Here is a 144,179-nt window from a genome sequence, read left to right on the forward strand (position 1 = left end):
GGTGAAAAACGTTGAAAAAAGTTTGGACACCCTGCTCTAGAGAGATCTCTGAGACCGGAAAGCTTGAACTCCGTGGCAGCCCTGGGCTGGGTCGGGGGCGCTGTGGCAGAAGCGGAAGCCCTTCCCTAACCACTGAGCACCATTGTGGTCTTCTCTGCCTCCAGGTGGCCTTTCTCCCTTGTCCTCTGTGGAAAGCCCCCAGCTGCTGTTCACCATGAGGCCCCCATCTCCCCACCCCCAGGGCCTCCCTTAGGACTTTAAACCAGTGTGGGTAACGTCCATGCTCTGTTGGCATCTCCCGATAAAGGGGGAGGCTCTCTCACCAAGGCCACTGCGGATGTTGGGGTTATGGGGACATTTCTTTGGGATATATGTACCTACACAGATGAGAGCCATTGCTTCAAATACATATATGCACAGGCACACAGACATTTATATTAAAAGCCTAGTTCTAGGAAGTGCTGCAAGTAAGACATGGAGTAAAATTTTATGGAGCGGGCCGGCCCGGTGGCTCAGGTGATTAGAGCTCTATGCTCCTAACTCCGAAGGCTGCCGGTTCGATTCCCACATGGGCCAGTGGGCTCTCAACCACAGGCTGTCGGTTCAACTCCTCAAGTCCCACAAGGGATGGTGGGCTCTGCCCCCTGCAACTAGCAACGGCAATTGGACCTGGAGCTGAACGGCAACCTCCATAACTAAGATTGAAAGGACAACAACTTGACTTGGAAAAAAGTCCTGGAAGTACACACTGTTCCCCAATAAATTCCTGTTCCCCTTGCCCAATAAAATCTTTAAAAATAAAAAACTTTATGGAGCTACTCCCTTCAACTCAGAACTTCATTGTGGAATGTTCTGGCAGAGGGGGAACAAAAGAGGAGCATTCACTTGACTCTGCAGGTGGAGATGAATGAAGCCCAGCAAGGAGAAGTTGACATAGCAATTCACTAGTTAATCTCCAGCAGAAGCCAGATATCCTTCCTTCCAGCTCACAGCTCAGTCCAGCCCATTTGTTTGGTCTTGAGTTCATTCATTCAACATATACATATGAGCACCTACTGTGTGCACAATCTGTGCTAGGCCCTATGGAGATTACAGGCAATAAGACATGAATCTGGCCCTCTATAGTCTAGGAGCCAGGACATGGTGGCAGAGGACCATAGAAGCAGGTACATCCAGCACAGGTACAGAAGCAGGTACATCAGAGGCAATACGTACAGATACAATACGTACAGCAGCAGAGAGGCTGCTTCAGGGCTGAGCCCCATGCCCAGCACTGAGTTGCTCTGTACTTCACCCCAGCTCTGCTCCTTTGCCCCCACTTCCTCATCCACCTTCCATCAGGCAAAGAATAGATACATTCTTTGTTTATCAAAATCTCAAAAACCAGTTAACACCAGTTCATAGCCCTCTTCTGCCTATACTCCCTCCTCTCTTCTTCTCCATCTAACATCGGTCCAGATAGGCTCATCAAGTTCTCCTCAGACCCAGGTCACAGCAGTCCTTTGCCAGGTGGAGTGTCTGCTGCAGGAGGGGAGAAGGTGGCCACTGTGCAGAGGACGGCAGAGGCAGCCCTAGCTGCGTGCCTGAGTCCCGCGGTGGTCCCAGAGGCCTGGCGCCTGCAGTTTTTCCTCCAAATCTGGAGCCTCTTCAGCTTTCTTCCCACCAGTGTGAGCCAGTCACTTCCCCCTTTGCCTATGGGGTGAGTTAGGTTCCCTTGCAACTGAAAACATTGGGGCTAACACTGTCTCCTTACCCAAAATAAACTTATTCCTTGCCCCTGGAGTGCCAAAATGCCTTTTACAGCAATAACAACTTTCATGGGAACGTTCAATTATAGAATGCAGACATCCCTGGGAGACAGTACAAGTGACACTGTCACACTAAAGTGTAAATGACTGACAGTGGAGCCTTTCCTGGGACCAGGTTCTGATGGAGTAGAGAGAGGGAAAAGCCTTGGCAGACAGAGACGGGAACCCTACTAATCAGATATGGGCCACAGGAAAGGCCATTTTAGCCTCGTGAATCAACTGTGCTGACTTCTGGCTTCAGAGAAATGAAGCGGAATGTAAGCCTTAACACTCTTTCCCTTAAAAAACAAATTTCTAGGGGGCCCGCCTGCCGGCCCGGTGGCTCAAGTGATTAGAGCTCCATGCTCGTAACTCAAGGCTGCCAGTTCAATTCCCACATGGGCCAGTGGGCTCTCAACCACAAGGTTGCCAGTTCAATTCCTCGAGTCCCGCAAGGGATGTTGGGCAGCGCCCCCTGCAACTAGCAACGGCAACTGGACCTGGAGCTGAGCTGCGCCCTCCACAACTAAGACTGAAAGGACAACAACTTGACTTGGAAAAAAGTCCTGGAAGTACACACTGTTCCCAATAAAGTCCTGTTCCCCTTCCCCAATAAAATCTTAAAACAAAAAACAAAAAACTTTCTAGCCATTCCCGGATACATTTCTAACAAATGCTTGGTCTCCAGTGTTGACTTAATATTTATGTGACAGGGTCTCTGCGTCCTGCCCCCAGCTTCGAATACTGTTAACCAAACACCCCGATATTTGTAGGAGTCTGTCAATCTGTCTTCCTCTTCTGTGTTCCAACTTCCCTAGATTCTTCTCTGAGCATCTAGTGGGGTGGGGAGGATTTCCACTAGTAGGTGAGACAGAAAACATCTCTGTTCCAGAAACTTTGAACGTTTGCCCCTTCCAGTCCCCCTATCCGCGCCCCACCCTCCCTAATAAGGGATTTCCATTTCCATTGGTTAAAATTCAAAATAATAAAAAGGGGGAAGAATATTACTCTGGAAATTTTATTCACTGTAAACAGGTTAATGAGAATGATGCAAAAGCATGAGAGGCAGGTCAAGCTTTTGGGCCCCGAGACGTCTTGGGATGCCGCCTTCTCTAGATGTTGCTATCCCCTCAGCCCCTTTCCCTGAAGGCATCAAGGCACCCCTCTCTGCTCCCACAGCGTCACGTGCAGTGGGCGCCCCGTCCTCCCTGCACCATGACTGTGGGGGCTGCACAGAGATGCCAGGCGGGCTCAGGCCCAGCTGCTTCACCATCGATGCGATTTAGGAGCTTCGCTTCTGCTGCAGAAACTCCAGACAAATATGCCACCAGGTCCCAGTGCCTTCTTAGAGGCAGTGGTAAAACAAGCCATCTGACCCCAGGGGGAGCAAGTGGAGCGTCACTGGCCTTTCATTCCCTGCTTCGGCTCACCTGCTGCCCACTGGGGCAGCTGCCTAGAGCCGCACAGGAGAGCTGTTGGTGGATGAGGCCAGATTGCAGCCTGAGTCGGCCCCTCTCTCCTGGAAGGCAGATACCTGCACAGGCTTCCCTAAGCCTGTTTTACTCTGACCCCCTTACGTCACAGATGAGGCGCGGGAGGTGGGGGAGAAGAGAAGTGACTTGCTCAAGCCTCCTGGTTATATGTGGGGAAAGCCTGGACTCAAAGCAGAGCGGCTGGTACTTCTGACAGAGAGCCTCTGCTTTTTCCACCATACCAGCCATAGCTAGGAAAACGTGGCCCTCGCCACCAAGGGGATGCTCTACGCCGCTGCTGTGGGTTCCCTCTTTTGACATTTCTTTTTCATTACTCACGTCAAGGCCTTCAAGGTCTAACCCCAGGTCTAACCCCAAATGAGCCCCCCACGGGGGTACCAGTAAGACAAGGTTATAATAATCCATGCCCAAAAGATGGCATATGTGAAATAATAGTGTCTATTATTGAAGGCCATAATGAATAGACATGAGGATTACTATTCTTTTTGCCGACAGAAACATTTTTCTCCACAATATGATTTGCGGTATAAATAACAAGAGAGAAAGGAGATATTGTGGTTTCCACTTACATTTCCATAAATAAATGACTGATAACAGAACCCCACATAGGGCTGTTTATGGCAAAGCTAAAAGCAGAAACAACAGGCCTCACTGGCACCTCAAAGGGCTGGGGGGGGGGGCACAAGGCTAAGCAGCTTCCCCGTTTGTCAGAAGCTCAGAAACCCAGCCTCAAGGAGGACAGAGCAGCCACAGCAGCTTGTTTCATCAGGGGTGGGCCTGCTGACGGGAACCTCAATCCCCAAGTCATCAAGACAGGGCTTCTGGGAGGTACAGCCAACAGCCAGGGTGGGGATAGGCTTTGGGACCAGGACACTTCAGCAGGTCAGGCCATGATCTCTCTGGGCTGTCACACCCAGGATTCAGTCTCTAGAAATAAATCCACAGTCGGGGCTTCCAAACCCTTTTGTCTATTGGCTTCTGTCTCCTCTGATAGTGACATCAACGTGAGGCCAGGCCTAGCGAACGTTTTTCCTGGGCCGTCCCCCCACCCGCACAATGAGGCCTCATCTCTCCTCCCCTGAGGCCTGCCCATTCAGGTAACACCTCTCTCAGCTTTTACACTCTGGAATAAGCATTGAGAAGGGTCGAGTCTGCTGCCTGTGGAGAAGTCCAGGCTGGGGGACATGGGAGGGGAGGAGAGCCGAGATAGGCAAGGCCAGCTGGCCTGGGCCCGGGCCCTATGTGGCCCAGCACACAGCATTCTAGGACAGGTCCGTTGAGAGCAAGGCCCCACCTGTCCTCATACTCCTGTCTAACCAAGGAGGGGAACAGTTTTCTGAGACTGACACTTGAGTTCCCCAGGCCCCAGGGAGGCCAGCTCTCCCCTCAGCCCCTACTGCAGATCCTCAGTCATGCCCAAGTCCGCTCCACTTGAAGCCACTTTAATCCAACATCGACACACTTTCTGGGTAAACAACGTCATACAAATCAACTTTTGGTGTCTACTTGGTGCCAGGTTGACTTTTAGAGTGGGGCTGACCTAGATGAGGGTCCCAGTAAGCAAATTCTTGAACCCCTCTGAGCATCAGTTTCAACATCTTGAAATAGGAAAACAAACCTACCTTCTGCATCAGTGTGAGGATTAAAGGAAATGATGGTTATAAGGGGGCACAGTGTGTACCACTGATTATCAGTGCCCCGTCTTCCCTCCCCTCATCAGTCCACAAGTTCTACTTTTCCTGTGCCAACCCGACTACCAGAGGCCATCCAATCAACCATCTACCCATCCATTCATCTAGCCATCCATGCATTTATATTACATCATTTATTGAGCACCTTCTATGTACAAGCTGCTGCAAGCTGTCCACAGACGCAGACAGAGAAACATACAATCTAGAAGCAAAAATTGAACATTAAGACCAGCATATAAATAACTTGGCAGAAAGTGAAAAGTGTCCTAAGGGAGGTACAGAGAAAGTGCTGGGAGACTAAACACTCCCAGGCTTCTCCTCAAGCTCCAATAGAAGAAAATTGTCAGGATGACTTCTTATTGGATAAAACATTTTTTCTCTAATATCAACAACCAGGACTCTTTTTTTCCTTTTACACAAGGAAGAAGCCTCAGATTCTAATTATCCTAACCTGGGCAATGGCTTTGTCTCACCTTTCATTTTACTGTGCTCAACTTAGTCGCTCCACCGAGGACCACATACAGAATTCCAGCTTCCTTCCAAGATTTTAATTGGACCATCCTATCCATGATCCATGGTCCAAGCCAACAAAGTGAGCTCAATAGATGATGGATACATTAAAGACAGGTGCCTCAGACTAGACATTCCCCACACAACAGCATGCAGGTGAATCAGTGGAGGGAGGGTTTTGCAGTGTCAGCAGCCAACCTCCAGCTACTTATAGACCTTCCCCCACTACCTGAGTTCTGCCCACACTTAAGTCAAGAATTAAGGGATAAATATCTCCCTACAGAAAGTGCCTGATAAACAGCATGGAGCTACATTTCTCAACAAATGGAAAAGGAAAATATCACACATTTTGTTGCCACAGTGGGAAACAAGAACCCAGCAACATGATGAATGAAACAGTGCGTAGTCTGCACAGGCCACTACTTACCCCTGCAGGAGGAATCTGACCGCAAGATTCCTGCAAACACATTGCCAAGAAAATGCTGCCAGATGCTGCACCAGCTGAGTTGTTTGGTGCTATGGATTTAGAGACAGAAGACCAGCCGTGTGAGTTTGGGCAAGGCCCTTCACCTCTCTGAATCTCCATTTACTAGTCGGTAAGTGGGGAAATCACCTGCCTCGCCCACATTAGCCCGCTTGTTTGATTGTGACCATGCTTTCTCTGGGAGCACGGGAGGAGCAAGGCATGGTGGGAAGCCAGTCCTTCCATCGCTCATTAGCTCAGGAACCTTGAGCCAGTGACTTCACTTTCCTGAGCCTCCATTTCGTGTCTGTATAGATTACAGGTTTGTGTGCAGATTAACTGAGATGTGTGCAGAAGCATGGCTCAAGCCTGGAAGACATAGAAGAGGAACCAGAGAGGGTAAAAGCTACATGTGGAATGAAAACAACTCAGTTTCAAGCCACGGAGGTAGTCCTTTCATTACTAGGTTGTTGGGCTGCCAGGGCCCAGGTGAGATGTACTAGAGAATGTCTTAAAGTTTTAAGAGGCCAAGTCCCCAGAGCTCCCAGGGGATGGTGCCCTCTCTTGAGCTGTTACCTGGGATCTCTGATGACCATAGAATCTGGGCAGAAGTCACAATGGGACTAACTCCGAGGGACACTGTGGTGCCTGCACAAGCTCACCAAGTGTCCTTAGCCAGAGAGATGGAATTGCTCACTAACCCCTGAGAGACTTGGAGGAAGGGCTGCCTGTGAAACGCATGAGGCCAGCTGAGGACAAACAGGAGTCTACTTCATCTACGGAAGAACGAAGAGACAGACCTGGATGGATTCCCACGGTCTGAGAGATCATGTTAAGAGAGTCACAAGAAAGCAGAAATGGCCTCAAAGAACCCTCTGAGGGGACTCGGAGTCTCTCTCAGCAGGATTCTGGGAAGGACGGCATTTGGCCAGTGACCATGTACGTCCTGAACTGGCCATTCTTCCCCCAGAGCTTGCTCTCCAGTGAGGTGTCCTAGAAGCACAATTTTGTCCCCAAAGAGAGTATGGTACTCCCAGCACTGCCCTTTAGAAATGTGACACACTCCTAGGAAAAAGGAACTGTTCTTCTAGCACCTTTATTTTCTGGCTTGTCAGTTCTCACACCAAAGGAAAACCTGGTGGGAGAGTAGATGCGAGAAAAGGATCCTCTTAATAAGTATTATGGTCTTTCTAAAGTCTATAAACAAGGTACAAGTAATTACCACTTAGATCTAGTGCGCGAAAAAAATCAGTTCAGTTTCATTATTTCCAGCAAGGTTAATCAATCTCAAGAGGAGGGGAGGAGAGAAACAATTTCTGAATACATAAAAATGTATTACCCATTTCTATTTTATTTAATGACTGTGTGATGAGGCTTTGCCTGGAAATCAGTGTTTGATTGAGAAGCTCTGTAGCCGGGGTAGGTGGCTGGGGGTCAGGAGGCACACCAACCAGGTCAGCTCTGCAGGTCAGCTCTGCCACCAACCAGCCCTGAGACTTAGGACATGTCACCTGACCTCTGCATTCTGGCTTCAGTCCTCTACCAGTCTGCTCTATGGAGGGTCATTTTGTTCCAGCCATGCCAATGTTCCAATGTCCCACTACCCTTCAGGGCAGCCCAGAGGGAAAAGCATACACATTGGGGCATATCAGAGTCCCTGCTCAAAGGGGTCAATAATCCAGGTCCACAGGGAGCTGACACTATACACAAGTATTTCCTGAGAGCGTACTCCATGTCTACTGTGCTCAGAACTGTGGGCAAGACATACAAGGTCCTGAGTTGGATTCAGTGGAAACAGTGATCACAGATCAGAATGGAGTCCAAAGAATTATGAGGGAAAGAGAAGGAAAGAACAGAAGTCAAGTGATGCTTTGAAAAATTAAAGACTAGGTGGGGCTGTGAAGACAATGGGTAGAAGAGGAAACATTATCATACCAAAGCATTTACTAAGCACTAAATTAAAAATCTCTGGCCATTCTCAAAGCAGTTTTCAAAAGGAATCTTGGTCAATTGCCCTTACGAGGTGGGGAGATCTGACAAAAGGCTCCACTTCCCAAGTTCTCTCAGCGTAGACACGTGGCTCAATTCTGGCCAAGAAGATGCAAGTGGAAGTAATGTGTACAACTTTCGTATTTTCTTTCAAGGTAGGAAAGAGCCTCCTGTACGCTGTTCCTTCCTGTGACCTAAACTGTGGATGCATTGGTTGGAGCCCCAGCAGTTGTTTGGGGCCATGAGGAGACTTTGGAAACAGAAACCACACCAAGTAGAGGAATAAGCTCCAAGGATCCAGGGTCCCCAGTGCTCATGGAGCCACCTTACCTAGACCTCCTACCTCCAGATTTCTTTTATGTGAAAGAAAAATAACTTCTGTCCTAATCTACTCATGTATGATGATCTTAGGCAAGTCACTTAGCTTCTCTATACCCCCGTTTTCTTATTTGTAAAATAGAATAATAGTATCTACCTAATATGTTGTTGAGATGAAACTGAGTGCCAGACACATAGCACAATAAAAGTGTTGGTTATTATTGTTTTATTTAAGCTACTATTTTGGCCAGTTTTATTGAAATATTATTTACATACCACATAATTTGCCCATTTAAAAGGTACAATTCAGTGGTTTCTAGTATACTTACAGAAATTTGCAATTATTACCATAATCTAATTTTAGAAAATTTTTATCATCCCCCCCAAGAAATTTCATACTCTCTAGCAGTCACCCCCCATTTCCCCCTTCCCCCTCTCCAGCCCTTGATATGTGTGTTTTTTAAATAGTAAATTTTCTTTAGTCACAGTTTTAAGGGCACTTGAAGATATTTTGTGATACTCCTTGATATGAGACAGATTTTTCCTGTCAATTTAGATTGTCTCCAAGAGAAGGACCTTAATTATACAGTAATGCAACCACAATTGACGTTTGTTGGATTTTTCTTTAGATGTTAACATGCAAAATAAGTAAGATCACTATTTAAACGTACTTTTAGAGTTTTCTTCTGTGTTCATTTCAATTTAACATTGCTTTTTATCAAAATAATTAACGTAATTTTTAAAAATCAAATTGTAGTATCATGAGGTTTCTAATTAAAAACAATAGCCTCCTTTTCGGTGTTGCCCTGTTCCCTGGCCCAGAGGTAGCCACTTTCAGATCTTAGAATCCTCTAGCATTTATTTCCACATTTTAAAATAAGATGCTTATACTGCTATTTCCTAATTTCTAATTTTAGACATTATCTCACAGAAACAGTGGCAGATTTACTCTTATACCCCTCCTCCTCCCAATTATTTGTAGTTCTTTTTTACTATTTTTCTTAAATCACTTGTTGGTGTTTAAATTATTATAATTAAATGAGTAAAATTCACAGTTGAGGTAGGCAGTGTACTCTCTTGATATTTACTGTTTAAAAATAACTTTTGATATTCCTGGAGTTAATCCCACTCCCTTCCCCCAGTTGCTGTTACTCTGTAGCTGTTATTAACTCAACCCCAAACTCCTCTCATTGTACTGACACACAGCAGGTCCACTCATTCCATCTTCTTCTTGTCCATCCTTCCAGGGATTCCTGTCCTCTAGCTAGCTGATGTTTAGATTTGTTTCAAGCTACTATTTTTCAGTCTTGAAGGTTGGTTAAGTCACCTCCAATTCTGGCGGATACAGCCTACTTTATCTCCTGACCCCTTTTAAGAGGGTCTCTCCCCAAAACCTAGACTTAAGCTCATGGAGCTGCTTTGATCTAACCACCTGACTTGCCTTTCTCAGAGGTCCTCTCCCTTTCTATCTACTTGGAATTCATTGGGTCTTTTTTTTCCATGTCTGATTCTAGTGAAGGGGCCCCCAAAAGTGTTTCAGGGAAAAGCCTCATCAATGAATATTTCCAAGTCTCAATGTACTTAGATCACAGCTAATAAAAAATAAAGCAGCTGAAAAAAAAACAAAACAGAAAAAAGAAAATGAAATAAAAAGAAAAAATACAAAGAAACAAAAAGATTTAAAAAAAAAAACAGAATAAAAAATAGCAGCGAAATGCTGCTGCTGCTGCTGAGAGAATAGCAAGTTAAGATTATTAACATGGAACTTAAAAGGGGAGGGCTGAGGGCAGGACCACACTGGGGTGGCTATTTGGATGCTGGCACAGACTAACTGAAACAGAGGCTTGAGCTCTTTTTAGCATGTATAGAAAAATCATTTCATATACTCAAGAAATATTAGATACCAACCCAGGGAACAAAATCAGACCTGCACTTCTTTTTTCTTGATCAGCAGTGTTTTTAAATTTTTGAATAATGCTTTCAGGTTGGAGTGTTTACCTTAACCCCACTATTCTCTGCACCTCGCAACTGCCTGGGCCTGAAGATGTGGCATTTGACAACTCTAATAATCCAACCTCCTTAAATTACAGAAGAGGGGGGAAAAATCCAAGGAGTAGTTTCAAGACACGAGCTAGGTGGCAATGCAAGGACTAACCCAACTCAAACAGCCTTCCTCATACACCACATTGTTGCTCCCTTTAACTCCATGTTCCAGGTCTGTGCAGGCTCCCATGTTCCAGGTCTGTGCAGCACATACTCAGAGCAGTGATGGAGAGAATCTCTAGGGTTATTCGCTATCGGCTGGATAAAACATTCCTGGCTCAAGACAAAACATACATAACCTCCCAGTCCCGTGACCAGAAGACGAGTGCACCATCTTCAGCGTCTTGTTCCAAACACTGCGGACATTTAATTCTAACTCATTTTCCAGGCTTCTGGCTGCCATCTTTCTCTCTCCTCACTGAAATATAATCCTTTGCCCAAACACAGTACATTGCAATCCCTTGATTAGATGTCAGCATTTGGTGATTGGTGGACTTCTGAAATAATGCAGCTTCTTAATGGCTGGGTTTCCCAAGTGGGCAGTGAGTGCCCAGGTAGATGCCTCTTGCAGTGTCTTTGGCAGCCGAGAGACAAGCCTTCCACAACAGAATTAGAAATGTGTAACATCTGTACCACACCTCCCTCTACTTTCCTTAATTCCTGTTGCATCGCCTACAGCTCTCGTTTTTACATTAATATTTAGAAAGATTAAATTTATCATGTGTGCATCTCAGGTTCCTAACTATATTTTAAGCCTCTGAATTAAAAAAAAAAAAAAAAAAAAAGGTCTTGGAGACGCATTGCTGGGGGTCAAATCCCAGCTCTATTAATTGGTTCTGTGACCTTTGCAAGTGACTGAACCTGAGCCTAGGGGTTGTCAATCTATGAAGCACAGAGAATAGAAGTACATACCTACATTTCAGTATTGTTTAAGAGGAGGAGCCTTTTGAGGAGCCCAGCACACTACCTTACCCTTTTCAAAGTATTTAATAGTGCCAAATTGTTCACCCACATTGTAGTATCAAGGATTCAATGCGGAAAGTCTATTTCCATGATTGACGTGGCTGAGGCAACATTGAGCAATAAAACATCACATGAAAATTGATAATATATGAGTACTGATTGTTATGTGAAAAGAAAAATGAATAAAATACATCTTGCTGGATGGATGCTGCATATTAAAATTTCAGATTAGTGGCTAAATTGAAAATAGTTGTATTGTCTTAGATTTAACTATCCTTAATTCGGTTTTAATCTATCTCCATTCAAAATTATTCATAAAGTTAAAGTGACTGATAATTTTAACTGGGAACTGTCAATAAAATTCTAGGAAATAAACACAATAGTAATAGTGTGATACTACTGGTTAATTGCTATGGTTTTGTTTACTGATTGATTCTGAATTCATTGCCCATTGTTCTTGTGTTAGAATAAGAAATTGTCTACTGACAGCTTTTGCCTTCTTCATTTAACCATTTAATGGAGGGTATAGTTTTTTTATGTCTTTGAGGTGAACCAAAGGCAGCAGCAGTGTAGTCTTCTATTCACCAAGTCTAGAAATAAGAGCCATTTGGTCCAGTGAAGGCTGCCAACATCCCATATTGTTCATGCCACTGCTGAATTTCCCACATAGCTGGATGAAAGGTGTGTGGGCACTTGTTTGGACAAACTACAAGCCAAAGCAAAACTAAGCTAACACCCATTGAGTCTGGACCATGTTCTGAATGTTGTCAGCCACCATGCATGCTGTGCATGCAGAGAGAGAGGTGGGGGAGCTGTGAGGCGAGAGCTCCTCACTCCCCTCCTGACAGGAGGCATTGTTACCAGCAATGAGACATTGTTGACAAGAGACTCCTTCCTGATACCCGTGCACTCACACTAAAACGTTCAGACATCTGAAAACTGGCAAAATAAGGAAATGCTGCAGCAGAACAATGAGAGAAAGCAGCAGCCTATGTATTAAGGAGAGTGGAGAGAACATCAGACAGAAAACGATTATTTTAAGTTGGGCTCCACTTCCAGTTTTAGGCTAAAAATATGTGTATCATTCTGAGCATTTTTATCATCTTCCCTGGCCACACCCTGTCACCTTAACCCAACACACTGAGCCTAGGAAGGCAGTAATAGAGCTTTCCTTTGTAAATTAAAATTTTCCTTACTCGTTTGTTTTTCCCCATAAGCTGATTAGCATTATTTCAGACCAGGGACTGGTTTTTCTTCTGCACACCATTTTAATCAACAGAATGTAACTAACAAGCTTAAAGAGCCACTCAGAACTGAATCAGCAGCTCATACCATATGCTGTGGGTAAAAACATAACTTCCCCAAAAAGCTAAATACAGAAAGACCAAGGATAGAAGATGCATTGAATACTCAAGAAGTCTAACAGGATATGCTTAGTATGTGGAACATAGAGATTTTAAGAAGAAAAAGTTATTCTTTAAATATATGTATCCTAAAACATCTTTCTTCTGTTCTGTTACAATTTTTACCCTCAAAACAGTATTTTTAAGGAAAAAAATCAAATTACAAAAACAATTGCATGTTGGACGGATTCTTAGTGCTCACTTTTAAAAAAAATGCAAACCAATATAATCTCCTGTATAAATTTGGATGTAGAGTTTATGAATTACAGGTAGCATAATTCTAAAGAATTTTTGTATTTCCATCTGCTTTTTTCTTATGTCTCTTGTGGACTTACATTTGTTTTCTCTTCCATTTTATTATTGAAATATGTTCAAATGTCCATTACTTATGCTCTACTAAGTGTACAAACTGAGTTAAGCAGATACAGGCCTCATTCTTTAGGAATTAATGCAGTTCAATAACAACAGACATAAAAGACAGAGAAACCTGTACAGATATCAAATACATATTCTGCCTCAAAAAAAAATGCAAAAACTCATGTATTTTCTCAGAAAAAGGTTATGTGACCAACAGATTTCATGATTAAATATGGCTGAGTTCGCAATCTTGGATATTTCTATATTTGCCATTATTTTGGTGTTACCCAAGTTCATGTCCAAGTGAAGAAAAAAGCCACATTACAATTAAAAATTTTATATGCAACTGTCTTTTCGCAGATCAGAAATTAGTTTATCTTTTGCTTTACATCTATCACTCCAAAAGGAGATTCACTGAAGGCCTGGTTGCTTTATTAGCATATTCATGTAATAAGCATAGCTTAAGTCTGAATCATCTTAAACAGGTCTGTTTTTTCATTTTCAAAAACATCTTAGGACTAAACACTAAGTGTCTTTTAGAGAAATGAATGCAGCCTGATTTATCAGAGCTTCATAGACTATACAGTTCTCAGAATCAACACCCCTGCCCCATTGTTGTAGCCCTCACAACTAAAACCGTGGACATGCTTTTTATACATGCTATTCTGCAGCAATCTAAACTCTTTCACAGCTAACCAGGAGATGAGATATTTCATTGGAATTTTAAAATTGCTTTTTGACTCAGTGTTTCACTTATAAGTAACTAAATTATTTTGTAAACCAATAAAAATGTCTGCATTTAAATTTTTCCCGTTGAGTTTGTCTTGTTCACAAGTTTTTGATATCTAGAAAAGAAAAACTGATGTGACTCACTCTAATGATAAAAAAAGAGCAAAGCAAATGAAGACGAGCATTTTAAATGGCTCATTGGTCTTAAATTTTCATTTGTTGTTGTACCAAACTTTAAGTACAATTACATAGTTTAGCATTATAAGCACCTGCAAAACCACCACTCAGGTCAAAAAACAGCATGCAGTAGTGCTCCAGAAGCCCTCCAGCATTTCATACCCCTGGGCAGATAAAACCACTCACTTATGAATGACAAAATCTGGTATTATTCCTTGTCATTTGCTTACTGTTTTGAAGATCCCACTTATGTTGTGTAGCTGTAGTTCATTTTCGTAGTTGGGTTGTTCCCATACTGTCACAAACATTCTTGTATGTGCCATACGTGGCACATGTGTGTAAGCATCTCGACTATGCACCTAGGAGCAGAGCTGTTGGGTCATGTGTATATTTTCAGCTTTACTAATTATTCCCACCAACAGAGATGTCGCACACCCTCACCAGCAGTCGGCAGTGTCACACTTGAAAGGCTGTGAACCTGGGGAGGGCATCCTGAGGGGTAACTATGCATGCTTTTCATTTTTCTGACCGGTGCTTGAACACCTTTTCATGTGTACAGACCACTAAGAGTTCCTCTTGGGTAAAGTGACTGAATTTTTTGAAAAACAAGCTTTGAGATATAATTCACACACCATACAATGCACCCATTTAAAGTGTAAGGTTCAGTGGCTTTTAGTACATGCAAATATGTGCAACCATCACCAATTTTAGAACATTTTAATCTCAAAAGAAAACCCATACCCGTTAGCTATCACCTCCTCAGCCACCGGCCCCTGCCTGCCAGCCCCATGCAACTGCTAATCACTGTTTCTGTACTTTCTCTACTTGGACTCACGCGAATGGAATAATATGCTCTCAGGCTGGCTTCCTCATTGTTTCCGCAGTTTATCCAAGTTGTAACCTGTAATCGGTGCTTCATTCTATTATGGCAGAGTAATATTCCATTGTATGGATACCCCACATCTTGTAAATCCCTTGATTCAGTGACAGACGTTAGGGTTATTTCCACTTTTTGCTATTATAATATTGCTATAAAATTTGTGTACAAGTTTTTGCGTGGACATGTTTATTTCTCTTAGATATACCTGTATACCTAGGAATGGAAATACTGGGTCATATGGAAACTGAAGAAATGCTAGGCTGTTTTCCAAAGCAACTGCACCATTTTACTCTTCCAGAAGCAGTATATGAGAGTCCCAGTTTCTCCACAGCCTTTTGTTATCCAACTTTTGATTTTAGATATCCTAATGGGTATGAAGTGACAGCTCGTTGTTGTTTTGCTTTGCATTTACCTGGTGACATCCTGCATCTTTTCATGTGCTCATTAGCCATTTGTATATCTTCCTTCAAAAAGTATCTGTTCAACAGCACCTTGAGCCGAGCTGCCTCCCAGATGGCTCAGTTGGGTGGAGCACGTCCTCTCAACCACAAGGTTGCCGGTTCGACTCCCGCAAGGGATGGTGGGCTGTACCCCCTGCAACTAGACCTGGAGCTGAGCTGCGCCCTCCACAACTAAGACTGAAAGGACGACGATTTAACTTGGAAAAAAGGCCTGGAAGTACACACTTTTCCCCAATAAAGTCCTGTTCCCATTCCCCAATAAAATCTTAAAAAAAAAAAAAAAAAAGTATCTGTTCAGATCCTTTGCCTTTTAACTGGGCTGTCTTTTTGTTATTTAGTTGTATTAAGACTCTAAAGTCTAAAGTATCTGTTTTCTTAGTGATGTTATAGCTCTTTATATAGTCTGGATATAAATCCTTTAATATTTTATGTGGTACCAATATGTTCTCCCATTATGGATCTAGTCTTCACTTTGTGATGCCTTTTAATGAAACAAAAAAGTTGTTAATTTCAATATAGCTAAGTGTGCAAATTTTATGGATGGTGTTTGTGACTTAAGAAATCTTTCCCAGGGCCGACCTGGTGGCTCAGGTGGTTGGAGCTCTGTGCTCCTAACTCCGAAGGCTGCCGGTTCTATTCCCACATGGGCCAGTGGGCTCTCAATCACAAGGTTGCCGGTTCAACTCCTGCAGGGGATGGTGGGCTGTGCCCCCTGCAACTCGTAACGGCAACTGGTACTAGAGCTGAGCTGCTCCCTCCACAACTAAGACTGAAAGGACAACAACTTGACTTGGAAAAACGTCCTGGAAGTACACACTGTTCCCCAGTAAAGTCCTGTTCCCCTTAAAAAAGAAAAAAAGAAAGAAAAATCTTTCCCAAAGCCGAGGTCATAAAAATGTTTCCCCTATTATTTACTATAGAACTATAAAACTAAACACTAAAAGCTTAGTATTTTTGCCTTGTACATTTGGGTCAAAAATTCACTTGAGTTGATTTTTATGTTTGATAGGGAGCAGGGATCCAAATTCATTGTTTCTATATAGAAACGCCATCATCTCATCACTATTTATTGAAAAGACTGCCCTTTCCTCCCACGTTCAGCAGGGCTCGTCACTAACTTTTAACCTCTCCATCTCTTTCCTTTAAAACAAGAGGAGTAGACTAAGTCAGGGTTCCCAATATAAAACGTTTTGTTAAAATCCAGATTCTAAGTCTCCCCACAAATTGGGGGTGGAAGAAGGACAGCAGACAGGATGCAGGATCACTAGGACTCTGGATTTATAGTTAAGTTCCCTGGCTAACGTGTATGCAGCCAACCGGGCTCCTGCCAACACAGAAAATTATTTCCCGATATTATTTTCTATAGGACACTAGAGAAATCACTGGAAATAATTTTCACGGTTTCTTCTAGCTTTAAGATCTTTCACTTTTATAAAGCCTCTGGGCTACTTATTTCTTCCCCACCATGTGGGAATAAATATGTGTACAAGTCCTGTTACAAAGAAATACAATGCACATCAAATTTCACAAACTACATGATTTTATTTATAAAACTCAACATATTGTCTACTATTGCCCATGTCCATTGAAGTAGTCCTCAGTTACGACTATCATTTTTCAAAATAAAAATCTTTGAAAACACACTCAGGTAAAGCAAAGTATTACTAAATACTTTATTAAGTTGATATCCCATGGGCATCAATTGCCAACACTATGGAAAAGAGGTTAATATAAAACAATACAAAAGTATTACAGACAACAGCTTGTCAGTATTATCTTCATTCCATTGGTGGGTTTTTCTCACGTAGAAACCTTTATTCGCGAAATCATTTTATTTACAAACCTATTATTCTTTGCTATCACCTCAGCTTTCAGCTGTTTTAACTTTAATGTGATGTCTTCTTCCGACATTTCAGTCAAAGGCATTTGCTTCACCTTGCATAAAAACTCTTGAATAATTTTTTCACCTTCCTGAAAAATGTGAACATTCCATTAGTCCTTAAAATATCTTTTCTAAAAGTCACATTAAATAGTAATGAATTGTTTCATTAAATTTCCATCTCTAAATGCCATCGAATATTTAAAGAACATTCTTTAAATTTTAAGCGTGTACTGTCTAGAATATCCAGTTGACCCCTGAACAAAGCAGGCAGTATCCAATCCTTGTATAACTTTTGACCCCTCAAAAACTTTACTATTAGCCTACTGGTGACTGGAAGCCCTTCCAAAAACATAAACAGTCAATTAACACATATGTTATATTTATTATATACTGTATTCCTAATAAACTAGAGGAAAAAAATGTTATTAAGAATATAAGCAAGAGAAAATACATTTACATTATTGAAAGAAACCCATGTATAAGTGAACCAATGCAAATGTAAACCCATGCTGTTTAAGGGTCAACTGCATAGCAGAGCCCTTAGTTGACCATATTTCTTCATAGGAGACCATTAAAAGGATATTCAGCCGCTATTGACAAAGGGGCTGAACATGTTAGCTAGCAGTTCCCAGATCCCTCAGTGTTACAACTGATAAAACCTTAGTCTTCCAGGGGAAAAAAGAATTCAGGGATAAAAGAATACCATAAGGCATATACAGTAACTGAAATTTAATACTCATACACAGGATGTTTCTTTTATTTTACTGTCCAGTTATTGTCATTCTGAAGAATGCTTATTACATGCCATATGACCTTATCCACATTCCTCACCCATAAAAAGGGGAAAACAGTATTACTGACCTTACTGGGCTGTTGTGAGAATTAAAGAGTTAATATGTGTAAAGCGCAGTGCTGGGTAATGGGCAAGCACTGTGTAAGTGTTTATTATTGCATATGTAGCAGAACTAAAATGTCTGCTTTTCACACAGGAAGCTATTAGGTTGGTGCAAAAGTAATTGCGATTTAAAAGATTAAAAATGATTGCAAAAACTGCAATTACTTTTGCACCAACCTAATAGTTGGTAATAAGTACCCTAAAAGTGAAAGGTAGCTATCAAAATAAGATAAAGGAAAAACAGTTCTCTATTAAACAAGTGCACTTTTGTCTCCCTTAGCTCAAATTTTTTTCAAAATACTTTGTAGTTATTATCAAAAGTACTACATCATTTCTGTTCCAACTGGAAACCACAGATTATCTAAAAGAACCTTCCTAATCCCAGATCACTGATAGCTGTCGTGCTGATACCAAGACCATTTCCAACCGAACATAGCAATCTTCTATATTTAAAACTGTTAACAAAACTATAACCCATTTTTTCTGCTTATATGGGTACAACAGATAAAACCACACTTTATAAAACTCAAAAACCATACACATCACCGATTACCACATCAATTACCTATCCTTCAAGTAAGAACAACAAAAAGTTCACTTGGTAAAAGCTAAAAGTGTGACAAGTAAGAAGTTGTCACAATGCGTACCACAGTAAATGTTACCAGGACCCAGCAGTGAATTAAGGTCCTTTTATTTTCATTATTACAGAGAACTAATAATCCCTTAATTTTTAAAAAGTACATTGGGCATAGGCTTGTACCTCTAAATTTCACCCATCACGCAGAGAAGGCCCATTTCTCCCATGACAACTGAAACATCCTGTCCACGAAGAGCTTTCCCAGTAAACATTTGTCATACGCCACTTGATTCTCTAAGACTATGACATATCCATTATTATTATCTCTCCAACTAGATTCCAGACAACCCGAGGGCAGGAACTAGTTTTATTTCTTTGGTATTCTCTTAACTGAACACTGAGCAAGTATGCAGCTTAAGTGAACTTCCTCTAGGCATTTATGAAGTAATCAAAGATCTGCTAGACATCTATTACCTCCTTGGAATTATTTTAAACCTAGACTAATACTCCTATCCTCCTACTTTTTAACTCTGGTACTTAAGAATGTTATCTTTTGGTCATGCACATGTGTTTCCCTGAAAATAAGACCTAGCTGGACAATCAGCTCTAATGTCTTTTGGAGCAAAAATTAATATAAGATGCAGCATTGTGTTACATTATAATTACACTATATTATATTATTATATATTATTAATAAAATAAGACCAGGTCTTCTATTAATTTTTGTTCTAAAACACACATTAGAGCTGATTGTCCAACTAGGTCTTATTCTCGGGGAAACACGGTAGTACAGAAATCAAAATGAAAGATTCTTTGCCATGCCAAGAAATGTTAAGTGAAAGCCAATAATGAATGATCAATAAATATTACAATCATATGGAACAAAAATAACTCCTCTTGGTGACCTGCTGTATGTAACAAAGGTTAAGTAACTACAAAAGCAATCTGACAAACCTCTCTTTCCAGATAGCACCTCTTTGCTGCTGGTTCCATTTCGTCATTTTCTTGTGATTCTCCAATATTCTGAAACTCCTCCAGTTCCAGGGCTTTTTGTTTAGCACACTCTATTACATGCTTAGGGAAATTAGCAAGTTCTGCAACATGAATCCCAAAACTTTGATCACAGACACCTACAACAAAATTGGCAAGTGTGAAGGGTAGGGTAGGAAGAAACAACAATTTATGCAAATGGAACTTTTCCTTCTTACCTTGTCATTAGAAAACTCAATTTTGTATTATTTCAAACATATTAGCCAACTGTTTCAGAGTAACTTAGATAAAGGAATTTTAATTAAGCCTCCAGTGAAAAGTGATTATGACTTGGCACACAGTGCTATTATTTTATCCTTGACAAATGTAGTAGGAAAAATAAAAACAGCAGAGAAAAAGGCTTGACAGATAATCCTCAAAGGCCTAGGCAAATATCTAAATCCAAAACAATTAATCAACCCAATATCTCTCTGAGGTTTTCTCATTTCAGAAGGGAGGAACTAAAGTACTAAAAAAAATAAAGAAATGTAAGAGTGTCACTAACTAAGAGGTGCATTTAATTCAAAATATACTGACTTATTATTAGTGAATGGTCTGTTCTTTGGATCTACCTACAGCATTTTCTGGAGATGTTGACTCCGGAAAACTGGCTGGATAAATCTATTTAAATATTTACAATACTTTTCTTGGAAAAGTTACCTACCATTCTTACATAATCTCATTCTGATTCTACAAATGACATTGGAATTTCTTTTTTTTAAAACATTTATTTATTTTAAGTATGTTTTCCCAGGACCCCTCAGCTCCAAGTCAAATAGTTGTTTCAATCTAGTTGTGGAGGGCGCAGCTCACACTGGCCCATCTGGGGATCAAACCGGAAACCCTGGTGTTACAAGCACTGCACTCCAACCCACTGAGCCAACCAGACCCCGACAATGGGATTTCTGACCCAAATCACTAACAAACTTATAGGCTAGGTAGCTGATCTCCATCCCCATTCACAGAAAATAAACTGACTGAAGACGTTACTTCCAAATATTTAATACAAATGATGCAAAGTTATTATGGAGCTTCCATTTTTGCCTCAATTATGTAACAACTGTAAATTTTGAGGGTGCCTAGTAATGTACTCCATGCATTCTTGAGCTGGATACTTTGCACAACTAAGACAAACAAATAAAAATAAAACAGAAGCATTTGATAAACTACCACAGTGAAGGACAAACTTTTTCCTATCTTTTCTGTACTTCATCTGGCCTTTTAAAAATATTCTGAACCCATTTCTGTATCATACAAAACACAATGATTTATAAGCAAACCCTCAATTTCATGCTAAGTGCCAAGTCCAACTAAAAGTGTCTATTTTTTGTGTCAATAATAATGTAAACACAGTAACTCAAAAGGATTCTCACTAAAACATAAATAACAAATGATAAAGAACCAAAAATAATGCACCTTTTATGTGCAACCAACTGATGCAGAAAAACATGTTCATGGAAAATCAGAAAGCCATATGAAATGTTATTTTGATGACTGGTGAAATGTTTAATAACGCACTTTATAGTATGTTGATCTTGACTTAGTAATCTGATTAGCTGCCAGACCCACAAATGACAAACTTTTCTGAAAAAATGAAATGCCAACAAATAAGTCATTCCTTATGTGCTAACTACCAACAATTTCAGGATTTCTGGAAATCCCAGCTTTAAATGAACCCATTTATGTAACACACCCTAACAATCAGATAATCACAATAAATAGTTTATTAAACAGTAACAGCTGGAGCCTTAAAATGTCAAGGCTTACTGTTATTGTTATAGTAGCTAATTTGACAAGAAAATGTACTGCCAGGGGAGGTAGTATAAAATACCTCTGAGATGATGTTCAGGAGTATAAATTATTCTTTCTGTGATTGTTTTAGAATGAATGGTCCTATTACAAGACACAGAAATAGAAATAATGTACCACATTCCTGCCCCCAGACTGTGAATTAAGAGTAAATGTGTTCTGTAAAAACACCAATTAATTCATACTAATCTAGAATAAGGTCATTAGTGATGATTTCAAGTCTCCCGCTGTCATACTCTGAATTCACGGTACACCAGAGATATACACTCACCTTTCTTCACCTGATAAAGCATAGTTAAGGTCTCTTCAGTAGTTAGTGCTGTGACATGTAGATTATTAACAGTTGGTATCTGATTGGCCAAGGCAGTAAGTTCATGAAAGTGGGTTGCAAACATGCAAAAAGCACCGATCTTTGTTGCAATGTACTCTGAGATAGCCCATGCTAACCCAAATCCATCATAGGTAGAGGTTCCTCTTCCCAATTCATCTATGATTATTAAAGAATCTTTGGTCGCAGACCTGAAACACAGGATCACATGAAAATTTCCCATGACACGACATGTGGTAATGCAAAACAAAATAAATAAATAAGACAACACAATCGGAAAAATGTGCAACAAACCTAACAAGTTCATTATCTTAACATATTTTAAAAATCACAATGAAGTCAACTAGGCACTAAAACTTCAGCAGAAAAATGGGCATGGACATGAAAAGTGATGGAAGAAACAAAAGGTGAATACATATTTTTAAATTATCAATCTCACTAGTAATAAAGAATTTCCAAATAAAGCAGCTATCATTCATTTCTTACCAATCAAATCAGTAAAACTAAAAAACAATAATACCAACTGAAAATGGAACAAGGGTACAATGACATGAACAGTGGGATACACAGCTGATTGTCATGAAAATTTGTGTGCCTGCCACAATGCGAGATATTAGCAGTCTTTCTTTTTCTCATCTTTAACCAAATGTAAGAGGGGGAAAATTAATTTTAATTAGAGAATTTGACAATTCTTCATGTACTTATTAGTCATTTATTTTTTTCTGTGAATTTCCACTGAATTTTACCTTGTTGACTAATTATTATACCAAACAAATAATAGATACATAATTTACTAAGGACACCAAGAATCAGAAGGCATGGCCTCCCTTCCTTCAAAGAAACTCCAAAAAAGTGAAATAAAAGTAAAAGATTTCAGTAAACTCTAAAATAAAAACCTAGTAAATTACAAGCATGTCAAAGTTCAATGAAGAAACACCCATGACCTTAGTTAGGCTCATGTGACAGAGAAAATCATTGGAGAAGTAGAACATTTCTGTCATTAGGACCTGTGCACATGGGAAAGGACTTGAGTTAAAGACAAGGAGGGACCATTGCAGGTAGTGTGAATAGTGCAGGCAAAAGCATGGCAGTGGGGCAAATTTACAAGGTGAACAACTACCAGAAATCTTAAGACAATTTTTAAAAAATCAAAGAAGCATTCCACAACTATCATCAATCATCCTTTTAAGATAATACAAAGTACATAAAGTTCACAGGAAAACTATTAAACTACATAAAAGATCTCATATGATTTATAGATGAATCTGCAAATGTAGCTCTCATAGAACAGGGACATTTATTTCCATTTTCAGGGGACTCAGAAATGCACTCACCTGAGAATAGAAGCAGTTTCTAACATTTCAGCCATGAAGGTGGAGACTCCTTTCAACTGACTGTCACCAGCCCCGACCCGGGCCAAGATACAGTCCACAATGGACACTTCTGCCGACTCACATGGCACAAAACACCCAATTTGGGCCATGAGAACTATCACCCCAGTTTGGCGAATATATGTTGATTTACCTCCCATATTGGGGCCTATGAAACAAATTATATCAAAAATCAAGATTATTCATTTATTTCTGCTAATAAATTAACTTTGAGTTCTAAATTACACATTAGTTACTAATCACCTAGGTCACGTGATATGGCATACATGCAGCAGAACGATAAGCTGCCCAAAGACACGGACAAAGTTACCGCCCACAGTACTCCCTGAAGTAACACTACTTTCTCTTTGACAAACCTACACTGCTACCTTCATGGAAAAGGACCCATAGGAAATATACCGTAACTGTAATTTGGCCACGACCTAGAAAGACCATATAGACAATTTCCCATAACTCACAGAACTGCTTGCAGCATAATCTTACAGGCTTAATTGACTAATTAAACTAACCACTGTAACTCATTAATAAATGGGCTTTTAGTGAACGGATCAGTATGGTCAAGTCCTTCAAATCACTTAAACTTCACACTAAAGCCCTAAGACATCACCCTACTTTTGGACAATGTACAATTTACATGTCTGAGTTAGATATATGAACAACTTGAAAATCCATTTGGAGAAATAGAACACAATCACTGACGATTTCCCCAATACACTTGCCCAAAGAGTCTTTATTCCCTCCCCTTTGTTTTTAAGAATCTAGTTAAGATCTCTCAAAATACTTTAGTAGTTTGAGGCACATTACACTCGTCTATAAGCAGGTTACTTTTTCTGAGTTTCACACAAATCTAGTGTCACGTCTTTAAAAGAACTGCTACCCTAAGCGGAGGTCATTCCAGCAGCCAATTCTGCTTGGCCTTCAATGACCTCACTATTGAAAGGTCTGACTCAAAGGTAAGATTTGAGGATGAAGGAGTGTTCATTTTCAAATGCACTGAACCCCTGGAACAGAAGTTTCACATAAATACAATATTCTCTTATAAGCTTTCCCTCGTCTTCCAAATCTTCCCTCTAACCCAAATGTGAATATATTACTCACTAGTATGAATAACATGTTCTTTTTCTAATGTCAAGGACTATGATTTTCTTCATCAATTTGAAGCATACTTCTCCAACATTTAAAAAAAAAAAAAGGAAACATTATCCCAAAAAAGCCCATAAACTAGGTTTTTTACCAGTGATGATGTGGAACATCTGTTTATCTTTTTCAAAGTGAACGTCATTAGGAATAAATGCAACTTCATCTTGAACTTCAACACAAGCATGTCTGGATGCTTTTAATTTAATTCTTCCTTGTCCTTTCTCCAAAATGACGGGCCGTACATATGGAACAGGTGCTCCATTTGACACATGAGCAAAGCTGACAACCGCATCTAGCTGAGCTAGCACATCATTGAGCGTCTGCATTGGTTCTACATAGCCTACATAAAACAGAAAATGTGCACAGGAATATTGAATAAAGACATACAGGCAGCTATAAGAATAAATTTAACTCACCCATTGGGAATTCAAACTTTATCTCCTAACTTATGTAATTTTAAAAAATTAATAGACGTTTGCCATAACTAAACTTGAAAGTAACACCTAAAACTCACATGAGGTTAAAATGTGTTGCTGAATCTTCCCCCAGTATAAACAGATTTCAAAAATACAGAGTTATGCCCCTCCCTTACCAAAACCATTAAAATAGAAAAGCACACACTGCCCATAAAGAAATGAAGTAGAGATTAAACAACAACAACAACAAAAGCCTAACAAGGAAGCTTTCATAATATATTGGTGAGAAAAGCAGGGTGCAGTAATATCTGAGGCATTCCTGCAACTCTAAGACCTTTTACTAATTTTTTAAGAGTCTGAAACCAGGAAGGCATTTCACAATTAACGTAAGAAACACACAAACACCAGGTAATAGATATAACGTGATCTTCAGGTCTATACATGTAAAACCTGACCGTCAGACTTTTACTTGAGCCTTTTTTCCCCATTGATATCACATGCAATTGAATTTTAGCATAAATTTAGATCCACAATTGTCACTTAAAATACTTAACAGCATTCTACTCTGCTAGAGCATTAAAACTAAAAGCTAATTAATCGAGGGGTATCGTTGCCCCTTAGAATAGTAACAGTCAATATATTTCTTGGCTTCCCTCAAATACTCATTTGATAAAATATGATTTGCCTCTTAGGAACTTGTAAATAAAACTCTGCGTCTACTTAACAGTTCTTGTTTGATACTGGACACCAGTATGACACTTAAAAGCTTAAGGAACTTTTCATTAGAAACAAAAGCAGATCAGAGAACATGTCTTATGGTTACAGGTAAACAAAATTGAGAACTAGGTGTGATCTAAGTTTTTCTCAGTAGTAATTTCTGGATTGAAACTCTCAGCATTTCTCTAAAACTATTTTTATGCCATAGAGAGAAAGAATCAACATATAAAATGAAAAACAAAACAAAAAACAAACTTAAAGGCTAGTATGTACATTAAAAAGTCACTGGCACACGCTGGGCAAAGCATGTTTAGGCAATAAAACTATCAAAATTTCAGAATAGATTCTAAAATTTTAATAGGTTGGAGTGGTTTAACAGACTCACATTTATGTAGAACTGTCACATAGACATCAATGTGCCAAAAGCTTCAAGGGACATTCAAGAGAATAGTGTTCAATTTTAGAAAAATAAAATTTGAGTAGTCAAATGATAGAAATTTTGACTCATCATTAATTCCCTTGCTCCTCATAAGTGGTAAAATGTTTTGAAAATAAAAATTAACTATGACTGGCCAAATACAAACAATTCTATTTCACCACTTTTAAAAAAAAAGGATATACAGTTCACGCTATCGTATCATGTAGCAAATAGGACCCTGTGAGAATTACTTACACATTAGTCATTTACAATTACCTTAAAACTCATAAAACTTATAACAAGTCAATAAGCATAGATTTATAATAGCTGTTAACAGCACCTCTTCTGGTTTAAGAGCAAGATAGAAAACTATAAAAATGACCCATTACATTTTTAAATATAGTTGTAAATGTGTATACTAAACCAAGACGGTTTCATTTAAATTCAAGGTGACTCCAAATACAAAACCTTCAATTTAAATGTTTAAATCTAGCAGCTTTAACCTACTAGGTGCTTAACGAATATTAGTTAATTAGTTTTTGAGAAAGATTCACAGTTTGGAGATGTAGTGTTTATAGGGTTCTTAAAAATGCAGTCTAGGCTAAGGAACATGATTCAACAAGGAGATTAGAATACTACAGTTATCTGATACCACCAAGCAAAAACGTAATCTTTACAAATCTCATTCATCTCAGAACCAATATAAGTTCTATGTCTCATGATTTCTATTTGCTTTTTGATGGCATTTGTTTCCATAACCCAGAGCATGAGCCCGCAGATAATCTGCTACTGCCTGGTGTTTCTTGCCCTTGTTACACCTACAATAAGTTTTGTGCTTTTCTCCACACTTGTTTTTCAGGGTATCCCCATTCCTTAGGCTGCACAAGCTTCTCTTTCTATGTACCAGAGTAATTTCCAATTACTTTTCCTACCCCAATATAGCAGGCATTATCTGGTAGGTAACCCAACATAACAAACAGTCACAGTGTGTGTAACAGCTTTTTAAAAAAAACCACTCTTCAAGCATCCTGATGTTTTTCTATTATCAAAAATCAGGTCACATTTAGAATATTTAATATATTGACTCCATTAAATTTACCTGAAGAAATATTGACAATTTCTTTAACAATAGCATCCTGCGCTTCCTCATACTCGGTTTTATTTTTGGTATACTCTTCATTGAGAGATGTCAATGTACTGCAAATCAAGATAATGATATTATTAAAAAGATTAAAACATCTACTAAAGGTAATGCGCACTACATAAAATACATCTAGATCCCATAAAGCATCAAACCAATAATTAAAATGAAAATATCACTAGAAAATGAGCAACGCATTAGGGGCAAATGTGGCTGGAATTCAGTGTATCGATATTTATGCTATTCACAACAGTTTACTGGAATAATTCTTCCTGTAACAACAGCTATTCAATTACATAAAATTATATTCTGTGACCTTTTCTAAAATATTTAAATGGAGTAAGTCCTCATCCTGTTAAGATAGAGGCCATCCCCCTTTTAAAACACACATGTGCACGGGCGTGTATACACACGCATATACACATATACAAACACACACAGTTTCTCTCATTACTGTAATTATCTTTTGATACTGAAAGCTGTCAAAGTAGGGAGAATGTTTCAAAAACTAAATCTTATGGAGGAATTTAAAGAGAAAATAAAGGTTGAAATAAAAAATGCTGAAGATGAGAATAAAGTGAAAAATACTCACTGGCATCAAAGAAAGGGGTTGAAACTAAAGACAAGTGAGGGGGCATAAAAAGAAAGAGGGGGGAGTACTTATCAGAAGAAGGATATCGGTAAAGCAAGGCAATAATTGTGAACTTGATGGAATCAGTTAATGACCTAAAACACATAGACAGCTTACAACTCAAGAACAGTACATGGGCAAGTGGCAGCACAAAAAGACGACTAGGAAACAGGTAAACGGAAAGAATTACAGGAAGAAAAAGCAAGAGGTAAAGACATTATAAAGTGAGACCATTATGTGAAAGAAAGGGAAGCAAGAGATAAAAGCAGAGGTGGACAGCAATCAGATTGTATAAGTCATTATAAACATTTTAGTTTTCTGGATGACAGATACTGGAAGATTTAAGAAAAAAAATTAAATGAGCAAAGTCAGATACAAAAGCATTCAATTTGTTGGAAAAAAGATCAACAAAATGAATTTTTCACAACTTTTGGAATCACTGTATCATTCAGTTCAATCTCTTTTATATGTTATAACTAACAAATGGGTGACTTGAAGATGACAGTAACACCCACGAGGTTCTATCTTGTCTAAGCTGAAATATATATACATTTCTTCAATCAGGGATATAGTGTGATAGAAAAACAACTACTAAATTTGGTGAGAAGATCTAGGTTTGAGTCTTTAGTGTTACTAGCTGTTTAACCCTGGGGAATTGGGGGTTTCAGCTTCTTCATCTAAGAAATTAGAAAAATATACCCAAGCTACTTATTTCAGAGAACTGTTATGAGGACAAACTAAACCGACTGTTTTCATTACTGGGGTGTCTGAACACCTAGAATAATGTCTGTACATAACAGACACTCAAAATACTTGTTAAATAAACGGATAAAAGGGAATCGTATATATAAAAGCAATCTGTGAAATACTGGGAATATTCAGGAGAGGTGAAAAGCAAGGCTCGCCATCAGTTCTAGCACAGTACAGAAGAGAAAGGAAAAATGCTCTCCCTCTCCACTCCCAAAGCCACAGACTTATTTTAAAATAATTCTCTTTCTTCACCTATGAATAACTTGCTTATGTTAGAGATTCCTAACATCAGCAAGGGAAAAGGTAGAAAAAAAAACTGGGAAGGTTTTTTTTCAACATGGAACATGATTTTTTTTATAAAGCTGTAATCTAATGAGTGGCCTCATTAAGGCAGGGAGACATCTCCCTAAACTAATGTATATGACCACTTACTATAGCAGAAGAATGTTTTTACTTGACAAATGATAGCAAAGTTTTCTTAGAAAAAAAGTAAACGTGAAAATAACTAAAGCAGAGATATGAGCGGGAACGAACTCTAACGGATATGGAAACATAAAATAAATGTAATACAATCTATTTCATATTGACAAAAGAATGGTGAGACAGGTGAAAAACTAATCTTAAAAACAGATACAAAGTGCCACTTCACTCAATGAGGAAGACAGGGATAGTTTTAACAAGTGGTGATGGGACACCTGACTAGCCTCCTGTAAGAAAACAAAGCTTCAATCTTACCTTATGCTTTATATCAATTAACATTAAATCAGGTAAAACTTCCTTATCATAGAACATTCATGAGAACATCAAAGAATAATTTAGTTCTGTGGAACTACTGAAGGCTTAACAATGTAACACAGGCTTACAAACCTATTGGTAAATTTAACACCATTCTTCTGTATATCTACTGTACTGAAGTTTTTATTATTACGAAGGACTTTTTCTTCCTTACACGTTACGCGAAAGTAATATCCAAACTGTGAGTTGGAATCCAGTTTAATCTGTTTGCCAGAGTCCAAGCCTTAATGATCAGGAAAAAAAGAATAAGTTTGTCATGGATATCCACAGCCATTTTTCCACGTAAATGTTTACAATAATTAAATCTAAAGGGTGAAAAACATACTTTTATTACATGACAGCATACTGGAAATTATTAATATTATCTAACTAGGAAGGACACAAATCCTCCTTCACTAATTACATGAATTAAAGGTATCCATAAAATCCTTAAACTCCCTGATTAATGTTAGCTTCTGGTGTGGAAGTGCTTTCTGGGTAAACCCATCTACGGCTGCAGAGCACCAGCAGTGGGCAGCACAGGCTGTTCTAGATGCTGGGAGCATGAGGATGAAGAAGGCATGGCCCCCGCCTTGAGGAATTCGGATGAGAGTTCTTAGTTAACCAAAGTATTTCTCTGGAAGATAGAGCAAATTAAAGTGTACAAATACACTTCCAAACAAAAACTTGAGACTCTGACAATGAAACTCTAGAAAAACTAGGACATATATTTTCTGGTAAGTGTAGGAAACGTCACAAACAAGCAATGATTGATCAGCTAGACTTTATGCAACAAAGATTTTTGAGTTTTTCTAAGTCTGTCCTCCTCATAATCTTATTCATGAATGTGATCTTTAGACCACAAACCATAGTGTCTACAAATTTATTTGCTGAAATGTAACTCCTGAATGTTAGTAGAAGCAAACAACTATAGACAGACCTCACTTGACAGGAGGGAAAAGACTGCAGAGAGCTACGATGTGAGGACAGTAAACTTCACTATTCTTCAAAAGCAAAATTCTTAAATCCAGGATCAAGTCCATATATGGACTCTCCATGGAAAACCATGCACTTTTTTTTTTTTTTAATACGAAGATATGGGCATACTTCTGGGAAAAAGATCCGTAATTTCCATCAGATGCTCCAAAAGTTTTACTGCTCTGAGGGGTCTTCTAGTTCTAATGCTAAGATTCATTTATTCATTCAACACACAGGTGAGAGATGCTCAGAACAAAGAGGTTTACAAATTCAGAAAACAGCACAGTATGAACAGTGTGAGACAAACTAGGGAATTAATCACCTGGTATGGAAGGCAGACATTAAAAAAAACAAACAAACTTGATATTAATGCAGTGCTTGGGTACCCCAAAGCCAAATCAATTAACTTTACTAGTAGAATTAGACTTATAGAGGAGGTGACATTTAAAACAGGTCTTATTAAAAAGACATGATGCAAGGACCTGTAGGGTGATTTGTTTGGCAGGAATGTGGAGTCATTTGGGGCTTGAGGGAGTAAGAGAACAGTCTGGAAGGGGAGGCAAGGATCTGAATGTAAAGTTCCCTGTATGTGAACTCTAAGTGTTTGTAATTTTATTCTGTAGAAAAAGGGGCTGGCACTTTAAACAAGGAAGTGGTATAATCAGCTATCTTCTAGGAAAGTAATTCTGGCACCAGTATGGATACTATGCAGACAAAACAATTATTCAAACCTCCAACAGCCCATTCTTACCTAGATCTCTAGCTGTACTTATTAATGTTGATTGCATCTTCTTTTCTAAATCATCCATTATTTCTCTTAGTTCACTCAAATTAGGATCAAATGAAGGTTTTACAAGGAATTCATGATTTTCCACCTACAGACCAAAGAGTAGCTAAATTTTATAAACAATAGGTAAAGATGGAAGTCACGAAGCAAGCATTTTCTTTTACTGAATTTAAATTTCACTAAAGTTTTACATTAAATGATTCAATACCCATAAGTTAGTCAGTCACAACCATAAGGAGTTTCTATTTAATCAAGAGATGTAATGTTCTGTTTATTAGCTTAGAGTTCTAGATGTACAAAAATTATTCATATGAAACAGACATAGTGCTATTGATGCATGTCACTAATAGTATTCATTATTTTTATTTACATTTTTCCCCCTAAACAATGTTCAAAACATTTTCCCTAAATATTATAAAACAATGTTCAATGTTCAAAGCCTGTTAACAGAATGTGTAGTTTTTGCCCAAACCAAGGGTCCAATTTAGGAATCTCAAAAAGTCAGTTCTAAAACAAACTATAGAATTTTATTTCTTCAAACTGAAAGTTCATCAAAATCTCATAATTTAAAAACATATGCCTAATACTTTGTTTCCCTAAATTCTTACCAGTAATAACCAACAATAAATCAAAATGAAAAACAAACCTCACTTACAATGGCAAAATATATACATAACATTTAAAAACAAAGTCAATTATATAGAACTTTTATAAAGATAACTGCATATAGGAAGATTTAAAATAATTGATGTGAAGAGGCAAACTATGAAAAGAGAAAACTAAATCAAATATTAAGATTTCTAATGACTGTTCAATAGGAATTGCTTTTTGAAAGAAAACAAAATGACTGAAGTTTAAACACAAAATTATAAAATATTTTTTTAAAATAAAGCCTATCCTTACAGATATTAAAAACTATTAAAAAGACGTAATTATATACAAAAGCATAATATAAGAGTTTTCTAAAACAAGGAGATTTTAAAAAATTTAGTAAGTGGGATTGATATTAAATTCCCAATTACTATCCACTTAATCAGATCATACCTTCATACACCATGTGACCACAAGAATAAGGAGGTAAAATCAAATAACAGAAAGTTAGCAAAAAAGAAAATAAAACATTTATCAATAACTTCCTCAATTTAAACTAACAAAAATCAAAGACAGATTTAATTATATATTAAAATTTAAGTTTTTGAATAAACCTAACTTTAAAAAAATGTTTTGCAAAATATGAAAATATAAAGGTCAATATTTTCTTTTATAACGGTACTTGTTTGCATGTATAAGAAAAACAGCAAGATCATTAAATGGGAAAGTATAAAAACATACAACTCCGATGAGAAAATAGGTAGTAAACAAACCCAAAAGAAAATGTTAGTAGAAGTGCCATAATAATAAAAGACATGAATATTTAAGCACCAAAGATATGAATAATTTAAGATATTATTCTACAGCTTTTTTTTTTTTTAGAAAAAAGAACCCACCAACAAATACTAATGAAGCTAAGTGAAACTGGTATACTCATTCATTTCTAGTGAGACTCTAAAAGTTGGTATTATCTTTGAAAAAGAAAAAAGCAATATACAACAAGACTCAGATATTTGTTATCCTCCTTAGCACAGCAATTCTCCTAGAAATCCAAACTAAGGGAATAATGCAACAGAAGCAAAACAACACAGGGATGAATAAAACCTCTGCAGATTTATTTGTTATAGCAAAACCCAGAAATAATAAAACATCACAATATTTGCACAATGGTATGTCAATAGAATATTAAAGTTATCTAAACAGACAATGAAGATGGTCTAGAAACAAGGAGCGAGACTTATAATTCCAGGGGGGGAAAAAATCACTACAATGGTGGACTGACATGACTACAGAACTTGCCTCTTCCAATGAACTTAAGAGAAAAAGTGCAGCAGAGCCAAGCTCCTATCCTCATCCTCACCTTCCAGAAACCCAATGGTGAGTCCACAAAGGCCTGAGGATTCTCACTAATAATCCTAAATCTAGAGAGAAGCAAGTTGAGTGGGTATCCTTCCATTTTTCTTCCTTGGATGGGAGAATACTGTTTTGAAAGCACTGCTGGGGAGACCCAGGTGGAACAAGGGAAAGTGAATGACTCGGCTCTAACTTACTAAAGTAAATACTCTAAGGGTCACACATCAAATTGAGTATCCTTCAGGATTACATCACTCCTCCCAAACAAGTTGGGCTGATAAAATTAGGGTTTCCAGGCAGGAATTCCCACCCGTTCTCAGGAATTTTTGCTTTCCCGTTCCAGAATCCTGAGATATAAACTGTTTTCTGTTCTCCACGATGAATCGTTCCCACAAAGTGACGGCTGGTACTACCAACTACCTGGGTTCAAGAAGCCAATTTTCCCAATTTCCTGAACAACTTTTCTTGCGATTCGGAACGGAAAAGCAAAAAACAAAACAAAAACAAACAAACAAACAAACAAAAAACCCCGAGAACAGGCGGGAATTCCTGTCTGGAAACCCTAGCAATAAATAAAAAATGTCTAAGAGATACATTCTTAGTACCTTTATTTCCCATTGTGGTTATCACTGGGTTCAAGGAGCCAGTTTTCCTGATTTCCCAACCAACTTTTCTTGGGATTCGGAAATGGGAATGCGAAACAAATTCTTGAGAACGGGCAGGAATTCCTTCCTGGAAACCCTAAACAAAATATGCCATCCAATGCACCCATTGCATTAGACTGCACAAAGAAGCTAAAACAAATTAAACCCAGGCTTGAAACTCTGAAATGGGAAAATGAAACCAAGAAGCAAAAAGAATGAGGAAGGGAGGTTAAGTCCTAACAATAGCATTAAAATGCAAATAAATTAAACATCGCAAAGAAAAAAAAGAGGTACTATTGAATATATTACCTGTACTAACATAATAGAAAGACTTGATATAACCTGAGAGAATTCACATGAAAGGTAGAGATTAAAGTAATTGAAGAGGAGAAAATATAAAGGATACTATATATCTTTAAAAAAAAAGCTCCATTACCCTAGAAATACTCAATAAAATATAAGCTTCCCCCCACCCCAAAAAATGTATAGATTAAGAGAAAACCAGAGGTATGAGCTCCTGCAAAGTGGAGACTCCTCAGCATAAAGTCAGGCCGGGGGTGTGGGGGACGCATTTAAAAAACCCACCTCTTGATAAACAGCAACAATAGGGAAACCTGCATCTGTCAGCCTGGGCCCCTGGGAAAGGGAAGACAGAATCTACTCCCTGACAATGTGTGACTAAAGGCCTGCCTTCACTGGGATTTGGATTTCAAACATCTACTACTGATGTTGGCAGTGAAACAGACTGCTGGTTATTGGCCATTTCTATTATCTCCTCCTACTACAGTGATGGAACTGACACTTTCACAGGACACATAACTATTAAGAACAAAGAATACATTTTGCAGCTTCCCTTGCAGCTAGGTGTGAGCATGATGAAATTCTGGCCAATAGAATTTGAGCAGAAATTTGTGCCATTTCCAGATTGTGTCGTCCTCTTTTCCCTTTGTTCTCTCCCATTGGCTGGAATGAAGGTAATACCTGTGCATAACTGTTCATAAGAGCACCATTCGTAATAACCAAAAGATAGAAACAACCTAAATACCCATCAACAAGTGAATAACCCATGGTATATCCAGACTGGGTTATTGAGCCATAAAAGTGAATGAAGAACTGCCACATCCAACAATGTGGATGAACCTCGAACACATTATTTTAAATAAAGGCGACAGTCACAGAAGACCACATATTGTATGCTTCCATTTATAAGAAATATCCATACCTGAAGACCATAGAGACAAACAGTAGGTTAGTGGTTCCTAGCATCTGGGGAAATAAGGCAAGGGGAGTGACTGCTAATGGGTACAGATTTCCTCTTGGTGATAATGAAAATATTTTGGAACTAGATAGAGTTGATGGTTGCACAATTCGTGAATGTACTAAATGCTAGTGAATATTATACTTTAAAGTGGTTAATTTTATGTTATGTAAATTCACCTCAATTTTTAAAAAGTGGTAATAGATATATATGATGTCAGAAGGGCAACAGATTGGGGAAGGAGGGTTATCACTTTGTGAGGGGTGAAATACCTAACTATTGCATTGTTTTGTACACCTGATACTAAAAAAGTGGTAATCATTGGAAAGGAAAATATATAATGTTCATGGATACAGACTCAATGTTGTAATGACAGGTTGTCCCCTAAGTTAATTCATATGCAATTTAATCAAATTTAATTTAAAAGTTTAGCTATTTAATTTATAAAGTTTAGAAATAGTACATTTCATTGTAATGAAACACATGAAAATAATAATAAACACCAATTTCAGGATAGCATGTATTTCTGTGCAGGGATGTGTGCAAACTGGACTCTATAGTGAATATGTAAATGTTGATTATATTAGTAATTGTAAGACAAGTACTTTACAACCAAAATTTTAAACTTTTAAGTACCTCAAAAAGGAGAAAGAAATTAGTGGGGGGAAGGATGTGAGTAGGAAGAAAGAAGGGGGAAGGAAGGAACAAAAGTTTTGTAAAACCTCAGGGGCCAGACAGAGGAAAAGGGGGACAGTGAAAGTGGAGAAAGATAAAGAGGGGAAAAGATTAAAGGAGTGAACAACAAGTATGAGGAATTCTTCAGGCATCCAGGCAGAAAAAGTAAATCACCTGGAATGTGGGGTGGGTAGGGGTGGTGGAAAATCAAAGTGGTAACAGACATTTTATTAATACTGAATGTAACATTTTAAAGCATTTATTATACATTATCTTTAAAACTTACATATACTCATACAATAATGATACAGTTTTATCAGGATCATGCAATTTTTAAAAATTATTTTTTTTCTGTCCAAGCATTTAGTAAAAATTTATCTAAAGTTACTACGTTTCCAATAATAAATTAAATATCAATAAGTGTATGTGAAAACTAATATTCAAATATAAAATGGTCAAAACACTATATAGGAAGTTTTAAAAATGTATTCGGTTGGTGCAAAAGTAATTGCAGTTTAAAATGTTAAAAATAATTGCAAAAACTGCAGTTTAAAAGGTTAAAAATAACTGCAAAAACTGCAATTACTTCTGCACCAACCTAATAATACATTTCACTGAATCACTCAATCTAACTGAAATTATTTACCTTTTAGTGAAAAATCATTATTTTTGAACCATGTCTTGGGGTGGTTTTGATCTACATTTGCTTCAAAAATAGAAAATCTTTCTATAAGATTTATGGAAAGCAGCCACAAAAATTCCTCAAGTGTTATATACAAAGCTAAGCCTAAAAAGAGAAAAAATTAATCCAACCACTTTGTGTAATGACTGCTCCCTTCATCACATAAACTCTAAGTGCACAGCTGGAAAACATGAGCAAAGCTTTCAGAAATTATACATGAAACAATTGCTATCCTCTTGAGATTTTCTCAAAGCGGCACTGAGTCACGTAATTTTAAATGCCTAAATTCATTACAAATATCTACGACAGTGAAAAGACTGAATTCACCTTATAACCTAAGACAAGTTTAAAGGTTTATAACTGAGAATAAAGATATTATTTACTAGGTCAACTCTCTTGAGAATCTAGAACAGGTTTCAGCTAGGAATCTGACTTATTTAAAAGATAGTATCATACTACAGAGCATGAAAGGCTATCGTTACAGGACAGTTATAGTTAGTTACACTATGTGATCTATGCAACAGTTGTTCCGCTGCTTCCCCCTTTCGTGTATCTCCAACTAGAAGGACAACACAGCCCTAGTTATCTTAGGCCAAGGACCACTAATGTCTATTTCTGGGGCCACATCAGTCTTTAAATGGTCCCCCATCAAGGCAAAGTGCAGGACTCTTACTTGGAATGTTGTACGTACTGTTACTGGTAGGTAGCCATACTAGGGCCAAATGAAGAACCAGACTTAGGTTGAAATTACAATCACAAAAGATAGAACAGGTCAAGAAATTAGCTCCTTTGGATGGCATCACTGAGCTGCCGGATCAAGCAACTGTAAAACAAAGCCTGCCCTATCTCTAGACTTTTAATTTCATGCCCACAGTGCACTGAGTTTTAGATTACCTGCAAAATTAGAGTCCTAGCTGGTATTAAGTTTAACCTCACTCTACTCAGGAAAAACAAAAAGGAAACCCACAACGCTCATCTTAATGGCATAGTACTTAACGTTGAAGGGCCCACAATACGCCAGTGGAGAATAAAAATTATTTTGAAACAAAAGCATTTGAGAATAGACTGTTTCTGAGCTCTCTTACCTGCCTATAAGCAGAGTCTCTCAAAAGAACTCAATTGTCATAAATCTCTTCCTAGGGAGTTTCATAACCAGGAAAGTGGAAGCTGTATCTCCCATCTAGTCTCCAAAGGGTTCATGTATCTTTCCTAGAAATTAATTGTTTTCCCATGTGTACCCTTTCTCCCAACCCCTTTCCCCTATTTAGACAAATGAAGTCCTAAACTCTAATCTTTGAGTCACATTTTTCTGTGAACTCAAAAATCTGTCTATTCTCCTATTAATCTGTGTGGGACTTTCTGTTTTGTTTTTTTTTCCGTCAGTTTAATTCGTAGGCCCTCAAACACTGAACCTAAGAAAGCAGAAGGAAAATTTTTCCTCCCCTACAATGTTAACTGCTTAATGTTCTCCTTTGAGATGAAGAAACTGGGGTTTGTCACATCTAAAGTGACAGCAATAAAATTAGAACAAATACCTCTTCTTTTCCAGTCTATATTCATCTAACCGCACTGCTTACCTTCCCAAAATCCAGACACACTCTAATCCCACAGCATCAAGAATTAACACTTACTACTATTTTACAATCAGAGTAAACAGGTATGTGTCAAGTATTTTAGGTCAAATAAAAGTCCTTAACCCACAGTAGGGCAAGTTAGTATAATGGAGTTGGAGGAGGCACACCAGGTTGTTAATTTAACTTTGTTCATCTAAAAAAAGGAAAGAAATATTAAGATGGTTACCTTTGCCTCTATACTTGTTTGTATCGTTTGTTCTAATACCATGTGTTATGTTTGTAAGTAGACAAGCATCAAATAAAGAAAAACACTTAAAACTTATAATATCATTTTGAAAAATGACCTACAAGCACACTAAATGAAAACTACAAATGGGAGCCCATTAAATCACTAATGGTACATCATCGTTTGTGAGGGGAAGTTTAGCTTACTTGCTGTCAAGCAGGTACAGATCCCAAAGGATGGATCTATACAGTCAAAATGCTACATAATAAGGAGGGAGGGAGAGAGGGAGGGAAAAAGAAGGAAATGAAAAGGCATAATACAAACTAAAAGTATCCAAGATTTTATTATATTGCTGTCTTTTTAAACAAACTGTTCATTGCAGGAAGACAGCTTTAACTGTCCAAAAGGCAGGGCATCCTTTGGACAGGCTGTGAATGAGGATCTGTACAGATAGAGGGGCCACACATTTTAAGAAACTCTTAAACATTTTCAACCATCCAAAATAATTTTTGGCCAGATATTACCCAGTGATTGCCCAAGAGTGTTGCACTTCAGCTAGGCTACAAACTGTTGGGAAGAAAATCAAACACGCATTGTCGAATGTATTAAGCACGCATTGCTTAATGATGTATTAAGCAAGTAGTATTTCAAAGTGTGGTCCCCAGACAAGCAGCACCATTTGGGTACATGTTAGAAATACAAGTTCTCCAGCCTCACCTCAGACCTATAAAAATGTGATTCTGGGGATGGAGCCCAGCCATCTGTTTTAAAACACAAGGCCACTGGATGACTCTGATACATGCTTAGTTTGAGACCCCCAGTATTAGGGCAACTAGAAGAATAAAGGTGGCCACATGGGAAAAATCAACTGCAGCATTTCAGCAGGACTTTGCCAGGCTTCTGGGTTCCTTTAAGTGTGTACAGCTGCAGAGACATTGAAAAGCTCAATTCTTGCCATCCCAACTCCTTATTTTTGTCTGAATTTTTGTTAACCACGGAGAACTACACCTTTACATGCTCTCACTTAAAGAAATGTTTACAAATATCCAACTCTGCCCACAGATAAGGCCACATCCTCAGCTGCAGGGAGGTGGTGATGGTTTCAGCCTCCAGATGTCTCTGAAACAGTTTTTTTGGCCTCCCATTGATAAAAGTTGTGCACCTAAAATCATTCCACTAATAGCAACATTACAGAGGAAAACAATAGCTAAAATGAATGTTTTCCTACACAAGTGGTGAACAATCAAGTTTTTTGGTTGCTTACCCTACAGATAAATGGAAGATTACCTTATCACTGACAAAATATCACCAGAAAAGTGAAGCATTTATACCTATACACACACACACTCAAGCACTTCTGAAATCCAAAGAGCACAGAGTAAATAGGGTTTAACTTCTTTCAGCCTCAGTTAATAATCCAGAAAAACCAAAACAAATCAATTCACATAGGACAAATGTTAACTCAGATTCAGTCATTAAGAAGAATGCAAAAAAAAATCTAACAATTAGCAAGCCAAACTGTTACCTTTGAATAATGTGAGTACATACTTCCTACATGATCATTTTTTAGCAGGAAATTTAGTGTGGGAAATTTTCAAAATATTTTTAAAGTCACATAATTTAACAATAGTACTACATTCAATGGCCCCCTATTAAATTCTACAAACAAACTTTTAGCAGGCACAAAACAAAACTTTTACTATTTCATAAATTTTGCCTTTAAATTCATTTTCATTAAGGATATTTTCAACTATTTTAGAAACTATTCCCACTTTATATTTACATATAAATCGTTGTTTAAAATTGTTAAAGATCTGAGGATATAAATAACTTAAATCCTAAGTGTTTTTCTCAACTAATTAGAAATTTGGAACAAAAATGTATTTGGAGTCATGGCTAGCTTTTTAGTTACATCAACAAGCATTTAGAAGACACACACATACTCTATCCTCCTCACCCAAAGACCTCCCTATGTGGAAAGTAAACAAGAGAGAAGTTATCTTCTCATGTTCCGTCTTTACCTCTATCCTCTTTCCTTTTACAGTAACTATAATTTTCCTTCTCAGAATTCAACAAAACTCAGCTTGCATATGTGAAACCTTTTATTTATGAGGTGTCCCTTCACCAGGCCAGTTATGCCCAATATTCATTTCCTCTTTTAATCTTTCTTAATTTTTATCCACTGCAATGATGTAAAAAACAAAAACAAAAACCTATCCCCATCTATCCCTTAATCTTACATCTGCTATCTGAAAGGTGCCACCCAAAAGTGTCAAAATTTCATACTAAAAAGAGAAATGAAAAGTTTTCTGATATGCCTCTGCTTTTCAAAAATATTCTGCTGCTTAAATTAAAGAGTATATTACATACCTGATCCATATCTAAAGTTGTCTCTATCATTTCCTGAAACTTGGAGAAATCAGAGCGAAGATCAATAAGAGGGGTCACAAAAACTGCCAACAACAACGTCTGATGTTTTCCTAAAAGAAATCAAAAAGAAATATAAAGGTCCCATTTTTAAAAATATAAGACTACAGATCATAAAAATCTACCTGAGATAATGAGCATCATTTAATCCAAAGGCACAAATAGCACAGCAGATCTCCAAAGTTACTATTTTCCCAGCATTTTAATTGAAATATGTTCAGTACTTGTTATACAGAAAGGGAGCCAATCTGTCGCCCAAAGCTTCCTACCACGGTAATAAGTACTGCCTTTCCCATCTGTCTGTAATCTCCCTCGGAAGGAGTACTAGAGACGAGAGGTGACATTAACTGTAACTAAATAAACTGCATTTCTTTGTAGTTTTAGTAACTCTTTAATAACTCAAGTCATAAAAATAAAATACCTTTAACTTACTTACATCCCTAATTTCCCTTAACAATAGTTCCAATAGCAGATTAAATCAAGACAAGTATTTAAACTGGAACTTTGCTTGATGCCACTTAAGAGTACATGCCAGGGAATTATGTGAGGAGTAAGTGAAGTAACAGTCAACCATGTAAAACACACGAGTCAAGACCTAGACGTCAATCCCAGCTCTGCTAGCTACTGGCTTTTGTGATCTGAAGCACGTTCCTCTGAGCCCCCTTTTCCTTGTCTATTGTGGTGGGAGTAACAAAAATAACCACCAAGAAGATGAATAAATGAGATAACTTCACACAACATTTAGCATAGTGCTTAACACTTAACAGGAGCTTAAGTGTCAATGTATTACTATAGTCTTACACTGCAAAGGATTTTTTTTTCTGCTCCAATAAATTCTCTTAGAAGAATTCTGCAACTGACCTCTAGCACTCTGCATTTTACCCGTAAACACTAGTTCCCAACCTCTTCCAGAAATATGAGTAGTAGCTCTTGATTGAAAAAATGATGAAAAACTATGAACTCAACAAAATCATTTTAAGAATTTGTTTTATTACTAATCACAACAGCATCTATACATATTTAGAAAATAGTGCGTATGTGTGAAACATTATTTAGACGGCCGGTAAACAACACGCTGCCCACCTAATGTCTGTTGAGCTACCACGCCTAGTTCTTTATTCTGAATCAGCTCATACGCCATGAGTAAATAGGGGGACTACACCAGCAAAACACAGAGGTAGCATTGATTCACCAAATTGTTTTCCCCAGCCCACTGTTTTGAAGTGATCAAGAGCAAACTTGCACACAATTAAAAAGTAAGTATAGCAATATATGAAGATCTCAGAGTAGTTGGATTCATATATAACTCCACTATGTTAAAACATGCAGGAAAGCTGACTATAGATAAAAGGCGCAAAAACATTTGAGGTGTGTAATATTTTTTTTGACTGAATTCTATACCCTGGTTCAGATTTTTAACTTTGATGAAGCTGATCTTTATTAGAAGCAAATGCCCTCAAAGGGCATCTCAAAGAAGGAAACAAGAGCCCCAAACTTGAAGGTTGCAAAGAGTCATCCAACGCTGGTGCTGGGTGCAAATGCAATGGAGGTTCATGCAGGCTACCTTTTTTCTTCAAGTTTGTAACGCTTTCGTTAGTAATCATTTACCAAAATTCATATATTTTGAGGTCTACCTTAACCCTATTTTTATTATAAGGTCTGTTATGTTTCTACCACATGACGTTAAAGAAGGTGAGGTTTTCCAAGAATACACGTGGTATTTTTATAGAACTACCTTACCTCTTAAGAAACTTCAGAACTTGTCATCCTCAACATGTCCTCTAGTCCCTCAGACACGCTGGCTTACCTTGCTACAGCTCTTAGATTCGATGAAGCCCCTTCTGCACTCCCTGTTCCTTATCCGGAAAGCTTTCACTAGCACCTTAAATTCTTTCTCCTGTTTGTAATTTGTACTGAATCCCAGTTGCCAATTTCCAACTGGGTTTTTTTCAATTGATTATGGTTTTGTAATTAAAAATAACAGCTTCATCAGGCTGTAATTCAAATACCCAAAAAATCCTACATTTTAAAGTGTACGATTCAATGGTTGCAGGTATATTCACAGATTTTGCAACCATCGCCACAATCTATTTTATTAGAACACTGTCATCACCCCCAAAAGAAACAAGGAGCCCTGTACTTAGGGGCAGTAACTTTCCATTTCCCTCCAACTTCCTGTCCCTCCTCCAAGCCTAGATAACCACTAATCCACTTTCTGTATCTACAGATTTGCCTATTCTACATTTCCTATATTTCCTACATTTCCTATAAATGGATCATTATTGTGACAGCCTTCTTTCACTTAGTGTAACATTATAACATTTTCATAATGTTTTCAAGGTTCATTCACACATATTGTACCTCCATGCATCAGCTCTTCATTCCTTTTTATTGACAAATATTCCATTGTATGGATATACCATATTTTATTTATCCACTCATCAATTAATGAGCACCAGCTGGGTTCTGATAAACTCCATTCTCCAGTAGTTACCTCAGCCTAGAAAACCCTACACAGTCTATCCCAGTGTCTTAACCCAAGGACCACAGACCCTTGCATTCATAGTACATAAACATAGAAGGGAAGTACATTTCTTCTTCATGTTCTCTAACCTCTAACTAAAACCTAGCATTTCCTTCCATTAGCGTAGGAAGTAAACCACTGTAGTATTGGCCGGTACCTGTCTTTGTCATCAATCAAAATCTCAGATATATTTTCAGATCATATTATAGTTTTTGGAAATAATGAAGTATCATTTAAATTCATTAGTTCAAAATTAAAGTTAGTAGAACTTCATTCAGATCATGTTATTTAATATGTTCATAAAAGGATATTTATCAAGAATTTGCTTTATATTTATAAATGTACTTCAATATAATTGGTTTCCTTTGTAACTCTATGTGTTTTATGCATTTAAAACCACCATTTTCTCAGGTCTCATTAGAAGCCAAAAGGGTCCATGGCACACAAAAAAGTTAAAAACCTCAGATAGGCCTTGCCTCTCTGGCATCAACTCCTCCCAACGTCGCCCTTGTTCTTCATCTCCCTGCTTGATCACCCTAGCTTTCCTTCGTCCTTCAACAAGCCAAGACCACGTGCCAGCCTTAGGCACTTGCACTAGCTGGTCCCACTAGCCTCCCTCAGATCTTAACAGCAGGCTCCTTTCTCATCATTCAAATTTTACTGTAGAGAGCTATTCCTTAGACAGGAATTCCTTGACTACCAGACTTAGTGTCTCCCTGGCCCCCACCACGTCACTATATCACATCAACATATTGTGCTTTCTTCATTGTACTTATTACTACTTAAAATTCTTGTTCATTGATTTATTGTTTGTATCCCTCCACCCTTCCACTATTACAGAACATCCATAAGAACAGAGACCTTATAAGTCTTATCTACCATAGTACCTCTTAGAACAATGCCTGGCACTACTGTGTTTCCCCGAAAATAAGACCAAGCCGGACAATCAGCTCAAATGGGTCTTTTGGAGCAAAAATTAATATAAGATCCGGTCTTGTAGTAAAATAAGACCGGGTCTTGTTTAATATAAGACCCGGTCTTATATTAATTTTTGCTCCAAAAGACGTATTCGAGCTGATTGTCCAACTAGGTCTTATTTTCAGGGAAATAAGTAGGCAATCAGTAGTAGGCAATCAATAACTATTTGTTGAATGAATGACCTCATGAAGGAAGGGAACAAGAGAATGATGAAAGAATCAATCACTGGTCATTAATTAGCTTTAATACACACAACACTCATCCAGCAAGGATACCAAAGATCACACGGAGAAACACTGCTAGCTTCTTAATCTAGTCATTACATAATTTTTGTTAAGAACTCCAAATTCACTGTCAGCAGCCAGATTCATATATAACTCCTGGAAGATGTCACTTTTAAGAATGCTGCTGTGTACCTCATCAATTGCTGCAATAAGCCTAACTACTTACATTCCTGTAACAACCTAAAGCATAATTTAATCACTGTTAAATGCTTCATCATCATTTACTATGATAAAAATTATAACATATTCCAGGATAAATTGAAAGCCTGTGAGTCTATCGAGAGTTAAGTGGCTCATTAAAATATACTCCTGGAAGGCTGCCCAGACCAACTTCTAAATCTAAACCTTAACTGATGTATCAACACTAATTCTGGGACTTATTTTCTCCATCTTACCTATGTTCATGCCTTATTCATAGACTCAAGAGAAATACTAAGGAGACCGCCTTTAGTGAATTTAGAACAGTTAATGTGCAAGTAGCAAAACACCAATGAAAACTACTTTGGCATGTGTATTATCAGAAAAAAGTGTGGCATTCTCTTGCTATAGCACTTCAAAATTTTCCTTTTATAACATCTATCAAAATTATATTTTTGGAAGATGCAATATACAGCATGCTGAGTACTTAATAATATTTATTGTGTATTTGAAAGTTGCTGAGAGTAAATCTTAGAAGTTCCCATCACAAGAAAACAATTTGTAACTCAGTATGATGATGAACGTTAACTAGACTATCGTGACAATCATTTCACAACATACACAAATATCGCATCACTGTGTTGTACGCCTGAATCTAATATGTCAATTACATCTCAACTTTTTAAATTCTATGTTTGTGTAACTACTTGTTGAATGTCTGCTGCCCTTGCTGTTTATAGGCAAAGAGAAGACTGTTTTGACATCCGAGCACAGCCTAAGCAACCAGCAGTGGTGAGTACTCCAGTGTTTGCTGAACCTTCTTGTTATTTGTTTCTATTTCCTTATCTTCTGTAACAGCCTCTGGATCCTAGTTCTTTGTTATGATGTAAACAAAGAATTAATTTTTGCCTTTATCAGCACAGAGACTATAAAGTATTAACATACATAACACTGTAAGCTTTCAGAATCTCTTGAATAACAAAGGGAAGACAAAAAAATCTTGAAATCCTGGCACAACCATTCATAATTAGTTTCCCATTCTCACACTGCTAAATTTTCAGTTTCCCCTCTCACATGTTAACACATTAAATGGTACCTTCATTTTTCCCAAAGAAGTTACTGAGACCGTACTGCATGTAAGGAACGGGGCTAGAATACTCATTCCTCATGCACATGCTGTGTACTCTTAGGGAGATCGGGTAGGGGATGGGAGAGATGACAAAGCCATCAAACAACTAACTACAAAGAAGGGTGGCAAGTATAATGATAGGGAAAAGCAGGGTCCTTTGAAAACACATAACCAGGTCAGTAGTGTACCCAAAAATAGGGACAAGGTAAGTTTTCCCAAAGAAATAAGTTTTAGGGGCAGCCAGATGGCTCAGCTGGTTAGAGCACAAGCTCTCAACAACAAGGGTGCCGGTTCAATTCCCACATGGGACAGTGGGCTGTGCCCCCTTCAACTAAGATTGAAAACAGCAACTGGACTTGGAGCTGAGCTGCGCTCTCTACAACTAGATTGAAAGACAACGACTTGGAGCTGGGTCCTGGAGAAACACACAGTTCCCCAACATAAATTTAATAAATAAATAAGTTTTAAAGTGAAATCCAAAGATGAGAACAAAGCCAGGTAAGACAGAAAGGACAGATTGTCTGCATCTAAAGAAACAGCACACACAAAGGCCTGCGGAAGAAACTGTGCAGCATATGTGACATCAGATGGATGTTCAAGTTCATTTGGACTGATGCAAAACACAAATGCAATTTGTTTTCTCAAAGTGCAGACCTTCCTCCATCATAAAATTTAGTAAATATTTAGCATTTTTTCAATGAAATTAAGTGTGTCCAAGTATATAGTAGGGTTGTTTGTTTCAGTTTTCTACAGTTTACTATGTAATTGTTTTTATATATACACGTACACACGTACATATGTACGTACACACATACACACACATACACTAAGGTATGCACTGAGTCACAATGAAAATATAACCAAAACAGAAACACCAGCAATGAGTACCAGGAGGGAAAGGATAAAGAGAGAGGCAAGGGCAACAATTTATAAGGGGCCTTTTAAGCCAGTTTAGACTTTAATCCTAAAGGCAGTTTAAAAAAACAAAACAAACCTAATGGGTTTTAAGCAGATTAATGACATATTTATATTTGAGAAAGACCATTGGCTGGAGCAAAGACAATGGGTTAAAGTCAGCCAAGACAAGGGGCAGCAAGAGGAATAGGAGGATGGCAGTAGTTCAGGTAAGAAACAACTATAGCCTGAACTGGGGTGCTAGCAGTGGGGATGGAAAGTTGTCCAAGGTGAAGAATATTTATGATGTGTTATCATTAGGACTTGGTGACTGAGTGAATGCAATGATAGGGAGTAAAGGAGTAAAAGCCGATTCCCAAGGCGTAGGTACCTGGGTAGATAATGGGGCCATTTACTGAGAAAGAGAACTCTAAAAGTAGAGTTTAGAGACATGATTCAGATTAGACAATGAAACAGGATCATCTGCAAAACCCTCGGTCAGAATTCCCATATAGCAGTATTGGACGATCTAACCAATAGCAGTGCACTTTAGTCACAACCATGAGTTCATTAGCTCATCAACCATTCTGTTTCATTTATCTGCAACTTGCTGGGCCCCTTTAGGCATCTCTGCTGGCAATGCCTGGTCTTATCCACAAGACAGCCACCAACTATGCCCCAAGCCCCTAAAGAAACCTCAAAGAAACTTCCCCACCTCAAAGAAGCCTTTTGTAGACCTGTGTCTGGCAAAACTAAGGTTGCTAAGCAGACTGTCTACTCATGTAACTGCATTTAATTTATTGGTAACTGTCTTCTCAAATCATTTACATTTTATTTAAAATCACTGAGAAATAATAGGAAATGACTGGCAAAATAAGAAAAGACACTAAGACTTTCTAATCAGGTTAAAAGATCAAGTAGCACTAGTTCTCGTAGCACATATGAAGTACCTCCTTATAGGTGCCCTCCTGACACCTCAGATCCAAGGCCTAGTACTAGTCACAGGTCTGTTGAATCTGACTCTTCAAAATAGTCTATATGACTGAGAAAAATCAACCTAAAGTCTAAATTAATCATAAAGTTAATGTTAACACTTTTTATTCTATTAAATATTTTGGTAATAGGTAATAAAAGGACATGTTCCAATTACCAAAGACTTAAACAATTTATTCTATGCCCACATTCCCTTGACTAATTTTACAAATTCTTTGTAATATTAATTCCAATCCAGACATTTTATTAAGTATAATTAAACTTTATCTGACCCTTTTAATATATTTATGAAGTGGATTTTAAAATCCATCTAAGTGGGAAAAGGGCTGGTTAAGATACTGCTAATGAAAGTTTTCAGTATTCATACAAAGATGAAGCTGGATCCAATAAATTATCAAATTTGATAATCAAAATTTGGTATCAAAATTATCAAATTTATCAAATTAGCAAAGCAGCCAACAACAGAAATGCAGGTGAATCACAGCAAAATATCAAAATAATTTAATCACTCTAAATAATGACCTTCAACATAAGGCTGTCTCTGTTCTTCTTTTGGTGTCACTGTACTGGCCTGTTACCCTTCCTCACAGCCCCTGCCCTCTTCCTTTACTCATCTTCTTTTCACATTTTATGGTCATGTCATCCCTTCTGTTAGGCACAGCCACTTGACCTGGTTCCTCCATTTGTAAGTAATATTTTCTCTGTAATACTTTCTCCTTTACTGCTAGTCATTCTGACAAAATAGTACTTTTCTTTTCTATACTAACTTTTTCTTCTGATGCCATTGATTATTTGAGTATCATTTTATATTCGTGTTAGTCCCAACTTTGTGAGATTATTTTTCCTTCCTCTCACCCATCACTTACAACAATTTTCGTATCTCATTTTTTGATAGAGCAGTTTTAACGTCTACTTTCCTCTCTTCCCATTATTGGTTAGATAATCACCCGCACTATCGTCAGTGTCCATCTCCAATGATAAAAGCTGTCACATTACAAGTATATTCTTGGGCTAAAAGTCATATCCCTATGTCTCTGTCACTCCATTCAAATGACCCAGATCCCACCAAACATTTCCAACAAAATGTACTAACTAATCACTGTAACAAAAAGCAAATGGTCAATGTTGGTGAGGATGCAAAGAAATTTTCCTGTGAACTTTATGAGAGGAACTGTAAATTAGTACAATCTTCCTGGAAAAACAATTTGTGAATATATAAATAGTTGCCACTAAAATGCAGACCAAAAGGGAAAACTGGAGGCAATTTTCTGCTTTCACCTAGTGTTATCCACAGACAAAACTGTGCATAAGTAATGCAAAACTCACATTAAACTCAAATTATTCCCTAATATATTAACCACACTGGAACAAATCTATGCTTTCCAAACAAGTGTTACAGCAGAACTGACTACATATAATTTTGTTTAAAGCCTGAAACAACATATACCAAAATGTGAATGATTATCATCTTTGGATGGTAAGAATTTATGCAAAAAATTTATGTTGCAAAGAATTTATGCAAGAATTTATGTTGCTTTTATAAACTGATAAAGATGAAAATCAAAGAAAGTATCTCCAAAATACAAAATCCAACCAAATCTTAAACAGTGGCTTCATAGGCTGATAGGCTGAAGTTTAAAAAGTGCTAAATTAGTAAAGTAGATTCCTTTCCAGAAATGCCAAATAAATCGATCTTATATTCTCTTCCATTCAGAAGGAAACTAAGCAATCAAATAAGAAATGCGATTACTTATTAGATTTGCTTACCATGTTACTTGTGGTAAAAGAGCAACGGAAATAAAGCACAAGGTGCTATAGAAACCTGAGAAAGAAACTTTCAGCTCTATAGGCAGCCAGAGCTCATTGTTGAAAATACCAGTAGGGGCTCATCATGTGGACGCAGTAGTAAAGGACATTTAAGAAGGGAACAAACACACACAGAAGCGTAACAGGGCACAGCATGTCTCGAGACTGCAACTACTGTACTGAGGCAGAGGGTGTAGGTGAAGAAGCGCCTGGGAGGCTGGAGAAGCAGCAGCAGCAAGGCTGTGTGAAGGAACAAGGACCTTTTCCTGTAGGTTACGGGAAACAAAGTGTTCTGAAGTGAAGGAGGGGGATGTCATGATCAGATGTGCTAATAAGATTTCTATGAGTTCACTGAGGAGGAGGCACAGACCAGGAAAGGGAAAATAGGAAATGTGAGGTGTTTGAGAAGTATATTAAACAGCAACAGATGATTAATTAATTGGATATGGGGAGAGGGAAGAGTTATGAACCTCAGGATGATACTTGTTACAATATCATTACAAATCATCAATAAAATGATCTGCATACTTAAGAGTTGTTTCAAGCACTATCAGAAATTTGCCCTAAATGTATAATACCATTGTTTGAGGTTTTACCTCAACTTTTCAATTTTAAGAGAAATGAGAAACAAGGAGGCCAAGTGTATTTTTCAAATAGCTATTTCTGATAGGCTAAAGATGATTTAGAGAGCTTTTATCACAGTGCAAATCTACTTTCCATCCTGTTGCTGCCCTCTGCTGACTCTGAATTTGTTTTTTTTCAATAACATCATCACTAAATCTAAAGTTAACCAAAAACCAAAAACATCACAAGATGTCAGAATTTCTAGCAATATATTAATATATTTTTCAAACTTCTACGTCATGATTTTGCTTCTAAAGACAGGCATTTGGTTCATTTTCCTCATATATTAGCCCTACTTTTGGCTTTCTCCATGATTCAGCAGGCTAAGGGGATATGCTGAACTCTGCAAAATGCTATTCCATTGTTTTGTTAAAATTCCAGAGGTCAGACCGGTTCACGTAGGGTCCCCAATGTTCTGTTTTAGAAAGAGATGAACACAGCTCTTAGCAACACACCACCTGGAACAGTCTCCCTCCTCTAGGAGAAGTGACTTCAAACACCTTCACCAGACATCAGTTGCCAAATAGGCAATGTGAAGCATTTGATTTAGATACTGTTACGATCTCTCACAGGTCTATAACTTAAGTGTGCAAAAGCAGTGAATTGCTGACGTGTTGCAAAACTCATCAAATTCATTAGTTCACACATTAGCAGGGGAGTTGAAGAAGAGAGCCAAGCTACTCTCAACCCCAACTCTGGACTTCCATGCTTATCCCAGAGACTGACAAAGATTACCCAAGGAATGTGTAGTGAAGTATTTACCTTTTTAATGGGGTGGGGGTGGGAAAGGGGTTAACATATACTTTTGAATATCTGATGAAAGTTATAGATCTTTTCTCCAGAAAAAATACATATATGCAAAATTTTGCATAAAATTTCAGGACATTTCTAAGAACTCATTCAGAATCCCAGCTGTAAAGTTCCTGATATTGAGTGAAAAAAGGGCCAAAAATAGAACGGGGGGCAAAGTAGGGGGAAAACTCAAGCAAAATGTAAAAAATATGATCCAGCAATTCTTTTTTTTTTTTAACTTTTTTAAAACTTATTTTAAGTGTGTTTTTCCAGGATCCATCAGCTCCAAGTCAAGTAGTTGTTTCAATCTCATCATGGAGGGTACAGCTCAGTGGCCCATGTGGGGATCAAACTGGCAACCTTGTTAAGAGCACCGCCCTCTAACCAACTGAGCTACCGGCCGCCCCCTGATCCAGCAATTCTCATTTGGGGTGTGTTTGCGTGTGTGTGTGTGTGTGTGTGTGTGTGTCCAAAAACAGCCAAGAAATGGAAACAACCTAGTTGTCCATCAACGAATAAGTGGATAAAGAACAAGAGATATATACATACACACACATAAATACATACATACACACACACAGGAATATTACTCAGTTATAAAAAAAGGAAGTCAAATACTGTATGATCTCACTCATGTGGAATGTAATAAAACAACTTATAAAAACAGAACAGACTGCTGGTTGCTGGAGGAAAAAATGGGTGAACTAAAAGAGTAGATCTTAAAAGTTCTCATCACAAGAAAAAACAAAAATTGCAGCTGTGGGTGATGGATGTTAACTAAATTTTTTGTGGTACACCTTAAACAAATAAGACGTTATATGTTCATTGTATTTCAAGAAAATTGAAGAAAAAAAGATTGTCAACAGTGAAACCTGGTAAGATTAGGAATGGACCACTTTCACTGAATTTAGCAAGCAGCAGTCACTTAGCAAATGCCCTTTCAGCACTGTGGTCAGGGCTGGAAGCCAGTTGAGTGAATGAAAGACAGAAATGCAGGCTTTCAGAAACCTGCCTGGGAATGGAAAGAGAGATAGGTGCACAAGAAGAGGACACAGACACAGGATGCTTTTTTCAAAAAATAGGATGTGAACTATTTTTACAATGCTTTCTGTGGTAAAGAGCCAGTAGAGAGATGAAAGGGAAATGGGAAATAAATAAGTAAAGCGGTGGGGACGGGGACATGGAAGACAGAAAATTAAGGGAGTGCCTAACTCAAGGTCAGTACTTTCTCAGGGAAATAAAAGTCTATTTATTTACTCTGAAAGGGAAGAGACATGAGAAAAGGTTCAAAAGAGCTGGGGTAAGTGGTAAGAGTGAATTAAAGAGCCTATCTCTATAACTGTATTCCGATTATAACCCTAAGAGTGGTCAATGCCCTTGCTTCCAGGTGGTACTGTTGGAATGGGGCTGGAAGTTATGAAATCAGAAAAGCATAGAAGTAGAAGATAATTTAAAAAATGAGGAAATTGAGGCACAAGGATAAATCATTATTAAGCTACACTAAACAAGTGTGGGAATTGAAAAAAAAAACTCATTTTCTTTAATTCCACTTTGGTGGAACTAAATGCAGGTATTTAAGTCTCATTAGTCTAATAAGGAGCCTTGACTAGAATGGGAATAGTTTTTATACACTGGTACTTTGAAAAGATAAGCAGTTAGTTATCTTTTTACACTTTGCTAGATAAATAAGGGAAAAGGTTACTACCATAAAATATACATTAAATCTATCCTTATTTTGTACCCTGTCATCAAAAAGTTGTTTCTATAAGTCTATTTGCAAAAGAAGAATAAAGCTTTCTCATAATATTGAAAGGTTTTTCATAGTTCTAAGAGATGTTGCTTTTTAACTCAAACTTAAAATGCTTTATGTATTAGGCATATGGCTCTATAATTACTAAAATATTTACTGTAGAAATTTATGTTCAGTTAAGAACTATACAATAACTATCATTAACTATATGTGACTCTGCTCACTTTATTCTGATAAATTCACTTTGATTTCACCTGTCAGAGAGCATGAAGACCCTGTCTTAACTTTCTTTCATAGGTGTGCGGAAAAGGTTGTGGGGAGCCATGATTTCTTGTTTCTCAGGAGTCTTGTGGTCTGGCTTCTAAAACGTTATCTCTGCAAAACACCTGGGGAGCTAGCAAGTTGCTGAGGAATGAGGTGGGAGTGGCCGGTTGTCCCGGACACAGATAACTGATGGCTATCAGGGCAAATGGTAGTCTCTTTCATATGTTAATTACTTTGGGGAGTTTTGTAGGGACTCTGTAGTTTCTTTGAAGTTAGAAATTTACCTTCTGTGAGGTAATGCACACATGTGATTGTTAAACTGCACGTACCCATAGGGTATATATTGGTGAAGATAATTAAACAGGGTGCTTCAGAGATCACTGAAGACCGGCCGCATCATCATTTGTGTGAGTGTCTCTTTCATTTCCCACTCCCCCTTTCAGGGACCTTTCGACTCGTGGTGGCTGGCCCGCCACACTTGGCGCCCAACGTGGGGCCTGGATACGGGGGTAAAAGTGAGGAACACCGTGTGGATAGGGCCCGGCTCGCAAAGAGGAGCTTATTTCATTGGATGCATGGTGAGTGAGACACGGTCCCCCTCGGTCGAATGAGTGTGTGAGTGATTGTTTTCATTGTGTGAAAGAAGGGCCGAGGTTAGGGAAAAGAGATGGGTCACGCTAGCAGCAAGGACCTTTATGTAAGAGGATTGAAGAAATTACTCGCCGCCCGTGGCAGCAGGGTGAGCAGAGAACAGTTAGATAAATTTTTAGAATTTGTAAAAGAAGTTTGCCCGTGGTTTCCAGACGAAGGTACCGTCAGCCTGGAAACCTGGGAGAAAGTTGGAGAGCGAGTGCAGGATTATTATACTGCCCACGGACCTCAACGGGTCCCGGTGGAGACATTCGGATTATGGACTTTTATTAGAGACTGTTTAGATCTTAGACATGAGGGCTGCAGGCTGGAAAAGGTGAAGCAGGCAGGGAATGTGGAACTTCCCGTATCTGCCACCTCTCCGAAGGAAGGAGAGGAGGGGGAGGGAACTCCCCTGCATGGTAAAGCTCCTGTGCGGAATAAGGAGTTTGCTAGTCAGAAACCATCAGAAGAGTCCTGGGAAGATTTAGATTTGCAAGATCAAAAAGATTTGGAGGAGGCTGCGGCTAAATATGTTAAGGAAAAATATCCTCCAGTAGTGGCCGCGGCTCAAGAGAGCAGACAGCTTGCAGATCCGATATATACACTTTCTCAGCAAATAAAGATTCTTCAAAGGCAGCTAGTGAAACTTAAGGTTGCTACAGAGGGAGAAGATTGCCTCGGACCCCCCCGAGTGCCTTACACTGGGGAAGATAATATTCAACCTCCCCTGATTGATTTTACTGAACCATGGAATCCCGGGGGTGGGGATCCCCCTGTGAATAATCCCACTGCTCCACCTCCTGAGGAGCCTCGCATATGGGATCCCCCATTACTACCACCGCAGCCGCCGATTTGGGATAAGTTTACAAAGCCCCCGCCAGGATATGTTAAATCAGAGTCAGATTCAATTGTACGCTCTCCTCTTCAATTAGCCTGTGAGGAGGCTCATAAGCAGGGAGAGTCCACAAAAAGTTTTGGAGTATATTCTCTCTTTGATAGAATTGATCAAGCAGGAAACAGGGCTAGGGAGTGGAGACCTTTTCAATGGAAACAAGTGAAAGAATTAAAAGAGGCTTGTACTCAGTACGGCCCCATTGCCCCTCTTACTATGGCAATTTTAAATGCTTTGACTAATGATGCTACTCCTCCGGAAGATTGGAAGCATATAGCTCATGCTTGCCTTTCCGGAGGCGATTATCTTCTATGGAAGTCAGAATTTTATGAAAATTGCAAAATGAAGGCTAATGAGAATGCATTAAGACAGATTCCTATTACTTTTGACATGCTAGCAGGAGAAGGCTTGTATGCCGATCTAGGAAATCAGATGAACTTTATGCCTGGCGCTTATGGCCAAATTGCCATAGCAGCTAAGGATGCTTGGAGAATGTTGCCTGATTCTTCCCGTAAGGAAGAAAAACAGCTTGCTTATGAGAATGCTAATTCTGCTTGTCAAGCAGTTATCAGGCCATTCAGAAAGAAAGGAACTTTATCTGATTTTATCCGTTTATGCGCTGATGTAGGACCGTCCTTTTCTCAAGGTATAGCTATGGCTGCAGCTTTACAAGGAAAATCCATAAAGGAGGTTATGTATCAGCAGGCAAGACTCAATGCAGGCAGTCGCACAGGGGCTTGCTTTAATTGTGGAAAGAGAGGGCATCGAGCAGCTCAATGTTCGCGCAGAGCTGAACCTGAAAATTCAGCGGCTCCTGCTGCTGCTTCTACCAAAAAGCCTCCAGGTGTTTGTCCTAAATGTAGGAGAGGAAAACACTGGGCTAATGAATGCAAATCCAGAACAGATAAAGATGGAAAACCGATTCAGGGAAACTGGGTGAGGGGCCAGCCCCAGGCCCCGACTCAACAATGTTAGGGGGTACTGCAGACTCAGGAGCAGAGTCAGAATCAGACAGGACACGAGTCCCAAAAAAGAAATACATCACAGATTTGTTCAGGGCCATCACAGGCAGCGCAGGATTGGACTTGTGTTCCACCACCGATATCGTATTAACTCCTGAGATGGGAATGCAAGCTTTACCCACAGGGGTTTTTGGGCCTTTACCACCTAAAACTGTAGGTTTATTATTAGGAAGAAGCAGTACTACCTTAAAAGGAATTCAGGTTTCTCCAGGAGTTATCGATGAGGATTTTACTGGAGAGATTAAGATCATGACTCACATCTCGGCTATACCTGCAGGGACTTGCATTGCTCAGTTAATTATTTTGCCTCGTATTAAAGTAGGAAAAATTAGGCAAGGTCAGGAACATGGTGATCAAGGATTTGGGTTCAAGAGAGAAAGAGAGATCGCCCAATTTTACAACTTAAAATAAATGGAAAAAATTTTCAAGGACTTCTAGATACTGGAGCCGATGTTTCCTGTATAGCTGTTGAGCATTGGCCTTCTAGCTGGCCTACACATACTACTAGCACAAAATTTACAAGGCATAGGCCAATCTCATTCCCCTCAACAGAGCAGTAATCTTTTGTCGTGGCAAGATGAGGAAGGACATCAGGGAACTTTTCAGCCATATATTATCCCTGGCCTCCCAGTTAATCTTTGGGGACGGGATATTATGAGCAATATGGGAGTTTATCTTTTTAGACCAAGCACTCAAGTGACTCAGCAAATGTTTAATCAAGGGCTCCTCCCAGGACAAGGCTTAGGTATCCAGGGAATGGGACAGACAGAAACCCATTTCGACAGAAACCCATTTCGCCTAATCCTAATTTACAAAGAACAGGCTTGGGGTATTTTCCCCGGGGGTCATAGATTTACCTGTACTCCACCAAAAAACAGCAGAGGCTATGATTTGGAAATCTGATACGACTGTGTGGATAGATCAGTGGTCCCTTACTCGAGAAAAAATATCAGCCGCTCAAGCGCTTGTACAGGAGCAGCTTAAAAAAGGCCATGTGGTTGAATCTACTTCTCCTTGGAATTCGCCTATTTTTGTCATTAAGAAAAAGTCAGGAGGATGGAGGTTGTTACAGGATTTAAGAAAAGTTAATGAGACTGTTGAGGTCATGGGTGCCCTCCAGCCAGGGTTGCCACATCCTTCTGCTATTCCTAAGGATACTTACAAAATAGTGTTAGATCTGAAAGACTGTTTTTACAATATATTACTTCATCCTCAAGATTGTAAGAGATTTGCTTTTAGCATTCCTAGCCCAAATTTTCAAGAACCTATGGAAAGATATCAGTGGCGAGTCCTTCCCCAGGGCATGGCAAACAGCCCCACCTTATGTCAGAAGTTTGTTAGTGAAGCAATTGATAACACCAGAAAACAATTCCCTTCTGTTTATATCATTCATTATATGGATGACATATTGTTGGCTTGCAAGAAAGAAGGGGTATTATTAGCTTGCTTTGTAAACATGAAAGAACATCTTCTGACCTCAGGTCTTGTTATTGCACCTGAAAAAGTACAGAGAAGTGAACCTTACTCTTACTTGGGATTTCAGCTGTTTGCTCAGTATTTTTCTCCACAAAAGATACAACTTAGAAAAGATCATCTCAAATCTCTTAATGATTTTCAAAAGTTGTTAGGAGATATTAATTGGCTGCGCCCTTCTTTGGGTTTAACTACTGGAGATTTAAAACCGCTGTTTGAAATTTTAAAAGGGGATTCTGATCCAACTTCCTTCAGGTCTCTTACTGAGCCTGCAAGGGAAGCTCTTTCTAAGGTTGAAAAAGCCATTCAACAACAGCATGTTTCTTTTTTAGATTATTCTAAACCTCAGTATGGAGTGGCTGTTTATGTGCTTAATCAACAAAATATCAAAAAGACACAAACGCCTCCAGCATCAGCTCAAATAGTTGAGCTGCGAGCAGTTCATATGGTATTGCTTGATTTTGCTAACCAGTCTTTTAATTTATTCTCTGACAGCCATTATGTGGTCCGTGCAGTTAAAAATTTAGAAACTGTACCTTTTATTGCCACTAGTAATCCTGTTATTCAGGACTTGTTTCTTCAGATACAACAAGCCATTCAGCTGCGTTGTAAAAAATTTTATATTGGCCTTATTAGAGCTCACTCTAATCTTCCAGGACCTTTAGCTCTAGGAAATCAAATTGCAGATTCTGCTACGCAGCTCATTGCCTTAACTCAAATAGAAAAGGCACAATAGGCTCATAGCCTTCATCATCAAAATAGCCAGAGCCTGAGATTACAGTGTAAGATCCCCAGAGAAGCAGCACATCAGATAGTGAAACAGTGTCCAAACTGTTCACATTTACAGCCTGTACCTCATTATGGAGTTAACCCTCGAGGCTTACGTCCTAATGATCTCTCTGGCAAATGGATGTAACTCATGTGCCTGAGTCTAAAAAGTTATTTGTTGTGGCTACTGTTCAAACAGGAGCGGCTACTTCTCATGTTATTAGGCATTGTCTTGCTGCATTTGTTATGATTGAAACTCCTAAAAAACTTAAAACAGATAATGGCTCTGGTTATACCAGCAAAAAATTTGCTTTATTTTGCCAACAATTTTCAATTAATCATGTTACTGGCATCCCTTACAATCCCCAAGGCCAAGGGATTGTTGAACGTACTCATGGCACATTAAAAATTAATTTACAAAAAATAAAAAAGGGGGAGTTATATCCCCTGACGCCTCATAATTACCTGTCTCATTCTCTAAACTTTTTGACTTTGGATGCTTATGGCAAGAGTGCAGCAGATCGCTTTTGGCATCCTTCTGCCAGCCCTCAGGCCTTGGTTAAATGGAAGGACCCACTTACGGGTTCGTGGCAAGGCCCAGACCCGGTCCTCATATGGGGCCGAGGACATGTATGTGTTTTTCCACAGGATGCAGACAGCCCTCGGTGGCTGCCAGAAAGATTGGTGCGACATGTGGACCCTCCACCTACTGATGATGCTGATGACCCTCAGCAATGCAACAGCTGATGGACACATAAAAATAAGAGACTAAGATTGAACACAGAGACTGTTCCATGGAAAGACTGTCCAGGCAATGCTTCTTTTCGTTATGACATTCCTGGAACGGACAGATACATTATTGAATGGTCGAGAAGTAATCGGTCAGGATGGGCCCGAGAATTGATTGCTGGACCTTGGATTTCTGATGCGTAGTATCCGCAAAATTCTTTATGGAAACTTATGGGAGTAATGGATGAGGTTATTCAAATGGTTGAGTTTTGTAAATCAGGTACTCCTTGTACTCCTGTGACTGTTTTAAAAGATGGAACTAGAGACTGGTCTACTATTACTAAAACTGTTAATGTATCTGCTTGTGTTCCTTCCCCTTATGCTTTATTGATTGGAAATGTTAATGTAAATTTTGTAGAGAATCAGTTTCATGTATCCTGCAATAATTGTTCTCTTGCAAATTGTGTCTCATGGGTACCTCAGGGAACTCAAGTTATGGTACTTAAGCAACCTTCATTTGTTATGCTTCCTGTTAATATTTCTGGTCCTTGGTATGCAGAAAAAAGCTTGCAGATTTTTAAAGAAATTGAGTATGCCTTAAGCAGACAAAAACGGTTTATAGGACTTTTAATTGCAGGAATTATGGCTTTGGTCACTATTGTTGCAACTGCTGCTACAGCGGCTGTAGCTCTTTCTCAAACTATTCAAAATGCTCATTATGTTAATGCTCTTACAAAGAATGTTACTTTGGCTTTAGGAATTCAAGAAGATGTTAATGTAAAATTAGAACAAAAGGTGAATGCCCTTTATGATAAGGTTCAGTATATGGGAGATGTGATTCAGAGTTTAAAAGTTAGATCTTATTTGGAGTGTCATTCAGAATATCATTGGATATGTGTCACTTCTAAAAAGTATAATCAGTCAATATAATTGGAATCGGGTTCGTTTACATCTTCAAGGAATTATGCTTCAGCTTCATAATGAGATTAGAAATATGAGAGAAGCTGAGCCTTTGAAATTTGATGCTGCCCAGGCTGCCTCAGATTTTATTAATGTTCTTAAAAATGTTATGCCTTCTATGCCAAATCTTGTTCATTCTGTTTTGGTTTTTCTTACATTGGGCATCTGTGTCTGTGTAATCCTGTGCCTACTTCCCATCCTCATTAAGCATTTCATTAATCAAATGCTGGATTTGCGAGCTGACCTTCATCAGCTTAAACTTAAGACAAGGCCTTAATCCCCTCTCCCTCCTATGCTGAAAGGGACGGGTTAGCCAAAGACGGGTAAGTTTTAAAGAACCTTTGAACGCCTAAGACAGGGCTTGTGTTGTTTAATACAAGCACCGAAGACGGGCAAGTTGATAAGGATATCTTGAAACGCCTAAGTCAGGCACCGTCACCTTGTTTTTGCTGTAGGAAGAATTCTGCAGCTTTAAAATAAAAAAGGGGGAGATGTGGGGAGCCATGATTTCTTGTTTCTCAGGAGTCTTGTGGTCTGGCTTCTAAAACGTTATCTCTGCAAAACACCTGGGGAGCTTTGCAAGTTGTTGAGGAATGAGGTGGGAGTGGCCGGTTTCCCCGGACACAGATAACTGATGGCTATCAGGGCAAATGGTAGTCTCTTTCATATGTTAATTACTTTGGGGAGTTTTGTAGTGACTCTGTAGTTTCTTTGAAGTTAGAAATTTACCTTCTGTGAGGTAATGCAAACATGTGATTGTTAAACTGCACGTACCCATAGGGTATATATTGGTGAAGATAATTAAACAGGGTGCTTCAGAGATCACTGAAGACCGGCCGCATCATCATTTGTGTGAGTGTCTCTTTCTTTCATTTCCCACTCCCCCTTTCAGGGACCTTTCGACTCGTGGTGGCTGGCCCGCCACAAAAGGTTAATTCCAGCAGGCCTGGAATTAGCCTGTGCCCGTTTTCTTCAAGTTCCTGCATGGCAATAACCCCTGGTCAAGGCATGAAATATACTTACTGCGTTGTTTTGTAAGATATTCAGGGTGCCTTGTTCATCTTTTTAGCATTATTTATTATGATTGCTCATTCGTCAGTGAGAACCCCAGAGGGCTCTACTGTAGAACCTAGTTACAGGTCAGAAATGTGGCCACGAGGCCAGTAAAATAAGTATTAAAAAGCCCAGCCAAAACTCCATTTTAGCCTCCCCGGTTCCAAGGCGCTCTGCACACATTGGTTCCTGACCTGAGAAGTTCACCTCACTACTGCGGTTTCAAAAGGAAGGACACCTGGTAGAAAGCTATACCTGCTCTCTCTGGCTCCCTTGCCGTGAGGGATGCCTATCCTTACTTTAGTGCTGCTGCTGGACTGTATCCTTGTCCTATAACAAACTGTAGATTTGTAAGCACCCTCGTTCGGGATCCTGTGAGTCTTCTTTAGCAACTGAACCCCATTCAACTGTCATTGTTACTATTAATAAACCCAGTCACCCTAACACTCGTTTCTAAAATGCAATTTTCTAAGTTGTCCCATGACTTCTGTGATGTAGCTATATATAGCTCAATACCAACCTGTTGTTAGAAAACCTCAGAATGAGTCACCAGAACCACATGTGCTATACGTAAGGGCAGTACATTTGCTAAGCACATCGAGTGAAGAAAAATAAAAACATTTTACCTTCATATTTTTCCAGAGCCCCAATAACATGAGGGAGTTGATTTATACCCTGATAGAGTCGGTAACAATCTTGTAAGTTGGCTGCTTGTCTTTGAAATTTCTTGGCAAGTCTGTTAAGATCTGGGAATCGACGAAGTAAATCTTCTTGTAAACTCTGCCTCAATTCTGCATCTTCTACAAAAGCTTCCACTAAATTTAATCTGAAATAAATTACACTAGAGTTAATCATAAATATATTTTAGTATAAAATTAAAATTTGTCAACCAGGTACTTAAATCAGCTAAATGAACTAAAAATTTCCAGTAAGAAGCTTGAATCTATTCTGAAATGTTAGCTTTTTATAGAGGATGGAAAGCTCTGTAACACTGATGTAAGTAAGTACTTTCTAATTAGTTAATAACCAAATTAATGTTAAGTACTATCTTAAGATACTGAAATATACCCAATTTTTTTTTACTTTCATCAAACTGATATTTCTTAAATAGAAGAATTTCATTATTGGGACACCATTGTTACTGATACATACTACACATGTAAACTATAATCTTTAATGAAACAGAATTACAATTCAAGAAGATTGCCAAATCCAATACTTAATTCTATCAGGTCTTATAAATTGCCCCAGGTTGAGAACCACTGGTTTAAAGGAATCTGAATAAAAATTCACTTTTTAAAAGATTAAGAGAAAAATAACTAAAACTCTATACAATGTCAATATCTAGGCAGCTGGCAGCAGACTTATTTGTTGTAGCCAATGCCAAATTATTGGGAAAATATTCTCTACCAAGCTTGTTATTATGAACCAGTCACTGGGGCTATAAACAAACATCCAAAGTTACTCATGGATTTACTGCTCCAGAAAAGATTTCTAAGGCATGTACTCTGCATTTGAAAAAATGAAACAATGAGGAACGGATGCAAAGTCACAAATCCAATAAAACAAATGTGGGCCTTTCCAGTTAAGCCTATGGCTCTACTTGGGCTTTTCCAAGTTTGGTCCAAGATCACCAGCATCAAAATCACTAGTAGGTGGATAATAATACAGAATCCCTCGGGGAGGGCCCCAGCTGTGAAATTTCAATGAGTTTTCCAAGACTTCTATGTACACAAGAAAATCCTGAGCTCTCTTGATAAAGAGAAGTGTAAGGGCTGAAGAAAGGAAGAAACCTGATGTTGGCTGAACACCTCTTCATTTTTTTCTCTTCTTTCCCTAAAATCCTAAAATCTTAGGCCACTCTTAGATAAATGGTAAGAATCCATAGAGAAGATATTTCTGATCAAGAATCTTCCTATGTCTTCCCTGTTCCAAGTATCTTGGCACTGTTTCCTCTCAAATTGACCAGAAAATGAATCAGAAGTAATCAACACTGTTCAAGAGCATAAAGTTCCAATAAGGGTATTAAGAAGTAAAACATCAAAGGAAGGAAAAAGTTCCTAAAACACATAGGACAAGGCAATATATAAAACGCCCTCAGTCTTTGGTGAAGGTATCATTACAAGCCTAATAAATTGCTAGTTTCACAAGTCTATTCAGTATGCCTTTTCAGAATTAATTACAGTGTCAAGTTTATGTGATGGTTAACATTTTTTTAAAAGATTGTTCTGCTACTGTTTCCATGACAATGGCACTTTTCCATCACAGTTTTAGAAGTACCAAAGTTACTATTGGCATAACATAGTATACCTGTCATTCCTATCCAATAAAATTATTCAGCTGTACACAATTTGATACATTAATTTGCATATTGACTGGAATATAGGATAATGTTTTAGGGTCAGTTAATCTCTAAAATTCCAACAGATTAAATCATGAAATTAATCATGAAATATTTGGTATATTTAAAATCAACATTGTGTCCTTTCTTTAAAACTATAATTTTTGATCTCTCATTGTAAGAACTGTTGACTGGAATTTCATGACAGTGTATTTATATGGCTAAGACAAATCTGGTATTTAAAAAATCGCAATTACAAGTTTCTGAGTCTCTTTTCTGTGCTTCACATAGTTTAATGTAATCAGAACCACTTATTTGATACATTAAGTGGAAAATATTCTGCTAAGCCTAAGATTAAAAAAGAAAAATAAAGTATGGCAAGACATAAAAGAGAGGAACATGCTTTTAAGGAATATTCAGTCTAGCGGAGGACAAGGAGGTTTCACCTTACAGAGGTAATGAGTGACAATGAATTACAAACGCAATGAAATGTGGTCTGGATATGAAACAAGGAATTGCTATGGGAGCTGGAAAACTCCATTCTGGGGAACTTCATTTGTCTATATTCTGGATAGTTGTGATTTCCAAGATAGGATTCTAGGGCGTATACTTGGAATGGAAAGAGAAACAGCAGCAAAAACTTGAATGAAGGGAGAAAAATAGAGAGTGCACTGGAAGAAAACTGAAGCAGAGAAGGAATAGGAAAAAACTATAATCAGATAAAATGGAAAGACTGTTGGCTTTGGAAGCAAAAAGCATTATTTCTTCTTTTGAGAGAGACAGAGTGAAAGACTGAAAATATAGATACATTTTGAGATTGTAAGGATTAAGGAGGTCATCATCTACTTAGAGGCAGGACGTAGCTGAAGGCTTTCAGGGGAAGTAAAAAATTTTAGACTCATCACTGTAATGAGTCAAAAAAGAAAGTATCATAATACCAGGTATCAATGAGAGCTAGACAGATTGAAAACACAATAGGTCCAATCAGCATTGTGTGACCTTCTGTAGCAACTTTTAATTTGAGAAAGAAAGCTAAGAAGAGAGGGGCAAGTATGACAAAGGACTAATGGGGCAAGAAATTCTATGGTCCCCATGAAAGCACTGGAAAAACAGATGCCTTTGTGGTGCATGCTGGATAGGAAGGCAAATGAAATTCAAAGAAGCTAGCAGATCAACCCAGAGACCAGAATAAAGAAGTCTCCCCTAAACTTGATTTAGAAGTAGAGACAACAGTGGTTGGAAAGCAATGGATTGGAAGCCCTCCTGTTCTTCAGAGGCCAGAGCAATGCTTATTTCATAGAAACTGCACTCACTGCATGACCTCCAGACCTCTCCAGTAATCTTTAGTAAAGATTACTAAAGATATTCTTGCACAAAAGGATAATGTAACCTGAAAAGAAGTCCAGGGACCCTACAAGTACACTGCCTCAAAAAGCATGATATACAATCACATAAACACCACCACCATCTCTATATTTACAGGAGCATACTTCTATTTGGAGACTTATGTTTCTCACAAGACTGCTATATTAATCACATTAATTTTATATTAAAAAATGTTCGTAAGAAATAGAAAAACTATGTAATCCTATGATAGTTTAAAAATCTAAGTCAGTAATTTGAAATCTTCCCATAAAAGGAAAACTAAGCTAAGATGGTTTCATAGGCAAATTCCACCAAATATCAAAAATTCAATTCCAGTCTTACATAAACTATCCCAGATTATAGAAATAAAAAAAAGAGCAGGGAACACTAACTCATTTTATGAAGAATAACTTGATAGCAAAATGCCATCTAAAAATAGGAAAATTATAGGCCAAAAAAACTCAACACCGATGATTTTCCTTCAGACATTAACTAAATCAAAATTAAATTTCTATAAACCAGTAACAGAAGGTAATCATACTGTGTATAATAAATAATGGAAACAACCCAAATGCTTATCAATAGTAAAATGAAATTGAAAATTATTGTATGTTAATGTAATGGAATATATTCAGCAATAAAAATCAATGAATACATCTACAAACAATAATACATGTAAATCACTGGAACATAATATTGAAAAAGTCAGTCATGAAAGAAGACATAATAAAATTCCACACGATAGTCTAAAAACATGCAAAAATCATTCAGTATATGATAAAGCTATAAAGAAAAGCAAAATACAAAATCCAGGAGAGTGCTCTAAGGGAAAAGGTAATAATATCAGCGAGGGGCACATAAGAACTAACGGTAATAGTAATGTTCTTTATACCTTCTACATACTTCATAAGAAATGTTACTCAAGGGCCGGCCCGGTGGCTCAGGCGGTTAGAGCTCCATGCTCCTAACTCCGAAGGCTGCAGGTTGGATTCCCACATGGGCCAGTGGGCTCTCAACCACAAGGTTGCCAGTTCAGTTCCTTGACTCCGGCAAGGGATGGTGGGCTGCGCCCCCTGCAACTAGCAACGGCAACTGGACCAGGAGCTGAGCTGCGCCCTCCACAACTAAGACTGAAAGGACAACAACTTGACTTGGAAAAAAGTCCTAGAAGTGCACACTAGTCCCCAATAAAGTCCTGTTCCCCTTCCCCAATAAAATAAATAAATTAAAAAAAAAGAAATGTTACTCAATATTTAACTTAAAAACCTCAAAACAACTAACAATAAACACACAGCTCATAGCATGCTTCTCCTCCCTCTAACATGCTCTAAATTTGTCCAGTGTTTGAAGGAGTACTAACTGTGGCTCACCATTCTATAATAGATGAGAATTTTCTCCAAGGTCTCCTTAATGCTGCTTTTTTTTAAAACAATTTTTTTTTAATTTTGTTCGGGAATATTGGAGAACTGTGTTTTTCAGGGCCCATCAACTCCAAGTCGTTGTCCTTCAATCTAGTCGTGGAGGGCGCAGCTCAGCTCCAAGTCTAGTGGCTGTTTTCCATCTTTAGTTGCAGGGGGCGCAGGCCACCCTCCCAGGCGGGAACTGAACCGGCAACCTCGTTGAGAGCTTGTGCTCTAACCAACTGAGCCATCTGGCCGCCCCAGCAGAAGCTCAGTGGCAGTTCGTTGTCTTCAATTTAGTTGTGGAGAGCGCAGCTCACTGGTCTGTGTGGGAATCGAACCGGCAACCCCGTTGTTCAGGGCTCACGCTCTAACTAACTGAGCCATCCGGCCACCCCATCCTTATGCTGATTTTTAGAACAAATCCAGGAATACACACACAATAGAGTTCGTTCATAATGCTGATTTATCTAGCCACATATTAAAACAGCCATAATTTGCTGTGATTTTAATAAGTATGTTTCAATCTTACCATATTCCACCCACAGTTTAAAAAACTTGAAAGGTATTCAAGTTTTGCCAGAATCAGTCACATTAACATCAAAACCTGTCCAGTGATTACGGAGTTTACCCAATCTAAATACCAGAGACAAAAAAAAATTTTTGCTCGAATTTTTTTTAATTCAGTTTTAAAATAGAAGGCACTAAGAATACCAAATTCTACATATGCAAATTATTTCATTAACAACTTCGTAAGAGTGAAATATTTCAAATGCTAAAACATATTCAACGTTCTTTAGATAATTCTTTGAAAAACTGTGGGAAAATTACCAAGGCTTCAAACGAATCTATGAAAAGACAAAAACAAAAAAAAACCCTACAAGATTAAAAGCAACATTTCTAGTGTATATGCAAACATGAGGACTCTTGGAACCTATCAGAAAATAAGTGAAAAAATAATAATATGGACAGAGTTCTTATTATAATTTCTCGTTTGATTGTTAAAGTACAAAAAGGAAGAAGTACCTAGAAATTCACTCATAAAAGATAATAACATTGTCACTGGAGATAAAAAGCATTTAAGCCATTAGCTAAAAAGTATTTCTAGTCTCGGTGCAAGCAAGGTTTAGTGAATGGAAAGATGAACACCAAAGTGATTCCATGGATATAACTTAAATAAAAACCAAAATAATACCTTTCATTTCTGATGATAAAATCCAATTTGGATCAAATTAAATACAATTGATAGACATAATAAACATGGTACAGCAATAAAGGGCATGGGCTCTGGAGTCAGGCTGGCCCTGGTTTGAAATCCAGTGCCCACCACATTACAGGTTATAAACACGACATGCTTAGCAAAGTGCCAGGCATACAGTAAACACCAACCTCATCACCCTCCTCCTGCTAATAGCTTGACAATCATTTATAAGTAATCCCATTCTCATCATTATTCCTCAACTTATCACTGGGCTATGTCCTTGATAAGATCTATGGACCAAAAAGATCTAGTAACACCTGTCCCGATGTCTGCTCTCATAAAAATAGAAAAAAAAGAAATCTTTGCTTCCCTTAATGGAGTTTACCCCACAGCCACCTATTTTAAAATTAAATCCTCATTTCTGGTTCCAACACGATAAAGAGATTTCCATTATCTTCTCTTCCAGAAAATGATCCCAAAACAATAATGACAGTAAGAAACAGAAAAACTTGATTTGATATGTGACCCTGAAGATCAAACCTAAGTGCTCAGAAGAAAACAGATTTGCCCTGAGAACCCCAGAAAGGCAGCATGAGGTATCACCGCAGGCAGAGTTGAGAAAGGATGATAAGAATAAGGAGACTGCCCAAACAAAAGCCTGCATAAGGATAATAAATTTCTCTTCCTACTGTGGAATTTTAGTATTTGGCCTTGAAAACCAAGGCCAAACCTTCCTTCCTACTTACTGAGTAAAAAAAAAAAAAAATCTCACCAAAATAAAAGGAGAAACCATTTCCTCTTATCCTACTGGTGCAAAAAAGCAGATGATATTCTGACTCATAAAGCCATCCTAGCAAATATAATTTCTAATACATAAGTCTAATGAGACCACCAGATTTTGGAAATTACTGCTATGTCCTGTGAAAGTAACTTTTATTTACCCTTTAAAAGAAAATCTAATTTGGTATCTTACTTTCTAAATAATGTTACTCTGATATTAATATGTAAGCGACATCTCAGGTTTCTAAAGGGTCTAAATATAAATACATGCATGCTCTAGTTATTAAGCTGTATGTAAGGGGACCACTCACATTTGCTCTGTTCCCACAGCCCAAAGTTAAAAATATAACCAATGTCCCAGAACGTGAAACTTATTTAAATTACCTAATTTCTTTAAAAAACAAAATGGTGAGAGAAGAGACATAAATTTTTGCTTGTTTAGCCAGATTTTCCGTGGGAGGACACTAAAGAAACTGATTAAGACTGGTTGCCTCCAGGGCAGTGGTGGCAATTCACATAAAGTACAATAAGAAATGTGTTCCTGCTGGCCCAGTGGCTCAGGTGGTTGGAGTGCCGAGCTCCTTATGCCAAGGTCTCAGATTCGATTCCTACAGGAGCAGTGAGCTGCGCCCTCTACAGCTAAAATTGTGAACAATGGCTCTCTCTGCCGGAGGTCGGCGTGAGCTGCCAAGGGCTGCTGTGTGCTGCCAGGAGCAGCCAGTGGCCAGCGTGAGAGGCTTGCAGCCAGCTGGAGCTACACAACACAGAGGCCCTAAGGAAGGGGTCCTCGGGAGCTGGAAGCCTAGGAGACTTATCACTGTATTTTGACACGTATAAATGTAGTTACTTATAAATAATTAAAACTAAAAATTGTAAACTGAAAAAATGAAAATTGTAAACTGCCTTAATTACTTGCAAATATCTAATCCTTCCTATTTCTTATTTTAAGTCATGAAACCTCACTCTTCCCCAACAAATGTGGCTTCAGAAAGTTACCTTAGCATTTCAACTTCTGCATTTTCAATAAAATATCAGCATACTCACGTTCGCTAACCTCATGAGTTATTTTTATTTAAAAGCTTTTGGGGATCCACAGGCTGAACACTTAGCCTGGTAATTATTTGTAGGGTGTCTTATGATACTGATCAACTATTTTATGTTTGCCTGGCATCTTACGAAAGGGTCAAGAGATCATTATGCACTTGTATACTATCAGTATTCAGTAAGCATCCAACAAATTCTTAAACGATTAGACAACATCAAAGCCATAAAAATACTGACTTTTATCCATTCCAGCAATATCTTAATTTGCCAAATAGAAAACACTAAGTACACAATAAGGTCATTAGAAATAATCGAATTATTGAGAAAGGTAAAGTAAAGGGTATTCAGACAATAAAAAAATATTATGTACCCTGAATCTGACAATAAAACAGCAACACTAAAAAGTAGAAGCATAATTGAGCAAAAAATGGGATTTTTTATTAGGATTACAACTATGTTTTAAAAATGACTGGCTAACATAAGCACTGACTATATAAAATGATTCTATTTATAGAGTTCAAAACCTAATCTGTGATGTCAGGGCAGAGATTACTCTTGGAGTGAGGAGGGGTAGTAAGTACCAGGAGAACCAAGAGGAGTTTCTGAGATGCTACTTATGTCGTTTGACATAATGTGTTGTTACACTGATGTGTCTATTCACTTTGTGAAAATCCGTCAAGCTGCACACTTAGAATTTGTGCTCTTATGCATATTACACTTCATTTTAAAGTTTTAAAACTCATCTAAAACAAAGATAAAAACTATAATCAAATGCTAATCATATTAAAGTAGCAGGATTATAACTTTTTCTTTTTTATTTCCTCAATTTTAAAGATTCTCTGAAATATATGTTTAGGCTGCCTTAAATCCTTTCTAGAATAATGAAGAGTAAGTGCTTCCTATGTACTAAATCCTGTTCAAAGTACTTAATACATATTAAATCACCTAATCCTCCTAACAACCCTATGATCTGATATGTTATTACCGTCATTACAAAAGTGAAGAAACTGTGACACAGAGGTTGAATAACTTGCCCAAGATAACAAATAAGTGGCAAAGCTATAATTTCAACCAAGGTACTCTGGCTCCCAAGTTCATGCTCTGAAACATTACCCATACCATCTCTCCAAAACAATTTTACCTTTTTATAGTGCAAAAAACATAGTTAAGAAAATAAGTTATTTAATCAATCTAAATCATTACCACTCTATTACTATGTAGCTCTCCATGCAGTTAGATGTTAAAATATAGGTACAAAACTGCTTATCAGAATAAGTAGTATAATTAAATGGAGTAACTGTGTATTACTCAAAGCTTCCAAAAGTATATACTAGTAACATACCTCTCTTCTATTCTGTTCTTATCCATGAGAGGTTGCTTAATCCACTGGTTAACCAGTCTTTGTCCTTGTGGGGTTTTGCATTTATTCAGCAATGCAGCCAGAGATTGAGAGCCAGTGGTGTCTTCAACGGAACCCTAGTAAACAAAAAATAAAATAGAATGGCATGGTCATTATTAAAAATCTTACTATGCCATGAAAAATAATTTTGGGAACAAGAACACTTAGTATTCTTTAAATATTAAATAAGAAATTTACACAAAAGTTCTTCCTAAAACCAAATTTTCATCCTCTTAATTTGTATTTTCTGTTATACATTTTTCCCCAAACCAAAACCACTTTACAATTACTACGTTTTAGACATAAAACTTATCAGAATGTAATTTTTTTAGACTGCCACAATATAAAAAAATTATTAATAAAGCCAGGACAAATACTATTTATATACCCTACAACTAGAAAAATGTAGTAATTTAAAACTACTTATGTAAGTATAATATTTCAAAATGTTTAAGCTCCTTAGTAAGATTCTTCAGGATATATCAGAGGAAACATTTTTTTAACCATTCAATATTTTTAATCTATGTTTTTTGGGTTTGTTTTTTTTTTACCTGAAAAAGATTAAGGGCTCTGACTGCTGCAATATCCAATTTCATGTACTGGCTGAAGTCAAAAGTAGTCATTTCAAACTGTCCAAAGTTTGAATCATCTGATAAGAGTTCTAAATACTTGATTACTGCAGATAATGATGAAACTGCAACCTAAAATTAAGAATTTAAAATAAAAAGCTGCCATTAGAATTCTAGAGTTTTTTTTAAAAACAAATGGCAAAATAAAAATAAATTCCAAACACATCATTTTCCTTAGTGTTCCTTTCCAATCCAAACCAAGAAAATAAAAGTTTAAATAAATCCCTTAAGATTAGAAAATGATTTTTAGAAAGTGAAAATTTACTGTAATAGCAGTACTACCTATAATAGCCAAAAGTAGAAAATACTCAAATGCCCATTAAGAGCAAAATGAATAAAATCTAGCATGTTCACACTATGGAATAAAACATAACAGATATAGAAACAAACAATCCACAACTTCACACAACAATATGGATACGTTTCCCAAACATAATACTGAACAAAAGAAACCAGACACAAATGAGTATATACTATATGGTTCCATTTACATAAACTACAAAATAGGCCAAATTAATCTACACTGTCAGAGGTAAGAACAAGGGTTACCCTGGGTGGGGATAATGACTGAGAGAAGCATAAAAGGGTCTTTAAGGTGCTAGTACAATTTTGTTTCATGGATGCTGATTATGTGGGTATGTGCATGTTATGAAAACCCAGTTACGCACTTATGATATATACACTTTGCTATATGTATATTTAAGTAAGTTTAAATAAATTATTATTGCGTGTGGTCTGACTGCTCCACCAATCATCCGTTCCCCTGGTCTCTCGCCCTCTCCTCGAGATTATATCCTGAGACACAATGATACTGAGCCAAATTAAGCCAAGCCCTATAATGCAATATACAGACGATGCGTTATGGAATTGTACTCTTAAAACTTACATGTTATTAGCCAATGCCACCACAATAAAGTTAATAAATTTTAAAAAATAAGTAACTCCACAATGGCCTCTAGGTGTTGAAAGAAGAAACGGTTGCAGCTAGCAGAGGTTGTTGGTTCGTGAGGTTTACGGGAAAAAGCCATCTTTACGACATACAAGTGCAAAGTGAAGCAGCAAGTGCTGATATAGATGATACAAGTTATCCAGAAGATCTAGCTAATTAATGAAAGTAGCTATACTAAAAAAGAAAATTTCAATGTAAATGAAACAGCCTTATATTGGAAAAAGATCCCATCTAAGAGTTTCATAGCTAGAGAGAAGTCAATGCCTGGCTTCAAAACTTCAAAGGACAGACTGATTCTCATTAGGGGCTAAAGCAGCTGGTGACTAAGTTGAAGCCAATGCTCATTTACCATTCCAAAACTCCTAGGGCCCATAAAGAATTATGTTAAATCTATTCTGCCTGTGCTCCATAAATGGAACAGAGCCTGGATGACAGCCCATCTGTTTACAAGACGGTTTTCTGAATATTTTAAGCCCACTTTTGGGACCTAGTGCTCAGGAAAAAACAGATTCCTTTCCAAATATGACTGCTCATTGCCAATGTCCCTGGTCATTCATCCAAGAGCTCTGATGGAGGTGTACTGACCAGATTAATGTTGTTTCCTGCCTGCTAACACAACATCCACTCTGCAGCCCACGGATCAGAGTGATTTTGACGTTCAGGTCTTATTATTTAAGAAATAGACCTCATAACACTATACTGCCATAGACAGTATTCCTCTGATGGATCTGGGCAAAGCAAATTGAAAATCTTCTGGAATGGATTCACCAATCTAGATGTCATTAGAAACATTCCTCATTCATAGGAAGGGGTCAAAATATCCACATTAACAGGAGTTTGGAAGAAGTTGATTCCAACTCGCATGGATGACTGAGAAGTTCAAGACTTCAGTGGAGGAAATAACTGCAAATGTCATGGAAATAGCAAGAGAACTAGAATTAGAAGTAGAACCTGAAGACATGACTAAATTGCTGAAATTTCATAAAATTTTTAATGGGTGAGGAATTGCTTCTTATGGATGAGCAAAGACAGTGGTTTGAGATGGACTCTACTTGTGAAGATACTGTTCAACTTGCTGAAATGACAACAAAGGATATTTAGAATATTATGTAAACTTAGTTAATAAAGCAGTAGGGTTTGAGTGGATTGACTCCAATTTTGAAAGTAGTTCTATGGATAAAATGCCATCAAACACTATCACATGGTACAGAGAAATTGTTCATGAAAGAAAAAGTCAATCAATTTGGCAACTTCATTATATTCTTATTTTAAGAAATCGCCACAGACATAGTGAGCAGTTATCAACGTCTGGGCCAGACCCTCCACCAGCAAAAAGATTATGACTCACTGAAGGCTCAAATGATGGTTAGCATTTTAGCAATAAAGTACTTTTAATTAAGATATGTAAACTTTTAATTAAGGGATGCTATTGCACTACAATATAGTGTAAACATAACTTTTATATGCACCAGGAAACCAAAAAAATTCATGACTTGCTTTACTGAGACATACGCTTTATTGTGGTGCTCACTATCTCCTAGGCATGCCTGTACTGAATATAAAATAAGCAGTTCAGGACATCAAACTGACAGCCCACTAACAAATTCTGCTTATTAAAATATACCCGATACTAGATTCACTGTAAATGTACATATTTTTCCTAAGTGATAACATAGTAATCTATGTGTCCTTGCCAGACTAACAAATTTATGAGGCTGTCACAAGCATCTCCTCCTGTGTCACCAGGAGGCACAGATAAAAACACCTTTTAGTAGCCCTAAAAGCTTCTTCCTATTTTCAATAGAGATACGTTTCTCTACTATTGGAATTACTGTTCATCCATATTGGCTTTTGATTATGTCACAAAAAAAGGTAAAACAGATAAAACTCAGTTTATAAGGATCAAACTATTATGTGATAAGCATTCACTGCAAAATCATAAGTCATAAAAGTCTCAGCTCATTCTGGTCTGAAATCTACTTTGAAAATTATGTTATAAAGTTTGTTGTCTTATTTAAATATACAATAGAATTTTTCATTTTATTTAAGTGATCCACAAATATTTAACCAAGTTTCCAATATTTTACCATAAAAATCTCTCTCAAGTCACACCCCCCTCAAAGAGTTGAATAGTAAGATAACCTTTAAACACTGAAAATCCCATAGTTACATTTTTTGCATATTCATTATCTACCACTGAATGTAAATAACCAGTGCCCATTTTTTAGCCAAACTGTTTAAATGTAGCGTTTATTATTCAATTACGTGCTGTATATACTTTCACCTTTATTACTTCCTAATCTCCGTAACAATCCTTAAGACAGGTATTTTTAACCTTATTTAATAAATAATGAAACTGCCTCTCAGAAAGGTGAATTTATAAAAGACCCCATAACCTGTACATTATAAAACTTTGATAGGTCTTTTTTCCCCTCCAGTCACCATACTATCTCACATACTTTAAGTGACAGTAATCAGGCTCTTTCACATGAAACCAACAAGTCTTCTTCGCCCCAGGGACATATGTTGTATAAATATTATGAAAGTATATTTAAGGGGCAGGCCCAGTGGCTCAGGAGGTTGGAGCTCCGTGCTCCTAACTCCGAAGGCTGCCGGTTCGATTCCCACATGGGCCAGTGGGCTCTCAACCAAAAGGTTGCCAGTTCAACTCCTCGACTCCCGCAAGGGATGGGCAGCGCCCCCTGCAATAAAATTGAACACGGCACCTTGAGCTGAGCTGCCACTGAGCTCCCAGATGGCTCAGTTGGTTGGAGCGCATCTTCTCAACCACAAGGTTGCTGTTTCGACTCCACAAGGGATGGTGGGCTGCCCCCCGCCCACGCAACTAGCAATGGCAACTGGACCTGAAGCTGAGCTGCGCCCTCCACAACTAAGAGTGAAAGGACAACAACTTGAAGCTGAGCGGCACCCTCCACAACTAAGATTGAAAGACAAAAACTTTACTTGGAAAAAAGTCCTGGAAGTACACACTGTTCCCCAACAAAGTCCTGTTCCTCTTCCCCAATAAAATCTTAAAAAAAAAAAAAAAAGTATATTTAAGGTTATGTTTAAATTTTTCTAGTCATTTCCACAAGCTTCATTATAGATAAAATAAGCTTACTATATCAGCGATTCAGTTTTAGGTTTGCGATATATGTGACTGATGTAACATTCTTAAAAGGTCACTATTATAATTTAAGATAAATTCACATTTGTAATCCACATACCTGATTCTCCATTTCTGGCAAGACAGCACTATTCACCTGTTCTCCCTTTTTGCCTTTCAACAACCGGTTGAGGTCCTGATAAATATCTTTTGTGGAAAAGTCAGTTCTTTTTCTTTCTGTGATCAGAATGCCTCCTCTCTGAATAATCTGTTTTACAAGAAATATTTTAAATTATTATGAGAAGAGTAGTAAGGAAATGATAACACTGACAAATGTAAAGTGACAACATCTAACAAATTATTAACCCACCTTAAATTTTTATACAACATGCAACACATTGGTAAAACATACATGTATTAACACATATTTTCAAAACCTATAAACTAAATTTTCATGGATATTTTAAATAATGTTCACATAAAGCTTTCAAACAATAAACCCAATAGTTAGAAAATCTTAACAGAATCGTCTTGGAAAGTTGTTTAGATACTACCTATGCTAATAATGCCCATCATAGATTTGCTATCAAGCAGTCCCTATGGTATTTGAGGCCCACCAAAACAAAAGAATCCTTGGGGAATAAAAGATCCCTTAAGATATATCTAAATAATAAACCATACACTTATACAAATAGCACAATCAGAACTTTGTTAAAAAAAAAATCAGTAAAATAAGAGGGTAACATTCCACTCGAACTATCAAAAAATAATCCTGAAGAATTGCATCTTATTTATTTGATAAATACCCATGCTAAGTAGAATAATAAATAGTTTTGGTTTTTTTTTTTATGTCCCTAAATCACCTCTTTTTTCCCTCTGAACTGTGAAAGCATTCTTTGTATCAATTGTGATTTGATTTGAACCCTTTGTGGCTGGCATTCTGTTACTCTTTTGGAAGGGAGGGATGGAGGGGAAATGATCTGAGTAGAACACGTTTTAAATAAGAAACAGTTTATTCTTAAGTCCTATTCAAGATACAAAGTTTATGTCAAAGATAAATATTAAGACATTGCTCAAAATAAAACATTATGATAACTAGATTTTTAATAGTTTGACTTTTAAATTATTTTTTTCCTTAAATAAGTCAGTATCTTGTTAATTAGAGCCTTTCCTAGGCTTAGTTTCTCCTCTATCACTGGACTCACTCCCTTACCTGCCTCAGTTTTCCCATGTCGCCAGCAGTCTCTCCTCCTGGTAAAACACATTCCTTTGGTCCAATCTGAATCAGGAGCGCCTCCAGAGTGGAGAACTGATCGTTATCGGGGAACTCACACAGTCCTAGTTTCCTCTGCACGGAGTCAACATACCCAACTCCGACCTGTCTTTGGCCATCAACCGTAGACATTTTAACACCCACAACACCAATGGAAGTTGACAAATCACTGTTACCGAAGAGAATGTCTTCAAACTGAGAAAGATTACCTGGAGAAGCCTAAGCAAAAGTAAAGAAAAAGTTTAAGAAACTGTTGAATGTACTTTAAAATTTTACTAGCAAACAAGAATTACTCAACCTGGATGAATTTTATTAACAAAAATGTTTCCTTACAAAAAAAAAAATTGCTTATAACTGTGTACTTCCAATAATTATTACCAAGTTTCTATCAAGTATCCTCCCTGTTTTTCCAATTATTTTCAGAACACTTGGGCATATCTAAAAATAACTGTATCAAGTGATTTTCAGTTTGAAATTTGGCAGCTGGGTTTATATACACACAATCATTAAGGAACCCAGTGATAATACTGCCAATGCAATACTTAAATTTTTACATTCTGCCAAACTATCCATTGGTGGCACATACAAATATTTTCATCAAGTAGCTATACCTCATAGGAGAACAGTATTATTAGCTTAAATATTGACCTTGGAAAGTCATCTCTCTGTATCAATATATTTACCTGTGAAACGCAGATTGTTTTAAATCAGTGATTTCCAAATAAAGAGTCCTTGACCTATTTTCAATATTTCAAAAAGGTTAAAAGTATCTCTTTAAAATTGCATAAAATAACTTAAGGGTTAAGTTTCTTTGCTTTGGGCTGGACAAATTGGTGGGTGACACTGAATATTTCAACTGACAAGCTGACAATAACATGAGGCATCCCGGGGCAATTGATAACCACAGTATGAAACGTGAGATAGTAACAAATAGTCCAGATGAGCACAGTGACAGTCAAATTTAAGCAACTAATAGCTATCAATAGTTCTTAAATATCATTAGCGGCATAATCATGATAATTATTTACTTTTTCACAATATGATTCTGAATCTCCTATAACTATGGACTGTTAATTACAATCTGAATCAAAAATGGAATGGAAAAAAATTATCTGATATCCAAATAAAAAAACAGTGATTCAATCATAAGTATAAATGTCATGTTTTCACATACATGCTTTGGATTTACACACAAAGGTTATGAAGCACACCTTAAAAAAAAAAATCTCAAAAGTGAACCAGTAGCTAATAAAATTGGGTTCTTGGGGGTCCGTGCAAATGAAATGACTGGTAATCTCTGAACTAGATGGTATCTAAGGTCCCTTCCTACTTCAAACATACAAAGAAATCAATCACAGAGATCCACTATTTCAAATATCATTAATACTTTACAATAGAATCAATAAGCTAAAAAATGTAAAACAGAAATACACTCCTAGATACAGAGAAAAAAACTGATGGTTGCTAGACGTGAAGGGGGTTAGGAGATGGGGGAGAAGGTGAAGGGATTACAAACTACAAATTAGTAGTCACAAAACAGTCACGGGGATGTGAAATACAGTATGGGGAATATAATCAATAATGTTGTAAAGACTATGTAGGGTGTCAGATGGGCACTGGACTTGTTAGGAGGATCACTTCATAGATTATATAAATGCCTAACCATTGTGCAATACACCTGAAACTAATATAAAATAATACTGAATGTCAACTACACTTAAGTATATATATATATAGTCATGGGATGGAAAGTACAACATAGGGAATATAGTCAATGGTATTGTAATAGCTATGTACGATGTCAAAGGGTAGTAGACTTGGGGGTTTTCACTTTGTGAGGGGTGTAAATGTCTTACCATTATGTTGTTTTATACACCTGAAACTAATAAAAAAAGGAAAAAAAAGAAATACAAAATAATGTAAATTAGCTTCTAGCAGTTTTAGATCTGAACTTCTTCAAATGTCAGGATGAAGATGCTACCTTTTAACCTGATAAAGAGACATATTTTAACATTTTCCCCCATGACCTAAAAAGAGTTAAAAAGAACTCATTGTGAAAGATTCTGACGTGACACAAAGGAATGCGGTTTGACAGACTGATACCGTGGTAATAACCTGCACTTATGATTCTACATTCCGTTGTTACTGAATTCTGTCAGGAATGAGACAGAAACTATCACTTAGTGGTACCCTCAATTTTCTGTCAAACAAGACACAGACTAAAACTCTTAAGTAAAAAAGACCCCACTTTCTCAGGATAACAGCAATGAAATTTCCAGAAATCTCCAGAATGTAGAATGCTAAATTGTCCCAAATATAATCTTCAGTAAATGTCTATATTTACAAATTGGGGTGGGAGGATAGAGAATGAAGACTGACGAATATTATATTTGAAACAGCACCAACATCAAATGTTTATTGTATTAAACTCTGCAAGAAAGAAAAAACTCACAGGACTTTCAAGTGGAAACACATCTTTAAAACCTTCTAATTTCTGTTTATAAAGATACAGCTGCAGGAGAAGGTTGGGAAATTTGTCACTCAAGAGACAGAGAAGAAATGAAAAATGCCGACTAGGAGCCCAGAACATTGTCCCTCTTACCACACACTTATTCCAAGAGGAAATCTCACACCCTCAACAACATTTTCACCACTAATTTATTCTAGTATTTACTGAGAACCTATTCCATGAGGGTATTGTGTGAACAAACAAAAGCACAATTTCAAAGAATAATAAGTAAAACAGCTATTAAATAAATAAAAATAGCACTATCTCCTTGAAGGCATTTAGAAGCACGCATGTCAATCACCCTCTAGGCACACCACCGAGTATGATCACCATTAAAGTTCTACTTATAAAAAAAATTACAATCGAATGGACGAGAAAGGCTCATACAAAGATATACATTACAAATGTGTATACATGCTACCTGGAATACTATAAATTTGTGTAAAACTAGTTCAAAACCAGTAAAATCAAGTCCTTGTTTAATGCTGTATTCAACTTTAGGTAACCGCTATGTATTATTCGGTTCAGGGACAGTGACACTGGTCAAAATGTTCATAGTCTTAATAAGGATCCACCAAATTTCTGAGTTGTTATTAAGTCGTAATTTTAAAAAATAACATGCTGAAGAATATTAAAGCTTCCCAAAGCATTTTGCTATCACACCTGGTTAAAATATTAAAACACACAGAAGAATTCTCTTACATTTTAATTTTTATCTATTCTTAATAAATTATAAAGGAAGAGAATTACCTTAAATGCCAAATACCAATCATTCTCCTTGGAAGCCTTATTTCCAGCTCTATTCTTATAAACTTCAACTCTATACTGACGAACTAGAAGAAGATCTTTTACAAAAGACTCAAAATTCATTTTACTAAGCACAACACTCTCCAGAGTCTTTGCTCCTAAAAAATATTAAAAATATGTGTTACAGATTTGAGGATTTAAATACATTCCAAGTAGTAATACAATGCTCCCTCTTCCCCCAGCCAAGCTATTCTCTCAGTAATTCATTCATTGAACACTTACCAAGCACCTATTTTATGTCCTAGGGACTTTGGTAGAAGAGAAACCTAAAATGGTGAATGAATAAACATAGCCCCCCTGTTCCTGTGGAGCCTGTGAATCAAAATTAAAAATTGAAAAGATACAAAGACAAGGAAGTGAATAAAGCTATATAGGTAACCTTACTTGTTCTTTCTGATATTTTTTCATAAGTTTGAATACAAGTCTTATGTCATAACTATATAGTATTTTATATAGAACAATTAACTTTTTCCAAAGGTCCATAAAAAAATCAGTCATTGCAACATGTTCCAGGTAATATATTCACATAGTTTAAAATTCAAAGGTTCAAAAAGGTACAGCAAAGTCTCCCTTTCACCGCTGTCCCTCACATATCCAGTTCTCCCCTATAGTATTACCAGTTCATAAAATATATTCCTGAACATAGTCTATGTACATGTATATGTACAAATATAAAGCATCACTTTTTCTCTTTTACATATATTATAGTTGCATACTATTCACACTGTTCTGTATCTTGATGTTTTTAACTTTAATATTAATTTTGGACATTGTTCCATTAGTACTTAATCAGCTTCTTTCAGTTTATAGCTATAATCAATCCAATGGTTTTAAGGACGTTCGATAATTTAATCTCTAACTGATGGACATATAGGTTGTTTTTTAGTCCGTTATTGTAACAGTGCTATATAAAGAGCCATGCCTGTGCTTCATTCTCCGAACATGTGAGTATATCTGTGAGACAAGTCCTAAAACTGGGTTTTGTCAAAGGGTATGTATGATTTTGATAAATTATTACCAGACCATCCCTCTGGCTGGCTGTGCCAGTTAACACGACCACCCATAAAGTATGAGTGCCTATACTTCATTTCCCATAGCCAGTCAACGGTTTTCAAACTTCCTGGTCTTCATCTTAGATCACTGGTCCTCAACTGGGGGTGATTTTGCTCCACTAACAGACATTTGGCAATGCCTGCGGACATTTGGGTTGTCACAACTGGGGGGGACACTAATGGAATCTAATGGGTAGAGGCAGAGATGCTATTAAAAATATATAGGACAGCCCCTGGAAAAAACATTAAGTATTCAGTCCAAAATATCAATACTGCCAAAGTTGAGAACCCATCTTAGATGGAAAACAATCTCTCAGTTTAGCTGTGGTTTGCAAATTCCAATTTCTTTACATAAGTAAATAAAATCACCCACATCATCAAATGGAATCAAAACTCAGTTTTCATACAACACCAGTTATTCACTTAAAGGCAATTCAGAATATACCTGTATATTATTCTGACAATTCTGGATCTTATGATGTAATCTAAATTTAACAGTAGATCATGCCAAGGACACATACCAAATACAAATAAGCATAAAGATCGTATTACATAAGATTTGTTTTATGCAGCACTTGAGATACAGCTGAGACTTCCAATATCAGTTAATTGTAAGTATTAGACAGGAATCCCCATGTAACAGACACTGAAAACTGGTTCAAATCTTGCCTAAAGTTCTTCCCTAGAACATTCCTTATAATCTAACGTAGGACTAGCAAATACCTATTGGGATCAGGCATAACAAACGAGCACAGGAAGCCAAATGAAGACTAACAGAAGAGCTGACGGATGACAAATGGCTTCATAAGAAACCATGTGGAATGCAGGGAACTGACAAAATGAGTCAAGTACATCAGGCAAAGGAGGAATCTAGACTCACTAGGTCTAAGGAAGCAAGCTCCTCAGCTCCAACACACTGGTGAATCCCAAATTTTTTTCTTTCAAAAATTAGGATATTTTTGCCCAAAGTTTCCAATTACACGAATTTTTTGAAAGAAGCTCAAAATCTAAATTTTTTCATGAAATCTCCCAATCTTGAAATTGTAGGCAATTCAAATTTTTATCAAAATACCAGCTAAGCCACCAATTTTCAACTCTATAAGTTCAAGACAGCCACACTTTTTTACAGACTTGACTAGATTGCTTTCTTTAGCTTGCATTTAAAAAGCAAGTTACATGAAAATTATGTTTATCTAAGAATCCCACTCGGCAAGGCACGTACTCGTTCACATTCTCACAGGCACATGTGGGAATTAAGGCGTCTAGCCTACAGCAGACTCACATCTCCCAACTAACACTCACTCAGGATCAGAACCTCAGAGCGGAATGGTAGACCCCATTTAAATTATTTCCCGTTTTTGCCTAGCACACAGGGTAACCGTGCTGGCTTGTTTGCCCAAGACTTTCCCAGGTTTACTACTGAAGTCCCAGGCAAACCAGGATGACTGCAAACCGTATCAGCCCGTCCAACTGAATCCCACCTCAGTATCATCATTCACGATGAGACATCGTCATCAAAAAAAACCAAGCAACTTGCTCAAGGAAAGCACTGAACCAGAGTTAATACAAAAATGAGGAATTTCTCCTAGAAACACTTACAAATGCCAAGGTATCGTCAGCAACTCCCAGTAAGTACAGCAATGAGTTTTAAAACACTTTTTATATCATCCTTCAATGTGAAAGGCAAAATGTAAAGTCCAGCCCAGCAAAAACAATTCTGGGGAAAGGAAAAAAACATTGATCTAGCGTAATTCTTAAACAGCTCTTAAAATCACTATCCGGTAGTTGATGCCTGCGAACCTGCCTTGCCAGCAGTTTCTGCGGCATTTGAATGCTTATCACAGGGTGAAGGAGCACTCTCAGATCTACCAGCCCTACCTGACCATTGTGCACATCAATGTTACCTGCCTGGCCCTGAGTAGAATTTTCCAGAGCAACAATTGTCTTTTTACTGACACCGATACCAGAACAGACTCACAACTGTGCTGATGTCTTAACAGTGGATGGGGAGAAGAGGCAAATGAGGTGATACCCCTCCCTCGCTCAATCTCCCCTCCCCACATCACTAACCTACACTTGAGTTGCCCAACCTCCAAGGTCATCCTCACAAGACACTATCGCCTCTCTCAAAGGAGTTTTTGTGACACACTGGGTGCCAGTGTATTTTAAGTCATATTTACCAAGGAGCATCTGAAGTGCAGCTACTTCCTGGTGAAGAGCTAGACCACATGCTTAAGTCAGACTAACTGGGAAGCAGGACTGACCTGGTGTGAGATAAGGGAAACAGGAAGAGAAAGCTACCCAGCCTCCACCTGAGGTACGGCACAAGGAATAACCTCAGGTTGGTAGATTATTCTTTAACAAGAATTTGAAGGCTTCGTCTTCATTCAGCTGACAACTGTCATGTGTGTGCTTCATGTGGGCATTGTGCCAGGTTCAGAGGCGGAGACTGGTGAAGACAAAGTTCGTGCCCCCCAGGAGCTTTCAGTTCATTGGCATAGATGGGCAAGAATATAATAAGTGCCTCAGGTAGGAATAAGGTCCTGGGTCGGGGGGACCACCTAACAGGGGCAGCCTTAACAGGGGAGTTAAGAAAGGCTTCCAAGAGGAGATAGAAAACATCTCTTGGAAGCCTTTCTTAACTGCCTTCTAAGCTCTGAACCAAGAGGCAAAACGAAGTAACTTTCTTTTTATGTGACTCAGATTCCTTATCTATAAATTGGAGCTGGATACTAACCCATCTCACAGGGCTTTATTACAAAAACCTATCACCAGGGTTGGTTGCAGTCCAGTCGCTGCCTCGGCCGGACGTGGCTGCACCAGCCAAACGTGGGTGCACCCTCTGCACCGCCCACCCGCCGGCAAGACGGCCCACAAGCAGATCTACTGCTCAGGAACGTACTTCCACGTGCACGAGCACCCCCATGTGATGTTATCCAGGAACTTTCCAACAAGCACCCTCTGAAGAGTGGAGGAGACTTGGTGTCCAACAGTCTGGGCTGGGTTCATTACATGATTCATGAGCTAGAACCACATAGGCTTCTTTAGACAACCTCTTCCAAAAGGTCAACAAAAATGAAGTGTATCTGGGGATCGTCGATTAAATCTTTTTCAAGTTTAATGTATATGTGTATATAAGGTAGTAGTCAATAAATACTTGAGAAATGTACAAATCATTCATCCATACCTGTGCATGAGCTGTATTCTTCACAGCAACAGAGCTCAGTTAAATGCAGCTGCAAGTAGGTTTACTGTGAGGTCGTTAAGATAAAATTTCTTCTACTCAGTTTTTCTCTTAATATAAGTGCCTATTTGATTTTACCTGTTACTTTTGTTAAATAAAGTTTGTATGTTGCATTTAAAACAAAAGTATCACTAGATTAAAGGTAGTTAAAAGGAGGTAAGTATAAATGCCAATAGAATAAACCAGACAGAGAAAAGGGAAAAAATGATCAACAGAAAGTTATCTCTGAGAGGAGAGGATGGGATCTACACCACATTTTTTTCACTGGCACAATAGGGAGAGACTGAATACAGGCGAAATTAGAAGTACAAGTTCAAGAAATAACTCAAATGTCCATCAACTGACAAACGGATTAACAAATATGGCACATCCATACAATGGGATATTTGGCAAAAAGGAATGAAGTACTGACTACCTTAACAAACCCTAAAATATTGTTAAATAAAAGAAACCAGTAGAAGACCTCATATTGTATGGTTCCACTTAGTCAAGCCTTCTCTCTGTATCTGCGTACCACATTGTCAGGATCGAAAATATTCAGGAGAGCCAGCCTGGTGGCTCAGGAGGTTGGAGCGCTGCGCTCCTTCGCAGGTCGCCAGTTCGATTCCCACGTGAGCCAGTGGGCTGCGCCCTCTACAGCTAAGATTGTGAACAACAGCTCTCCCTGGAGCTGGGCTGCTGTGAGCAGCCAGAAGAGCTGCCACAGTTGCTGTGTGCTGCCTGTGGGCTGCCATGTGCAGCCAGTGGCCAGTGTGAGTGGCCGGCAACCATCGTGGGCTACTGTGTGCTGCTGAGAGCAGCCGGCTGCCATGAGCTGCTGAGAGGCCAACGGAAAACTGGCGACCCACCGACTCAGCTGGGGAGGGGCGCAAGGCTCCTAACACCAGCATGGGCCAGGGAACTGTGTCCTACACAACTAGACTGAGAAACAAGAGCTTTAACCGGAGTAGGAGGTGTGGGGCGGAAGGAAGGGGGGAAAAAAGAAAATATTCAGGCAAAAAGTTAAGTTGTTCCTGATGTTTACTATGTAGCTACACATATAATGGTTGTGTCTATACTGAACACGTACAGACTTTTTTCTTGTCATTATTCCCTAAACAACACCACATAACAACTATTTACATTGTATTAAGTAATCTAGAGATTATTTAAAGTATACAAAAGTGCTAATACATGGGTTTTTGGGGGTGATGAAAATGTTCTAAAATTTATTGAGGCAAAAGCAGCTTAACTTTGACTATACTAAAAACAGTGAACTGTATACTTGAAGTGGGTGAATAGCATTATATGTAAATGATATCTCAACAAACCTGTTGTATTAAAAAAATAGTATAGGTTTGAGAGCAGGAAATTGAGGGAGTCCTCGAATGATTTCTATTTTCAAGACTGCTAAAAAATGTAGGGAAAGGTGACAGGGTCCAAGATTTGTAAAGACTGGGAGTGCAAGGGATCCTCATCAGGTATTTATAGTTCAAGTCCAGATGTAATTTACAATCTGGGGTCATTTTTGCAATAACAATGCCTAGAAACAATGGAAACAGAGCAGCAAAGAAAAAGGTTTTGTTAACCTTTTACCCAGATGGCATAATATTAAAGTGAAGGAAATGCCTCCCAAGAAACAAGTATTGGCAGTCTTAAATCAACATCCATTATAAAACATATCCTCAGTTACAGTTCACCTTGAACAGAAAAAACTGCAAAGCATTAGCTTTTGGGATCCAAGGTACTTTTTTTTGTTTTTGAGCTCCTCCCTTTTTCATTACTCAAGCATATTTCTGGTGACAAATCACCCATCCATCTTTTTATAACTCTTCTATTATCCTACCCAAATAAATATTAGGACAATTCTTCACCTAAAATGTGCCTTTAGCATAAATCTCTAATTAAGAAACAGATCCTTGGGAATAACATTTACTTGCTAATTGACTTTAACCACATTTTCAATATGATTAACATGAGGTGATGTCTAAGTTCCTCTATTCCTAGGAATGTCCCTGGCTAAACCCGTATTTTAACTTTCATGGGCAACAAAAGGAAAAATTCTGGGGGCCGGCCTGGTGGCTCAGGCGGTTAGAGCTCCATGCTCCTAACTCCTAAGGCCACCAGTTCGATTCCTACATGGGCCAGTGGGCTCTCAACCACAAGGTTGCTGGTTCAATTCCTCCAGTGGGTTGCACCCCCTGCAACTAGCAAGGACCCGGAGCTGAGCTGAGCCCTCCACAACTAAGACTGAAAGGACAACAACTTGACTTGGAAAAAAGTCCTGGAAGTGCACACTGTTCCCCAATAAAGTCCTGTTCCCCTTCCCCAATAAAAAATCTTTAAAAAAAAAAAAAGGAAAAATTGTTTTGCTTTTGTTTTAATAAAAATCTACACTCCAATATAAAAAATTCCAGGATGTTCATACTAAATTCCCTTCCCAATAAATGGATGTAACACTTATTAGCATCCATCCATTATTCCTTGCAATCTAAATCAGTGATTCAATTTATACAAATATACAAGTATGTTTAGAACTTTTTACACCATTTTAAATGCTTAAACTATTCTAAACTGCATAGTACAAAGACAAAAGAAAGTGTACTTACTAGCTTAAAATAACAAGAGTAATATAATCACTTTAAAACTGGAAAGCAATTTAGACCATCATTAACTATGAAGCCACCCCTAACTATCCCTGGCTGGTCTTAACTGGTCCCCCTCTCTCCTCTTGCCTCCTTTACCCCATCCTCCACATTACAGCAGAAATGATCCAACACACCACTCCATCTTTGCTTACATTAAGTCTTCAGACTTCTTACTGCCTACAGCATAAAATTCTAGCATCTCAGCACAACATAAAAATTCTTTCATCATCTCACTCCACCTGCCTGGGCCACTCGCCTCATTATTTCCTGCTTCAACAATGCCAACCTACTTCTTTTCAGGCCCTAACCTCAGGAAACTCCTAGTCCTTCAAGACTCGAGTGGAATTCAACCTGTAATATAATGCCTTCCCTGATGTCTCGTCTTTGGTAATCCTGCCTCTACGCCTCTTCAACAACTTTTTATGGAGTATACCCCCATAGTTCTTCACCTTGAATTGTAATTTTTTCTGCCTTGCTCTCCACCAGAATGAGCTCTGTGAAGATGCGGATATCGCCTTTTCATCTATGTACTCCCAGTGTCCACAACCCTGCCTGACACAGCAGCATTCAATAAATTTCTATCTAATGAATTAAACATCTTTTGTCAATAACATCCCATCTGCATGTGGCAGAGGCACGACTAGAAACCCGTAACTCCTTACTCCCCCTAAAATACTCTCTCCTCTATCACAGTGGAGCCAGGGAGGAAAGAGCTCAACATTCAACATCTAGAACACCTAACCCCCATAGGCTGAGAAATTTGTAGCTTTCCGGGAAGAGATGATGTGGAAGATGGGGCTGTATTACAGAGGGCACAGAATGCTGAGCCGAGGCACACACATGCATTACCAGCCCACGGTCCCACAACTAGTAAGTGGAGGAACCGCAACTTTCCTCAGAGCAATCTCGCTCAGAGGACGCGGTCCTGACCACTTGGCCCCAGCTCTGAATAGCTCATCACAGGTCCCTGCGCTGGCGCCGCCGTCTAAATCGCGCGTGGGGGCAAGATGATGTGAGCGACAAAGACGGTCTCCAAACCCCCTTCTAGTCTAACTCCCACTTCTGAACTGGCGTTTGTAATACAGGGATTTGGTGGTGTTGGTGATGAGGTTTACAGGGCCCAGGCGAAGCCGTGGAGCAGAGACCCACACGACTGCTGGAAAATTAAAGAGAACAATCTATTGAAACGCCTCGCACAACACCTGGCACGCAGTAAACGGTCCCCTACGTGTTCGTTACTAGTTCGACTCCGACAGCTGCAGAGGAACAGACTCAGGGCGGAGGCAGGGCAGGGGCGGGCGGGTAGCGCCCCACCTGGCCAGGCGGGGGCGGAGAAAGCGCGATTCCCCACGGGGCCCCCACGCCCCCGCCCCCGCTCCCCCTCGCCTCCACGCCGGAGCCCGCGCCGTCCCGGTCCTCACCTGCGGGTCCCATGTACTTGACCACCCCCTGGGTCTTGAACACCTCCCGGGCGGCCAGCAGCGCGTCCTCGCGGTGCGCCGTATAGAAGTCGCCCCGGTCGAAGAGGCGCACCGTGGTGGTCGGCTTCTCTGGCATGCCCTGGAAGAACCGCACGAAGCCAAACTCGGCCACGCTATCCAGCTGCAGCGTCTCCTTCGGCTGCACCGCCATTTCGGAACCTCTCCACAGCCTAGCCCAGGGAACTGCGCGACCCCGCACCCACTGAGCTGTTTCCCGCCTCCCCTCCCTCACCCCCCGCGTGGCGTCCGGCCTCTGCGACCCGCCCAATCAGCATCCAGCTTTGCGTTTGGGTGGGTGGGAGTCCGCCGCCGCAGCCAATCACAACCGGACGCGGCCCAGCTTCCCGCGCACGCTGGCGACTGTCAACTGCGCATGCTTGAGCCTAGGTCGCGCGTCGACCCTGGCGGATGCCGGTCCTTAAAAGGCTCCAGTTCTCCGCGTTTTCCCCGCTGCACAGACTAGAAACCCAGGTGAACAGACGACAAAGATAACGAGGTTCGGCGGTCAGGTGGGGCGTTCAGGAAGTTGTTGCGATTATTACGTACCCGGAAGCGTGAGAGTGGAATCAGACAGAAACTTGAAAACACGGGAAAAGTAGCCTTCTTCCCCATCACAGTAGTTTTAAACCTGCACCCTTCTCCTCCAACTGCCTCCCTTTTCCTTTTTAAGCAAACTGCCAACCTCAAGATGACAGGTTAATTCTTCACAACCTCCTCACTGCTCCGTACGAGACAAATTATCTCTCATTTAGTCCACTCCTTCATTCATTCAAAAATATGTATATGGCCTGCTATATGCCAGACTCTTCTAGGATCTAAGGATCATTAGAAAGGAAAACCACGGCCTTTGCTCAGTTTACCTTCTAATGACCGGATTCAGATAATACACGTAATAAGTAAAATCAATGGTGTTTTAGAAATTAAGAGTTTAGATTTAAAAAAAAATAATAAAGATGGGGAAGGGAGGGATGAAATGTTTTAAAATGTTGAGCAAAGACCTGTAAGAGGCCCTGCATGGTACCCTGCCTTAGAAAAGCATCACGCTCCCCGTTTGGCGCACCCCTCCCCCCTGGAAACGCCCCCAAACCCTGCTTCCGCCAGCAGAACTACCCCCCGGGCTTTTCAAACTAGAAACGGGCCCACCCGTATACAATGGGTTGGAATTTCTGAAGGTGGAGCCTCGGGATCTTTTAAAAAGCTTCCTGGGCAAGTCTGACAATCAGCTCAATTTAGAAACTTGAGCCTGCAGGGTAAATTCAAATCCCTTGGGGAGTAGAGAAAGTTTGGATCCTCTGATCGTTTTCCAGCAACATCTCCCACCTCCAGCCGCGCTCCCTCCTCTCACCCAAACTCTGTGATCTCGGGGAAGTTCCCCTTCCCCCTCCACACGCGTGACTCAAACACAAACTTGTCCCTTAGCTCTGGAATGGCCCTTCCGGATGAAAAGGCAAACTCCTAGTCATCCTTCCTCATAGATATCCTCAGAGAAACCTGCCCAAGTCTCCCCAGGTGTAATCAGTTGCATTATCTTCTGGGGTCCCACCTTATTCATATCTCTATTATAATGTTGCTTTGTTTTAGAAATAACTCTTCACCTATCTTACCTGGAAAGGACATGGATGGGTATTTGTTTATAGTTAATAATGGCTAATGTTCATCAATATTTATTGACTCTTGGACGTTTTCGTTATTTTCACATGTATTTACTGTTTTAAGCTTTGCAACTCTAAGTGTTGGGAACGAGTACTCTTATTTTACAGTAAGGAAACTAAAACTCGGAGATGTCACTTGCCTAACATCACAGAGCCAGTAAGTAACAGAACTAGATAGAGTTCAGTCTCGTTCCGGATTCTGTATGCTTAACCCTCTGTGTGCCATTGGGCCTGGTACATATAGGTGTGCAAAAAATGTATGTAAATAAATAAGCTGCACCTCATAATAACCACTTCTATATGATAACCTGACCTTCAGTGTCATTCTGAGAGAGGTAAGTTAGTATGAAATCAGGCAGTTAGAAATTCCTTGGTAGACTGAGCAAAAACAGAACAAAAACAGAACCCAGGGCAACGGTACCAGGACAACTGTACCAGGACAAAAATGTCATCAGTCACCCTCTGGGACAAATAGGTTTGTTTCAAAGACCTCCCCCAAGCTGAGTAGTAGAGCGAGTCTGAGAAATATTGTATCCATAGGCACTCACATCCCAACATCCCCCTCCCAGGTAGAAATAAAGGTATACAAACACAAGCTTTTGCCTTAGCTAGTGGGCACCCCAGCTTCGGGTAACCCCTCCCGCTCAGGAGCTGTAACTCTTTGCTCGCTATAATAAACTATCTTCCTGAGCATCTCCTTGTCTCTTCCTGATCCATGTCTCCATTCTTCGGCTCCACGAGACTACGAAGCGCTGCATTCACTAAGCAACATCCTACATCAATTCCATCTCTCCCCTTTCCTATTTCACATTCTAAATAGTGAATTCAAAGGGAAACAACATGGTAATGAGAATATCTACCTCCAGGGTTCATGTGGGGAGCAAATGAGGTAATAGCTTTGAAAGTATTTTTTTAATCTTGTAAACAACCTTTATACTGTTTATCATCACATTTACCCCCACCCAGATTATATCTGTCTCTCATTTACTTATTCATTTATGTATCAATTGAGTCTATTAATTCTAAAAATGAAGAGAATGCCCACACTTGCCCTGATCTGTCTGGAGAGTCAGTACCCAGACACACAACACTATAGGACAATTCAAAGTCACGTGAAGAGCTATAGGGAATGTCAAAACATAAGCCTCTTAAGGCAATTTAAGAAAGACAGGGTTTACAGGGGAGGGCCTTATGGGCAGGGATTTGTGTTAATCTAGGTGAGGGCAGTGGCTTTTATTCTGGTCTTTAAAAATGAACAACGTTGAAAAAAATCCACTTTAGGTTGTGAACTAGACACCCCCCTTCAGAATATTTATACAGTTTTGGGGCATAGGTCAGTGGGAATTTATAAAGTGGTAGAAGGGACATTTTAGGGTGGTGGGAAAGATTTGTGAGATTATGTTTTATCTACTGAAACTGTTGCATTTGGAGAGGAAAACAAACTTTACCTTCTTAGGTTCAGTGACTAGGAACTTGTGAATTAAACTGATAAAACAGATTAAGAGGAGAAAAATCATATAATTTTTATTAATATGTGCACAGGAGTTCACAGAAAAGAAGTAAATCTCAAAGAAGCAGTTAACTCAGGAGCTTATATAACCTTTTTAACAAAGGCAAGCGGATTTACAGTTCAAGAGATGATAAATTGTGGGGAAGTAACTAGAAGTACATGGGAGAATTAATGGAAGATAGGGCTATTTTAGTAAGGTCTGCTTATGTAAATTCGTCTCAGTGTGGACTCACCACCTCTGGTGATAAATTGCTCTTCCCGCCCTTGGTACAATGGGAAACACCTTCACAAGGGAAATTTATGCCCTGCTTTTAGACAAATAAGGGGAGGGCAGAGAACTCTTCCTGCACCTGCTGATTCTCAATTGCTTTCAGCTCAAAATAATCCTTATGCCAAAGTGGCATATTTCAGGGTGGCATATCCTGATCCTCTTCATGTTGAAAGAAGTAGAAAGAGCCGAGGCTAAAGTGTTAAGAAAGGCTTCGGGAAAGAGGGGGATCTTAAGCCGGGCTTCAACTAAGTAGAGGGTATAGTGGGAAATAAGGTAGATTGTGATCAGATTATAGTTGTTCTAGAGATGGTATACAGACGGGTTTAGAGTGGGAAGAGGTTGGTTTTGGGAAAGGCAAAAATTACATTAATCCAGGCAATTTAGGTAAAGTTTGGGAGCGGGATATTGGCAGTAGAGAGGAAGGAGGACCAAGGGAGGCCACACAGAGCAACCAGGGCTAGATAATACCACAAGAGCCCAAGGGCTAGGACACCCCTGGGACACTCCTGTGGCTGCCATTGGTCTCACCCCATTGGTGTCCATGAGCGTTTTCTCAACTGTTCTTCCTTCTTTTTATCACACAATTCCAAGTCTTGCATGGATGTGACTGTGTCCTGGAGACTCAGAGCAGAGGGAAGATCTCCCCTCTTAAACTTCTACCGAGGGAAGTAGAGAACTGTCTCTCACCAATACTATACTCAGGAGAGTTCTCCGCAAATTGAAAAGGGACAGCCAAAAGGGAAAGAATACCCGCTGCAGGGCCAGACTGTGAAAGGCCTTGTATGCCCCTCTGGCGGGGGAGCGGAGTAGACTTCATGTTGTATAAAATGGTCTGATCAGCTTTTGGCAAATAATTCTGGAAGCAATGTATGGTTTGGGATAGAGAGAATAGATTGTTGGCAAAGAGACCAGTGAAAATGTGTAAGAGAAGGCAGATTAGAAGAGAATTATTTCTGAGGAAGTATCACAGGGCCTGATGACTAAAGGAACAGAGAAGGTAAGAGAAAGAAAAGAATTTTGGGCTTGTTAGATGGTAGTGATGTCATTAACTGATTCTGAGAATACAAGAGACAAACTAGGTTTGTGAAGGAAGGTAATCAGACCATTCCAGGCTAATGAAGTGAAACATAGTATAGTATAGAACTCAGCATGAAGGGCAAAAATAGTGATGGTATTTCTATTATCATCTAGGCCAAGGCAAGGGAAAGGATGAAATCCTCCAGGAAGAAAAAAGAGGACAAATCCTGAGAACATCGCTATTTCAGTCAGGAGAAGAGGAAAACAACCAGGAAAGACTAATGCCAATAAAGCCAAAGAAAATTTTAAGCAACATACTGGGGTATGAAATGGGGTAGTCAACATGGTAATAAGCTGTGGAGAGAGTAAATGTTGAAAACACTGGGTGAAAAAGGCCACTGGCAATTAGCAGGTCAGTGTCGCCCTTAAAAAGAATAACTATTTTTTTATTTTTTATTTTTTTGAATTTTTGTAATAGTTTATTTAAGCCAAGCTGATGACACACCAGAAAGCAAGATCTCAAATGCTCCCCAACAAAAGTAACTTTAGAAGATATAGGACAGAAACTAGAGGGCATTGGGTTGAAGAGTGTGCAAGTTAGTTAGTGACGTACCCATTAGCTCCAAATTCACCTTTTGCCTACTCTGTGAAAATGAATCTGAAGCTTTGTCAGTAGAGGGCGCTGGAGAGACACTGGAAGAGGAGAGTGTTGTTCTCTTGCAGCTCGGGTGGCTTCCCCGGTGCCCAATTCCTGCAGACCTAGGGCTTCTCCATCATCTCCTGGGTGGCTTCTCCAGCACAATGCTGCTCCTGCAGTGGACAGCAGCCCGCAGCTTCCCTGAGCACCTGCGCCACACCCCAACTCTAAAAGGCAATTTTATAGAGTGGCTTTGGTGTCTGGTGAGGCACTTCGGTATGAGTAGCTTCCCCCAGCACCCTAGAGCACCTGACAGCAAACTTTTTCTATAAAGTACAGTAAATATTTTAGGTTTTTGCCAACCATCCATCAACGCTGCCATTGTTGTTGGAAAAAGCCACACACCTCATGTAAAAAATAAAACTTTATGGACACTGAAATTTTTATTCCATATAATTTTCACGATATCACAAATAATTCTTTTGATTTTTTCCAACCATTTAAAAATGCAAACACCATCCTTAGGTCCCTAGCTGTATAAACAGGTGGTGATAGGCCAGCCTGCAGACTGTCATTTGATGACTCCTGCCCTAGAGGGCTGATTTCCAAGTTCTGCCAGCGCCGCACCCCAGCAACTTCTCTGCTTTTTATTGTGAATATTTTGTCATTTTTGTCTACAACTGAAACTCTGGGAATTCAAAATTAACATCCTTGCCCGTGAGCTTCTTATAGACACCAGAAAGTTTCAACCTACAAGAAATAATTCATCACAAAACTTTTTAAATACACTCATCTTAAAGCCTAATTTTGTGAGATTGTGCCCTGTATAGTTTTTGTCTCAGCAACCAGGTACTGAGAAGATAAAATATATAGGGTATGTCCTCCAGTCTCAAGACTGGGACCAGCTCATCTCCAGTGTTGTGAAACAGCACTACACCACACACCCAAGTGCTGTGCTCCTCGGACCACATGGACAGAACTTCTCTGCTCTTGAGAGGCACAGTGCCTCTCCTTCAAGGTCTGGGGCTCAGCGTGTGGGCTTTGGGGGCAGTAGAGGTCTCTTCTTTGGGTGCTCTGTCCTAGGGGGAGTGGCTGCTCCTTTATAGCCACTATTCCTGTTGTGTTTAAAGTTCCGATTACTTTCTACTAGCTAGCATAATTTTTATCACTGTGTAACAAATTACCACAAATTTAGCATCTTAATAAGCATTTAATATGTTTCCATGGGTCAAGAGTCCAAGCATATCATAACTGGGTCCTTTTGTCAGGGTCTCAAGACTGCAGTGATGTCTGCCAGGGCTGTCATGTCATCTGGACTTGGGGTCCTCTTCCAAGCTCATTGGTATTCGGCAGAATTCAGTTCCTGTGGTTCTGGGACTGAGGCCCTCGGGATCTACAGTCGGCCTGTTTGCTGACAGGACCCTCTCCACAACATGGTAGTTTGCTTTAAGGCTAACAGAGTACATCTGTGGTTTCTGCTGCTTGTTTCTTACCTTTAGACCCTCTGAAAAGACTCACTGATTAGGCCAGGCCCACCCACAGATCTTTTTAACTGATTAGGGTTTTTAATTACAACTGCAAAATCCTTTGCCATATAATGTAATTTAATCTTGTGACAGCCCATATTCACAGGCCTTGCCCATACTCTTAGGGAGGGGTTTACATATGGCATATATATTAATATGGTATGAAAGGGTATGAAATCTTGGGGGCCATCCTAGAAGTCTGCCTACTACAGTAGAGATAAAAATCCTTTTTAAATATTTTTGTATTTTATTTTTTTATATTTTATATTTTCTTTACTGTTCTTTTCATAGTGTCTTCAAAATATTCCTATCAAAAGGAAAATATTTAACTTCATATAAAATGTTATTTGCAACATAACTATTCATCACATAAGATGTTGAAAAACTGGTGTTTCTAACTCAGCCAACCATAGAATTCATGGTTTACAACGTTCTCCATCAATTCTGCCTTGAGGTTTGCCAAAATGCCCATTTTAGAATAAAATTGAATTTTCTGTGTTGAAGTTACATATTATAGGTTATACATACTATATTAAATATACATGATTAGTACTTATGCAAAACTCTAATTTGTAGTTAGCATTCAAAGCATTTCTTAACCTATTATCTTACATGTATACTATGAAAGTTGATTCAATATAATTCAAATAAAGTTAGGAAATTCAGTTTTAAAATGTTTTTTATTTCATAGTTCATAAAAAAGGCACATATGTACACAACTCAACGTAAATAGGGAGGCAGCTTTCAATCACAAATGGATGAGCTAGTAGTCACTCAAACTCTACTGTGGAAGCATATTTAATGCACACTCTTCAATGTTATGTATAAATAATTTTAATTATTCAGTCCAAGTTCTAGGACAATCAGATTCTGGGATATCAGATCTATATATATATGACACTTGTGGTCAAATTTTAAGATTGGTAAAGTCAATTTCAAGCTGCTTATATTTTAAGTGCAGGTTTCACTATTACAAATATATGTTAACTAACAAAATATTAGTCCTCAGAGATTTCTTTGTCCCGTGCTCATATATTTGTAATCTGAGTCCGTTTGCTAATTTCCCTTCTTGTATTTACTATTCAAATTACAGTAGTTATCCATGGAGTTCCCTGTGCATCTCACCCATCTCCTTTATCTGAAATAGAGGAAAAAAGATTTAAATAATTTCCCAATCTTTTGCTCATTCTGTAAAGTTAAAAAAAAAAACATTAATGAGGAAAGCAAGATGATTCTCTTCCACATTTATGAGACTTACTTAAATTTTTCTTTAAAAAGTTATATTACAAGGAAGCACACATTGAGCACTTGATCTAAACTGCTATTTAGAGATAAGATGGCTAAAGAGATGGGAAGGTAGCAGGTAAGCTGGATCTTTAAAAATGGGTAAGATTCTTATTAAATGCATACCATTTTTACATATAGGAAGAACCAATTCGTTTTCTACTATCAATCTTGTATTTTATAGGTGAGGAAATTGAAGAATTAAGTGACGAGTTCCAGATCACAGTTAGTTATAGGTAGAACTGAGACATGGTGACAACTACCAGTTTGCAAACATTTTGCTCTGTGGCAAGCATAGGACCAACACTTTACAAAGATTACTTTGTTCAACCTTCACAATGGGTCTGTACTACTATCCCCATTTTACAGATAAGGAAACATGGAGGCTTAAAGAAGTTAGATATCTTGCCCCACTAAAAAGTAGTCAAACCCGGGTCTATATTGCTCTTAACCACACTACATTGTCATTCTGACTTTGTTATGATTCAGTTCAGGGATAGTCCCCTAGACTTGTGGTCACCAATCCAGGTAAACTATATAATCAACTATGTAATAGAAGATGTTAAGATTTTCTAGATTTTTTTCAATATTCTTTTATATTTCTGTGTTATTTGGTAAAATATCAGTAAACAGCACAAATACAGTTATAAATAAACACATAAATATACAGTAAGTGGTGGGTATACTGAAAATGTTATTGATAGGGTTCAAGGACAAGTGTGTTCATATCAAATTCCAAGTGACTGAAACACACTAGCAATCTCACACTTTAATTTCACACTAGTGGACGTGACTAGTTAGTATGCAACAGATTTACTAAGACACAAATAAATTCATTTTTAATTATTATGATTTCACTGGCAGACACCATAAATAAATCCGGTCATTAGTCACACTGAGTTTTTCTCTAATGTGAATCCACTAGAGTAAGCCTCTAAAAGATTCCACTAAATGTACAATAAAAATCATAGCTTTCCCATCCCACTATTCTTTGAGGCAGAAGTCAGTATAAGCCATGGAACTCATGCAAGAGAACTTAGCCAATGATGCGCCCTAAGGACCGTACTGTAAATGGACACAGTACCTCGGAAATTACAGTGATCATTAGGAGTAAGAGATTAAACAAGGGCCTTTTTATTAAGTAATCCATTTACCTCAGCCTTCTTATACTTTGCCGTTCTGTTCTTTCTGGAAAGAACCTAAATGGAAGGAAAAAGATTACTATTTTAGGATTGCTACCCAAACAAAAAGTTGGTCTAAACTGACAAATATGCTTTTAATGGACCTAATTCCTATCTGAACAGATTTAATTTTAAAATCTATCTACAGACATTATTTACTAAATTAAAATTCACTACTAAACTAAAAAAAAAAAAAAAAAAAAAGTCTACCACAACTAATGAAACAAACCAAAAAGAAAAAAATTTACTGAGAAAACAATGAATCATCTTTAATGAAATTTAACCGCTTGGTGTGCATTCTCCCACATCTTGTTCCATCCCAATACAAGCATATATAAACATACGGGATCATGCGATATTTTTTGCAATCTGTATCATCATAAAAACTCTACCATCTCAAAAGCTACACAGTGAATTCATCCTTTTTAATAGCCACATTATTCCATAGCATGAATATACAACTTACTCATCCATTCTCCTGATGTACACTCAGATTGTTTCCAGATTCACCCTCACTAGCAAAACTGCAATGTATAACCTTGACCATGCTTCTTTATGTGGTTGTGCTTTCATTTATACAGGTCAATTAGATTTCTATGATTAATCTTTCATGTGCTCCTTTGCCATCTGGAATTCCTCTTCTATAAATTGCCTGTCCAGACCTGTTGCCATTTTTTCTTTACTTTCCTCATCAATTTGTTAAGAATTCTTTATACTCATATACCATGGTTCCCTGAAAATAAGGCCTAGCCAGACAATCAGCTCTAATGTGTCTTTTGGAGTAAAAATTAATATAAGACCCAGTCTTATATTATAGTATAATAAGATCCGGTATGTTATATTAAAATAAGACAGGGTATAATATATTGATATTAATTTTTGCTCCAAAAGACACATTAGAGCTGATGGTTTGGCTAGGTCTTATTTTCGAGTAAACACAGTATTATATATAATACCCTTTTTTGTTTTATACATGTTAAGTATTTTCCCTCAGCCTATCAATGATATTTCTTACTCTACAGTATCTTTGCCATACAAAATATTTAATTTCAATGACATCAAATATATTTTCCTTCAGATTTCAGATTTCTTGCTTTACTTGGTTTCCTTTACCCAAGGTTATATAAATATTTCCTAAATTAATTGTGAGACTTATTTTTTTTTTTTAACATTTTAAACAATACTTCATCTGGAATTTGTATTTCAACATAGGTGCACTGCCCAACTCCTTTCACATCACTGTGCTCTAGGACGTGCCATTCACACACAGTTAGGCAATATGGTCAGCCCTGGTGGGGTGACATAGGAATTCAACTCGTTTTCTTCCAGATGAATAGCCAAGTGTGGTAATTCCACTGAACTGAAAATATAAGTTCCCACATATCCTCAAATCCATTTCTGAATTCTGTTATGTTGGTAAGAGTTTCTGATGCTGCAGCATCCTTACATTTCTAGAATAAACCCTTCTTACTCAGGTGATACATTCTTCTTCTGAAGCACTGCTAAATGTAATTTGCTAACCTTTTATTTAGAACTGCTGCTTCACATTTATCACTTTTAACTCCTTTCTATGCTAATCTGTGTTCTGTTGTTTCAATTCAACTAGATGGCAACATATCTTGTTTTAAAATATGTATAGGGCTCAGCTACACGCTTTTCTCAGATTAGTATCCTTCCTTCCTTCATGGCTGTTTTATAAAAAGAGGCCAGAACAGCAATAGATTCACTGACTATAGAGAATTATAAAAAAATGAAGGTTTTTGTTTTATTAGTATGTTTTGGAAAATGAATGTAGCCTTTTCATATTGTCACCTTTTCTTGAAAATATATAACACCCTTAAATAAAATTTTCCTTGTTCTAACTCACCAGCACAACGATTCCAGCAATAATTGCTATTGTCACAACCACAATGACAGCAATAATACCAGCTTTTAGACCTTGCATTGAAAATTCAGGTGGCTTTTCATCAACATAGTAAATTGCAGTTCGACCAGGATCCAGATCCAGTCGTTCCCCATCTACAATCAGGTCCATTCTCTTGGAATAGAACAAGGATTCATCTTTAACCTATATTGAGAAGAAAGAAAACAATTTAAAATATTTAAGAAAACCTGGCCACACAGAATTACATGCCAATTACAAACCAAAAAAACTGTTGCCAAGAATCTTTATGGTTTTAGTGATAACAATCTCATATACTGAAACTTTTAAAAACATACTGGGAAATTTCCACACATATATAAAAGTAAAAAGAATAATATAACGAAGTCCCATGTACCTATCACTAGATTCAACAATACAAACACATGGCAAATCTTATTTTACTTATTCTTCCTTCTGTCCCACCCCCATAATATATTAAAGATTAAACAATTTTATCACAGCAGTTACATAGCATTTCTCACACAGCCTCTTATTCATGGAAATAGTTAATAGGGAGAGGCTATACACACAAACTAAGTAACCTCAAGGAGGTAATAGATAAGAATTATGAGAAGATATTCTAGGCAGAACAATTTGATTAAAGGTATAAATATACAAACAAGAAAGACGTGTAAGAAAGGTACATGTGAGTGATAGGGAAGACATTAATTGCAGCACAAGAACCACTTGGGGAATAGACATATGGTTGATCTGGAGAAATAGATGATGAAAGATCTTGAATCCATTGAGGCATGTTAGGTATTACATTTCGAAACACAGGAATAAAATGAGGAAGATTATACTCACATCTTTTTCAAAATAATAAGCTACATCAGCTATGTCCACATCATTCTCAGTTTTCTGAGAAGAATTTTGCATCAGATCAATAGTGATAACATCATTTTCATACTGGGTGGGGGGGAGAAATTGAAAAATATAAATAGTAACATAACCAAAGTTGTATGAAAATACCATTGTTCAATAAGCAGAATATTCAGTGTGATTTTCTGTAATCTACATGTGTCAGTATTCCTTTCCGTTAGTAGATAATTGAGTTTATCACTAATAATTTAAAAATCTTTGGAAGGTCTTTAAACCTATCCAAAGGAAATAAGACAGCAATGCAAACAAAGACAATTACACTGCATATTTTTTCAAGATTTTTTTTCCTGAAAAGATTTTAAAACAAGCTATTAAAACACCATATTTAGTTGGAACTACTTCAAAACTAAAACACAATCCAAAATGTAGTATGCATTTACCACGTTCTGCCTTTAGAAAACAAAATATATATATTCCTTTCAAAAAGTCTTTTAAAAAGTGACATCAATTTTAATCTAGAAGAATTTAAGAATAAATTCATACTGCCTTGAAAGCATTCCATCACACTATTCAAGCATTTTTCAACCAGAGTTGAAAAAGTTAAGGAAGGATTAACTGGTTAAGAACTAGCTAGCTCCTTAAAACAGAGAAGATGGGGGCTAAGTAGCACCCTAAAGTATGTATGTGTCAAAAGCAATCATAAAGAGAGGTTTGCATGTAAGACTGTCATGTGTTAAGAATACTAAAAGACACTACGGTTTCTTTAAGGATAAACTGAAGTTTTCAAAGGGTATGGAAGGAAAACAAAATAGGGAATTTGCTTTATCAAGTGCCCAAGACTGAAACTATTACCCAAATGCAGTTTAATCTTTACCACCAAAAATCAGACCCAAACCATACTGCTGCTCCACCAACTTTCTGCTAAAGCTCATTTACTAAATTTAAAAAAAAGAGAGAGAGAGAGAGAGAACTTACCAGAATATTTGTGATATATTTTGGATCCAGTTGATAACGAGTTGTGATTACCTCCTTGAGTGCACTATAAATAATTAAAATTCGTGTTTTTAAAAAAAATGGTTGTACTACACAACATTAAACACTACTTTTTAAGCAAATAGCTCAATGTCTGGAATCATCATTAACCAAACTTGTTGAAAATGGTACGCCATTTTTCAACAATCATAATAATCGATTCAGGCTAGAATCATCCATTGATGCTAAACTGTTGAATTCCACTTTGATTAGAAACAGGGTATCAAGTATCTGCCCACAGATTATATATTAATTAAAAAAAGGAAAATGGTAACTCTACAGTGGAGAAACCTGGCAGACACTACCTTAACCACAGTTAACATCACTAGTAAAGGGATAAGCTGACATGTGCCTCCTGATGTGAAGTACTTCAGAAGACATAACATCACTTAAGTGGTTTTTCTGTCAAAAACACATAACCTGTACTTAATTATGAGAAAACACCAGACAAATCTAAATATGAGGGACATTCAATAAAATAAGGCAAAGAAAGGCCAAAACAGTGTTCCGTATTAAAACTGATTAAACAGTCATGATGACTAAATGCAATACATGATCTTAGACTGGGTCCTGGATTAGACAATAAAAAATTGTTACGAAGGACAATATTGGGAAAACCGGCACAATATGGTATAACAATAAATTTCCTGAATTTGATTAACTGTATACTAGTTATGTAAGAGAATGCCCTTTGTTTCTAAGAAAAATACACAAAAGTCTTTAGGGGTCAAGGGGCATGCATGGTGTCTACAATTTGGTCTCAAATGGTTCTGGCAAAAAAATATTTATACTGCTTAGATACAGAAAGTATACACATATGCATACACATATAAAAAAGGAAAATATGGCATATGTTCATTTGTGAATCTAAGTGAAAGGTACTACAGAAATCTTTACTATTCTTGTAATCCCCTTTCAAAATAAGGTTAAAAATATTTTGTATAGTATCTTATTTTCCAGAAATACTAAAAAGCATTGAGACGTGGTTTTAGTTTTCTAATGGTGTGGGATGGACGAGTTGAGCACCAACTGTGTAAATATAACGCATTGAACAGCACTTACATCTGCAAACTTTTAGTATCATAAGGTTTTTCTCTTGTTCTGTGTTTTAGTTCAATGATGATCCAGCTGTAAAGTAAAAAGACAGTGTTGACTGACTATAAAAACTCAGACTTTTATATTATTTTCCTGACAAGCTAGTAATAAAACTCCCAAGTGAAATTACAGGAGAGTTAACAGCAAAAGATTTATGCAATAGATATGCCTTTAATTTTTTCCTTGGCCCTCACACATCTTTCATAAAGAACTCATCCAGGAGGAAACACCCTTTCTAACACTGACCCGCTGGCCTCTGGCCACAACACACAAAGTCATGTCAAATCAAGGCTTAGCTGATCATGTTGGGCCACATTCAAGTGAAGACACAAAAAGGCACTGAGAGAAACAGAAAAATCACCTCAAGGTTCCAGAAGACAGAAGTGCAAAGTGTGCCTGCCTTGGTCTTGATACCTTTCCAGTTTTTCGTCCTTTAGTCTTATGCTAGCTTGAGTGTTTCTGTTTCTTTTCATTACATAATCCCTAAGACAACCCTATCCTCCCTTTAAAACACACTAAATGAGCAAGTAGATTAAATCATTCATATACATTTCATACTAATCCAACTGTAAAATACTGCACAGTGTTAAATAAAAATATAAAAAGGAAAATTGTGTTTAGTATGCTACCATAAGAAAAAATACATTGCCAGTAAACTCATAAAATATCTCTGGAAGGTTATGGAATAAACTGGCAACATCAGTTCTACGGAGGTAAACTGGGTGGCTGTGGGATTGAGATGGATGGAGAGACTTTTTGCTGTACACCCTTTTCTATCTTTCGAATTCCAAATCATGACATTGAATTACATATTCAAAAGTAAGTTTAATTAAACAAATCTGAAAACAAGTAATACAGGCAGCTCAACTCACTAGGTCCTCACTCGTTCGGAGCAAGACTTTTCAGTGTCTTTATCCGTTCTTCTGACTCCAGCAGTGTTCACACACCAGCACGTGGTGGTGCCATTGCACTGCTTGGCTTTGAAGAGCCCGTTCTCATCACACTCAGGATCATAGAGCCCGTCGTTATTCTGGATAGCATCTTCAGGTTTCGGTCTTCTCCCAGACTTTGAGTGACTCATTTCTGCCTTCATCACCAAACATTTGCTAGCCACTGCAAAGAAAGCTTAATGTCAAACTGAAAAGTAACTGTAGTTTTATGCTTAAGGAAAAAAAATTTTTAATTTAACTCTAAACTCCCAGGGCCAAAGATTATTGTAGACTTACATATTCCACAATCAGTTTCTAAAGATCCATGAAGCTTCAGGTATGAGATAATTTTGACAAAATTCAGACGTGAGTCCAATAAATGGCTTCCCAACTCAAAACACATCCACTAAAGAAATATAATTCAAAATAAAGTTTAAAGGCAATGACGATATTATACTCACGTTTTGTGCAAATGACAGAATTTTGTGTACCAATTGCAGTACACTGGCACTGTCCATGCATGTTCTCAGAGCAGTTTGTGGTCAATTTGTAATTTTCACAGATACATTCTAGAAAAAAAAATTTTAAAAATCCACTTTAAAATGTGAATCCAACTATCAACCGTGGGTCCCAGCTAAATTATATTTGGACAATAATGCCCAAGTTACAGGGATACAAAGCCTTAAAAAAAGTGGTCCTGAGTATTTTTTCAGCTATAATTTGAGTGGCTGACACTATGCTAAATAGTTTGTATGTATTATATAGACAGTCTAATTTGCATGCTTTCCCATTTTGATTTTTTAAAACCAAGAATACAGCCCTCAAAACATCATATTCAGCTTTGCCTTTATGATACTTCCCTCCTTCCTATGAAGAAAAATCCTTGCCTGTCAGTTACTCTTTTCCCCAAAACAACAATTCCAATCCTAGGATTTGTGAATAGCTCACATTTCCTCCTTCACTCCCCCAACCCCATCTCCTTAATAAAGAGGCCTGCTTTTGGGCTTAGTGGGAACATATTCAACCCTCGGACTATATCTTAGAAAAATTATGGTTTCTTGAATTAGGGGGCACCTCTGTATGTGGGTTTCCTAATTAAACTAAACCCTGGAACCCAATTTTGAAAGTGATACTAAGCTGCCCATCCTGAGTATTGATGTCAGTAGAAATTATATCCTTAACTATCTCAAAAGTTCACTTTAACTTCAAAATGGCAAGTCCACCTAATTCCTTTTGTCTAGCTAAGAATTTTAATATTGAGTCTTTATGTCCCAAGTTGGCTTTAATTTTTCCATTTAAATTATATAATCAATAGGGACCATCTATATAATCTGACCAGCACTAAACTCAATATTGGGTTCACAAAAGGGGAAAGTATAGTGGCTGTCACATGGATGTCCGAGTGGATGGCATCCCCAGGGTGCCTATGCGACCCTATGACCTATCTTATAGGAGCAGCGGGCTGGTCAGGGTCAGTGGCTGGCCGGGAGAGGGAGCCTGATTAACTCTTTGTCCCTAACAGTGGCTGTCCTCAAGGAGTTAAAAGCTTTAGCAGCACTATACTGCACCTGCTCAAAGCACATTTTTCATGCCCAAGCAATGTGAAATTTAAAACAGGCCAATCATGTACAGACTTTCTCTGAACGTATACCCATCGCAGCTATCATCATTTGAAAGCAATTTAAGATTTAAGTATTTAGCCCCCGACTGAAACTAGAACATCATGAGTTGGTTAAACTGCATTATTTTGAAAGTGTAATGAATTAGGCTTGCCATGCTGGTGAAGATATAAAAAGCCTTTCCAGAAAGGTTTGGCCAACTGCAATGTCACCTCTAGCCACCATCTCACAAATTTATAAATAAGAGACAGCAACCAAGATGTTTATCCCAGAGTAAGAAAAACTGGCATCAAACTACATGTCTGACTTTTGGATAATGGTGAGATTTTCCAAGCAACAGATTCCTTCTGTCACCATTTATATCGTGTTTTTCAAGACCAAAAGAAAACAGAAACACCTGGATGGGAGAGGGGGATCGAGATATTAAAAAAAAAAAAAACTACGTGTTTAGGTTTAGGACAATGTTTAGAGCAATATACGAAAGAAAAATATACCGAATTATTAATTACGGGATTCTGTTGAAGTGGCGGGATTAGAGTTTTTTCACCCTTTACAGTTATAGATATTCCCAGGTTCCCTACAATAAAATTGGCATTACTTATAAGATCTTTAGAAAAAGGAAGACGTCTACACGCCCCGAAGTCAAGGTCCAGGAGGAGCTTCTCCCGCGCGCAGGTGCGTCGCGGGCCCGGCGGCCTCCCCGCAACCACAGGTCCCCAGCTAAGGCGGTCAGCGGGGCCCGCCGCACATGCCCCGGGCGGAGCAGGCCGTCCTGTACATACATGTGTGTATATATGTATATGCCGACGTCGCAGACTCCCGCCCTGGCCCCAGCTGGTTTCGGCCACTCCAGATCCCCAAGTGCGCCCGGACCTCGTCGCACACTCAGAGGCCGAAGCAGCCCCGGACGTGGCCACTCCGTCCCTAGTCTGCCCCTGCGCCCCTACCTCCGGCCATTTCCCTAGAGAGGAGCGCAAAGCGACCAAGCGAGGATGCTCGCTCCCGCCGGCAAGAGCGGGCGCCTTCCCGCCGCGTCCCGCGCGCCGTCCAGTCTCCAGGCGGGAACACGGGGCCGCCCGCCCCTTCCCCGGTCTTCGTCCCACGCGCCGGGGGCCAACCCCACAATTCTGCTCCGCACCTTTCTCAGCCATGGCCACAGTCGCCGTCGCCGCCGCGAGCAGGAGCCCGAACGCGAGGACCTGAGGAGGCGCCATGCCAAGCGCGCGCGCCGAGGAGGGGGTCGCGAGGCCGGCCGCAGCTCACGGGAGGACGCGCGGGAAGAGGGGCGCCTCGGGAGCCACTAGCAGGCCGGGAGGGGCGAGGTGTGGGCCGCGCAGGTCCTCGTCGAGGGCACTGTGGCAGGATGCTCCCGGGACCAGCACACGACGCGAGCTCGCCGCGGGACTGCGCAGTCTGGGAGCGGGGCGGGGCGGGGCGGACCTGCCGGACCTGGCGGCCCCGCCTCCCGGCGCAGGCCGGGGGCTGCTCACCTCCGCCCGCGGCTTCTGCGCGATGAGTCACCGCCTTAGGGGCGGAGGGTACAGAGGCAGCCGGCTCCCCTCCCCCACCGCAGCGCTGCTGTCGGGGCGCCGCCCACTGCCCAGGTGCGCGCCCCGCCCCGCGCGGCTACCTGGTGCTTCCTCCTGCTGTGGCTGGTGGGGGCACAAAGGAGGTGGGCTCCTCCTGTGACAGCCTGCGGGCACCCTTGGCGGTCCCGGAGAAGGTTTGACAATACGGAAACTTCCTTTTACCCAGGGAGCACGACTGTGAAACCTTCAAGAAGGGGGGGCCTGGAGGAAAGAGTGAGGCGGCTAGGAAAAGGAACGTGGAAGCTAAAGGGGAATACAAAGAGAAGCGGAGAACCATCGAACCACAATAAAAAAGACGACCTTTGAGCTTTACCTGGCAATTTAATTGTACTCCATTGAAACTAGAACAAAAAAATCTCCCTCGCTCTTCGGGGGTGACAAATTCATGTGTTCTTTATAATTATTCTCTATTCTTTCCCCCTTTTGAAAATAAGCATTTTTAGCCCCTGAAGATGTAAGGTATTTTCACTGAGCCAAATACTGGGAACTGAGATTCTTCTGGTTTCGATTAATGTTAGAGAACAATATTGGTTTCGAAAATACAGGAAAGTAGAAACGGAGGACAATTTATATTAGTGTAAATGAATTCAAATCACAGCACGCCATTATTACAGTCTTAAAATAACTAGTGACTAGAAGCATTTAATAACTTACAGTATTTAGTGTCTAATTTTTTTGTTAGCTGTAATATCATTATAATCTCTTTAAAAGCCTTTTCTGCGTTAAGAAACCATTGGAGTAAGTTCAAAAGAGGAAGGATGAAAAAGCAATTTTAAGATTGAACTAAATTTGATTAATTTTTACAAGTATATATATCTAGTCAAAAGTTATGCTTTTGTTGAGCAATCATTTAAATGTATTGTACTCTCCTCTTGCAATATTGATTAATGTAAATAATCACATTGTTACAGTAAGTACTTGTATAATTTGAATTTTACTTGGACATTAAATAAGCTATTTTATTACTGACATGTTAAGGAAATTCTATCACATTTAAATCTGTAAATCTGAGTTGCTAGACCTAGTTTTGGAACTTTGTGATCTATTCAGCAATGTGTTTAAGTGAAAAGAATAGTACCATCAAATCAGGAACAAATTGTCAACCAGATTTTTTGTTGCTTTCTGCATTTGGGTTGCTTTCAGGAAGTTGCACACAGCCATCCTAAAACTATACATACTTTTTCCAAGAAAAATCTAACTGGTTATTGTGGCTTTACTTGCAAAATGTTCCATTGCATCTAATCAGTTACCTAATTAAGAACCTCATCTTCTTATAAATTTGACAGCTGTTTAATTATTAAATTGTTCATAGTAATAAAGTGAATTGAGTAAACATGATTATTAAATAAATGACAAAATGCCACACTAAGTTCTGACTCATAGTATCTGAGTATACATCCACGACATTTATTTTTATAGCTCTTTTAACACCTTCTCAATTTGTCACTCATTGCTCAAAATTACTCATTTTATGCTATGATTCTTTATGCTGTGAATCTTTTGTAGTTCCAGTGCTATATTTAAGACCATTTCTTAATATTTTTGGAAGATTTCATACTCAAGTATATTCCTATAATTACCACCAAATTTTATAGATGTTGCTTTTTAATTTTGACAATCAAAATTTGACAATAGGGATTTTGGTTATGACCTTTCTCTTGAATGTTAAGGAATACTTCTAAATCAAAATCATAACATTAAATGTAAACAGTACTGGACAAAAGTTAGTATTGTTTCTTAAACAATTAGGGATGCTATTTAAGAAAATTACTTAGTTGGGGCAGCAGGATGGCTCAGTTGGTTAGAGCGCAAGCTCTCAACAACAAGGTTGCTGGTTCAATTCCTGCATGGGATGGTGGGCTGCGCCCCCTGCAACTAAAGATTGAAAATGGCGACTGGACTTGGAGCTGAGATGACTGATGGGTCCTGGAGAAACACACTATTCCCGAATATACCCCAATAAAATTTTTTTAAAAAAAGAAAGAAAATTACTTAGTCAATATCCTATAGTATAGTTTCCTCACATAGATTTGAGAGAGATAGAGAGACAGACATAGGGAGGAAGAAATAGGTAAAATTTAATGAAAATTTAAGTGGAATGAATGTTATTCTTGCAGATGGCTAATGGAAAGTGTAATGTGTAAACATTTACTATAAGGGGTTACTAATTCTTAAAATTTTTGTTATTTCATAAGTAATACATGAAGTAGAAAATAAAAGTACATTATACATAATGAAGCATCAAAGTTCTTGACCATTACCCAGCAAATCCCTCTCCTAGAAATCACTGTTAAGAGTTCGATATTTATTCTACTTGTTCATCAATTCTTCTCCTATTCTAAAGAAACTGGTTTCATAGGATGTACTCTCTGGGGGTTATTATTTACTTTGTTTCAGGTTTATAAAATGGTTCACTTTTATATATTCAGAATCCACCTTAATATGTATGTATGTATATATGTATGTATAGATATACATATTATATGTATGCAACACATTATATATGCATATACATATATACACACATGTATGTATAATTTTTTCAAGTGTCATTTTATTTGTCATTAAAAATTAACTTTGTCTCCAAAAGCAAAATTTCTAACCCCTCAATCATGAGAAAACCCTTTTTCATATCTTTCTACACTTGAAATTCTTTTATAAAATATAAAGCGGTACATAATAAACAGTATTCTGTTTAAAACATTAATATGTACTATTAATATGGATTATAATTAAAAATAATACAGGAAAATTTTACTTTTATCAAATGCACGTACATAGTATAAAAGTCAAATAGTACTACAAGTTTTAAAATAAAAAATGGGAGCTCCTTTCCCATTCCTGACTGCTCATCCTCCAGAGGTAACCGCTTTCTTCAGCTGTTTTCCCCCCAATTTCACGTAGTATCAATCCATTTCCTACCGTAGAAGATAATTATTTTTCTCTTACAAAGTCCCCTTCTCCACATTTCCCCATATTATTGCTTATGTCCAATAAGCAATGGAAAGAAATCATTCCATTTCTTATTGGCTCCTCCTCACTGTTTTCTTCTAGAACGTTTTATAGTTTTAGCTTTTAAGTTTAGATCTATGATCCATTTCAAGTTAATTTTTATGTATGACATAAGAGTCAAACTTTCCTGGGGTGGTGAGGGGGTTTAACCCATATTTCTGACTAGTTGTTACAGCACCATACGATGAAAAGACTACCTTTTCTCCGTTGAATTACCTTGCCACCTGTGAAAATTAATAAACAGAAACCTTATTTAAAATGGAGTGGGGAGGTTAAATGAGAAAAGTCTCACACACTGGTCATTCAACACACACTGCTGACCCCAACAGGAAGAGTCATACCTTGTATCTTGGACAGGAAATGATAGATACTACATTACTACCTCAGCAGGAGGAAGAAAAGTTTCCTCCTTCCCCAGTAACAGCTGAACCAATGGGAGATTGCCATAACTCAGTCAATGGAAAGTTGCTATACATCAAACTTCCAGTTTCCTTCAGTGGACTCCTCCTTGCAAGTCCATAAAAGAGGTTCTCCTTTGTTTCTCTGGACTTGCTTGTGGTTCACCATTAGACAGCATACCTGGAATTGCAATTCTTTGCTGTTTCTTAATAAATCCATTTTGCTGGAGAAATATCTGGCTATTTGTTAAATGTCAACATATCTATCAAAAATCAGTTAAACTATATATGTGTGGGTTCTATTTCTGACTCTACAATTCATTGATCTATATGTCTATCCTTGTTACATTACTATACTGTCTTTTTTTTTTTTAAGATTTTATTGGGGAAGGGGAACAGGACTTGATTGGGGAACAGTGTGTACTTCCAGGATTTCTTCCAAGTCCAGTTGTTGTCCTTTCAATCGACATTACTACACTGTCTTGATTGCAGTAGTCTTGAAATAATGTAGTAGAAGTTCTCCGGTGTTGTGGGTGTTTTTCAAAGTTGTCTTGGTTATTCATGGTCCTTTGTATTTGCATATAAATTTTAGAATAGGCTTGTTAATTTCTACCAAAAAAGTCTGCTGGGATTTTGATTGGGATCACATTGAATCTATATATCAATTTTGGGAGGATATTTTAGTAATATTGAGTTTTCTAGTTCATGTTCATGGCCTATCCCTCCAGTTATTTAGATCTCACTTTAACTTCTCTCAAAATGTTTTGCCATTTCAGTGTAAAGATCTTACACATTTTGTTAAATTTAACCATAAATATTTTGTCTTTTGATGCTATTGTAAATTCATTTTCCAATAGGTCATTACTAGTATATACATATATACAATTTACTTTTATATATTGACTTATATGAGTGAGTATCCTGCAACCTTGCTAAATTTATTAATTCTAGTATGTTTTTTGTTTTTGTTTTTTGATAGATTCCTTAGGATTTGATATGGACACACAACCATGTCATTTTCAAAGAAAATTTTTCTTCTTTTTTTTAAATTTTGTTTATTGCATTGACTAGAATCTCCAGTATAATATCGAACAGAAGTGATTAAAATACACATCTTTGTCCTATTCCTGATCTTAGGGTGAAAACATTCAATTGTTTACTACTAAATATTGTGTTAGCTGCAGGTTTTGTTGTGGATGCCCTTTATTGGTTGAAATTTTTTTCTATTTCTAGTTTCCTGAGAGTTTTGTGTTTTGTTTTGTTTTTATCCCACAAATAGGTGTTAAATTTTGTCAAATGTTTTTTCTCCCTCTATTGAGATAATCATATTGTTTTACTTCTTTATTCTGTTTATATGGCAAATTACATTATTTTTGAATGTTAAACTAACCTGGCATTCTTGGGAAAATTCACTTGGTCATACTATGCTATTTTTGTTATAAATTGTGATTCTATTTGCTTCTTTTAGATTTAATTTGCTCTCCCCTTTTTTACTTCCTAAGTTGAAAGCTTAGATCAATGATTTTTAGACCTTTCTTCTCTTATAACATAAGCATTTAAACCTGTAACATCTGCTCTAAGAACAACTTTAGCTGCAGCCCACAAATTTTTATATGTTATACTATAATCCTCATTCAATTAAAAATAATTTCTACTTTCCCTTATGATTTTCATTAATTCATAGGTTATTAAGCAGTGTGCTGTTTAATTTCCAAATATTTAGGGATTTTCCAGATATCTTTTTGTTATTTATTTCTAATTTAATTTCACTGGTGCCAGAGAACAAACTGGGCGACTTTAATATGAAATTCATTAAGACTTGTTTTATGACACAGCATATGGTCTATCTTGATGAATGTTCTATGTGCATTTGAAAAGAATAAGTATTTTGTTAGGTGGAGTGTTTACTTGGTTGATGGTGTTGTTCAGGTCTTGTATATTCCTTCTGATTTTGTGTCTATTTCTTTTTTTTAATTTTTTTATTTTTCAATTACAATTGACATTCAATATTATAGGTATATAGCATAGTGATTAGACATTTATATAACTTATAAAGTGATCCCCCAATAAATCTAGTAGCCACCTGGCACCATACATAGTTATTACAATATTATTGACTATATTCCCTATACTATACATCCCCGTGACTATTTTGTAACTGCCAATTTATACTTCTTAATCCCTTCACCTTTTTCACTCCCCCCCAATCCTCCTCGCATCTCTTCTATCAATTATTGAGAGAAGAGTATTGAAATATGCCACTATAGTAGTGGATATCATAGACAAATCTGTTGTGAATAAGAGTATTTTTTCTTTTAGGTCTATCAGATTTGCTTCATGTTAAACTCTGTTATTAGATGTACACACTTTTTATTTTCAATATTATATAATAAAAATCTTCAAACATAAAGAAAAATCAAAAGAATTTTACAATGAATACCTGTATGCCCACCAGCTATATAATACCACTAACATTTTACTGTGGTTGCTTTCCCACATACCTATCCATCTGTTTACCCATCTATCTTACTATTTTGATACACTTCTAAGTCAATAGCAAATTCAGTACACACTTTTCTTTATTTCAGCATGTATATCATTAACTAGAGATCTGTGTTTTTTAGCGTTTTTTCCTTTTGCAGTAAAACAATAAAAAGAAAAAAATTTTTAAGTGTAACATTAAATGAGTTTGGCAAATGCATACATCTATGATCCAGACTCTTATCAAGACAATTATAACCATCATTTCTAGAAAGTTCTATTTTTCCCTTTCCTTTCAACCCCTGCTCTGTTCAGATGCAAACCTAATTCTGATTTTTTTCCACCATAAGTCAGTTTGACCCTTCCAACACTCAAAGCCAGCTTCTTGGGCATGCAACCTGTGCAGTCACATAGGACCACATGCTTAGAAAGGACTCACACTTGGTACAATGCTCTGCTGTAATAATTTTGAAATTCATAATTATTTTTTTGAAATTCATAACATTTTAACAAGGGGCCCACCTTTTCATTTTGTACTAGGCCCTGGAAATTATGTAGCAGGTCCTGCTAGCACTTCCATATAAATGGAATTAAACCATATGTAATTTTTCCTGTAAAGCTTCTTTCATTCAGCACAATGTTCTTAATGTTTAATACTGTTTTTGAGATTCATCACGTTGCATGTGTTGATATTTTTTTCTCTTTTATTGCTGAATAGTATTTAATTTTATGAATATGCCACAGTTTATCTATGCTCCTATTGATGGACACCTGGGATATTTCCAGGTTTTGTCTGTTATGAGTAAAGTTGCCATGTACAGTCTTGCACAAGTCTTTTTTTGTGGACACAAGAATACACTAGAGTAGATATCTCAACATGGGGCACTATTGGAATTTTGGATAGACTATTATTCAAAATATTTCAAGGAGATTACCTCTACCTATTCAATCCCCTCAGTCATTTGGAAACACCCCCCCCCCCCCCAAAGGCTTCCATACATTTGCAATCCTTCAGGGAACACAGTACCACTTCTGGTTAAGAGCTATGCCTTAAATAATAGCATACTTTACCTTGATTTTTGACCTAATTCAATAGTGCTGTAGATAAGATAGAAAAATGTGGACTATATACAAACTAGAAGAACAGAAAGGAGGTCAATGGAAGCAAAATGTGGTGGCTGAAAGTGGAAGGGCTTCAGGGCTGCAAAGGAGCCGGAAGTTTAGGAGAAACATAAAGAAATCATTTAGAAATGGCAAGCAGAACACCTACTACGCCCCCCCCCACCCCGCCCAGGCCCTGAGGTGCCTAGGATATGAGGCAAAAAGTAAAACCAGCTTCTACCTGAGAGGAATACTCAGAAAATGGGGTACTCAGGGGCAGCCAGGTTCACTTACTGCTGGAAGTTGGAGTGAATGCTCAGAGAAGAGGACAGAGTTACCAGGACTTTTGATAGTGACAGACCTGGAGTTGCACAGGGCACAGTGGAAGAGTTTGGGGAAGGCAGGGAGGGGTTTCTTCAGACTAGGTAATGAACTCAGGGGAACTGGGATAAATATCCAGTGTTGATTTCGGGTGCCCTAGAAGGTTCATCCTGTCAGTGACTGAGGTAAATGGGAATATGAGGCACATAGTATTCGCCTGACAGACTCTTGGAGAGAGATGGGATATGAGACTGAGCTCTGTGGATTTTGAAGAGTTAGTAGGAAGGTGAAGGAGCTCCAGGATCACTACCCTCCCCTGCACAGTGTAGAGCTGGTGCACACTTTGTAGAGAGGGGCAGAAGTGCGTTCTCTGGGAGGATAAAGTAGGGGCTGGGGGTGATGTGTTTAGCTGAATTACTACCTGAATGGTTCAATCGTGATCATTAATATTTGTTGGGCATCTATTTTTCTTTGGGCGGAAGGGAAGTGTGTTTTTTTCCAGGACCCATTTCCAGGACCCAGTTCCAAGTCAAGTCATTGTCCTTCAATCTAGTGGGCATCTACTCTGTGCATGACTTAACCATTCAACACGGTAAAAAGAATATTGTTCTTAGAGCCCGCAGAGAGAAGAACCAGTTGGTTCCAAAGATTGTGTTCTGTCTTAGACAGAAGGAAGTAGAATGCGATAAATAGACACGGACCTTAACCTTTGCCTTATCAGGATCAGAGAGGGGTGGGTCTTTATGATGGGTCATTTATAGTGTATACAATAGCTCTGATGAACTCTGAGAGCTTTTTTCACTGTTGTTTTTTAATGACATCTCCAAAGCAACCGATTATGCTATACAACTGTGAGGAAACTCCTCCTGGTAACTGGACAGCGCCAGACAGGGCTGTCTACATGGGTTCTCATGTTGCTTATTGGGAACTACTGCATTGGTGGCTTGCAAGGCATGATAAGGAAACGACAAAGGAAAAATACATACTTAGATCACTTTCCTTTCTGGAATTATCTGTGTGTCCCCATAGGGATGCTTGAGATGTCGCTAGAAAATCAGAGTGTGTGATAAGAATGAACTAAATGTCACACACTTAGTATCATTGGTACTCTTACTCAAGATGAGTTAGTTATCATGTGTCACAGTCCAGCTGAGCCATGAACAACGCACATTACTGTGTACAATACTGACTCAGAATGTACTGAACTTGATAATGCTCCTGGGATCTGGGTTGTCCCCTGTCCTAGTGCTAAGGATCAGCATTCACTGAGGATTGAGTGAGTAAGAGGGAGAATGATTGTTGTGAACTGGTAGAAGGAACTGAAAGAAGAAGGAAATAAAGAATGTGGATACAGGAGGTGGGAGGGTGGGGAGATATGTCACTTTGTTGGTTCCTTGTTTGTAAAAAAAAAAAAAGGTGGGGGGGACTTTCCAGGAGTCTGTAGGGAAGTCTTGTGAACTGAGAATGACCACATTTCCATTTCTGTGCAGGACGTATTAGGTGAACTAGCAGCAGGTTACAACAGTGGTGGAACTGGTGACAATGGTGATGATGATATAAAGTCCTATAGAAAGCAGATCTACAGTTAGCATTTCCCTCCATGGTCTGCAGCTGACAGAACTTGCTGGAATATAGCTAGCAGCTAATGGGTGGTGAGTTGAGTCACTTACACAGTTGGAGCACTGTCAGGGACCAAGTTTCTATCTCCATGTGGTCCAAAAGACAGCCCAGAAAAACGTAGCACGTGGGTCTAAATGCTAAAAGTAGCTCAGAGCATATCTTAGACAGGTGAAGGGTTAGAGAGCCATCTTGACATGAGGATATTATGGTTTGCTTCTGTCCTTAAGTAAAGAAGGCTTTGTAGGAGAAAACAGAGGGTCCAGTGAATGGAGATTGCTAACCAGTGGAATTGTGTTAAGTATAGATAAGGACACAGGAATAGCTTGGCTTGTAGCCCAAGCTGGTCACTCCTATAGAAACAGTCTGTCTGAAAGGACAGGTAAGTTCATGTGATGTATGTTGTTGGACATAACATGGGGGCGAAAATGTGAAAGCTGGCCCGAGTAAGCCCAAGGGGATCCAAAATTATAAGGAGAACAGTAGTTTAGGACTAATTGGTGGGGGAGAGGGGTAAAATGATTCAGTTTTCATCAACAATCAAACTGGGGTAGCCCTGTGGAGATTCAGGTTCAAGAAGACAGGTTCTTAGCGTTCTCGGTCCCCATACCTTCCCTCTAGAAGTTCCTAGTGTCAGGGGTAAGATAGACACCAACACAGACAACCCCAGTCCATCGAGTCAATAAAAGGAGGATTGGTCTGGCTACCATCCAGTTCTAAACCATTGTAAATGTTCATGAAACAGACTGCTTTCTTTTTCGAAGCTTATGTTTTACACTCTCTACCTTGAGGATTTTCAAAGCCCTATTTGGCTAGTGGTCAGAACTCTTCCTTAGTAGTTAATTCAGTTGATCATTTAGAATGGAAGAGAAGGGAAAATGAATACTTTGTAAGCACTCACAATGTGCTTTCTTCACATTATCTTATTTCATCTTCACAGAGACCGTATCACTTATTTCCATTTTACAAATGAGAGAGCTATTAGGCAAAGTTAGGCAACACCTCAGATCCTAGGTGAATAGCTGACACTAGGTCTGTGCAACTAACTGCAAAACCTAAACTCTCTCACACCGCATAGCTGCAGGGCTATTAACTCTAAAATTTATATCTTAGTAGTCAAAACTTCGAGAAATGTTTGTGTGTCAGATAAGCTCTGGAACTTAATAACTTCCTATTGATTCCCAAAGGAGCTCGTAATTAGGAGCTCATCTTTGCAGGGGGCCTTTATTCTTTGAAATGTGTCATGCTTTCTATCTGAAAGGCTATAAAATATTTTGTACTTTGCTTACAACTTGTAAAAATGTCCATAGAATGAAAGTAATAAAGTAGCCAAGCCCTTGTGACCATAGGGAACTTCGCTGACTACTTCCTGCTGGGGGTTGGTAGAGGAGAGAGGACCTGGTTTGGTGGTCATGAACTGTCCACTTACTTTGGGACGCTGCTGACTTCTGACTCCTGCCCATCATGCTAACAAGCAATTTATAGAAACAAAGCCTGGAATTATATACCCAGAGGCACTTAGGCATAGGTATATCACACATGGGTGTAGGTATGTTTATGTACAGATTACTGAGAATTCAGAACCTATATTGGTTGTGGGTCAAGGGCCACACAACATCAACCCATTCCCCCATGATTTTGTGGGGCAACTCCAGATGAGAACTTGAGTTAATAAAGCCCTCTGCTTACCCCAGAAATTGTTTCTCTCTGCTCCGCTGCTTTGGTTTTCATTGCAATTACAATGAGATTAACAGTTATTTCTGAAAGTAGAACAGGTTGTAAAGAGTGCTAGCCTAGCTCTTAGTCACCACTCAGACAACGCTCTGAGCATAACCTCGGATCAGTTATTTGTCTGCCTTGGTCAAAAGGGAATCCATTCATTTGAATATTTGGTTCATAACCAACAGCCCTCGGTTAGCCTATGAAAGCTCTATGCTACATATCAATTCTGGTTGTATTGAGATGCTTGCTAGCCCAGATAGGCATTTCCCTACCCCACCCCACAGGTGCCTAGCCCAGTGGACTCATGCTCCATACTCCACCCCTCATCTGTCACAGCTGTCGTTGGGGTGCTGTACCTAATTCACACCCCAAAGTGGGAGCCTAGGTTCTCTGGCTATTTCCCTGGACACAATCCTGGGCCCAAGCTCTCTGCCAGGAAACTGTTAAAGACAATGTGCTAACCAGTGACACTTCCCAGGTTAGATATTTACATTTTAATGTAGACCTTCTGGAGACAATGTTTCATCCAAAAGAGCCAAGTGATGGTGGGAATCTTAGGCAGAAAAGCATGTCACTAAGGGAGGTATTTGAGGCAGTGGGGTATCAAATCATTCCACTGAAGCCCAGGGCTGGCTGGCATGGGATTAATTTATACCATGTTTAGTTAATACACCTTTACTGAGCACTTAAGTTACTTAACTTAAATGCAACTCTGTGTTAAGCTTTAATGGTGTCCAGGAAGTAAAAGACATAGGCCTTCAAGAACCTCCAGCCTAGTTGGGAGAGATCAGACATACAGGTGAAGTTAAAAATTAAAGAGCTGGGGGCAGTCGGATACTCAGTTGGTTAGAGCGCAGTGCTCTTAACAACAAGGTTGCCAGTTCGATCCCCATATGGGCCACTGTGAGCTGCGTCCCCCATGACTAAACTGAAACAACTACTTGACTTAGAGCTGATGGGTCCTAGAAAAACACACTTAAATAAATAAAAGTTAAAAAAAAAGTAAAGGGCTGTATATTAACACTAGACAATACTACGAGGGTACAACACTGAACTTTTTAGGAGAAAGATACACGATGGAGTTCAAGTCCATTTTGAGACTGGGGTCTACGGAGTCCATAAATTAATCTTTCACGAGAACTTAATTTTTTCAGGGCTCCAGAGTTCAGTCTGGATACTGATCTAAACATCAAAGAGAGTAATGATTATTTGAATACATTCGTGGTAGACCAATGAGTAAGTATTTCAGAGGAGAGAACACTTTAATAATTAAGCATCATTCGTATTATAATTTCTCATGCAAATCCAGTTTTAACAAATTGCAACAATTTGGATCTCAAGTTACAACATTTCAATAATTTGTGACATCATAGCTAGCATTAACTTATTGAATGCTTTATCAACCCTAAAATTTACATCCGAGTCATGAAAACTGAGAAAAATGTTTACTTGTGTTATCAGATAACTCTGGCACTTAATAACTTCTGATGTGATTCCAAAAGACTTGTACATCAGGTGTTTGAGTAGAGCTGTTTCATTATAACATTGATGAGATGCAGTATCAATTGCAATGAATTGTTTATATCAATTCGTCTATGGTAAAATTGGTTTCATTATACATCATTTTCCTTAAAATCACAGAACCTATTGACAATGTTAAATGAGGACTTACTGTAATTGGGTACTCATCTTTGCAGGGGATCTTCATTCTTTGAAGTGGGGGTCAAGTGTTACCACTACTGCCTCCATTTTATATTATAAATACATGTATAGCAGTCAGGTAAGCTAGTTTCCCAAGAATAGAGAGAGTGATAGAGAGTGGCAGAGCCAGCTAGAAGTGGTATTATACCACTTCTCCATGAGCGAGCTCTGCCAAAGATACATGCCCAGTTGGCAGAAGCACAGTTTTTTAACTGATGCCGGTAACTTATGAATCTGCAGTGGATGGGAAGGCTAGAAGTGAACATGGCATTACCCACAAGTACCTATGGAGCAGTCAGATTTACTCGATGGACCTCATCTTCATATGGACGTTAGCTTCCCTTCAAACCTACATGTGTCAGAAAAAGAACAAAACTGATTTGCAAGTATAAAAATAACATATGTGAGGAATATCTAGAAGCATAAAGAAAAAAACCACAAAAAAAGAAGAAAGCCATAATCAACCATAATCAACCATAATTCCACATATATATTTATTTAGTTTTCTAGAATATTTGTTTATATTCATATTTAGAAATTATAGAACATTTATGTTTTTAAAAAGTTGGATCACATGGTATATAGTTTTATACACCGATTGTTTAATGTACATTGTATCATAAATATTTTCCATGCCATTAATCATTCGTCAGAAACATGATTTTTAAAAAAAGTATTCCATAGTATTCCTTGTATGAATATGCTATAATTAAGCTGTAATTTCCTTATTCTTGGACATTTAGATTGCTTCTATTTTTCCACTATTATATGAGATAATAAGATAACTGCATTTACATATAAACCTTTACTTACACCTCTTTTTTCTTCATAGAGTGGATTCTTGAAATGGAATTAATTGGTAAGAGGATGTGAGCATTTTTAGCCTGTTGATACTTATTTACAAATTGCTTCCCTGAAAGTTATTGTTTAAATTTCTGCTGCTCATGAGTGTGTGGCTCATTGGACCTTTATTTTCACTGACTATCATTATCTTTAAAATCTTTGACAATTTGATGGGCAAAAAACCCCAGTATTTAACCATTGTTTTAATTTGTATTTCTTTGATAACAAATTATGGTAATTTGTTTATTAACCATTATACTTTATTTTCTTTAAGTTACGTATAGGCATCCTTTACTTATTTTCTATTGAAATCTTAGTGGTTTTTAAAATCAATTTTTATAAGCACTTATGTGAAATCCTTTGTCATATTTATAAATCGTAAGTTTATTTCCCCAGTTTGTTGTTTGACTTTTAATTTTATGATATTTTTGATTTGCAGGAGATTTATATTTTTATATAGTCGTGTGTATTAGCCTTTTTTAGGTTTTTTTCTTCCACTGTTGTTATGCTTAGAAAGAGATTTCCCATCCAGAAGGCAAATAACTATTTGATGCATTTTTATTCTAATTTTAAAAAATGATTTTGTCATTTACAGTAATTCTTTAATTCATCTAGACTTAATCTTGGGGCATGGCATGAGGTCAGGATTTTAAATTAATACATAAAAATAATCAATTTTTCAATATCATTCAATGAATCATCCACCTTTTATCAATAGACTCATGATGCCTGTCATATCAGTAAGTCCTGATCTTAGTCTAATGGCATTTTATTAATTTCCATTCACTAGCACATAGCTCTACATTCCTTTTCCATTTTTATTTATATACTAGCTTTTTAAAATTTATATACCCAGCTTTATTTACCAGTCAATTTCTTGACTGAAGAGGCTTTCTTTTCACTTAATCATCTGTGATCAACGTTTACTGGATTATCCACAGTGTTGGGCACTGAAGATCTTAAGACAAAAAAGACAGGGTCAATCTGCTCAAAGAATTCACAGTCCAGGACTCAGGCAGCTCAAGACGACTGCAGCAGAACATACGTGGTATGGTATTGAAACGTCCAGGTGCCATGAGAGCACAGAGAAGACTACAGAGGAGGGCTGCCCAAATTGTCCTGAAAATGAACAGGAATTTGTCAGGCCAATAGGTAGGGAAAGAGCATGTGGAGCACAAGGTACAGCTTATATAAAGGTCTAAAGATGGAGAAACTGTGTGACAAGTTTGGGAAACTACAAGTATTATAGTTGAATATAGTGAGAGTATAGGGTACATACAGGGAGATGAGGCTGAAGATAAAGGCCAGATGATAAGGGAGTTTGGATTTTACCTAAATGATGACTAATGCAGGAAGTTATGTGGTCAGGCATGTGGATAACTTCCTTTGGTAGTGATACAGAGGACTGACTGGAGGGACAGAAGACTGAGCTAAGGAGAGCATATAAAAGCAGAGAGTAAACAAGGGCCTCAACTGACGTTGCTGGGGAGGAGTTCTTGCAGAAGAGGATACAGACCTATGAGGCACTTGGGGTGTAGAGTCAACAGGATGTTGGAGATAAGAAAGGGGAGCAATTTAGGAGGACTCTAGTTTTCTGGACATGGTGACAGGGTAAATTGTTGTACCATTTACAGAAATGAGGAGTGAAGGGGAGGGAGCTGGTTGGGCAGTAGAGTCTAAGGAGAGGATGAGTTTGTATTTGAGTCTGAGGAGCTTGTTGTACATCTCGGTACATATATTTAGTACACTGTTTAAGACACATATCTAAAGCGAAGAAAAACGTTTTCAGATGAATATATGGACAGATATTAGAGTTGTTAGTATTTAAGGTCACAATTGAAATTGTGTGTATGAATTAATCACCCAGGAAGAGAAGAATAGAAAGCTGAGACTGGATTTCTGGGAACACCCATATTTAAAAGATAGATAGAGGACCTAGAGTCTTTACATGATATTGAGAAGAAACAATTAGAGGGTTAAAGTAACGGTGGAGAGTGGGGTTACAGAAACTAGGGCAGAGAAGTTTTCAAAAAGGAGAGAACAGTTCAAAGAAACTAATGAGCAGAGTTTAAGCTAAAGCAAGAACTAAAATTGTCCATCGTGATTGACCACTAGAAGGTTGTAGTGATTTTTGCAAGAGAAGTTTTACTGGAGAGTTGTGGGGCAGAATATAGAGTAGGTGAGAATGAATGGGAGATAAAGAGGTAGAGGCAATGTGTACAGACTTTCCCTGACCTTGGAGTAAAAACTGGAGGAAGATACACTTCGGGTCTACATTTAATTGAGAACCTACTATGTATCAAGCATTAGGCTAAAAATACTGGGGGAAGGGGGAAAGAAGGTGAGAAAGGGAGAGAAGTGAAGGAGACATAGTCATTGCATTGAGAAGTGTTTATGTTAATAAAAGAGACAATAATAATACACTAAAATGAATGCTGGAGTAGAGGTAGAAACAGGGGATTCTGAGACCACCAAGAAGGAACAGAGAAATGGATGAAAGAGTATGGGGATGAATGGTGTGAGATGAAAACATACTTAATTAGGGCATCCAGGAACACCTGAATCCTGGTCTCAACCAGCCTCCCCTTCCTACCTCCACTCATGTACCCTTCCCAACTCATTCTTTACACAACATCTAGAGGCACGTTCCAAAACACAAATCTGATTACCCTACTCCCATTCCAGTGGCTTCCTGTTATTCCAAGGATGAAACCTTGATTCCTAACACTTCCAAGGCTCTGCATGGTGTGGCCCCTGCAGCCTGACAAGCCTCATCAAATCCTTGCCACGCTAGTCTTCTTTTTCCTCCTCCTGCACGCTCACTGTGCTCTCCCTCGCTCCTCCCCACCCCTGCAGAACTTTGCCCATGTTCTCCCCGCTGTCCAAAATGTTCTGCCCCTTCAATTTTGTCTAATTAATACCTACTCATCCTGCAAACTTCCACATGATCATTGTTTCTTCAAAGAAGCCTTTACTGACCCTACCAGGAAGGTCAGATCCATCTAGAGTTCTAAGTAGCTCTCTGTTGCCATACTTTGTACATATGAAATTTAGTGTTTGAAGATTATTTGAATAATGTCCATCTCTCATACCAGACTGTGAATTCCGTGAAGCAAGGTCTAGATTTTGTTGTCTATTATATCTTCAGCAATTAATGCAATTCGTTGTTTATGTAGGCAATAAATATGTGACGCATGAATAAATTATTGAATGAATGAAGGTCTGATGAGTCAGAAAAAGAGCAATTTCTTAAACCCCAGGCATCTGACCAGAATCCAATTTGCAACTCCCTTGCAGTTTTTAATGGTGACACATAAAGCCCCAAGCCGAGTCTGAATTCAGAATCTGGAGGTAATATTATCTTCAAACAGACCAGACCCCAGGAAACGATGTCACGATGTCAGCCCTCAAACCTGCCTGACTGACTCCCCCATTCCTATGTAAGAAAAAGCTAACCTGAAGTACGGGGCAGCTGTACGGGGACACTGCCACTGGCTTCCTGTCTCTAATAAAACCTTCCGGCTTTACTTTTCTGAGTCTCATAAATTCCTCCACTTTCTGCAAATGACCAGGGACATTTTCAGCCAATACAAGGTCCTCATGAGAAATCATACCCAGAGGTGTATGGCTAGCAAAGGAATACAATGCTGTAGGTGAGGCTTTGGCCTCAAAACTCAGGTTCTAGAAGGACGCAGTAGCAAAGATAAAAAATATGAGGAACCACTTTTACTTGGACTAGGGGTGACTAAAATCAAGAACCAAAACGGACCTGTCTTTCCTCTTTCTCCGCTAATTTGTTACCTAAATCTTGGCTCTTCTCACTCCAGAGAAGCAAGGCCAGTGTTTTGAGAGTGCGATAACCCAAGCAATAACCACAGTGTTTGCCCCTATGCTTAGAGGTTCTCAGGTCAAGAGTGATATATTCTCAAGATGGGCAAAATTTGAGCGCACTTGGTGGTTGAGGAGGAAGAAAATGAAGACACAGGAAAGAGAGGTAGTTGAAGCTTCTGCAGATCAACCATAATTAACCTTACACAAATCTGGCTGTTGGAGGAAAATCGCGTCACAGCACAGTTCGGTCAAATGGCTGGAGGCATATAGGGTTCATGGTTTGCAGAGCTGATGTTCAAATGGACAATACTGTCCAATCTTATTTTCAAAAATTTAAATGTGATTCTGATACAAATATAAAATGAGTGTGTCAAAGATTCATCAGTTAATGAGTGAACCAGTAAAATGGTGAAGATTGTCCCAAGAGCATCAAGAAATTGGGTATTTATAGGCAAAAAAAGAATAACAGGCAATGTTAGAATATATTTTCTAAGCTAGATATAAAATTAGATGATGTCCTATAGGGCAACAAACCCATAGTTTGTCTTTCCAACTGGACAGAAGTCACTTGCATCTCTATTGAACAAAAATCTGTAAGCTAACGTGACTTCAGAGTCTGGGCTGCAATCAATAGCAAATAGCAAAGTCAAATTTGGATTCTTTCTTCTAGGTAACAAAATAATCTTGGGTAAGCCTGTTAAACCACGCTAAACATTGAAAGTACATGTAGTTGGGGCTGGGTGAAAAAGGTGAATGGACTAGGAAATACAAATTGGTAGTTATAAAACAGTCAAAGGGATGTAAACCACAGCATAGGGAATATAGTCAATAATATAGTCAATAATGTAGCAATAACTATGTATGGTGTCAGGTGGGTACTAGACTTATGGGGGGGATCATTTCGTAAATTATGTAAATGTCTAACCACTATGCTGTACACCTGAAACTAATATAAAATAATACTGAATGTCAACTGTAATTGCAAAATAGAAACAAAAATAAATACAAAAGAAAAAGAGAAAGAAATTATACACACTCATTCTCTTGCTTTGTTTCCAAGTTTGGAGAATTTCTTTAAACAGCACTGAAACTGCTGGCAGGTGATATTCTGAGATGTTGATGGGAGAAGAGATACATGGAAGCCTGAAGGAGGAGATGGACTGACAGAAAAGGGAGAAGTCAAAGGTAGGCAGTCTAGATGAGGTCCAGGAGCAGGTGCACTAAGGGAAAGGGAGTAAGAACATTGGAAGAACAAGAGTTTGCACTGGGCGATGAAGGGGAGCCATTCCAGGGCTTCTGATTACCCAGGGTGTAGCTGCAGCAGGATCACCAAAGGGGACTGCTGGGTTCCAAATCTAAGGAGGTAGGAGGCTCGGCTTCATGCGGGATGCATTGCCCAGATGGATGTTGATTTCTAGTCCTTCCTGAATCAGTCAGGCTTTGACCAGAGAAATTTTATGAAGGATATAGAATAAAGGATTTATTATAGGGATTATATAGAATTATGCAATTTTGGGGACTAGTGGAAGATAGCAAGACTGTTGTCCCTGACTACTGTCTAGCCTTCAGTCACCAGAGGTCACCATAGTGACAATCAGAAAAGAAAGCTGGGCTTAAATGAGAGGTAGAACAAACGGGAACTCATGAGGATAAACTAAAACCCAGGTCTGATTTTCCAACCTTGATGCTCTGAGGGCCCTGAAGGAGACGCTGGCACCCTTCACCTGGAGCCACACACACTTGACCCAGGTAGTGGAGAAGCTAAAGGAGCTTTGGTGGGAGCTACAAGAACTGCAGGTCTGGGTGTTGCCTCCGCAGTGCACTAGCAGAGCATATAAACTGCCTCAGTGCCTGGTGGACCCTCCGAGCATTAAAACCATGGTGGTTGCTATATTTACATCTCCCAAATATCATACAAATTTGTCTTGTAACCAACATTTACATGGAATAGACAGCTCAGCTAAGCTGACACAGAACTAAGCCACCACAAGCTTCCAACACCAAGCACAGAGCCAAACATCAGACTCTCTATGGAGGGTGCCCAATAAGTTGTGGGGTTTTGTTATCAAAACTCCCTTTAAAATGTGGGGGCTAAAAAAAGTAGTTAATCCTTTTCCTCCCACCTTCTAAATTCTTCTAGCTGGGCTAATAATCAAATTAACAGAGACAGATTAACAGGAGAAAATCAAGTGCATAATACACGCACATGGGAAATTCACATAAGAATGAAAATTCCAAAGACAATGAGGCAACATTGGATAAATAAGACCTTTTGGACGAAGGAGAAAGTGGGGGCGGGGTATTAGATTTCAGAAGTGAGAATGGGTGATTTGCAGGTAGGTAAGGAGAGCAGAATAGCCAGAGCAGGCACATTCTTGCGAGGCAACTCAGAAACAATGGGACACAGTGGGTATCTAGCTAACAGGCGCCTGCCTGATGTCCTCTTATTTACCATACTTAATTCAAATTGGGCCAAGGCAGCATTCTAGGATTTCCTTCCTGAAGCAGGTTTCTCGATCTGAATCTCTTGGGCAGAAAAGGGGGGGGAGGGGGCGGGTGGATGCGGGGGAGATGGTCAAAGGTTCTTTCTGAAGCTTGTTTCTTAATAAACAGTTTAAAGTTAATATCCCCAAAAGCAGCTTCAGGGTAGCAAAATTTTGGTTCCTTTCAAAAACAAACTACAGAGAGGTGAATCTCAAGAACATTATGCTCAGCAATAAAAGGCAGATTGAAAGTACATACTGTATGATTCCATTTGTATGGAATCGTAGAATAGGCAAAGGTAGTCCAAAGTGATAAAAATCAGAACAAAGTTGCCTAGGACAAGGGTTGCGTTGTGAGAGGAGTGACCAGGGAAGAGCACAGGAAATAGGGGGGTGGGGGCTGGGTAGAGGAAATGTTATTTTCATATAGGTGTGAGTTACACAGGTATATCCATTTGTCAAAAGTTCTTGAACTGTACCCCTAAGATCTGTGCGTTTCATTGTGCGTAAATTATATCTCAATTTCCATAAAAATGAAAAGAAAACTGGTGCCTTTAGAGCTAATGACAAACTAATAAACAATTAAGGAACACATATGACATGTTGTTTCCTTGTATCTGCCTACCGGGCCACGTTTAAGAGACTGGCCACATCCATGGGCGTCCCCACTCCAAGACTGGAAAAGGATCAGAAGAGCCTGCCACTCCAAGATTCCTCTCCTTCATCCAGAAGAGAAATTGGAGGGAGAGAGAAGCAGGTAGGAGCCAAGATGAAACCACTAGTAAAACAACGAGGCAAAAAACAAACAAACAAACAGAAAACTCGCATTGAACTGTAGAATGGGGATTTTTATTCATTTTTTCCAAAATTTATATTCATAGTCTGTTCAACAGAGATTTGATTTTAAACTGCATCTAGCTCTGTGTGTGTGTATGTCAGAGAAACTCACAAACATTCCAAATGATGGAAATCATCAAAAATGTGAAGCTACAGAATACAGTTTTTTGTACCCAGAGAAAATGGGTTCCATGGCTATGCAGGGACCTGCATCTCTATCCTGCTTTCCACATGTGTAGACTGGCCTTATTACTATGGTATTTGCATTTTTGTAAACAATCAAGTAACAACAACAAAAGATCTCCTTTCCCACCATTTGGCTACATGGTGACACTCATTTTCCAATGAGCAGTTTTCTCCTCCACAATGCATTTAGCCCAGACATAGGCACAGCAACTTAAGGCATAAATGCCAAGATAGGAGAAGCAGGGAGAGGAGGCTTGCCCAGAGGTCCAAGTGGGGAGTGGAATGGAAACCATGAAAGGAAGGAAAGAGACCTGAAAGGACAGGCTGGGGGTTCGATCTTGTCGTGAAAACCTTTTCCTCTGCTCTCCGGTCTCAGTATGGAGAGTAAACTGGACGAGCACCGGCTCTTAAAGGTCCTCATAGGTTCATTTACTTACTGGGGAGTCCTTTTAAGAGCTTGGGTTAATTTTTAACTTCCCTGGGGCGAGATAAAAAAACAAAGACAGAAACTCAGACCTGGTAGCATTCTCACCCCAGGGCTAATTTCTGCTGCTCTCGCTCTTTGTCCCCAAGTCTCCACCCCTATCCTTTGTCTCCAAGCCTCTGGGAAGGCCAGAGAAAGATCAGGTGGCATGGAGGGGACCCTGTTCCTGGCAGTCTCCTGGACTCCCTGCCTGGATCAGGATTCATAGTATTTCAGGCAGTTGTCCTAATTTTTTCTTTCTCCTCCCGTTTATGTTGTTGATGGGGCTGTGTGTCCACAACCCTGGGATTCCTCCAACCTGGAACTCCAGAATCTAGTTTCTTAGATTTCAATGTTTTTAAGGTCAGTGGAAACTTTTTAAAAAAGTAACATTAAGCTAATATAATCGTACTGCATAAAGCAAGCTTTATTCTATTTCTCCCTAAAACTGATGCTCAGTAGTACTTCTCAGATCTTGAAAGATAGGCTTACTAATTATTTGTAGAAAACACACGAGATCGAGGTATTTTTAGAAAACAACCAGTCACCTGAATCCTTTCCTTCCCTTTCTCTGATGATACTACCTTCTTAAAGTCTCCTTCACACACCACCCAAATAACTTAAGTATAAAGAGTTACTTCCCTGGGACCTGGATTTACTCTGGTGAAATTGACACAGGAGTGTTAGCGTGTCCCTAGGTAGACTGGGAGCTCCCTGGTGAAATAAATAAAAGACAGCCATATCCTAAAACTTCATGTTTTGAAATCCTTCGCTCCAGGACATAATGTAACAAGGCCTGGAGGTTAATCATAACATTCATTTTGGCCTGACAAATGGAGCAGATCTGATAAAGACCAGTTACTTTGCTAATTCCTTTAGGATGGGCAAGCAGAAAAAACCTGGTAGACGAATTTCGTTAGAAGGCGCCAATTCCCTTCTTCAAACAAGTTCCCTTCTCCAAACAGCTCCCCTTCCCCAAGCAGGCAAGGGAAGGTATAAATGTAAGAGTTTTTGCCTCAGTCATGGGGCACCCCCATTCGGGACCCCCTCCTGCTCCGAAGCTGTAACCTCTTCTCCTGCATCTAATAAACTATCCTCTTTTTAAAACTTTTTGCCTCTTCCTGGTCCGTGTTTCCATTCTTCTGCTTCACAAAACACGATCCCGGCCCATACTCAGAAACTGCCAGCAGATCCCACATCACCTACATCAAAATCGCATGGCAAATATTTCATTATCACTTTTCTCCCTTTCCTGACTGAGATGTTAAATCTTGGAGTCAGCCTGGGTAATATACAGGTAAATAACTCTTCTCACTCATGGGCTCATAGCAGACACAACTACTGGTTATTTTATATCTAGAAGAATTAAGTGATTATGGTATGCTCAGCTTACAAAGTTGTCATGAACCTGGGGAAAGGGTAGAGGGGGTTGGTGTTTAGGACGTCCTAACCAGTACTTTCTACTCTGGGCTAGAGGGAGGCCAGAAACATTTGGTAAAATGTTGCCCAAAGCATCCCTCCAAGACCCCCTGGTGGCTCTGGGAAGATGGTATTGGCTGCTCAGTTGACCACACAGACCTAAGTCCAAACTCTATGTGTCCTGAGGTATGTAGACTGATAAAAGAAAACCAGACACTATGAGGCATAATATTCAGCTACAAATAAACTCAGACAATGAGTTTAAACATTGGAGATTTTGCCCCTGTGAAAACCAAAAACACAGGGATGGTGGGTGTGGTAAGCAACAAAGTCGCACAAGAAAAAGGGATAGATGGTTCAGGCTGGTCTGGAAGGAGCTTGGTACGGCCAATTGCTGGGCCCCAAGTGCTTCGCTGAAGCAAAGAGTATAGACCCAAGTTTATAATCAAGTTGCTTGTCTACTGATGCCCATTTTTCTGGAAGCAGTAACTCTCAGTCTTCCTTTAGGAGCCCTGACTGTGTGTGATCTTTATACTTTCCAGGCTCAGCATCCGGCAGCAGGCAAGTCCAGATGCGCATGCTCAAGACACTAAAAATTCCCTTATCAAACCTCCACACTAGTGCTATTTGGGCTGGATCATTTTCTGTGGCAGGGGGCTGTCCGGCAGGACAGCATCACAGGATATTTTGCGACATCCTCTACCCACTACATGCCAGTAGCATCACTCATTGGTGACAACCAAAATGTCTCTAGACATTGCCACATGTCCCTGGATGGCAAAATTGCCCCAGTTGAGAACCAGTGCCTTAGACAATCTACCTTCCCTGAAATTCTTCACATAGGCTATTGTGATGATTCGTATTAGTTGATCAAGTTACCAGAACAAAACCAAGAAAGACAACACCACTTCATGTTGAGTTTAAGAGCATTCCCTCTCAGTTCTACCTTAGACTCAGATAAATCTAAGGGTCAGTCAGCTCAGGGTCCCAGGCTTTAGCAGGTCCTGCTCTAGGCCTGTTCCAGCCATGTCCCTTCCCATGGGCTAAGGATCAACAGGGCCAAGAGAATATGCCCACTGGAGTATGCGCCTCCTTTCTAGACTCCATTCTGGGTACTCAGTCACCAAAATTCCTTTCTCAAAAGAGTCATGTCTGATTTCAGTGCTGACACCGCCTCTCCTCTGGGTCCCTTTTCCAGACTGTGTGTTCTGCCACTGGAGAGGCCCAAGTGTAGCCAGGGGTGTCCTTTTTTGCAACTGGATGGAGCTTGGACATGAAGGCTATACTCTTACCCTGAATCCGGCAAATGTTAAACATGGGCCTTCTCCTCCTTCTTATATCATCGGCTTACTGGTTGATAAAAAGATCTTTAGCAGTTCCTTATCCTCTCTGACCTTCTCCACCTTCCTCTACCTCTGCAGAAGGTGGTTGTGAACACCGGCCCCAACTGGAGAACCGGAAGGAAAAAGAGGAGATTCTGAGAAAATTCTAGAGAACTGTTCCCTGCTCAAGCAGGGGCTACACAGCTTTATATCTCTCCACAGAGCAGAGAGCACTGCTAGGTAATTACTGGTGAAACACTCCCCAGCAAAACATCAGCATTCCTTGCAGATTTGCTTTCCCTCTGCATATCTCTAATCAACACATAAAACCAGCTTCTCCTCTGGGCATTATTCGGTGAATGTCTCCTCTTCCTCTGTGCTGATTCTCCTCTAGGTATCAATAGAATGAATCACTCTCTTGATTTTGAGCCCCTACAACCTGTTATTGGCAGCCTAACTAATCACCTATTCTATTACACCTTATACTGAGGTGAGTCCTCTTCCAAAGAGCTCCTCAAAGACAGAGGAGGACCTCTGACTCATCTGACTTTCCCCAGTGGGCCTAGCACAGGGCCTCTGTCTCAGGCTTACTCACTGAATCAATTAACTTTAAAATTCGACCTGGTTGGGATTAAGGCCACCGTGAGAAAAACCAGTCCAACCAGTTCTTGCTTTCATTGCTCTTAGATCCTGAGGCTGCTTTATTTTGTAAACTTACAGCCTTGCAGTCAGCATTCACTTCACACTGGGCCTTCAAAACTTCACACAGAAGTTGTTTTTTTCTTTGTTTTTGTTTTTGTTTTTACTTGTCAAGACTGGGGACATCAGGGAAAAGTAAGTATTAGGAATTGGATTAGTTTCCTAGGGCTGCTGTAACAAAGTACCACAAACTTGGTGATTTAAAGTAATGGACATTTATTTTCTCACGCTTGTGGGGGCTAGAAGTCCCAAATCAAGGTCTTCCGCAGGGCCATGCTCCCTGAGGGCCCCAGGGGAGGATCATTCCTTGTCTCTTCCATCTTCCCGTGACTGTGGCAATCCTGGGTGTTCCTTGTCTTATAGCTGTATTACTTCAATCTCTGCCACCATTGTGATATGGCAGTTTCCCTGTGAGTCTTCTCTCTCTGTGTCTGTATTTCCCTCTTTCTCTAAGAATTTCAGCCACTGCATTAGGGCCCTCCTAATCCAATACGACCTCATCTTAACTAGATTACACCTGCAAAAACTCTATTTCAAAATTAGTCCCATTTACAGTTACAGGGGGTTAGGACTTACCTTTTGTGGGACAATCCTACCCATTGCAGGGATAAAAGAGCTTCATTCCCATAGCCTTTGGTACAACTTGAGCATGTATGACTCACAATGTGCTTGCCCTTAGTCTCCCAGCCACTCATGTCTTGTTTCATTTCCCCAAATATGCAGTGACAACATCTGGGTTCTTACCTTTCCTAATGTGTCTGTACGATAATGAATTGCCATTTTAATAAAAATGCCTAGGTTCTTCTAATTTCTTTTCTTCTTTTTTTAGGTTCTTCTAATTTCTGTGTTTAACATGAGACCCTATGCTAATTCCCTGGGGCTTACGAAGGCTGGGGTCTGGATGACCATCCAGGCATGCTCTTAATAGCTGAAGGGCAGGGGGTTGTCTAGGATGGTATAATTTCACTCAAAGCCATCCGAAGGAGGAAATCTGTTGTTTTCCCTCACAACATAAGCTGACTCCTTGCCACAGAATTCAAAGTTTTAATTTGCCTTAACTCAATAGGAAAACACTGATTTCTGAGTGAGGATCATCATTTGGCACACGCAAATTTCACAAAATGGCTCAAGGATTATCAACTCAAATTGTTGCCTATAAAGCACAGATCAGTGGCCATGACTAAATTTGGAAAACTCTCCTTATACCAGAGAAGGCCTGGAAGTTTCTTCCAGTCTGTTTGTTCCCAGAGAGAATGATGGGCCCCACATCTTCTCCTCCACCTTCAGGGCTCCTGTGGGAGCTAATGAGACAGGGCCCAAAAATGGCTTTGAGTTCCTTGGTGAGAGTCAGTGCGTAGGTAAATATTACATGCCAGAGTTTGTAATGGGAGTGTGTAATAAAGTCTGACATCATCATTCTAGGCATGCAGTGTTGCTCAATGGAGTGGGACCATTAAAATGACCCATTAAAAGTTCATGAGAAAAACGTGGAGAGGAAAGGTAGCTCCTGGGAGGAGGTAGGTGAAAGCTCCATGAGTGATCATGGATTCTTTAACAGTATCCTCTTCAGAGCTTTGCCCAGCATGGAATACATGTATATAGGAGCTGCTCAGGATGGACTGGTTATCACCTACAAAGATTATCACAGGTGATTCTGTGTTTGAAACAGATGGCAGAGAATGCGGCCTCTGCGATGAGATCACCTGGGACTCTGGGAAAGAAACAGTGCTTGGCAGAGGTCGTTGCTTACCAAACCTGCCTGGGTGTGTTTGGCCCTGTATTATCTGGTTAGAGTCAAGGCTGGCTTCAGTGAGTGGTGAAGAGGCAGCTATTTATGCGGTGATGGTGGTCTAGTCCCCTCCACTTAAATATGTCTCCCTTCAAAGATAGGAGTCCCACCTTCAGACCTCAATTCCTTTGCGTTGTTTTTCCCTTGCTAAATGTGAATACCTTGTCATGAACGGTGAGTTTCCCTTTTCCTCAGTAGGGCTTCTAGATATCCGCACCCTACCAGATGAGAGATGCAGAGGTGAAATCTGAGGAAGGCACACTGGGAAGAAGCACACCTTACGATTCTGTCTCAGCCTGTGACAGGGCGCTGGTGCCCGGAGGAGCCCAGAGGCAGAGGAAGAGGCAAACACCAGCACGGAGCTTGGGCCAAGATTTGGCGTGTTATGGATTGGGTTAGGGTGAAGGAAGACAGGTCCTACAGAAGAAATTCTCTGGCACTCATAAGGCAAATTTACATTGCGCTTAGTTACAGGCATGATTAGCAGAGTTTGGAAGCCATGACTGTCACTACCACGGAGATCTGTGTCCAAGGCTACAAGGCAGAGCTGCTGGTGAGAGCCGCTTGTGTTGCAGGGGCTGAGGTTCAGACTCTGCCTACTGCCTTCAAGGTACAATTCATGTCAGGTATGCTGGGAAGGCTCTCTAGCTTTTGAAAAGTTTTCCCCACTTGCTCACTGATGCCTGACATTCCTTTTAATGGGAGCAAAGCCTTGCATTACAGAACTGAAGAGCAAGCCTAAAATGACCAATGAGGAGAGGGAGAAAGAGAGAGAGAGAGAGAGAGAGAGAGAGAGAGAGAGAGGTGGGGGGGGGAGAATATGTAAATATGACTTTGAAGGAGACAAAGCAAGTCGAGTTGCCTTGGCCGGGGTGGAGCATCTAGGACGGTATAATTTTGCTGAAAGTTTCCCAATGAGGAAATCGGTTTTACTTTCCTCACAACAGCAACAGAATGATTTCAGAATGGCTTTACGGTTTCCCAGAATTAGGAAACAAGAAAACAAGGCCTTTCTTCTAGGCAAGTAACTAAGAAAATGAAGAGGGTAGGGAGTCCCAAGACGGCTCAAATTCTTTAGTTCTCAAACTGCCCCCTCCGAACTGCAGTACTGCCCTCTGCTGGCTATAGCGTGGTATAGCTCCTCAAAGACCAGGATGACTCCCAAGCCCTTATCCCACGTCTGGGAAAGACTGGGGCATTCATTGACTCTCAGCACGAGGTGGGAGGCAAATCAAATATGGAATGATTTCCAACCTACCTTGCCCCCTCAGAAAACATCCCTTAGTGTCTATGGCTTTGAATTTAAACAGGTATATCTAGCTTCTCTAGCCTGTGCTTAGCAAATTAGGTCACCTTGGCATAAATGTTCAATGAACAATGGCTCTGAGTCCCACCCACCTGACCACAGGACCTTGGCCCCCTCCCAAAGCGTCCATCACAGAGATTGCAGTGCTCTCAGGTGGAGGCGCGTGGTCTGGGGCTGTGGGCACCAGGGAGAGTTGGTCATGCTCTTCTTACTGGCTCCTGGCCCTACAATGTCTCTTGTCTAAAACGCCCTTTGAAGGAACATTCTTGCTACACTGTTGGCTGTGTCCCTGGCCCTGCTGATTATCAACTCTGCTAAAGTTGCAAGTCCTGCTGATGCCAGTTTCTGTGCAGACATAGGAAAAAGGGGCCCAGCAGAGATTTGCTGTTTATTCAGTTACGCTTATATGACCAAATAACTCAAATTAAATGCTCTCTGTTGCCTGTTATTGTGTTTGGTTATCAAAACAAGCTACCATGCTTAGGGGATTTTGTTTTTTCATCTCTGTGACTCTGGAGCTCTACAAACTGATTCTGAAATCGAAGTGAAAACTTTACTAGTATATTCTCTCGATTCCTTTCTAATGATGAACTCAAATTCTGTTTTCATGTTCTTCAGAGGCCTTCAAACCTTCTATAATGAAGTGTGGGTGCATATTCAAGTCCCTTAGGAAGAGAAATGGAGCCTAAAAGCGAAGGTATTCTCAACATGACTCTGTAGTAATCAGTGGTATTAAGTATTAGGATTGTACTTCACCTTGGGGAGAAAAACGAAAGTGTTTATAGGTTTATGGACCTTTTTCAAAGCACACTGGGAAATATGAAACATGGGTCTGATTTCAGAGGCTGGTAAATGGCAGCATATCCAGTTTTACAAAGCAAAATAAAATGCAAATTGTTATTTCTGACAGAAACAAACCAGACCCCAAGACTCTGAGGGTTTTTTTTAGCATCTGGAAGAAGCTGATGAAGAGGCAGTCTTCTGGATCTGAAGATGCTCAACCATTACTCCTTAGGCCTTCTTTGATGTTTTTATCACCACAGTGGGGATCCCCAGGCCTCCCCTAATGCTGTCTGAGGACCCGTCTCAGCTCTGATAGGAGCAACTGGGAGCCAGAGACTGCCAAGGACCTAAGCAGGATGATGCGTGCGTTGGAAGTTGTAGCCACAGGGATGCAATCACTGCGGTCACAGGGCCCCATACTCTGCAGGGCTCCATTCTCGAAATGGTCCTGCACCGGGGGTTAACGCTCTGGGGTCACTACCTTGATACTTTTACCTTTAATCATTTTAAGAATTATTGAAGATAATTTTAAGAATATTTTCACCATTCTTAATAATGTTATCTTTGAATTTGTTTCCTAAGTGAAGTCTGATGGGACGATGAAGCAGGCCCTAGGGCCTTGGGGCCTCTCTCATGCATGGTCTTGCCTCTCACCGTCTCCTGGCCTCCTTGGGATGGGTCCCTGCTCCCTGGCTCCACCTGGCTTCCCCTTCCCTGCCCTTGCCCTGCACTGCTGCCCCTTCCACTTCTACTAGGGGTCTGGATATGGGCACAGGGAGAATTGCCATTGAGCATGTATGTCCAGCAGGACCTCAGGGAGAGGCATGGTAGCAGCTGTCCCTCTGCTGCGTCGTCAGTGCCACAGAGCATTTGGTGGGTGGCAGCAGAGCTGAGCTTCTCACCCGCCCCTGATCCAGATCCTGAGCATGTCCTGGCACAGAGGTTTAATCCTTTAGGGCCCTCCCATCCACTCTGGGTTCTGCCTGGAGCATGGCATGTCAGTCTAGGGGCCAGAGGGGGAAACTTGGAGCTGGTGGGCTGTGCAGTCATGGGGCAGCCCACCCTCACCCTAATGCTTGTGAGGGTGTGTGCTCATCCTACAAATATCACTGGGCCTGATGAAGCGTAACATCAAACAGCAAATGAGAAACACCAAGAGAGGATGAGACCATGGAAGAAAGGAAAAAGTTTCATACATTAGTGCTTTTAATGGCACTTCCCCATCCTTTTTGAACAAGGAACGCTGTATTTAAATTTTGCACTGACATTCATAAATCAAGGAACTAGCCCTGGCTATAGGAAAGGGGAGGGACCTTCTTTCTGGTTCTGTCTATATGGCATCTCAAGTTACTGGTTCTTGTGAAAGACGATTTATCAAGTCCTCATAGGAACAGATGAACTTCTCTGGGGTGGGGTGGGAGGGTCGCACAGGTAGCTACTGACAATAAACATTTGCTGAATGAATTGATGGATACACGCATAAATGCAGACAACAACAAACTAAGAAAACCCACAGGGCATAGTGTGTGATGGGCTCAAACTATGATCCTCCTAGGGTTATTTGCCTTAGGACAAGGAGGCAAAGCCTAAGCAGGAAAAATCTGTGGCTTAGAGAGTTCTTGAGTGTTCTGGGTGGGGGTGGGGTGGGCGGCTTCTGAATCGCACTCAGAGGCTGCCCTGGGCAGTGGAGTCTCCTCTGCTGGGCAGTCTTTCCTGTCTCCCACAACTCCCACTCACTGCTTTCATGCTGATATCTAGAATACGTTCCAACTGTCCAGGACCTTGGTAATGGGGAAAGACAGAAGGCTTGATACAGAATTTGTCCTCCTAAGAGGAAATGCCTGCACATTGTGAACCTCTGTTAATTTGTCTCCAAAAGCTGCAATGATTCCAAGTTGCCCGGGGCATAGAGAATGTGGCTGATATTTAATCAGAATGCCCTACCACGTGCACTGTGTCCACACTTCCTTCCTGCCGGCCTGTCAGTGCCTCTCCAGTTGGTCTCCTCCTTGAAGCCCTCTCTGCCTGCTCCAGCACTGAGTTTTCTCTTCTGAATTCACACAGCATGCATGGGGACTCCGTCTTTCCAGGTGTGCTCTTATTTTAGTTTATTTTTAGTTTAGTTTAGCTCTGTGGCCTTTAGATGCTCATTGCCTCTTTGAGGCCACAGACTGGATTGTTGAATTACTCTGAAAGCCAAGCACAGGCCTGGGCACCAAGTGCTTTGACTCAGTCCTCCCACTGTTTCTCCATCACCGGGACCTGCCCTTGGGCCTTTGTACCTGCTCTCTCCCTGCCTGGAAAGCCCTGCCCCCAGCTATCTGCGGGGCTTGATCTCTCCTGTCTTTCAGGCCTTTGCTCAAGTGTCACTTCGTCAATGAATCATTTCCTGACCACCCTGTTGGACATTCCAAACCCTCTCTTACTCCCCTCATTCCATTTCCCCCACCTTATTTTCCTCCAAAGTGCTATCAGGCATTCTAAATCATATACGCATTTATTCGTTTATTGTCTGCCTTTCTCCTCTAGAAAGGTCATTCCATAAGGATGGTGATCTCATCTGTTTTTTCACGGATACATCTAGAACATTCCCTGGCACACAGTACAGTCTCAAACAATGTGTTGAATTCAACAAAAAACATGTTTCTTATTCACTGCAGTTGAAGTCCCACTGCCTGGTTTGTGGCTCTTGAAGGCTGCTTCCCTGACAGGGTCAGAAAGAATAAGAGAGTAACTTGGGGGATAAGGAATCATTTCTATCTAATAATTAATTCAATCGGCTATGTATCTCATCTCCTGGAGTGAAAGAAAGATCTGTGGGCAGCATGATCACTGCACTTACATGCTCCAGGCCCTATTAGCTCATCTATTAGGGCCTGCACCGGGGAGGCCAGAATCATATGTGCCCTCCCTGTGTGGGTCATGGCAGTTGGCTCAGCTCCACGGTCCAGCCAGGGCACAGGGAAAAAAGAATGAGAAAATGGAGACAAACCAAGAGAGGAGGGAGTTATACAAATGTCAACTTTTGCTAATTTGTTCCCTTTCCATAACCACGTAGCAATCTCCTGATGGAATTGAGAAGGAATCAGGGAACGAGGAGGCCTGTTTTCTGCGTTGAACAAGCTGGAGATGCGTTTTGCTCCATAAACCAGAGCATGGCACTCAGAGGGGCCCTAAGGGAAGGAGCTATGTGCTTCAGAAAAGGTTGGGACACCCTCTTTGTGGGGTCTTCAGGTGGGCTCAGCTTTAAGGGTAGCAGTTGATTATGAAGAGACTGCAGGAAGAAAATTGCAGGTGGGAAGAGCAGTCCAATTAGGGTGCCTCTCAGGATTCCTGCTTATAATGTTGTGCTAGACCTGTTCCCTCTTTTTTCCTGGGGATATTGATGGCCTGACTGAGCCTTCTCTGGCCACTGAGCTGGGGTTGCAGGCATTACAGGGAGGAGCGTAGAACCTAGGGTACCACGATGAAGGGAGCCAGACCTGGATTAAAGCAACCCTGGTAGGCAAAACCCTCTGAATGATTTTAGAGCACTTAGGGATGAAAATATAGTCTAACAACCAAAAAGCAAAGCCCCAAACTAAGATGTTCATTACTTATCTTGTTCAAATTATAAAAGAAATATGGAAACTCCTTTGCTTATAGACTTCCGGTTTCCAATTATGACAGATACCATAAGCTCTAAGAAAGAACAAAAGCACGTTACCTCTTCCTGTCTCTCCAGATGGCGTTGGGCACTGATTCTTAGGCATGTGGAGTTGGGAACCAGCTGACATTTTCAGCTTGTTCCAGAAGTCCCGGGCTGTGCATCTTGTCTTCTCATGCTAAAATCTGGATGGGCTGGCCCCAACACAGGGCCAGCTGCGAGTTCTCTCTTATTGGAATGAAAGCCTTCGAGGTGCGTGCACTTTCCAGCTCCTTGCACTCTTGTAATCACAAGAGAGACAAATGCCGCCATGTCCTCTCAGCAAACAGCTAAGAGCACACATATGTGCACGAAAGGAAAGGGTTGTGAGTCTGTGTCCTGAAAAAGAAATACTGAAGTAGAAAATTTCCCTTAAACAAACAACCCAAAACACCTAGCCTCTGCCAAGCAGGTGCTTCTCCCAAGGTCTTGGCTTCCAAGTTCACTTCCTGGCTTAGCTGTGGCAAATGATTGCTGAGAACCTGGAAGTAATTCCTCACTTGCAAGTCAGTGGACAGGTTTTTAGATGAAAAACAAAAGGACAGTTAAAATCCCCTTTCTTCTTTCTGCTTATTAGGAACATTCCTATATGTTTCCCCTTCAAGAACTTTCCAGAAGCCAATGCCTTCTTGGCCCCTAAACGCAGATCTGGAAAGTCCTTTAAACAGAGAGAAAAAGAAGCAGAGGGTATATGGCTTAAGACTTGGCCCAGGCAGCAGTGAGCTGGTGAGCTGGAGCTGGGAAGAAAAATTATATAACAATCATGGCTCACATTCATTGAGTGTCTACACGTATGTGCCACGTGTTGCTTATGTGCCCTACATTTAATCTTCACTATTATTACACACATGTTATTGACATGGAAACTCAAGCATAAGAGAGCATAAGCAACGTGTCCAAAATCATACATAACTAGAAAGTAGCATAACCGATATTGAAGCCCTACAGTCTGATTGTAGAATTTGTGCTTTTAATGCCAGAAGAGAAGCCCATCCTCAGGGATACCAGCTGTGGCCAGGAGTCTAGGAGGTGGAACAGGGAAGGAAAAAAGTAAGAGTAGCAGCTGTGGTTTGCAAAGGGCCTTCTGGTTCACTTATTCAGAAGGATTTGGAGGTTTTACAGACCAATAAGCTCTCCCCAAACTGAATAGTAAACTTTTTAATTTTTGTCAAGTAAAAACATTTTTTAAAAATCTTCTAATGTCATTTCATAAAATAAATAAAAGAAAGTAAAAGTAATTTCAAGGCAAAGAAAGGACACAGTCTCGGAACAAAGGCCAGTCCTTTAAGTTGAAGAAATCTACATTTGTAAAAGCTTCCTTCCACTGTCCTTACTTTTCACATCTCACTGTGGGCTGATGAAAATGTCCCCACGGGTCGCACCTGTCTCAGGACCACGCCTGGTCTCTTTTGATCTTTGTAAACCCTCTGCAAGATGGGCACAGAAGTCTTGTAATCCCCACTTTATTAATAAAGAAACTAAAGCCCAGAGAAGTCAATAAATTTGTTTAAGAACACACAGCATAAAAAAGGGCCAGATCAGTTTACAAACCAGGTCTAGTGGCCTTTTGTTGGGTATTTTACACCATTCATCAGATGAACTGACTGGCCACCGAACTGAATCCTGGGTGAGGACCTGAACTTTCAGAAAGAGAGGGAGCGTTTAAGGTGTTTTTCCCCATCTATAGGGCTTAGAATGGAATAGTTCAGCTAGCTGAGAGCCAGTCTCTGGCTTTAGGATAAGATGAGAAGCCCCTTAGGGGTACAGAAGGAGCAAATTTTCTCTTCTATCGGGCCCAGCCTAGCATAGGGCTGGGCATACAGGGCTGGCAAGAAACTCTTGCAGCTTATTATGGGAGTATGGTTTTAAATGCCAGTTTGTATTTAACAGGATTTTACTATGGAAAGAAGGGAGGAAGGGAGAAAAAAAAAATCTCAGACACAATTTGATAGGGTGCTACTGGGAGGAGAGAAAAAGGTTCAAGTCAGAAAAGTCATCGCAGAGGCACCCTGGTCAGTGAGGGGAGGAGGAAGGCAGTAAGAGGGAGCTTCTGTGTGTGTGTGGGAGGGGTGTGGGTGAGTGCAGGGAGGCAGGAGCACTAAATATAGCTTCCTGCTGTTCTTAGGATCAAGGATACACTCCTGATTATGGCCCCCAGTAACTAATGGCCTGGCCCCTGCTGCTGTAACACTACTGCTGTAGTGTTACTTCCACCACTCTCAATTTCTGTGTGCCCCATGGGATCCAACCTCAGGACCTTTAAACATGCTATGTTTGCTTCTGGGAATGCTTTTTTTTTTTTTAAACCCAAAAACCCAGCACTTCTAATGCCTATTCATTGTTTAGTGATTTCCTGACCCCTATCCTTTGGGGACTTCCCTGACTCCCATCTACCAGCTACAGGGTTAGACAGCCCAGAGCCACATTGGCCCACCTGCAAAAGCAGTGAACATTTAAATGTATGCTATGTGCACAGAGCCGAGGGGCAGCGCCTCAACCAGCGGCGTGCTTCTGAGGCTCATAGAAACACCAAGGGCAATGTTATATTGTCCTGGGTGGTGTCAGCACCTTGAACCTTACCTTCATATCTTTGTTATAGTCTGTGATTATGTATCTGGGATTGTCTGGTTAATATCCTTTTTCCACTAGTCAGCGACCTGCGGGCAGGGCTTTGTTTTTTTGCTGGCCATCATATCTGCCATCTATGGAGCCAAGGGCCTGGGTGGTGCCCGGTAGGTGTTTGTTGAATGGCTTCCTTCCCTGTTTTGCTGAGGGCTGCCTGGCTGTGCCGCTGTCATTTTGCTTTCAACTCACCTTATTCTAGGGGGTGGGGTAGGAGGGGGTTGGAGGTCATAGCCATGTCTAGAAAACTGTTCCCAGACTACTCAAGGTTGTGCTGTCTTCCTGGTCCAAGGTTCAGAACCTACTGGATTTGAGGTCCTCCAGTACAGGGACACAGGAACCTGTCACCTGCTAATCAGAGTAGGGGCTTGAGGGTCTCATGAGAGGTGTATTTGGGTGGGTCTGAGTTGTTGTCAGCTCTGACTGTGTAGGAGGAAGGAGACTGCTAATCTGTGGGATGTGGGGTGGCACTGGGGCAGCACCTGGCAGACGTGTCACTCCCCATTCAGCCACTAAAGGGCACTATTGTTCTATAGAGAAGAGCCAGGCTGGAGTGAGCCATCACCACGAGCTACCAGGTGCCAGTGATGACAGCAGCTGGCATTTCCTGAGTGCCAGTGGTGTGTTAGGCACTTTGAATACTCTAAGGCCATAATCACTCAGGAGAGGAATGATGAAATCTGTTTTACGGATGACGTAAAGAGGATCGTAGAGAGTACATGACATTTTCAAGATCTCACGCAGCCACCTACCAGGACAGTTGGCCAGAGCATAAGCTGCTCTATCAGCTGGCTCAACTTACACGATTTTAATTATCTAAATTAATATAGGGGCTACTGACCTCGGTCTAACATTTAAAATTGGGTTATTAAAATAATTTATTTGAACCCAGAGACCACTAGTATGAGGAGGAGCGGGAGGGGAGGGGCGGGACAACAGATTTGCCCTTCCAGAGCCTTCTCTTCTGGTCTCATTCTGCAATCCCTCCTCCTCCATCCCACCAGCCTGAAAATGCTGCCAGAGAGCTTTCCTGCAGATTCGATCAAATGACTCTCACTACTGTCCTTCAGTGGCGCCTTGTAGCTTCCGGGAGAAAGTCCCACCCCTTAGCCAGCACCCAACGTCCTTCATGAGCTGGACTCTGCCTTGCTACTTTAATTACTCCCTGCCTCCCCTCACACACACGCTTGCTCACAAACCTGAACTTTCAGCTCCAGCCCCATGAGCCACAGCACTTCAGCGCTCCTCAGAACTGCAGTAATCCCACTGCAGAGTGGGAATAATGATACTTCCCACCAGGTGTTGTGAGGATGAAATTACACCTGTAAAATGGCTGGTACTGTGCTGACCCATAGTAGGAACTCATTCATGGTCCTCACTTTCCCTTTCTCAGCCCTTGGAAATGTGCAAGGACAATACAACCTGAAAAGGCAAGTTTATGTGGCAATCCCTGTGTAAACATTTCCAGATACAGGCAAATGTCATCAGGGGTGGTATTTTGCTCAAGCTGACACTGAGGAAGGCATTTCCTGTCCTATTTTTTTTCCCTTTGTCCCTGGTGAGCTTCAAGGTGACTCAAACAGCTCCGGATGCTGCACTCCTTAAGATCAGGGACAGACAGGGTTGTAAATCTCTGGGTATCCTCATACTCCCAACATAGTGCTGAGTCTTCAGGGGTGTCTCCAAGAAGGTTAGTTGGTCAATTAATTATTGACTCAGGTACATGAGAAGCTGCAGGGATAGGCAGGTCATTTCAGGGTATCATCATTGGAAACAGAAACAACATTGTTTTAAGAGCTTATTGAAGCTCAAAAGAAATACAGTACTTTCTTCTTCCTGTTGCAGAAGCTGGCGGTTTAAAACCACAGGGCATTAGACCAAGAAAAAGCCATGAGGCTGACCAGGGAGTGGCTTGATTTGAGCACTCTGGGCTGGTTGGGCTGACCAGGTTCAGATGCGGCAATTGGCAGGACCCACAGCCTGGTTTTGAGCACCCAAGCCTTAGCCTACCCTTTTCTCTTATTTCTCAGTTTGGTCTTCTTATTCTAAGGTTTAAAGAGACAAGACTAGGGACAGGTGTGTCTCCCAGGTTTCAGACAGATTAGGATCATGGAACTGAGTCCCCTTGGATCAGATGAGAATGGGGATTCTGCTCTCAGCCCAGACTCTCCTGACTGCAGCCCAATCTCAGCCTCACCCTCAGGGTTCCAGCTTTCCCCCATCCAATGTCACATAGAACCTATCTACTCAGAGTTTGCGTGTCAGGTCAATCCTCTGATCAGTATGCGTTTGGCCTCTTCTTGTTCCCTGACTGAGGCACCTTTGGTATCAGCTGGTCTGCCTGCGTGTGTTTTCCTAATAGCAAACCATCAAATGCCCTTTGAACATTGTAAACATGTTCTACATAGACTGTTCTTGCCTTTGGTCATCTCAGGAACTGTCTGTTATATGGCATGTAAACTATCCGGGTGGTTCTGTATACCATTCCTTTAGAATCACAGGGAAAACTGATTGCTAGTATTCCCATGAGAGACGGGACTTGTCTCAAAAGACTTGTCCAAAGTCATTCTAAAGGTAGTGATGGGTCAGGACCTCAGGCTCTTCTGTCAGCAGCTCTGCCAGTGAGAGTTCTGTCCATTCTCTGTAGTAGCCCCCATGGGGCCACATGCAAATATACTGCGGCTGCAGCTGGTGAATATGGAGCAACTGCAGAAGCCTGCACCTGCGAGCAGATGGGTGTGGCCAGAAATGGCCAGCCAAGCAGGGAACCCCAGAGTGGGAGGCTGCTTCTACAGGTTGTGAAAATCAGTATAAAGGCACTTAGAACAATACCTGGCACCATGAAGCATTTTGCGTTAGATATAGCTATTCTATTTTTTGTGTATGTGTTTATTCTAAACTTTCTACAGGAAGCATGCATAGCTATTTCCCCCTGTTCAAAGGCTCACTTATATTAAACATCACAGAGGTAGATTATAATAGAATAATCCCAAGCACCTGAACGAGTTTCTCTGGGCCCCAACGCAAGCGCCCCAAATCAAAGGCCCCTGCTGAATCTCACCTGCCTCATGGTCCTGTGACTCCATCCGTTTCACCCCTCTAGGTGAGAAATGGATCCCAGCATGCATTCTTTCCCCTCTTTTTAATAAGAACACTCTGTTTTTAGAGCAACGTTCGAGAGTGTGGCTTGGAGTTGGACTACCCTAGACTGGAGCAAAAGTGACAAAGGTCTCATTGGGTCCTGGTGCAAAGGGACAGAAAGATAGGGAGGAGGAAGAGCTGTGTGAAAGGACACAGTCAGGGTCAGGCATTAAAAAGTGAGCTGCGAGCAGGGTGGACAAGAGCCTGTGGAAGCTGGTGTGCCCAGGGGCTAATCCCACAGGAGCAAGGCAGGCCTGAGCAATGTCTAGTCACCCAAGAGGTGACTCAGTCATAGGATTCTGATATGCCTAGTGTGTGCATGAACCAAGAGGCCAGGAACAGAGTTGCTAGAAGCCTGGAGCCTGGCATGGAGTTGGAGGGGCTGTTTCTTGGGGTCAAACACTGGGACCTTTCCTGGAAGTTCATTTATTCATTTTATTCACCCAGCAAGCATTCCATTCATTGATTCCAAAAATATTAATTGAGCATCTACTATATCCTAGCCCAGGCACTGAGGCTATAGCAGGGAACAAAACAGACAAAAATCCCTGCCCTTAGAAGCTGTTTTCTAGTGGGGGAGACAATGACAAACAAGACAAATAAGGAAAATATTCGGTAGGTTAGATAGTGATGAGTGTTGAGGAGAAAAAGTGGGAGAAAAGGAAGGTAGAAAATGAAGAGGAAGCTATGGTATTAGCCCCACGGAAGTCCTCACTGATTGGTGACAGTTGAGTAAACAACCAAGGGAGGGTGACCAGGGAGAGAGGCATGCAAGTGTCTGATGAAACATTTGTTGAGCTCCCAAAGAAGCATCACCTCCACAAGCAGGAGTGGGGAGGGCCCAAGCCTGTAAAAATCCAACAGAAAGCCCCATGAGGAACAAGCCCCCGGGGTGGCGGGGGTGTTGATTTTGCAAAGCGAAATACAAAGTGTGCCCTTGCACATTTATCAATGAAAACTGAGGATCATAATAAATGATATGCAGTAAATACAAGACACATAATTGCAAAATCATCACACTGCATCTTCTTTCTAAAGAATTATTTACATAAATTATAT

General features: G+C 39.4%; 2 protein-coding genes across 4 annotated transcripts; both read right to left on the reverse strand.

Moving 5' to 3' along the window:
- Positions 1 to 16,782: 16,782 nt before the first annotated feature.
- On the reverse strand, positions 16,783 to 87,511 carry MSH2 (mutS homolog 2). Of its 2 annotated transcripts, XM_081069753.1 has the most exons (16): positions 87,211 to 87,505; positions 78,810 to 78,964; positions 75,491 to 75,769; positions 74,399 to 74,545; positions 70,145 to 70,294; positions 69,537 to 69,670; positions 60,690 to 60,889; positions 40,301 to 40,410; positions 30,892 to 31,015; positions 29,256 to 29,406; positions 26,966 to 27,063; positions 24,410 to 24,655; positions 23,119 to 23,323; positions 21,728 to 21,975; positions 19,573 to 19,748; positions 16,783 to 17,235 (listed from the first exon to the last, which is right to left on the reverse strand). In XM_081069753.1, the coding sequence occupies exons 1-16, from the start codon at positions 87,419 to 87,421 to the stop codon at positions 17,065 to 17,067; spliced, it is 2,805 nt and encodes a 934-aa protein (XP_080925879.1). In that variant the 5' UTR covers positions 87,422 to 87,505; the 3' UTR covers positions 16,783 to 17,064. The 2 variants fall into 2 exon arrangements, with proteins under 2 accessions (XP_080925879.1, XP_080925880.1); XM_081069754.1 differs by lacking the exon at positions 78,810 to 78,964 and having other exon boundaries at positions 87,211 to 87,511.
- Positions 87,512 to 94,544: 7,033 nt separating this feature from the next.
- On the reverse strand, positions 94,545 to 105,340 carry EPCAM (epithelial cell adhesion molecule). Of its 2 annotated transcripts, none has more exons than XM_081067854.1 (9): positions 104,908 to 105,340; positions 102,612 to 102,719; positions 102,094 to 102,334; positions 101,189 to 101,254; positions 100,070 to 100,133; positions 99,080 to 99,181; positions 98,216 to 98,416; positions 96,322 to 96,366; positions 94,545 to 95,021 (listed from the first exon to the last, which is right to left on the reverse strand). In XM_081067854.1, exons 1-9 carry the CDS (start codon positions 104,981 to 104,983, stop codon positions 94,980 to 94,982), a joined length of 945 nt encoding a protein of 314 aa, XP_080923980.1. In that variant the 5' UTR covers positions 104,984 to 105,340; the 3' UTR covers positions 94,545 to 94,979. The 2 variants fall into 2 exon arrangements, with proteins under 2 accessions (XP_080923980.1, XP_080923981.1); XM_081067855.1 differs by having other exon boundaries at positions 98,287 to 98,416; positions 104,908 to 105,334.
- Positions 105,341 to 144,179: the final 38,839 nt, after the last annotated feature.

The sequence above is a fragment of the Rhinolophus hipposideros genome (genome assembly GCF_964194185.1).
Source record: "Rhinolophus hipposideros genome assembly, chromosome: 12".
In the NCBI taxonomy this organism is placed as follows: Eukaryota; Metazoa; Chordata; class Mammalia; order Chiroptera; family Rhinolophidae; genus Rhinolophus; species Rhinolophus hipposideros.

What these genes read in the sequence shown, in the direction of transcription:
- MSH2 (XM_081069753.1), bottom strand. Translation starts at nt 87,421, where the DNA reads ATGGCGGTGCAGCCGAAGGAGACGCTGCAGCTGGATAGCGTGGCCGAG. An exon ending in GCTTTATCAGGTGAAGAAAG is followed by an intron (nt 19,749 to 21,727) that starts GTGAGTGTATAT and finishes ATTTTGTTGTAG; the next exon opens with GTGTCTGTGATCAAAGTTTT. An exon ending in GGTGCTATCTGGAAAGAGAG is followed by an intron (nt 17,236 to 19,572) that starts GTTTGTCAGATT and finishes CACATTTTTCAG; the next exon opens with GAAGGTGAAAAAATTATTCA.
- EPCAM (XM_081067854.1), bottom strand. Translation starts at nt 104,983, where the DNA reads ATGGCGCCTCCTCAGGTCCTCGCGTTCGGGCTCCTGCTCGCGGCGGCG. An exon ending in TGTGGCCATGGCTGAGAAAG is followed by an intron (nt 102,720 to 104,907) that starts GTGCGGAGCAGA and finishes TTTTTTTTCTAG; the next exon opens with AATGTATCTGTGAAAATTAC. An exon ending in CTTATTATTTTGAAAAAGAT is followed by an intron (nt 98,417 to 99,079) that starts GTGAGTATAATC and finishes TTCTCAATATAG; the next exon opens with GTTAAAGATGAATCCTTGTT.